Below are 141,643 nucleotides of genomic sequence, written 5' to 3' on the forward strand. Positions count from 1 at the left end.
TAATGAAATAAGATCACAACTCAGCATACGAATCACTAAGCAATTTAAAGTTCGAAACTCCTGTTTGAACAAAAACCCAAAAGTAATGCCAATAGAGGCGAAACCTTATCCGAGACCACCCAAAGTCTCTGGAACACTCCTACGATCAATATGACAAAACTAATAGTCAATCGAAAGGCCGGATCCTCACGGATCGATAACCTAGACAATCGAAAATGGTAAAAACCCTAACAAAATCATATTATCACCAAAAAATACGTATTATACATCAAAATGTTAGTATCGACGAGTAGATGGTATATAAAACCATCAACTGCCTCCTGACATGGCTCGTGGCACACCGCCGCCTGCCAAACTCAAGACCACAACAATCCAACCGTCCAAAATATCAAGAATACCAAGTAGAGCAACTTTAATACCTAGAGCTTGAACCAACTCAGCCTAGATCGCCGCCACAAGCCTAATACTACTATTCACCCTGAGTTGACTATGCTCTGGTGAAAATCGTCCAAAACCACCACCAAGAGTCGAAGGAGAAAGCTTCCATGAACCTAACAAAATCGGTTTCGTGCTCGGCCGTCACCGGAGGAGGAAAATCTTGTCAGGTCTGCCTTCACTGTCGCGATCCGCCGTGTACACTTCAAATCGCCACAAGCCACCACTGTAGGGAGAACCGCATGGAGGAGGCGAGCCTGTCTGTGCCGGTCTCGTGGCCTGGGGTCGCCGGAGCTCGCCAGAAAATCCGGGTCTTGGAAACAGGTTCAGGTCGGATTTACCGGAAAAGTGAGAGAGAAAAAAAGATCTGGAACTTTCTAGAATTTGCCCAAAAAGAAGGTTTTGGATTTTGTGAAGATATTTCCGGAAATTCCCTATTTATACTAAAATTTCCGAAAATGGAAAATCTTTCGCTGATCATAACTTCATCATACGATCTCCGATTTGTGCGTGCCGTATATCCACGAACTCGTATCGACGCGCTCTACGAATTTTGTGAAGGAAGTTTTAGGAGAAACCCAACAAATAAAAAGTCAACCTTTTGACCCCTCGAAATAAAACGTTTCGAGCATTTATTCGTCCGAAATACTTTCACTCCACCCCCGAACCACGTAAACGTACTAACAACCCACTTAATAGTTTCTGAAAAATCATCATAAACTAATAATGAATTTCCCGAGTATTACAGTGCCTCACCTCAGGAGTGAGGTGAACCACTATACTTCTTGTGTCACTATCTACTTTTATCGTACTTCTGCCTTAGCCTCCAGGTCATGACAAAAACATTTGGTGACATCTGTGGGAATTACGTATATGAAATCATGTTGCTTTCCAAGCTCTCTTGGTCACCTTGCCAGACACAATGGTACCTCGATATGATTCAAGGCCTTCTTTGTGAGATCTTAGTGCCATGGTGGGGGGGATTCAACGCCCCATTTTTCTGATTTCATGGCCTCCTGTTCAAGATCTCATGGCCTGCCGTACATGATTCAACGCCTCTTTTTCCTGATCTCAAGGCCTCCTTTCTGAGATCTCATGGCCTCCCATATGTGATCTATAGCCTCTTTTGTACGATCTCACGCCCTCCGGTTTGAGATCTCATGGTCTCCCTTACGTGATGTATGAGCTTTTTTGTATGATCTCTCGGCCTCTCGTACGTGATCCATGACCTACTTAGTATAATCTCTCGGCCTCCAGTTTAAGATCTCATGACCTTCTTTGCATGATCACTCAGTCTCCCGTACGTGATGCATGGCCTCCTTTGCATAATCTCTCGCCCTCCCGTACATGATGCATGGTCTACTTTGTATGATCTCTTGGTCTCTCGTACGTGATGCATGGCCTCTTATCTAGTTAATTAGGCATGATATTATCTCGCTCAACATGATCACCTCCGCATCTTATCTTGCTCGATATGATCACCTCGACATGCTTGCTGGGAATGATCTTATCATACTTGGCAATACCACCTCAATATTTTCTGGGTAGGCATCGGCTTGATTTTATCTTGCTCGACATGATTGATCATTTCAGCATCTTATGTCGCTAAGCATCAGCATGGTTTTATGATCTCACTTGGTATGATCACCTTGGCATCTTATTTCGCTGGGCATTGGCATGATCTTGTGGTCACCTCAGCTTGATCTCCTGATCACCTCGACATGGTCTCATGGTCACCTCCGCTTGATCTCCTGGTCACCTCGGCATGATCTCTCTCATTCACCTCGGCTTGATCTTCTGATCACATCGACATGATCTCATGGTCACCTCAGCATGATCTTCTCATGGTCACCTTGGTATGATCTTACGATATCCCACCCATAATCACCTCGACATGATCAACTCAAGCCCCCTTTTGATCAGCTCTATATAAGTTATCTTACGCTCTTTCAATTAAAACTAATGTCTTGCTTTATTTACATGCTTATATTATCACCATAATCTAAGCATATCATAATTTTAGTAGCATACCCGTTATATCCACATATGGCATTAGTGTTTTAGATATCTCCATGATTCTCAAGTATGTTTACATAATGAAAAATATTATTAGCATCTATACTATAATTACATACTATACACACATGCAATGCTTTTCATTTAAGAGTGTTGCTATTGAGACTTCCAAATCTGCTCACTTGACCTCACTCTATTATGAATTATTAAATGACATATATAACCTACTATAAAATGACTCTTAAGGACAATAATTATACCAAAAAAATATTACATTGATTTTCTATAGACTTTCCAATTCAATAATATTAGATTGCATTCTTTATTATTTTCTTTATCTATTTTAATTTTCCAATTTCACTACATACTCATTAAAGCATTCATATATATTTAATAAGAGTTAAAACTATGATTATGTGACATAAAAATATATGATATACATGTTGAACGCGTATTGGTGAGGGAAAACAAAACAAATCATATTATGACCAAAATCTAAGTCTATCGATTATATTTACAAAAAAAAACAAAAAATGAGCTAGCAATTTTTAAAACAAATATTTAAATAATTAATCATGAGGTACATAAAATAAGCATTAAGAAAAAATGATTAATCTTCATATTTTTTTGCAGAGCTAAAACAGAAAAAAAAAAAAAAAAAAAAACCACAAAACAGTTCATGTACGTTATTTTCTTGTTGATTGGAAATTAATTTTTAAATCTCAATACCTTGTGTTTAATTTTTTTTATTGAAAAAAGTTTTTATGTTGACTGATTAAGGAATGAATATGTAATTAAGATTTATAGAGTAATTAATTCATTGAATTAACTAAGTTTTTTATTTTAAAGATAATAGTTTGTTTGCAAATTATATGAGTGGGATCATTTGAGGAAATTCAGTGAGGTTTAGTGAGTAAATTTAATATTAGAAATTTTTTTTTTTTTTTGAAAGGAAGACGACAAACTATATTAAGTGAAAACTGAGGAGTACATGGAGCGATGCACAAAACATCGAAAGAACGCAATAAACATAACGAGATGCACAAACGCATCTGTAATGAAGAAAAAACAATAAAACATAATTAGATGCACAATCGCATCAAGAATAAAAGGTAACCAGGTAACCATGTGACTTAATGCCGTAAGGCATTGTTGCACTGCATATGTCACTGAAGCAGTGTAATTAGGAGAGTAACCGTAACTGTAACGGATGATAGGACCACCTAGGAGAGGCGATTCGCTCACCAAGCGATCGAAAGCGACCAAGGGTACCAATACCAGAACCTCGGATTTAGGCAGACGAACTCTTAAGAACCAGAACCAATACCAGAACAAAATGAGCAGCTGTTTCGGATCCAAAATCCGAATTAGGGAAACACCCGGGTCCCAAATGCGGATCCAAATCCGACCTGAAGTCTGCCAAAGCAAACATGACCAACATCCAGGCCCAATTGAAACAGCCACAAAACCAAGCCCATACGAAAACACTCTGGGCACCCGAGCGGCTGGGCACCCTTCCTGAGCCACTCCTCCACGCCGCCGAGCCGCACAGCCGGGCCGCCGAGACAGACCGCCGCGCCTTCAGGGTAGCATGGCAGCGACTAACCCGAGAACACTGCAACCAGATGGCCTGATCGAGATGCCTCTCGTCGAACGAACCTGAACTCAGTGCCTTTGTCCACCAGAGGTCAAATCGCCGCCGCCGGAGATGGTCTGATCGCCGTGACTCCAACCAATGTCGAAACCACACGGCATCAACCCTACTAGCCAGATAGCATACCGGAAAAAGAGAGCCTGGATCCCAAATGCGATTTGGATCCACAGATCCGCAAAGGATTCTCCTTCTCGAACCTGCCGGAGGACGAGCAATATCACGCCAACCAGAAGGCGACCACAAAGCCCAGATCGAATCAATCTGAGGAGGAGTGAACGACCTCGCTTCAACACGGGTCGAGGACCTCGACTTTTGGAGAAGAGCAGAGAAAAAGGGGGAGACGGCCTGGACCGTGCTCGATAGCTGCGACACCAGGGGAAGTGCCGGAATTTTGCTCCATCGGAGATGGAGGAAGTTGCAGAGACGCATACCCATGGCGGCGGTCTCTCTAGGGTTCAAACGTGAAAGGTAGAAGTTCTTGGTATTTCGTTAGTATTAGAAAATTTGATAGGAGGTGTAAAAAGCATAGGAGGTTAAATTTGGAGGTTCCAATAGAAAAACTCTTCATTTAATTGCAAACTAATTAAATTTTCTCACATGTACATGCGACACTCGCTAAGTAAATAGGAAACCGTAAAATCAGTAAAAAAATAGACTAAGAAGTTCAGAGAAATTAAGTAAAAGGACACCAAACCTCTCATATAAAATCATTATGGAATATCTTTTACATTAGTCTCGTACCATATAAAGTTGATTCCATTTATCTCGACCGCAACGGCCAACGAGTATGATGCTATGAAGCCGGCCAACGAGTAAAACCTAGACCAATCAAAGAGAAGCTACTCTGAACTTGGGCCTAGTGATGCAATGAGGCAAACACCTAGTTTACATGGGCCTAGTTTATTTGCTCCCGGGTGAGTTTGATCTTCTTTCCTTTTTATTTTTCTATGAATTTTTCAATTCCAAAATCTATGTTTAGATCTTCCATTTTTTTTTTCTATTTTCAGGGTTATTTTGATCGGGCTTTGGTGTAGGGGTCTCTTTATAAGATGCAATTTTGGAGTTCCATCACTACACCAATTTTGTTATCAGACAACGGCAGAAAACCGTTGTGGGATTTAGAGACCCACCGTTGTAGAGTGAGCCGTTGTCTGATGAAAAATCAGACAACGGTGGAACACAGTTGTGTGATAAACACACAGACAACAGGTATGTGTTATAACTGTTGTGTGATAGCTCGGCAGATGGCTCGGCAGATGCCAAGCGCGCAGCTGCGCAGCAGTTGAGGGGCGTCTTCAGACAACAGTGCCAGTTTGCAACTGTTGTATGTTAAGCATGTCAGACAACATTTTTTTATTTTGTCTGTTGTCTGATTGCTCTTCAAACTTCAGTTCTTAGACTATATCTGTTGTGTGATTAACTTTAGGACAACAGAGTTCAATTGCTTCCGTTGTGTGAGTATAAATTAGAAGACACTAATTTGTTAAAAACCGATGTGTGATATGAATGATTGCAGTATATTTGTCCCAATTTTGGCCATTCGTGCAGTCACCATTATATCTATTCTGTTGTCTGATCATTTGAACATCCCATTCTTGAATTAAATTGTGCATTCATTTGGTCCATTTACCAAATGAACAGTAGTTCATCAAATGTAAACATTGCAAACCATCAAATGAGTAATCTAACCAATGTTTTAAACTTCAAAAGCAAAAGAGGTGCATTTCCCAATCATTCAAGCCAACATTTAAACTATAAAAGCATTCTAGCACATGCCCATCTACTTGGGACATCAAAAGTGTGTATTTATATTGTTCCAAAACATGGCACATATATGATGCATGAAAATGTATCATCTACTTGGGTCTCTTTGGGTTTTGTGATTCTTCTTCACGATCTGCAACTGTTGCAGTAAAGAAGCTTGCTTTTTGAAAATGGAGTACATGGGTTGTTAAAGACTTGAGCTTTGAGGCGGTTTTGCTCATCTGGGGAAGTATTCCATACCTTGCCACCACATATGAAAAAAGAAGAACAAAAAAATTATGTAGATAGAAAAAAATACAAATTGTAAAGCACCATAGTCTCCGATGTAACAGAAATGTAAAAACAAAAATTGAAACAAAAAAAATATAGACATCTGCTGGAAAAATTGCATACCTTGCCACCATAGTTCCTATTCCGTGAATTATACATTCTTTCAAGTCCAGTAGAGCACCTGATATCAAAGACTTACAAAACTTTTCAATTGCTAGAACATTATATACCAGCAATATAACTAGAGGCGACAAAGACTATAAATATTATAGCAACATATTTAATCAAGTTTATACAGCATACTATGAATTGATGCCAGCTGAACTTCCAAATCACGAAATTTTATGGGTATGGAGACACATATACCATTTGTGAAAAATGAAATGAACAGAAAACCAATGAAAATCATGCTGCCAATCATAACTGAGGCACAAGATTGGGGGAAAATATATGTGAAAGCTATGTGTAGAAATACAACAGAAGAAAAGGATTAGAAAATTGTGCTTACCCCAAAAGTGACAAGACCAGGCCCTCTTGCATTTGGTTTCAGACCCTCTACACCATCTTTTCTGTAGGATCAGACCTGAATACATAGACCTACATGCACATAAGATAGTAGCACAAACAAGAAAAGATTTTAATAAAAGCCCAAATGAAAAGGTAGATGAATGCAGATGGCTGGAATATCATGTATGAATGTAAAAGAAATCAACAAATGTAAATCTCCAGGAAAGTTATGTTAAATTCAAAACCATATTAATATTTCTGGAACACATATTATAAATTAAATCCTGAAGTTAGAGGATGAACACACATGACGATGAAGTAGCCCTCTTGACAAGTAGCATGTTATACACTCTTTAACATTAATTTATTTGATTTCATTTTGCCCTTCTTTTGATTTTATTTTCTTTAGACTACAAACGCATGACAAATGTTATAGGCTTCCCAGCAAAGATGGTGAGTTTGTTCAACCAAACCTTAGGCATAAACATGAACACTTATTCTAGCAAGAGAGACCATTATTTATGTAAAAGCGCATTTAAAAATAGCAAAATTGTAAGAAACGTGAACAAGCCAACTTAGAACACAATCATAGGATTCTGGTTCACTTTATCTTGATGGTTGTAGCAAAATTAATCATGGAGGCTGACTCGGTGGTGACTGGGACACAGAGAAAGTCAAGCTTCAGAAAGTATAGGCTAAATAACCAATTTCTCCTAGGTTCCTAGCATTAAAACAAAGAGAAATGATTCTTAGATTAAATTACCTCACTTGTGCTTTCTTGCTCTCTTCTTTCATCCTATCCAGAGATTCAAAGGCTGCATTCCCAACTACCACTCTTAAAGTGGGATACTGCTTCAATATGGCATGAACCTGAAATCACGAGGAAAGAATATCAAGCAAAATGATTTGAAGCAGACACAGAGTGCATTTTATGACGTTATTCCAGCAGCAGCAGTAACACTGAGAGTCTGAGAGAATGATAAACATAAACATATGGTTCACAAAGGCTAAAGTCTAGCAGCTTCTCTGAGGCATTTTCACAAACACCTGGTGGGCAAAACAAAAATGAAGCTCTCCATTAAATCTGCCAGCTGTTTCAGACTCTTTTAGCTGCATCTCTCTAATTGACCAAAGCTCTTCTAGCTCCAACTCAAACTATTCTTTCTTCTTCAGTCCTAAACAACAAACAGTTAAACCACATCCAAAATAACCCGACAAAAACTCAAATGAAAATAAGGCAAAAAACAAAGTCAAAACCAACCTTCAACTTTTTTATTATCCCATTGTTTTGATCTAGCTTCCATTCCTCCACTGGTACCTCCAATCATTGTGCCAGATTTTCACAGCATAATTCCATCAATAGTTACAACTAATTTAAGAGGGATAGACAAAAAAAGTTAGATATCTAGCTAAATATAAACAAGTCCGACACAGAATACTTATCCATAACAAAGTAGAACTCATTACCTTTGAACCTCTCACCAATCCAGCTTAGGCGCTTAGCCTCATCAAGTTCGTCACAAACAAGAGTATTGCCAACCGCAAAAAGAATAGCCTTTTAGAGTTACTTCTTTTATACTATCAATTGCCATTCCAAGTTGAATATCAACACCCTACATTAGAAATTAGAAAGAGTACGTAAGTCTAAAAAAATCAAAGTAAACAAGAAAGAGAGTAACCATCATGAAATATCATAGATGAAAAAGTAGGGCCTGGAAAACAACAGCCTTGAGAGTCCCATAACTTGTAGAGCTAGAGTCAAGTACAAAACCAATTAAGCCACTGAAAAGTTGAGTACAAACTTTAATACTTCATTAATAAGAAATCTTACCTTGTATCAAGTTATTGACGAATCACAATATATCTTGTAACTAACATTTTATATCTACAATTCAATACAGATTTGAATACTAACCAAGCAATCACATACCAAACACCAAAACTTAATCAGACAAATTTCATAAACTAAAGCACAAAAAACTTACTAGGCTGCCAGTGGCTTAGTAAGAAGGAGAATAAAGAGGACCATGCCGATTCTAGATTTTATCACAGAACATTAAAATGAAAAACAGCACATTGAATCGATCTAGCCTAATTACACTACTACCACCACAATCAGGTCTCAATCACATAGTTAATGCTAAAAAAAAAAAGTAAACAGTAACCAAAACATCTTCATATTTTCAATTCCACAAAACCCAATTACAAATTCAATTCGAAAAGGAACTTCATTAACAAAAAGAACTCAATCAAAACAGTAACAGGTTTCCAATCCCACAAGCCCCATTTCACCTTCATCAACTGGAACCATAAAACTTATAGAATTGCCGTGCAACAAATCAAGGGCTCGTTCTTTTCCATAGAATTTACAAAATTTAAGCTAAAAGAGAATTAAAACCTGAATTCAATTAATACCATTGTTGACTTGGTCGCTGTCTCCGGGGTGAGCTTGTAGTGACAAAACCCAATCCGCAACTGCGTCCTTGTTAATATGAAAATCCAAACTTCTAATTAGTGAATGAAAAAACTGAACTCCTTAAACGGCAACGTATTGAGGAGGGATGACGTACGCGGTGGAGAGCATGGAGGAGGTCAAGGCCGGAGACGACGAAGTAGGCGAGAGTGAGGCGGTTGATCTCTTGCATCTGGTATTGGTGTGGGAGGAGCTGGTACATCATCCCCAGAAAAGTCACATTCTTTTCTCTCTCGAAAGGCTCGGAATCCATGGTCGGAGATGGAGATCCGAGTCTCTGTTAAACTCCGGTAGAGTGCACAATTTTAAGATCTGCTTATGAATATCAGAACCCTAAATTTTGCATCTCAGTGAATTGAAACAGTAACGAAGAGCGAAAGCTGACAAATCCAAATCAAAATTGAATCAAAACAGTAAAGGAGACGAAGAGAACTTACGAAGTTCGAGACAAATCGAATCAAAGGCGTGAATCGAAGTTCGAGATGACGAAATTGTTTAGGGCTCCGGTGTGAATCCAAGTCTAAGGCTACTCCGGTGTGAAATCAAAATGACGAGAGGACGAGAAACAAGAAACCCCAAATTTTAGGGCTTACCGGATTCTAAGAGAAATCTCCCATTTAGGGCTTCGAAGGCTTCGCTTCGGAGGCGGTGGATTTAGGGTTTAGGATTGTGGAGTGAGTCGGGGCAGCTGTGGAGTGAGTCGGAGTGAGAGTCGGACAGCGATGGAGTCAGAGAGAGAGTCGGTGTGAGTCGGGGTCAGCTGTAGGGGTTTTGTGGAGTGAATGTCATGTCGGGTTTAGCTGTGGGCATTAGTTTGGTCTGAATGGATTTTTTCTGAAGTGTTCTAATAGTTTGGTCTGAATAGATCGATGCTATTGTGTAGTTGTCTAGCGCTAGGACACATGGCCACATAAGCCATTAATTTCATCCTGCAGGCATCAGACCATGGTTTTCCACATATCTGTTGTCTGAATGCCACTTAAAAATTTTCAGTTTTGCCGCCTCTTGTTGCCTGTTGAGAGGGAATCGAATTTTGAGGGAGAGAATGCAGGGAAATGTGGGAGGGAATAAGTGCCATTTTTAGGCAAATCTACACACATCCAAACTTTCCCAATACATCTCCCTTTATCAGACAACAAAAAGTAAAAAAACAGTTGTATGATATTTTGCAAGCTACACTCATACAACAGATATAACTATTCTGTTGTACTTTAGAGTATCAATTTGGAGCCAAATTTGAGTCAGGCTAGGAGGGAAATCTGCCGCTATTTTTTGTTTCATTCAGACAACAGAATTTTCTTGTAACTGTTGTGCGATGACCTTCTACCTAAAAAGTTCAGAATTTTAACCGCCTTATACAACGCAAGTTTTGTAAACGCGTTGTGTGATTCACTTTCCTTCATCACACAACACTTTTTTTTTTTCATTGTGCAAAAAGTGTCGTCTGATAAGGTTTTTGGTGTAGTGCATGTACGAATTCAGCTACAATGGCCATGATGGACGTTGGTGGTGCTAGATTTGTGGCAGCTGAAGATGATGAGAAGTTTAGAATTAGAGTTTTCTTTTGTTTTTTTAATTTCAGTTGGGCCTCCTACTGTTGTTTGGGCTCTGAATTTTACTTTATTTTCTATTAGGCCTTTTTATTAGGTTTTGTATCATTTATTAGAATGCCTACTAAATCTAGATTGACTGAGATTAGATTATGTACTTCTTCAAGTCAATTTAATAAGTACATAAACCAATCTCTTTTTACAAAGCCTTTTACTGTAATTTTTCCTACTTAATGAAATCTCATCACCGACCAAAACAAAGAGTAATAGAAATCAGATTCCCCAATGTATCATGCTAAGAATAGCTAGGATTTTCAGAGAAAGACGTTTTGAAATAAAAATGAATATCAAAAATTCGAGTGGCTGAAGCACTAGAAGCTATACAAGATATAACTATTTGGATTAAATACTTGTTACTCCCTGTAATTTGCGGCTTAAAACAGTTCAGTCCCTCACCTTTTAAATTAAACAGGTTAGTCTTTATTCTCTCTAATTCTCACATTACATGTCCAAAATGACCATTATACCCCTCACTTCATTTTTTTTTCTTTTTTTTTTTCTCTTTTTTAGTGTTTTAATTTTTCTCTATTTTTTTTTCTGCTTCTCTCTCTCAACTCTCTCTCTTGGGATTGGGGATTTTCCGCCATGGCCTCCACGACAAGACCCACAAATGCTCCAGTGACTCTGCAGCTCCCCGCTCCAGTTCCCCGACCCTAATTCCAGCTCCGACCAGTCCAGCTTCGATCCCATTTCCAACCAGCCCGCCTCCACTGAGCTCCACTTCCAACCCACCACTCAAACCCCCGATCTCTCACCCTCCTCTGCCTCTTTTCACCGAATCCTAACCAGAAACCCCAACCCCTAAACCGGATCCGCTTCTAACGCCCTACTTGACTCACAAAATGGATCCGCCATCCCGACGGCACCACCACCCAAAACGCTAAGACCTAGGAAGCTACGTCGGCTTCGGAGCCCAGAAAAGCTCGAGGACATTATCAGTATACTAATCCGAGTCCAAATTCTAGTACTCTATTACCGACATCTTTCACCGTCTTACTTCGATACTATCGCTTCCGAGCACAATTGCACGCTAGGTTTCTCAGACGAGTAGAGAATTGGAGAGATCTGGTTTGCCTCCGGCGAGGTAGCTTCGACATGAGCTTCTTCGTCTTCGGGCGAGGCAACACCGTTTTGAGGCTTTGCATCGCTCGGATCGATCAGAATTTCATTTTGTAACGGAAATTCAATTTTTGAAGTTTTGAATTTTTTAGAGGAGAGTGTGAAAGGCTTTGAGGTTTTGTTCGAGAGAGAGAGAGAGAGAGACAAAAAAAAAAAAAACAGAGAAAAAAAAAGGAAAGGGATTAAAAAAAGAAAGAAAAATAATTTAAAAAAGGAAATAAGGGTATAATAGTCATTTTAGACCTGTTGTTTGAGAATTAGAGAGAATAAGGACTAACCTGTTTAATTTAAAAGGTAAGGGACTGAACTATTTTCGGCAGCAAAGTACAGGGAGTAACAACTATTTAATCCTTAATTATAATAAACTTACCAATTAAACTATAGATTCATTTATGATTGGGTTTTTGTCCATTTACCCCATTTTCTAGGGATTTTTTTCTCACTAACCCCATTAAATTTTTTTAATTCTCTCTTACCCAATACACTCTAAGGAAGTCTTCCCTAATACCCCATTAAGATTTTTTTTTCCCCAAGTACTGTTATTGACCATTCATCTTCAAATCAAACCCGTATGGAATATTTACCGAAAGTAAAGATGAGATATGAAAATGATGAACATCGATACTTGAGTATGAAATTAAAAACAACACTAAAGTTTGAGCAGACTATAACAATATTTGTCATAGAGAGAATATCAATTCTCACTAATTATATCCTAAATTCTATGCATTTTGTTTTCCAATGGCAAAAACACTTCGAGGCAGTAAGACCTGTTCGAAACTATTGCCAAGTAAAAATGTTTTTCACTTGTAGTATGTCATTCTTTATCTCATCTTTTTTTCTTAAGCTGATGTATCAAGTGCCTAAAAATGAGATAGGGTATTTTAAAATGCCTAGATGGCTTAACAATCGTTTCACTCGTGCGCTGGTTGGTTAGAGCAAGTCCACCCGTTGAGGTTGGCTGGTCAAGACTATTCACTGTTTTTTGCCTTTCATTTCCACTATTTTTCTTGACCAGCCAGATACTGTTCACAAAAAGTCACCAAATGTCAGTTGGCAGGTCAAGAAATTGACCCATAGTGACTTTTTGTGAACAGTATCTGACTGGTCAAGAAAAATGGTGGAAATGAAAGGCAAAAAGCAGTGAATAGTTTTGACCAGCCAACCTCAACGGGTGGACTTGCTCTTAGGGTTATTTTAACATGTTTGGTCTGCTCGTTTCAGACGTAGTTACTGTAAACACAACTCTGTTGGTAAATTTGCCATAATTCTTTCATTAATTGTTATACTCAATCTCTATAAAGAGAGAACCTCTCTATAGAAGAAGACAATATATATCATTGACGCATACCGGATCAAACAATAACTTGTGTGGCTGAAATGAAATGAAAATGGATTGGGAGATAAACACGTCCAGTACATTCACCAGCCAAGAAGTCTTGAGATAAATTATTGGTACTGTATATATAGAGCCTTAAATCTTATATCTTATCATCAAACTACAGTAAGAAAATAGAGAGAGAGAAAATGGAGAAGGAAGATAAAGCCTACGAAGCTCATTGTTTAGTCGTATCGTTTCCAACTCAAGGCCACATTAATCCCATGCTCCAATTCTCCAAGCGCTTAGAGCGAAAAGGCCTCAAAGTTACACTGGTCACAACCCAATCCTTTCACAAACGCTTGTCCTCGCCGTCCACATCCATCACATTAGAGACCATCTCCGATGGCCACGACGAAGGTGGGTCCGCAGAAGCGGAGAGCATGGAAGCCTATCTGGATAGATTTCGTGAAGTCGGATCAAGGACCCTGACTAAGCTCATCGAGAAGCTCTCAGACTCGGGGCATAAAGTTGATTGTATAGTTTATGATGCGTTTATTCCTTGGCCGCTGGAAGTGGCCAAAAGGTTTGGGATTGTTGGGGTAGCTTTCTTCACTCAGTCTTGTGCTGTTGACAACATATACTACAATGTCCAACAGGGTTTGCTCAAAGTTCCATGTACTAATGAGTCTGAGATTTTGCTTCCGGGAGTGCGAGTACCTCTTCGAGCTTCGGATATGCCTTCTTTTGTTTCCGTTCCCAGTCAGTACCCGGCTTTTCTTAGAATGGTTGTGGATCAGTTCTCCAATGTTGACAAAGCTGATTGGATCCTCTGCAACACATTTTATGAGCTGGAAGTAGAGGTACTAATCAATTCACTCTCCGGTTTGTTCTAGGTTATATACTAGTGATCACCATAATTTGAAGTCATTTCCATGGTTTTATATGCATACCCTTCATAATTCATTGCTTACAGTATCCTTAGGCTTGCTTTGGGGCAGCTTAATTGATCGCCATTTCTAAAAAATAAATAAAAAAATAAAAAAATTGTTCAATAGTAAATGTCTATTCCTCTCACATAGCTTTTGTGAAGGAATACCGTATTATGAGGATCGTATATGCTTGATCGGTCAAACTACTTACTATTTAGTATAGCAGATATACTCATATACCACATTGCTTGTCTAGTATGCGTAGTTACATACTAACATATTATATTATATCAAATGAATTGTTGCTTACATGTGACTGTGGTTAAAAAATAATATACGTGTATACAATTTTTTTTAAGACACTGTTCTAATACATTGTTGTGGCATAGGAGGCGGATTGGATGGCAAAGTTCTGGCCGTTGAGGACGATCGGTCCAACTATACCATCCATGTATTTGGATAAACGACATGAGGATGACAAAGAATATGGCTTCAGCCTCTTTAAGCCAAATAGTGATGCCTGCATGAAATGGCTAAAGGAACGACAAAAAGGATCAGTAGCTTATGTGTCATTTGGCAGCTTAGCAGAGCTTGGAGCCGAGCAAATGGAGGAACTGGGCTGGGGTTTAAAGAATAGCAACATCTACTTCTTGTGGGTGGTCAGAGAAAAAGAAGCAAACAAGCTTCCAAGAGGGTTTGCAGAGGCGATATCGGAGAAGGGTTTGGTGGTCTCATGGTGTCCCCAATTGGAGGTTTTGGCAACCGAAGCTGTTGGTTGTTTCGTTACGCATTGCGGTTGGAACTCGACTTTGGAGGCATTGAGCTTAGGGGTTCCAATGGTTGCAGTGCCACAATGGACTGATCAGAGCACTAATGCAAAGTATATTATGGATGTGTGGAAAATGGGGCTTAGAGCTCAAGCTGATGAGAAAGGGATAGTGAGACGGGAAGAAATAGAATATTGTGTGAGAGAGATATTGGAGAGAGAGAGAGGGAAAGAGATACAAAAGAATGCTTGGAAGTGGAAAGAATTGGCTAGAAAGGCTGTGGATAAAGGTGGAAGTTCTGATAGAAACATTGATGAGTTCATTGCAAAACTGGTTCAGCATGCACATGTAGCTTGCTAGCTAAGCTTTCAGCTACGGTGTTTCTGAAAATAGCCTAGCAATAATCGTTTAGTTCTGTACGAGTTGATGTATCTTCATTTTATGTGTGCCTTGTTTGTGCAAATCAATTAATAAAACGCAAACTATTTAGCTTTGAAGTCAACAAGAATTATACTAATGATCAGAGAGATATCCGTTTTTATGTACCTTTAAGATTTGAAGCTTAGCCAAATTAAATTTTTTTTTACTCGTTTGATTTTTATTATGATAGATCATTTCAGTTCTATCACACAAATTATATGTTTTGTGCACGAAATGACCAAACAAATTCGACTTGAATGATTTTTAATTTGGATGGATAATCCTTGACAAATGACACAATTAATGTATAGTTTCATGCACACATTGAATTACATTCAAAGAGTCAAGTTAAGACGTTCTCATATTATTTAAAATGATATTTGCATTTCTAGAACTCCCATGAAAATTATAATGGTAAAGTAGTGGTAAACTAAACAGGAAATGCTAGCTGAAAGCATGCATTACTTGTAATCTTACGTTATATTAGTAATTTAATCAGATTTTTGTGGCCTATAAGAACTTTTTCAAAGTATATATATGCTAAAACTTCATATTATAATAGCTCCTAGTAAAATTTTTGTAGAATAATTTAAAAGCACTATCGTTTTGTGTCTTGAAAGCAATTCCACATGTTGAGAATATATACATCCCACATGGAAAAAATGGGGCCTTGCCTATGAGTTTATAAGGATTTGGGTCACTTCATCCATTGCCAATTGGTTTTGGATGTGAACCCCAGATTACTTTACTAAGCTTTCGCTGTTAATTAATGGAAGGCCAATGGGTTTCTTTTCCTGTGGTAGAGGTGTGCGTCAGGATGACCCGTTGTCTCCATTGCTTTTTTGTTTGGCTGAGGAGGTATTAAGTCGTGGTCTCTCTGAGCTTGTATTAGCAGGTAGACTTCATCCTATTTCTTCTCCCCGTGGTACACAAGCTCCTTCCCATGTGTTATTTGCAGATGATGTTATTATTTTTTGTCGAGGGGATAAGCGCAATCTGCAGCGAGTGATGATTTTTATTGAGGAGTATGGTTCCGTCTCAGGGCAAATTATTAACAAGGCAAAGTCTCAGGTTTTTCTTAGCAAACATATGTATCGTCGACGCCACTCTATTGCTTCTTCTATGGGGATACCACTTGGTTCGATGCCTTTTACTTACCTTGGGGTGCCCATCTTCCGTGGCAAGCCAAGAGTTACTCATTTCCAAAAAATTGTTGATAAAATTAGATTGCGGTTCTCTAGTTGGATGGGTTCACTTTTATCCATGGCTGGGAGGCTTCAATTGATTAAATCAGTAATTTATAGTATGCTAGTAGCTTCCAAGTTTATGAATGGCCTGTGTCTTTGCTTCATCGACTTGAGGTATGGTGTAGAAACTTTCTTTGGTCTGGTTCAATTGATAAACGCGGGATTCCACTAGTGGCATGGAAGGTGTGCTGCTCTTCTTTTAATGAAGGGGGTTTGGGGCTTAAACAGTTGGTGCTTCTGAATAAATCTCTTCTTTTAAAACGGTGTTGGGAAATTTTTTCTTCTTCTTCTGAGGGCTGCGTTACACTTCGGGCTTGTTTTGTACGTGGCAGATTGTTAAGAAGCTCATATGCGGCTTCTTCCATATGGCCTGGGGTGCGTAAGTTTTGGCCTTTAGTTTTGGAGAATGCAAGATGGTTTATCGGTTCAGGTTCCCAAGTTTCTTTTTGGAGAGATAATTTCATTGGGAGGCCTATTATTGATCTATTTGGTTCTCGTGTGGCAATGAATGATCTTAATGGCTTGGTGTCTGATTTCATTGTTAATGGCTCATGGACTTTTCCTAATCTTCTTCAACTACACTTCCCAGATTTATGTGAGTTGATAAGTAAAATTCCTATTGCTATGGCTCTGTTGGCAGAGGATAAGGTTATGTGGTCTGCTTCTTCATCTGGGGAGCTCACTACCAAGCTTGCCTTTCTTTTTTTAAGACAGTCTTTGCCTTCTGTAGAATGGGGAAAGCATATATGGTCCAAGCATATTACACCAAGAATGTCTCTCTTATCTTGGAAGGTGTTACGTGGTCGTGTTTTAAGTGATGATTGTTTACAAAGGAGAGGAGTAGCTATGGCATCACGGTGTGGCCTTTGTTGTAATAATTCAGAATCTATTGACCATCTTTTTTTACATTGCTCCTTTGCCTCTTCTATCTGGAACTGCATGGTTTCAAGGTTTGAGTTGGGTATGGTTCCTAACTCCTTAATTGAGCTTTTTCATTTGGGACTTGGTAGTCGTAGCCCTCAATTGAAGGATTTATGGCTTGCTTGTTACACTTCAGTTCTATGGTTTATCTGGCAAGCTAGAAACAAGGCAAGATTTGATGGAGTAGTAGCACATGCTACGGTGATTTCTAGACTTATTTCAGGACATATACAAGCTTCTAGTCGTCTTGCTAAGGGATGTATGCATAATCTTGTGCAAGACCTTCGAGTTGTGAAAAGTTTTGGTGCTCAATGTAATCCACGGCGTGCCCCTACAATAATTGAGGTAAATTGGCATACTCTTCCTTTTGGTTGGGTTAAGATTAATTCAGATGGCGCTTGGAAAAGGTCCTCCAACCTGGGAGGTTATGGGGCTGTTTTTCGTGACTATAGGGGGAATTTTCTTGGTGCTTTTTCTTCAAATCTTGACATCCCTAGCTCGGTTGCAGCTGAGGTCATGGCAGTTATTAAGGCCATTGAGTTAGCATGGGTCCGTGATTGGAAGCATATATGGCTAGAAGTGGATTCTTCCATTATTCTTAATTTTCTTCGCTCTCCTCATTTGGGGCCATGGCAACTTAGAGTAGAGTGGATGAATTGCTTGCACCGCATTTCTCAGATGCATTTCCGGTCCTCACATATCTTTCGTGAAGGTAACAGAGTTGCTGACATCTTGGCAAATCATGGTACTACTTTAACAAGCTTAGTTTGGTGGGACGTGACTCCTCCATTCATTGTTTCGACTTGCAATAGTGACTGTTTAGGTCTTCCACAATTTCGTTTTCGTTAGCTAGTTGTTCTTTAATGAATTTGGTGTGTTCTACTATGGAGGTCTTGGCTTCGTCCCCCTCTTTTTGTATCTATTTTTTCGTTATTAACATAGGGTGGTAAGGAGATTTCTTTGCCTCTCTTATCCCTCTTTTTGGAAAAAAAAAAAAAAAAAAAAAAAAAAAAAAAAAAAAAAACTTTATCATGGTATCAGAGCGGGTTATCCCACATGTGCATGCCTCGCAGCCACATGGGCTAACACATCCCACATGGGAAAAATGGTGTAACACCCCAGAAGGAATACGTTACAGCGCCGCAAGCCCATGAACACGAGCCTGCAGCTTGTGCCACAAAAGCTTGGAAGGCCTTTTAGAATTGTGGTGAGTTAAACGTTCCCACAACAAAACAATGTCACATTCACAATTTCAAAAGGAGAACGAGCCTGCAGCTTGTGCCACAAAATCTTGCAAGGCCTTTTAGAATTGTGGTGAGTTAGACGTTCCCACAACAAAACAATGTCACATTCACAATTTCAAAAGGAGAGAGATTGATCAACACCTGCCAAACAAACAGTCAAGTCCAAAAGAAGCTATTCACAACTTGATGATGCCAACACCCAAGTGTCTAAGCCTGATCCTCATCTAGCTCCTGCTCAGTTCCTGAAAGGAAAGTAGGGGTGAGCATCACATACGTTCATCACCCAGTAGGGGAAATGCATATACCGTATAACGTATAAGTAAGGTACGTAAAATTGTAAAGTGTACGACTCTTAGACGGGATCTCAGTATCTCTATAACCATATGACCGATCCCACGGACCAACTACACGGCCTTACCTTATTTAGAGTGATTACCATGTAAGCGTAGCGAGAGCGTCCACTACCTAGCTACACACACGTACCAAGCCCGTCATTACGACCGGGATACCCGAACGACCGGCGTAACTAACCCTTCGGAGGTTAAGGGGATCGAACCCAAGGAAGTCAATGCCACCCTTCACTCTCAAATCATCTAACTTACTTAACGGCATGGCACAGCCTCGACACGTTATTAGTAATTTCCGTGTCGATAACATAAAATAGAAATAAAATAAACCGAAACCGTGCGTAAGTCATGCAATACTTAAAACGGAAATAAAATGGAAACTCTAGCGAGGCGTAGGTGAGTCCCCTCTCCTTGTCGACACCCATAAATAAACAAAGCATAAACCCAATTTAATTCAAGTATTGACAACAACATGGTTCAAAGACCTTTCCGTGTTTCTGCCAAAATCTATCATTAAACAACTACTCTAATTATGGCTCTAGTTTGGGTTATGTACTGCAGGTATACACAAGGTTCTAAATCTCTGCGATATTTCCGATATATCCCCCGATATCTCCTTTTTTCGACGGACCGATATATTTATGGGGGTAAATATCTTATCTGTCACCGTTTCTGCGAAATTTCTCCGACATTGTCAAATATCTCCGATATATTAGATATTTGTGATATATCCCGATAAAGTGAAGAAATATCTGTAAAATTTGAGGTAAAAATAAAAAAAAACTCAGTAATTCTCTACAGACGGTTAAATAGTTAAATGTAATTCATCTTTTTTATTGATTTTATTTTATTAAGTGCAATGTTTATAAAACTATACAAAGGGCCCCAAATTGATCTACTTCATGTTGCAAGCGAGCCGCTTCATAATGGCATTGATCCACTTCATGATTGGATTATGCCTGCACACCTCGATGATGAAGCTGGAAGACCTCTTCCACAAGTTGTAGAAACTTCAACTAATGCTGGAATCAATGTAGAGAGAGTCTTATATGAAGAAGTTGTTAAAAACCCAGAAGATAATTCAGATAGTGATGATGCGTGGGGTGGTACAGCAACTCCAGATAGTTCTGATGATGGTGGAGAGGGTGGAAGCGGAACAGGTGGTGGAGGTGAAAGATATGAATATGGACAATCTTCTGTGGATGGAGGATTCCAATTTACCTGTGAAGGTAATTTTGATCATGCCACCCAAGATGAAGACCACGGAGTGAGAACAGCTGGTCATGGTGCTCAAGAGAAGACCCGATATGGGAGGAGGACTAGAGGTGCAACTGATGATCAAAGTACCCCATCTGATGTTTCTTCAATTGCCTTAAGTTTTGACTCTATCAGTTTAGGCACAGAGCGCAGTGGGATCTCAAATGAATCTCATGAAGGCAACAATCAATTTGGTTATGATACTTATGGATATAATCAATATGGAGAAGTATATGATCAGTCATCTAGTTGGGTTCATCCTTATTATCCCCTTATAGGGGAAACAGTCGGCAGCTCTAAAGAGATGTATAACTATCATGTTCATCACTACAATTCGCACTATATGGGTCATATGTCTTGGTCTGATTATTGCATTTTCGTAGACCAGCGAGCTGCTTTTCAACCGCCTAGAGTCTCTTTTTGGATGTAGATGAAGTTGACATTCATATGTATTTATATGTAGTTCTAAATTTCTAATAAATTGACTTTTTTCAAAAACGATATTTTCGTACACTGTATCCCCGATATATCCGATATCTCCCTTTTTCAAAGTACCGATAGATATGAAAATACCGATATTTAAAACCTTGGGTATACATCACTATCACAATTGCAACTCAATCTCCAAAAAAACACAACCTTTAAACTCTTTCTTGATTTCCAGAATCACAAGACGACAAAACTATTAAACAATTGAGTGGCTATACTCCCAGACCATGTTTATATAAGCTAATAGTCTAATACCCATCCATAATTAAATCAAACCATTGCACTATAATTGTCAACAACCTACTCATCTTTCTTTAGTTTTTTTTTTTAATTTTTTTTTATAAAGAACTCATCTTTCTTTAGTTATTACTTATTAGAGAATCAAACCAACCAAACATGCTTCATGAATTTCATAAGGACGTCATCACCTCAACATGCATGAACCAAAAACCACAAATATGTTGTAGGAGAATGGAATTGTGTCTATTATTGATAATAGGAGCCCTTTAAATAGGAAGTTACAAGGTACCCAAAAAGGTAATAGAATCCGATTACAATTGAATACCTAGAACACATTCCTATTACAACTCTAAACCCTAGTTTGTAGAGACACACATTATGTCGACATCCTTCAACACTCCCCCTTGTGCCGCTCAAACTTGGCGATGACGCTTTGATTGTTGCCTCGTTAAAAACCTTGCCAGGTAACAAAAACCCAATGGGACAAAAATAACCCTGGTCGAAGGACAAAAAGAGCACAACACGTCATTCACTCTTCGAGATCGAACATGTAGACATCATGTCTCCCCCTGATGTCAATATCTCCCCCTGATTGCTACAAGCATGGGAGTTCGGATAACTTTCTTAATCCGATGCTTTTCACATGTTTCTCGAAGGTGGATTTTGGTAACGACTTAGTAAATAAGTCCGCTACATTATCCTCAGATCGGATTTGGTTCACTTCAATATTTAGAAGTGCCTGTTGTCATTTTGATGGAGGGGAGGAGGAGCACGGAAGGTGGCATTTTGCCTAGTGGGGTCCGATCCCACACTTCCGTTATCTCTTTTCTCTGTAGGGATGGAACAAGCCCATATCAGTCGTACCTCTCAAATATCGAAAGATTGTCTTTATACCAATCTAATGGCGTTGCGTTGGCGCGGGGCTATATCTAGCCAACAAGTTCATAACAATTGAGGTGTCCGGTCTTGTATTGTGCTAAGTACAATAATGCGACTATTGTACATAAGTAAGCACTTCTGTTATTAACACGTCTTCGTCATCATCCCTGGGACGAAACGGATCCCTTTTAGGGCCAAGACTACGGACGACCATGGGAGTGCATCTTTGACTTTATCAAAATGCCTAAGCATCTATTGACACGGTATACAAAACCGTGTTCTCCCAAGGTCCTTCCTCTCAAACTCGGATTTCAGGTGTTCAGCGGTTTTCCTTAACTCACAAGGGTTCCAATTATGTTTATCAACATAAACCGCGACAATTGCAATCCGGAACTTGTCATGGAAACGCGTGGGCATAGTTCATCATATCCCTTCCCAATCAAGTAGTCACTTTAGTGAGTGTTTCAACCTCGTTGCAAACGTGCTCCATGGTCTAGAGCCACTTGACTTGGGTAAATGAAGTTCACAAGAACCTTCATTATATTCCGTATCTAGATCCCCATAAAGATATGTAGTGACCACATTTGTAAGCTGCATGTTCAGTTATTTGGAAACTACCAAACTGACAAGGTAGTGGAGTGCAATGACATCCATTACGAGAGAATTATGTCTTCTCGTAGTCGATTCCAGGGCGTTGTGAGAAACCTTGCGCCATAAGGTGAGATTACCATCTCTTTTTCTCGTCACGCTATCTAACGAAGACCTATTAATGTCAACAGGTTTTATGTTAGGAGGTGTTGGCATCTCAGGCCCGAAATCCTTCCTCTTCGTTAGTGAATCCAATTCAACCTGGATCGCATCTTTCCATTCAGGCCAATTTTCTCTACGTTGGCATTCTTCAACGGAGTAAGGTTCGATGTCATTGGTCTCAATAATTCCACGTCCTCATGTACACTAGTGTAGTTTGTAGAGATCTCTATATTCTCAGGAATTGGTTCTAACATTGAGGCGTCCCCCAACGATGTCTCTTGGACAAAACCACAATCCAAAATATTCTCATGAGACGGATTTTGAGTATCCATGATCAATGGATCAAGTTGTGCCAAACTCGCTCTCTTTTTAGGGCGAGAATCCATCAAACCTATGGGTCTCCTACGCTCTCTAGCGGAACCCATGGCCTATGACGCCATTATGCCACCTTGTGGCGTCACCATACCACCATCCATGGTGGTGGTGCCGTACCCATCTTCTGGGTGGCACCATGTCTTCTTGTGAGGACATCAATCCTTGCAGGCATGTTTGCAGCAGGTATATGTGATCTCGTCACTTTTAGGGGATCAAGATGAGACATAGTGGGGACAGACCACGACAATTCCTGTCGTTCCTGTTGAACATTGACATTCTAATCTCCCCCTAACGACGGGAAGACTGTCTCATCAAAGTGACAATTCGCAAATCCAGCGAAATAGAGATCGCCTGTCAAGGGTTCTACATAGCGGACTTATAGTTGGAGACTCATGTCCAACAAATATATATATGCATTCGTTGCAATGACTCATGTTGATGCGCTGTGGCGGCGCAATTGGCACATGAACCGCACACTCAAATATGCATAAATACGAGATATTAGACTCGAACCCAGTCACTAGCTGTAATGCAAATAAAAGTTGAGTGGCTGCTATGAATCGTAGACGAATTAGCATAGCTGCATGCGATATTGCATAACCCAAGCGGAAATATTGGTGCGCATTACCAATGTCCGGGCTACCATCGTAGTCGTTTAATAGTGGCTTTTTCGCGAGACCAATTGGGTGTGTACATGGGAATACGATACTTGATATCAATACCCAATGATATGCAATAGTCATCGAAAATTGTCGATGTAAACTCTCTAGCATTATCAAGTCAAATTAACTGAATGGGATGATCTGGGTAGTGAGCCCGTAGCCATATGTTATGTGCTAGGAGTGTAGTATAAGCAGCATTACGAGTGGATAATGGCACAACGCGTGACCAGCGTGTTTGCGTATCAACCAACACCATAAAACATCTATACGGTCCGCAAGTTGGTTGATCAAATCCATAGAATTTCCTTAGATTCTTTGTAAGAATGGAATTATTTCCTCAATCTCCTTTGCATAGGATGGTCTCAATCCTAAATAACAGGCTTTACAGAACGAAACATGGGCTTTATAATCAACCAATGAAGGTTTTGGTTAAGCCATATGTCACAATAGACTTGAGAAGTAGAGAGAGGAGTTTATGGCGTCAATGCCATGTATTTGCCGCAGGGGGTAGGCGGCGCCGGCCATGTATGGCCGGTCTTTGCACAATCATGGCGCCATGAGGCGCATGTGCAGCTCCTCGAACCAATTCTTGGTTCTTACTTTTCTTCGTTCTGAAAATGGATGTCCGTGTAAAGTCTTTAATACACGGATCATCATGTCAAAGCCTATATGTGTCAAAATTTCATAAGTCGTCTCTCATGACATGGTTGGATTCAATAACTCAAATAGTGGTTGCATACAACCCACTAGAGCGACACATAAGTTTCTCTAATACTCGTTTATGTCCGTAGTCATTAGAGGTGATGCAAAGGAACTCTGTCCATTCTCATAATGTGTTTCCACATGAAAACCATTGGCTCTTATATAATAAAGTTCGAATTAAGGTATGTCCAAGACATTAAGTAAAAGAATTGACACTTTATTAATAGCCAATGATTACATCAAAGTTTCCAAAATCTAATCCAAAATAAAATCAAAGTAAGACACATTGTAGTCACTCTATCCGTTTGGTAACTCCAATCAAATATGACCAAGAAAGTAGAGAGAGATGTTGGTGGAGCGAGGCTCTCTTAAGTACCACTAATCTCAATGACTTTTCTAGACATCATATTTCATTGGGTGCGCCACATGAGAAAGAGTTAATACAATTGTCATTTATTGACTAAGGCATATTGCCACTACAAAATTCTTGGAAATAAAAGACTACTCTAAAAATCTGCGGCATTTTGTCTTCATCGCCAGATTTAAAGTCTTCTTGAACTCGATGTCTTGATCACTGTGAGGCAGCTACCTTCTTAGGTACATTGCAAACTCAGGCCCATTGATCAGACGTTCCATATCAGAAATAGATACCATGAAGAGGATTCTCCCTTGATTGAGGCGCATTGGCGCAATGTGCATGGTCCCTAGGACCTGAGGCGTTGGAAGGTTATGACCATGGCCAACGTTGGCTCTATGGTTTCCAACCCTTAGTCCCTCAAAATCACTGCTCCTACGGTGGTGTGATTGTCGCCTTTGGCGACTACCTTCATGAGCATTTCGATCATATGGATCATGACGTCTATGGCGACTTTCTCTAGCCATGGGACTATGCTCTGGATAGCTATCTCGAAGCCTATCAATTTCTCTTCTCACAAGCTCGTTGTCTTGCCTTTCAGCAATTTCCATAGCTTCAATAAGCCTTTGAAAGCTTGTGATCCGTCTTGCATTTATTTGAGTCCGAAATAAATCACAGGACCTCATGGCATAGACAGGGAAGGTATTGAGGGTTTTCTCAATCAATTGTTCTTCTGTGATCGTCTTGCCACAGAAGTGCATCATTGCTCTGATGCGGAGGGCTTCTGAATAAAATTGCATGACTGTGTCAAATTCAGAGAAGCGAAGATCTTTCCATTCTGCTTCTGTATTCGGAAGGATGGAGTCACGAACATTGCCATATCGTTTGCGAAGCGCTTGCCAAAGCTTTATAGCGCTATCCTCATTTATGAACTCAAACTGGAGGTCACTATCCATGTGACGTTTCATGAAGGCAAGTGCCCTGGAAATATCTTTCTAACTCAAACTGGAGGTCACTATCCATGTGACGTTTCATGAAGGCAAGTGCCCTGGAAATATCTTTCTCAGTTTGAGGGTCTGGAGCTGTTTCTATAGGACAAAGCTCTTGGATTGTATGCAATAAGTCACGGGCAATAAGGTGGAGCTCAACATCCTGAGCCCACGTTAGGTATCTTTTGCCTGCATAATCCAATGGAACAAAATCGAGTATGTTCGAGTTTGACATCCTGAAAAAGGGGTGAAACAAGAACTAATTAGTTTCGGAGCTAAACTTCCACGAAAACTAACAATAATAAGATTTCCGAGCTATGCTACCAAGAAATCGATTTCCAAGAATCTCTTTTGGATTAGACCAAACAATGATGTTTTTAATATGGTCGCAATTTGATGCTTTATGGACGCTCTTAGTCCAAGCATTATGAACACTCTTAGTTCATACGAATGCTATTAGTTTGTTTAATTATGAACACTCTTAGTTCATACGAACACTCTTAGTTCGTTAAGCGCGAATCCCCACAATTCCGCTTTGTTAAATACTCAAAATCATTTGGCGACATATATTCCAATATTCTGCATAAAATAAAAGAATTTAAAATACATGAAAGCAGCAACTTTAATTCACAAAGACTTACGTGATGGTTCTTAGCTTGAGGACACGCGCGTGTTGGAGCAGGCGTGTTTTTTTTTTCTTTCTGGGCCGTCTGTTCTTTGGGCTTTCCTATCTTTTTTTCTTCTTTCTTTCTCTTTTTTTTTTCTTCTTTCTTTCTCTTTTTTTTTTTTCTTTCTTTCTCTTTTTTTTCTGGGCCGACCGGGTCCCCTCTCCTTTTTTTTTCTTGGGCCGGGTCCCCTCTTTTTTTTTTTTTTTTTCTTTTTTTTTTTCCTTCGGTCTTCTTCTTCTTTCTTTCTTTCCTCTGTTCTTCTTCTTCTTCTTCTTCTTCTTTCTGCAGGTGGCGGGGCAGAAACTGCAAGGAAGTAGCTTCGGGGGCGCCGGTGCAGTGGCGCGGCAGGCAGGGACACTGGGCTGCTGGCTGGAGCGCAGGGCTGCAGGCGGTGTGCAGGAGGTGGCTGGAGCGGTGTGCAGCGCGGGCTGGAGGGAGGCGAGGCCGAGTGCGGCTGGGCAGCAGGGAGGCGAGCTGGACACGAGCTGGACAGGGCTGGAGCGGACTGGGCTATGGCTGTGTTGGACTGGGCTGTGGCAGGAGGCGTGGGCGGCAGAGGCTTCAGTAGGCTTGCAGAGGAGGCTGCAGGCTTTGCGGCAGTGAGGCTGCAGGCTTTGCGGCAGTGAGGCTGCTTGCTGCAGGGAGGCTGCTTGCGGCAGTTTTCTTGGTGAGGCTGCTTAGGGTTTTTTTTCTTTTTTTTTTCGGCTAGGGTTAGAACTCGTGCTGATAACGTGTTGTAGGAGAATGGAATTGTGTCTATTATTGATAATAGGAGCCCTTTAAATAGGGAGTTACAAGGTACCCAAAAAGGTAATAGAATCCGATTACAATTGAATACCTAGAACACATTCCTATTACAACTCTAAACCCTAGTTTGTAGAGGCACACATTATGTCGACATCCTTCAACAAAATAATTATACCATTCATTGCCAGCTTACCTTCCTTGACCAATTTAGTGAATGGGTTCACTGATGCCCAACACCCAAAGTCCTCTTAACTCCAATTTCGGCACTGAACCCACTTCTCTGATTCTTATCTCTTCCTCCACTCTACTTCAATTACAAACAAGACCAACATTATCAAAATTATACAACCTGATTTCAAATTCACCAAGAACATATCTGGGCTCAAGGAAGCTTACCTTAATCGACTCAAACTCCAAGCCTAAGACGGTCAATCTCAAATAATGGGTTAGACACTCATATTTTCCTTCAAATAGTAACCATCATAGCCACTGGCGGATCCACATAGTGCATGGGGAGGGCTCAAGCCCACCCGACAATTTTGAAGAATTTTTTTTTGTTCTATATATAGTATCATCAAAATGTTGTTGTCTTGATGTTGAAGCCACCCGAAAATAATTAGGGATCAGTTTTCAGTCTCCTCTTAGTCCATTCCATCACTCATCAACAATTGAGCCCTCATTTTCTTCTTCTCTCAGGTTTCTCACTCTCGTTTCTATAGCCTATCAGTCACCGCTTGTTCTCTTTCAAATACTCTCGCCTCCCGGCTTCCGTCGACGTCAATATAACACGATATATACTTCTTACATATGTACATAGTTGTACCCAAAAAAAAATTTGGGCTTCGCCAAAAAAAAAGGCACTTGAATATATAGCTCATCCCATTTTTGAATCCTAGATCTGCCACTGATCATAACTGGTATTACGGTGGGTGATGAGGATTACACAGAAAGAAGAGTGAGATTGGTGAAGCTTTTAATGGAACGCAAGGGAGAGTTAACCAATTCAGTGAAGGAAGCTTTGGGTCTGGAATTTAGATTTTGCTCTCAATGCATGGTTTTGGGGCAGACTAGAAGAGAGGAAGATGAAATAGGTGAGAGTGAGTCAGTGGTTACGTGGGTGATCAGAAGTTTGGACGCGTGTTTCAATCTCAAATATACACCTCAACTATCTCATGCACCCTAAGTACCTGATGCTCAATAAGCTTCCTCCATAAGTTTAACGAAGTGGGCTGACCTAACTCTTCTAAATATACCGAGCGAGTTGGGAAAGAAACATCACCACAATGAAATATCACTTTTGTTCGTCAGGTCATGTAAAAGTAACTTGAGAAAAGAAACATCACCACATGTTTCAATTCTTGTCTTATTCCATATTTTTCAATCATGTGCAAATACATAAATACGAGACGTACGGTGTAGCATAATCATCTTCGTCCCAAGATCTGTGTTTTTCATTTCACAAGCTTCTCTTCCTTTACTTGACCGTACTCAACATCAGTTTGATTAGTGCTGGTTGCATGAATGTTATATGTAAAGAAAAGGAGCGGTGATGCAGGGAGGACGGCTATGCAAATTAAGCAGGAGTCAATCTCGTTTGTGGTTGAAGCAGACAAGGTTAATTATAGTTGTACTTGATAAGAAGACCAGGCCGAGGTATTATATATGCTATATTGATTGGTTCTGCACTTCAGATATTTTTGTAAAAAGATTGCTGGCATGGGTACTCTTTTGGGAGCAAGTTCTTAATGTAATTAAGCAATTTACAAGAGAGTTTTTTTTTTTTTTTTTATGACAGGGAAAACATTACACAGAAAAGAAAAAAAACTCTAACAACACCCCCTCCCAGCTGATCCAACTAGAATACTAGGCACACAGAAAATTATTATATGCCTAAAATGTCTTTTATAATAGAAAAGAAAAAATTCATAATACAGTAATATAAAAATGTTATTATGATCAAGTAATAAAAAATTAAAAAAATAAATAAATATAAGGAAACTTTTATTTCTGCCCCCTTCACCAATTACGTGCATTGCGCGAATAAGAGGCTAAATTATTTATGCATGTGTCAACCGACCTTGATGCACTACTAATTAACACCATCGACATGCATTTGTTTGTGGAATTATCAACCACAACTTGGTGGATAATTCTAGACCACACTACACTCTGCTTGCTAACTCACATTTTTCACTACACTTGCATGAGCATTCTAGATCATGTTCTAGATTAAGATTACTCTAATAGCTACTCTTAATTATAAGTTAACTTAGATGTTTGAATGTGCATTAACTTTAAACACTCTTCATAAATGTACATTGATGATACTTTGAACAATTTCAAAATAATTTAAATATCGCTTTTGAAAGTGCCTTGGCGAAAGTTTTCTTGCTCTTGCTCTCTTTTTCCATAGCCTTGCTTTAGCTTTCTTCTTCATTCCAACTTCACAACTTTTAGATTTTGGAATATTTGAAATTACTTCTTCATCTGCTTGATGTGCTGGAGTCATCAGCTGCTTTTTACTATTTTTCTTCTTAACTTATGGTTTTGTGGCCATATATTGCAATTGAATTGAAAAGTTTCTGTCATCCTAATTTTGAAGATCAATCTTTTTTTTTTTTTTTTTGTCAAATATTTTGCAGTTGTCTCCATAAAATTAGAGCATATCTATTTTGCATCATTTCTCTGACTCTTAGTAAATTATGCTCCGAGCTAGGAACCAATAAAACATCATTAATATATTGAGTTCCTAAATTAATTAATCAGGATAAGATCATAATGTTTTCTTTTGTTTTCACCATTTCTCCATATACTAATTTTACTTAAGAATTTTTTGAAGTATCAAGATTAGAGAAAATTGACTTATCAGAAGACATGTGGTTGCTGCAGCCGTTGTCCATGTACCAATTCTAGTTTTTGTCTCTTCAATTGCAGAGTGATAGGTATAGAAGAGTTTCTCATCTAGCTCATTTTTTTCTGAAAAATCTGCTAGGTGACTTTCAGTGGCGGACCCATAAATTTACTTCTATGGGGGCGAACTTGAACTGTAATAGTTAAATGATAGGCGAAAATTGTAAAACTACAATCTAAAGATAAAATTTTACTATTAGATTTAATCTTCATGAGAAACTATAAGAAAGATTTATAATATTTATAAAAACATGTATAAGAATTTCAATTACTAGCTCCTAGTGGGGGCACAAACTTCTTACTTTCTTAGTATACCTTCAAATTCACATTAGCAACCAAAACTTCTATATAGAGAAGAGCATGTATATTTTTTGAGTGGGTACGGTGCATCAGCCCACACTTGGCCAATGCTGGGTCCGCCAGTGGTGATTTTCCTTGAAGAAATAGTTTTCCTCTATATAACCTTATAAGTTTCGGCATTTTGGTTTTGAGTTTTTCTATTGGAACCTCCAAATTTACTCACTTGACCTCTATGTTTTTTAACCCTCTTATCAAATTTTCAAATACTAAATTTACTCACTAAACCTCACTAAACTTCCTCAAATAACCTCACTCATATAATTTGCAAACAAATTATTATCTTTAAAATAAAAAATTTAGTCATTTCAATGATTTAATCACTCTATAAATCTTAACTAAATATACATTTCTTAATCAAACTTGAGTTTCAAAAATTAATGTCTAATCAATAAGAAAATGACATGAACTATTATTTTTTTAAAATTTTTTTTTCTATTTTAGCTGTGCAAAAAAAAAAAATCATTTGTTTTTATTCTAAAAAAAAAATCATTCGTTTTTTTAATGTTTATTTTTTTTTCTGTATTTTTTGTACCACATGATTAATTATTTAGATATTTTTTATATTTTTTATTTTTTACAAATATAATGGATTGACTTATATTTAGGTCATAAATCATAAGATGAATTATTTTGTTTTCCCTCACCAATATGCGTTCAACATATATATCATACATTTTTATGTCACATGATCTTAATACATTTTTATATATTTAATTCTTATTAAATATATATGAATGCTTTAATGAGTATGTAGTGAAATTGGAAAATGAAAATAGATAAGGAAAATAATAAGAAATTCAATCTAATATTATTGAATTGGGAAGTCTACATAAAATAAATGTAATATTTTTTTGGTATAATTATTGTCCTTAATAGTCATTTTATATTAGGTTATATATGTCATTTAATAATTCATAATAGAGTGAGGTCAAGTGAGCAGATTTGGAGGTCCCAATAGAAACTCTCTTTGGTTTTTCTCAAAACCAACGATCTTTTTTTTTTTTTTTGGCAAACACATGGAGAATAATTTATTGTCTCCTTGATTTTTTTATTTTCCCAATATTTAGATCTATCTCCTCTACAAAACTATCAAATTTTTTTATCTTTTTCATAATTCTGAGATTGAAAATTTGAGTTTAGATTGGAATGTTACAGGACTTTCATTCCAGCTACTCAATCATTTTTCATAAGCTTCTAGATAGCCTATTAATTTTGTCACCTAAAGAGTCAATATAGATTGAAATGTCATAGGACTTTCATTCCTGCTACTCAATCATTTTTCATAAGCTTCTAGATAGGCTATTGATTCTGTCACCGAAATAGTAGTTATTATTGGATCATATTTTCAAGAAACTAATGAGTATTTTTTCTACCACTCTAGTCTTACTGATGATTTCACCAAAGCTCTTAATTGATTCACTTTTTTTTTTTTAAATCTGTAATAGTAATTTTTTTTTTTTTTTAAATAGGGCCGTACTGGCTGCCTTCAAGCCTTGATTATTAATGAAACTGCAGAATACATGGGGGGGGGGGGGGGTGGGACATTTTGCCTAAACCCCAAAATACAATAAGCATAAAGAGAACAACTCGAGATAATAACAGGAGTCTCAACTAAACATATGTATTCTAACAAGCACCAATTAGCGAATAGTGTACAACTTGCTACTCTATTCGCTTTACAATTGCGGCGACACACCGGAAAGATATTGCTCACGTGGAGCCATAATTTACTAATATTATCAGCTTTCCCACTATGTTGCCACCGGACAAACAATCCGGTAGCACTTAGTTTCATCCTGCCACTGGGAGGTTGTGACCATTTGACGAAGCAAGGAACTCGCCGCCTAACCAGAGCAGACAAGGCACACAAGGTGTGCAGTCCGGGACAAAGCCCACGTCGCCCTACCACAATAGTGTAGGGACTTATTGCCGGCATAAAGCCACATTTAACTAAATATAAAAACCAACATAAATAAAAAACATAAAAAACCAAATCAACCCAATCTGGGCCCAATGTCATAGTCCAGGTCCACAATCTAACCAGAAGAGTAAAGAGGGACCAGCCCACTGGCCCAAACCAAATCGCCACCGTCGCCACCTTGAACCACCATTGTTGTTCGACCATCATCTCCAGCACCCCACCACCATGATCCACCCAACTAGATATGGAGCGTCCAAATCCCACCAGAGCCAAGAATAAGGCGGAAATCAGAACCATAGCGTCCCCAGACCAGGACGAACCGGAACTCCAATCCCATCTTCCATTGTATCCCAGACCCACCAAACCCATAGATCCAGACCTCCACCGCGTCCCCAGCCCCAGACCAGATCGAATTGGAAAACCGCTCCAAACGACCACTGCGCCCCCGATCTGACAACCGCCGCTGTGGCAAAGTAACGACGATCCATTCAGGCTAGCACCAGCCTCCACTGACCCCCAAAACACCATGTTTAGAACCCTGAACCTGTCAACCAGACCCCGAAAACCACACCAGGCCAAGCAGACAACGAATTGACAGCAGTCCGTCCGACGACAACATCCAAGGGATGCGCCGCCGGACGGAGGAAGAGAAACGATTGAGGTTTTCAGGAGCGTGTAGGCGCATTCTCTAGACTCAGAAAAGATCATATCTGTAATAGTAATCTTTAACGATTTCATAATATTTCATTTTCAAATTTTTTTCATCTCTTTTCATAGTTTGTAGTTTAACGAATTGCAGTTCCTCGAAACTCTTTCTTTATCAAATCACAAGCTTTCCTTTGATGTAGTCGCTCTTATGATTTTTGAACAGTTTACATCATCCATTGCTTGCTGAATAGCAAAAGAAACATTCTTATCTTGTTATTTATTTATTTATTATTATGTTGAAGGATGTCGACATAATGTGTGCCTCTACAAACTAGGGTTTAGAGTTGTAATAGGAATGTGTTCTAGGTATTCAATTGTAATCGGATTCTATTACCTTTTTGGTACCTTGTAACTCCCTATTTAAAGGGCTCCTATTATCAATAATAAACACAATTGCATTCTCCTACAACACGTTATCAGCACGAGCTTTAACCCTAGCCTAAGAAAAAAACAAAGAAAAAAAACCCTAAAACCAAAACTGCAGCCGCATGCCCTAACCTAAGAAAAAAAAACCCTACAGCATCCCAGCAGCCTCCAGCCTCCCTGCAGGCCTCCAGTCCACGCAGACCTGCACACCGCCTGCGCACCCGCAGCCCCTGCACACCTCCTGCGCACCTGCCAGCCCACCGCAGCCTCCCTGCCACAGCGCCACTGCTGCGCGCTACAACCTGCGCACCAGCCCGCGTTGCTCCTGCTGCAAGTCCCTGCCAGCCTACCACGACCCCGCACCAGCCCTGCAGCGCATCTGCCCCGCAGCCCGCGCAGCAGCCCTACAGCCCGCCACCGCAACCTGCGCGCTGCTACTTGCGTCCCAGCCTCCCTACCGCGCTGCTGCCTGCGTTCCAGCCTCCTGCCGAAAGCTCCCCTGCACCTTCCTGTTGCTGCCCCGTACGTCCCCTAGCAGCCCAAGCCGCGAACAGCCCAAGCACCTGCAACCCGCGAACAGCCCGCCTGCTTGCACCTGCAGCCGCGCACGTCCGATCTGCAGCACCTCCGATCGCTGCAGATTAGGAGGAGGAAGAACAGAGGAAAGAAAGAAGAAGACGCGAAGGAAAAGAAGAAAAGAAAGAAAAGAAGAAAAGAAGAAAGAAAAAAAAGGGCAGGCCTGGGCCGAGAAAAAAAAAAAAAAAAAAAAAGAAGGAAGGGGAAGCAGGCTTGGGCCCGGAAAGAAAAAAAAAAGGGAGAAGGGCAGCCTACCAACTGCTAATTTTCGATCAGATTCCGGCAACCCTAATTTAGCTACACGCCTGCATCAACACGCGCGTGTATAAAGAATCGTGAAACAAAGCTTCAAATTACCAAGTAAGTTTTTACCATTAAAGTTCCTGCTTTCTTGTATTTTAAATTCCTTTTATTTCCTACAGAATTTTGGAATATATGAATATATGAACATGTGTGGCTTTGAGTATTTAACAAAGCGGAATTGTGGGGATTCGCGCTTAACGAACAAAGAGTGTTCGTATGAACTAAGAGTGTTCATAATTAAACGAACTAAGAGCGTTCGTATGAACTAAGAGTGTTCATAATGCTTGGACCAAGAGCGTCCATAAAGCATCAAATTGTGACCATATTAAAAACATCATTATTTGGTCTAATCCAAAAGAGATTCTTGGAAATCGATTTCTTGGTAGCATAGCTCGGAAATCTTATTATTGTTAGTTTTCGTGGAAGTTTAGCTCCGAAACTAATTCGTTCTTGTTTCACCCCTTTTTCAGGATGTCAAACTCGAACATACTCGATTTTGTTCCATTGGATTATGCAGGCAAAAGATACCTATTGTGGGCTCGGGATGTTGAACTCCACCTTATTGCCCGTGACTTATTGCATACAATCCAAGAGCTTTGTCATATAGAAACAGCTCCAGATCCTCAAACTGAGAAAGATATTTCCAGGGCACTTGCCTTCATGAAACGTCACATGGATAGTGACTTCCAGTTTGAGTTCATGAATGAGGATAGCGTCATAAAGCTTTGGCAAGCGCTTCGTGAACGTTATGGCAATGTTCGTGACTCCATCCTTCCGAATTTAGAAGCAGAATGGAGTGATCTTCGCTTCTCTGACTTTGATACAGTCATACAATTTTATTCGGAAGTCCTCCGCATCAGAGCAATGATGCACTTCTGTGGCAAGACGATCACAGAAGAACAATTGATTGAGAAAACCCTCAATACCTTCCCTGTCTATGCTATGAGGTCCTGTGACTTATTTCGGACTCATATAAATGCAAGACGGATCACAAGCTTTCAAAAGCTTATTGAAGCTATGGAAATTGCTGAAAGGCAAGACAACGAGCTTGTGAGAAGAGAAATTGATAGGCTTCGAGATAGCTATCCAGAGCATCGTCCCATGGCTAGAGAAAGTCGCCATAGACGTCATGATCCATATGATCAAAATGCTCATGAAGGTAGTCGCCAAAGGCGACAATCACGCCACCGTAGGAGCAGTGATTTTGAGGGACTAAGGGTTGGAAACCATAGAGCCAACGTAGGCCATGGTCATAATCTTCCAACGCCTCAGGTCCTAGGGAACATGCACATTGCGCCAATGCGCCTCAATCAAGGGAGAATCCTCTTCATGGTATCTATTTCTGATATGGAACGTCTGATCAATGGGCCTGAGTTTGCAATGTACCTAAGAAGGTAGCTGCCTCACAGTGATCAAGACATCGAGTTCAAGAAGACTTTAAATCTGGCGATGAAGACAAAATGCCGCAGATTTTTAGAGTAGTCTTTTATTTCCAAGAATTTTGTAATGGCAATATGCCTTAGTCAATAAATGACAATTGTATTAACTCTTTCTCATGTGGCGCACCCAATGAAATATGATGTCTAGAAAAGTCATTGAGATTAATGGTACTTAAGAGAGCCTCGCTCCACCAACATCTCTCTACTTCCCGGGTCATATTTGATTGGAGTTACCAAACGGATAGAGTGACTACAATGTGTCTTAGTTTGATTTTATTTTGGATTAGATTTTGGAAACTTTGATGTAATCATTGGCTATTAATAAAGTGTCAATTCTTTTACTTAATGTCTTGGACATACCTTAATTCGAACTTTATTATATAAGAGCCAATGGTTTTCATGTGGAAACACATTATGAGAATGGACTGAGTTCCTTTGCATCACCTCTAATGACTACGGACATAAACGAGTCTTAGAGAAACTTATGTGTCGCTCTAGTGGGTTGTATGCAACCACTATTCGAGTTATTGAATCCAACCATGTCATGAGAGACGACTTATGGGATTCTGACACATATAGGCTTTGACATGATGATCCGTGTATTAAAGACTTTACACGGACATCCATTTTCAGAACGAAGAAAAGTAAGAACCAAGAATTGGTTCGAGGAGCTGCACATGCCCCTCATGGCGCCATGATTGTGCAAAGACCGGCCATACATGGCCGGCGCCGCCTACCCCCTGCAGCAAATACATGGCATTGAGGCCATAAACTCCTCTCTCTACTTCTCAAGTCTATTGTGACATTATGGCTTAACCAAAAGCCTCATTGGTTGATTATAAAGCCCATGTTTCGTTCTGTAAAGCCTGTTATTTAGGATTGAGACCATCCTATGCAAAGGAGATTGAGGAAATAATTCCATTCTTACAACGAATCTAAGGGAATTCTATGGATTTGATCAACCAACTTGCGGACCGTATAGATGTTTTATGGTGTTGGTTGATACGCAAACACGCTGGTCACGTGTTGTGCCATTATCCACTCGTAATGCTGCTTATACTACACTCCTAGCACATAACATATGGCTACGGGCTCACTACCCAGATCATCCGATTCAGTCAATTTGACTTGATAATGCTAGAGAGTTTACATCGACAATTTTCGATGACTATTGCATATCATTGGGTATTGATATCAAGTATCGTATTCCCATGTACACACCCAATTGGTCTAGCGGAAAAGCCACCATTAAACGACTACGATGGTAGCCCGGACATTGGTAATGCGCACCAATATTTCCGCTTGGGTTATGCAATATCGCATGCAGCTATGCTAATTCATCTACGACTCATAGCAGCCACTCAACTTTTATTTGTGTTACAGCTAGTGACTGGGTTCGAGTCTAATATCTCGTATTTATGCATATTTGAGTGTGCGGTTCATGTGCCAATTGCGCCGCCACAGCGCATCAACATGAGTCATTGCAACGAATGCATATATATATTTGTTGGACATGAGTCTCCAACTATAAGTCCGCTATGTAGAACCCTTGACATGCGATCTCTATTTCGCTGGATTTGCGAATTGTCACTTTGATGAGACAATCTTCCTGTCGTTAGGGGGAGATTAGAATGTCAATGTTCAACAGGAACGACAGGAATTGTCGTGGTCTGTCCCCACTATGTCTCATCTTGATCCCCTAAAAGTGACGAGATCACATATACCTGCTGCAAACATGCCTGCAAGGATTGATGTCCCCACAAGAGGACATGATGCCACCCAGAGAAGATGGGTACTGCACCACTACCATGGATGGTGGTATGGTGACGCCACAAAGGTGGCATAATGGCGTCATAGGCCATGGGTTCCGCTAGAGAGAGTAGGAGACCCATAGGTTCGATGGATTCTCGCCCTAAGAAGAGAGCGAGTTTGGCACAACTTGATCCATTGATCATTGATACTCAAAATCCGTCTCATGAGAATATTTTGGATTGTGGTTATGTCCAAGAGACATCGTTGGGGGACGCCTCAATGTTAGAACCAATTCCTGAGAATAGAGATCTCTACGAACTACACTAGTGTACATGAGGACGTGGAATTATTGAGACCAATGACATCGAACCTTACTCCGTTGAAGAATGCCAACGTAGAGAAAATTGGCCTAAATGGAAAGATGCGATCCAGGTTGAATTGGGTTCACTAACGAAGAGGAAGGATTTCGGGCCTGAGATGCCAACACCTCCTAACATAAAACCTGTTGACATTAATAGGTCTTCGTTAGATAGCGTGACGAGAAAAAGAGATGGTAATCTCACCTTATGGCGCAAGGTTTCTCACAACGCCCTGGAATCGACTACGAGAAGACATATTCTCTCATAATGGATGTCATTGCACTCCACTACCTTGTCAGTTTGGTAGTTTCCAAATAACTGACATGCAGCCTACAAATGTGGTCACTACATATCTTTATGGGGATCTAGATACGGAATATAATGAAGGTTCTTGTGAACTTCATTTACCCAAGTCAAGTGGCTCTAGACCACGGAGCACGTTTGCAACGAGGTTGAAACACTCACTAAAGTGACTACTTGATTAGGAAGGGATATGATGAGCTATGCCCATGCGTTTCCATGACAAGTTCCGGATTTGCAATTGTCGCGGTTTATGTTGATAAACATAATTGGAACACTTGTGAGTTAAGGAAAACCGCTGAACACCTGAAATCCGAGTTTGAGAGGAAGGACCTTGGGAGAACACGGTTTTGTATACCGTGTCAATAGATGCTTAGGCATTTTGATAAAGTCAAAGATGCACTTCCATGGTCGTCCGTAGTCTATGCCCTAAAAGGGATCCGTTTCGTCCCAGGGATGATGACGAAGATGTGTTAATAACAGAAGTGCTTACTTATGTACAATAGGCGCATTATTGTACTTAGCACAATACAAGACCGGACACCTCAATTGTTATGAACTTGTTGGCTAGATATAGCCCCGCGCCAACGCAACGCCATTAGATTGGTATAAAGACAATCTTTCGATATTTGAGAGGTACGATTGATATGGGCTTGTTCTATCCCTACAGAGAAAAGAGATAACGGAAGTGTGGGATCGGACCCCACAAGGCAAAATGCCACCTTCCGTGCTCCTCCTCCCCTCCATCAAAATGACAACAGGCACTTCTAAATATTGAAGTGAACCAAATCCGATCTGAGGATAATGTAGCGGACTTATTTACTAAGTAGTTACCAAAATCCACCTTCGAGAAACATGTGAAAAGCATCGGATTAAGAAAGTTATCCGAACTCCCATGATTGTAGCAATCAGGGGGAGATATTGACATCAGGGGGGAGGCATGATGTCTACATGTTCGATCTCGAAGAGTGAAGGACGTGTTGTGCTCTTTTTGTCCTTCGACCAAGGTTATTTTTGTCCCACTGGGTTTTTGTTACCTGGCAAGGTTTTTAACGAGGCAACAATCAAAGCGTCATCGCCAAGTTTGAGCGGCACAAGGGGGAGTGTTGAAGGATGTCGACATAATGTGTGCCTCTACAAACTAGGGTTTAGAGTTGTAATAGGAATGTGTTCTAGGTTCAATTGTAATCGGATTCTATTACCTTTTTGGTACCTTGTAACTCTCTATTTAAAGGGCTCCTATTATCAATAATAAACACAATTGCATTCTCCTACAACATATTATAATTTTTTTTTACCTTAGCTGTTTCACGGAATGAGTTTTTGACTATAAAAATTAAAAAGTAGTAAGAAACCATGTACAAAAACCCACTTAGTCAGTCTATTAGTGTGGTTAATTAAGCATATTATTCCAAGCTTTGCGCGCCTGCATGTAGCACGTGGTTTCCTCGATGGTTGAATTCACCACTTCACCTGGAAGGTGTGTGTGACTGGCATGGATGCAGTGGCGGACTTTGGATTATTTATACGGAGGCATATTGTTATATTCTCTTTATTTTAAGATGCTGGAGGGAGTATATGATATGTTAATATTTAAGATTTTATATATGGTAGGTCGGGCGCATGAGCCCTCACTTGCTTCCAGCTAGATCCGCCAGTGCATGGGTGCGATGAATGCGAGGAAACGTCATATTCCACTAAATGACATTATGTCACTACTAGAAAAAGTACCCATCACACACAGATCCGTGTGAAATCATAGTATTCCACACGGAAATCTTTGTGAAATCATAGTATTCCACACGGAAATCCTTGTGAATACGTCAATACATCCGATACAGCGACAGATTATATATCTGTATGTATTGCTGGCGTTGCTAAAGCTATTTACACACGGAATTGTTTGTCCGTATTTAGCGGGTCCCACTCTCTATCCCACCCATTAGTAATTTTCGGAATAAATGTAATTCATCATTTTATAATAATTCATATATTCAGATATTTATTTTTAGTTCTTCCATTAATTTTGAATTTATAATAATTCATTTATTTTTAGTAGTTATTAGTTAATCTCTTTGAATCAGAGACATCAAACACCCTGAGCGCCGGTCTGATCAAACACCTGATCCCGACCTGCTTCACCTCCATCTTCGAACTTGACCTCTCCTTTTTCTCGCCGTGGGGTCACGCGCTGCTCTCGCCCTCCGCCTCCTCCACTGACTTTGCCTTCATGGTGAATCAGCAGATCTGTGTATGAACAATTCAATGTCAAGATCCCCACTAGATCGAGTTATGAGTCTTGTTTGCACCTAATGAATTCCTACACGAACATCACAATAAGATTAGCAAATCAAGTGAAGAGGGATGCAAATTGCTGTGTTGAACAGGTTCATGCCTACACCTGCAGATCTACAATCGATGAAGAACAAACTGTGTTTGATTCAAAGTCATCTTCTTCATGTTTTTTCTTCTCTTAAACCTCGATCTCTCGTGTTTCTCAGTCATAGATCTCTCCTTCTTCAGATCAACCGATACTTGAAAGCTTCTGTAAAGCTGTGATTGAAGGATTAATATCGGTAAGTCAAAGAGATAGCAAGAAAATCACAAGAAATATCAAACTGACTAATTGAAAACCATGCCTCACCTGTAGAGGATTTAAGATTTTAGAGTAGGTTTGTTGGCGGCTGGACTTTGTGGTTATTAACTTAATAACCTATTTGCACCCCTTTGTGAGAGAGAGAAATCAGAAGAGGAGAGAGAGAAATTCAGAGTGAGATTTGAGAGAGAAAGAAAGAGAGAGAGACGTGTTTATGACTCTCTTTTTTTGTGAGAATAATAAGAGAAAAATTCAGCTACCCTTCCCAAACTATGTTGCCAAGGCCAATTTGATATCCGAACTCTCAAAAGTATCAATGTGATACCCAAAGACATATTTTAACATCAACGTGATACTTCCGTCAAAAATTCGTGATGGTTCTGTTAAAACAGTGACGTGGCAAGCACATGAAGACCAAAAACAAAGAAAAAGACCAATTTACCCTTTTCTTTTGTTAATTCATTTTCATTTTCTTTTTCCTTTTCCTTCTTCTTCATCTTCTCTGATGATCTGGGAACTTTCCCAGAAAACTTGACATCATCATCATCAGGAGGCCTACTTTACTACTACCCCAGCGCCTCTTATCCCCATGAAGAGGTGGTCTTGGGGAGCTAAAGGGGTTGCCTAGATTCAAAATTCCCACTGTCCTCAAACCCATTGGTCTCGTCGCTGGCGCTGTGGATAGTCACGACTCTCTCATCGGCACCCGGCACCGTTTCGTCGATTCGAATCTTGGACTTGGTGTCGACCCTAAGTTGCTTCACAATTTCTCCTCCTCTTCTGATTATGCTCCCGATTTTCTTCACCAGGCACAAGTACCGGTAAACTGTGTCCTCGGCGTCAATGATGAATTGCTATCTTTCCTCGCCGGGGTTTCTTCTCTTGTCGCCGCCGCCTCCTCCGCCGTTGTCAGAGTAATCGGACTAAGAATGGGAGCGATTTCCTTAACTATTCCTCTAACTTGCCATCGATTATCTGATTCCCCCCAATCAACGACGAAGTCAGTTCAAAAACCCTAAGTTTGGAAATGTGGGGAAATTTGAAATTAAAAATTGGGTTACATATCTGGAAGTAGAAGAAGATCTGGGTTGGATACCTTTTTGAATGGAGAGAGCTGCGACTGTACTTGGATTGGGAATTGGAGATTACGGTCTCTCTCTGCGATTTAGATTTATATTTGTAGGGTTTTGACCTCTTATGCCCATGGTTGATTTTGGTTTCCAATTTGAGAACGAAATTTTGGGGCTTATTCAGTTTAATTTTGAGAGAGAGAGAGAGTTGTAATTTTGGGGGTTCTTCGGTTTTTGTTGTCTGGTCTAAGTTGAAGATGAAAAGCATATCTTTTTTTTTTAATATATATATATATAACAAAATTGGTGTAAAAGTACGACTTTACCCTTAAAATCTAGTCACATGTACGACACGTGATCATTTTTAACGGAACCGTCACAAATTTTGGACGGAAGTATCACGTTGATGTCAAAATATGTCTTTGGGTATCACATTGATACTTTTGAGAGTTTGGATATCAAATTGGCCTTGGCAACATAGTTTGGGGAGGGTAGCTGAATTTTTCTCGAATAATAAATACCATTTATTGGATACAATCATAGTTAGCCACTACAATTTCAAAGTAATTGAAAATAATACTGAAATTTGCATAAAGCAATTGAAAAATAAATATTCACACAGAGGTATGTGTGAAGCTCACATTTTGCTGGAAATAATGTCCTAAACATAATAGTTAATTAGTTTTTGCTTTATTTTGAAGTAGTATTCAAACGGATTTTTATATGTAAATTCTAACTCAAGCGGATCTCTGTGTGAGTTTTTGACACATGTGCATAATTATTTGAAATATAAATAAATTTTTACACGGAAGTCTACGTATCACCATCATTCATACGGAAATCTGTGTGAATTTCATACCAAAATCTGTGTGAATTTTCCCGGCCTCACTTTAGGATATATTTCACACAAATATCTGTGTGAATATAATTTTCACACAAACATGTGTATGTATCGCAATATTTTTCACACAGAATCATATCTGTGTAAATATCCGTGTGAATGTCATCTGTGTACATGTACATTATATGAAAAAATAAGGGTTTTATGTACATTATATTTATAGTTCGCTTGGGTCACCAAAATCTGAGGGGTCACTCTTGGATGCGCTTCGCATTTTAGAGTGGTTAAGTGCTTGAGTCTATGTCTACACAATGCCATATCTCCTAAATACTTGCTTCATTTGGTTCATTCCGGCTGAACTTAGGTAGAAAATCTACACCCCACACGTCCATGCGTTTATTTTTATTTTTTTCTTTTTACTAAATTATTAAAAGTTAGAAAAAATTTATTCTCCAGCAAACCAACACGAAACAGAGGTCTCGCTACTCTGTTTTTGCCTTCGAATAAAGCTGTATAGTGTAAAAAACAAAAAATTGATAGCGTAACGGAAGTATTTCATTCTCGAGAAAGAAAGAAAAAAATATGTACACACATTTTGCGAGGGGAATACTTTCTGTAGAAGAAGAGACAGTGGCTGCATGATTGATAAAGTCATAATATTTGTGGCTGTAAAAAGTGACAGTAGCTAGTGAGAGAAAACACGTCCATTCCTGTTCAAAAGTTTATTGCTTGAAACATCTAATTAATGGACGCCATGTGCATTTCGGTGGCTGCAGTTTTTGGTTTCAGAAATAATTGATACACATGCATGATTGCCTTTTTTTTCTCTTTACGTTTTTACTTAAATTTTCCACCATAAAATTCTTTGCTACCTCTATTTTCAATTTAAAGCTCAAACTACCCCTTGTAGAAAGAAGCACAAACGAAAAGAATGGAGAAGGAACAGAAAGCCTATTACGAAGCTCATTGTTTGGTCCTACCCTTTCCAACCCAAGGCCACGTTAATCCCATGCTCCAATTCTCCAAGCGCTTAGAGCGCAAAGGCCTCAAAGTCACACTCGTCACAACCCAGTCATTTCACAAGCTCTCATCATCGCCGTCCACGTCCATTACATTAGAGAGCATATCCGATGGCTATGACGAAGGCGGGCTGGCGGCAGCGGAGAGCATTGATGCCTATCTAGACAGCTTCCGCGAAGTCGGGTCAAAGACCTTGACGGGGCTCATCGAGAAGCTATCGGACTTGGGGCACAAAGTTGATTGTATTGTTTATGATGCGTTTATGCCTTGGCCGCTGGAAGTGGCCAAAAGGTTTGGGATTGTTGGGGTAACTTTCTTCACTCAGTCTTGTGCTGTTGACAACATATACTACAATGTCCAACAGGGTTTGCTCAAAGTTCCATGTACTAATGAGTCTGAGATCGTGCTTCCGGGATTGTCAGTACCGCTACAAGCTTCGGATATGCCTTCTTTCGTTTCTGTACCTGAACAGTACCCGGCTTTCTTTAGAATGGTTGTGGATCAGTTCTCCAATGTTGGCAAAGCTGATTTGATCCTCTGCAACACATTTTATGAGCTGGAAGTAGAGGTAGTAACCAATCAACCTACGCTAGAATTGTACTAGCTTATATAATAGCAACCAACCATATAATTTGAAGACATTTTTATGGATTTTTACGCATACCCTTTGTAATTCATTGCTCTGTAATAGTGGTACTACATATTCCTGTCGCATAGCTTTTGTGAAGGGAGTCCGTTTTGTGTAATAGTGGTACAATATATATCCACCGTTTTGTATAGGTATGCTTAATTGGTCAGACTATTCAATTGTTGCTTAATATGTGAATGTTGCTAAAAGTTTTGGGTAGGTGGATTATTTCAGGGTGTTAAGTTGTTGTTAGGTGATCCAATTTAGTCTGATCGTCGGTGTCGGCTTTGGCAACGGAATGTTGAAAATAAATTAGAGCGTAGGTTTATCTCAGATTATGAACTAAACCCTACCTCACAGAGAGAGAGAGAGAGAGAGAGAGATTTATATCAAGCAATAAAAATGAAGTTTAACTTTTATGTATTGTACTTCGTCGAAAAAACTTTTATGTACTGTACATGTGTGTGATTCTTTAAGATATATATGCGTACATTCTGTTCTAATAAATTGTAAATTGTGGCACAGGAGGTGGATTGGATGGCAAAGCTCTGGCCATTGAGGACGATTGGTCCAACCATACCATCCATGTACTTGGATAAACGACATGAGGATGACAAAGAATATGGCTTCAGCCTCTTTAAGCCAAATAGTGATGCCTGCATGAATTGGCTAAACGAACGACCGAAATGGTCAGTAGCTTATGTGTCATTTGGCAGCTTAGCAGAGCTAGGAGCCGAGCAAATGGAGGAATTGGCTCGCGGTTTGAAGAAGAGCAACATCTATTTCTTGTGGGTGGTGAGAGAAAAAGAAGCAACCAAGCTCCCAAAAGGGTTTGTGGAGGAGATATCAGAGAGAGGTATGGTGGTTTCATGGTGTCACCAATTGGAGGTTTTGCAACATGAAGCAGTTGGTTGCTTCGTGACGCATTGCGGTTGGAACTCGACCTTGGAGGCTTTTAGTTTAGGGGTTCCAATGGTTGCAGTGCCACAGTGGACTGACCAAAGCACTAATGCAAAGTATATTATGGATGTGTGGAAAATGGGGCTTAAAGCTCGGGCTGATGAGAAAGGGATAGTGAGACAAGAAGAAATATCAAATTGTGTGAGAGAAATATTGGAAGGAGAGACAGGGAAAGAAATTCAGAAGAATGCTTTGAAGTGGAAAGAATTGGCTAGAAAGGCTGTGGATGAAGGTGGAAGTTCTGATAGAAACATTGATGAGTTTATTGCAAAGCTGGTTCAACACTAGCTAGCTAAGCTTTAGGCTATGCTCTATAATGTCCTCGAAAATATAAGTAAGGCTATATAATAAACTTCTAAGGTGAAATTTAATGTAACTTGATCTAAGATTTGTGCTTCGTTTTTGCAAACTTGATTAAAGGGCATAGCTGCATGTGTAGCTTATAGCACTTGGAATTGTAATAAGATACTATGCGATCGAATCTCCTCTTTAAAGAGGATGTTTTCATCCTGGCTTTTAATCAAATGATTGATGATCTGCTTCATTTTTAGCACACGTTCATGGATTGGAGATGAGTCAAACTCGACTAATTTTATCACACTGTGCATGTATGTGTATGTATGCTAAATTAATTAAATGACCAGAATGAGTGAATTTCAATCTGGTTGAGGTTTTGGAGGGATGATATCCCCAAAAGTAACTGGGTAAACATATATATCATTTCAATTATTAAAATGCATTCAAATTGATCGGGTGACGTCCTCGTTTTACTTATGATTCCTCATTACGAATAGTTCATATTGGAATGGTACAAAACAGGCTAGGGAGTGCTATGTAATTGAGAAGGAGTTTTCTCCTAATTAATAAAGAGTTGTCAGTTGATTTAAAAAAAAAAATTAAAAATTAAAAAAAAAAAAGTGTGCTATGTATTTAGTATATATCCTCCTTGACCTGTAGGACCCTGTCCCAAAGTGTATACATCTGCAGAAAGTTCATATTAAAAACCTCCAAAAGTTAACTTGGATTTTTGGTCAGTTGAAGATGATCTGTAGGGTACAATGACAAGCAAAGCATATCTATATTTGATCTCGATCTAGAAACACCCTTTAATCAACCGCACTATTTGTGATTGCAATTCCATTGTACGTGCATAGAGAAGAAATTGAAAAGGATATCAAATTTCATTCCACTCAATATCAGCCTGGGGATCATGATCTGTTTTATGTGGGGAACTGGGGACAATAACCTAATGTAATCATGCTTCTTCTTTCCAACATTTCCGGCTACATGAATGCATGCTTGTTTCTCGATCAGCTGAATGGACCAAAACCAATCAGTCAACTGCTTATAGTTATTGTAAAACTGGTAGACATGATTATAAATCAAGTTGGCTGAGTTCGTAACTCTAGCTAATACGTATACGTAACCTAGCTCACATCGATCAAGTGACAGATATATCCGAAATGGAAATTATTCTATACACTGAAGGTGTAAATGACTCAACACTTATAAAATGATCTCAACCCTTCATATTTATAATTAATATTTGTTTGGCTCCAATTTTGCTGCAGCTGGTCAACAGTCTCTTTTCTTGCGCGGGCGTGCCAGCACCGTTCGGGTGCGGTCGTCGGGGATGTCCCTTGACCTGACTTCTTTTCAAGCGATTGTAGACGAGGAGAGCACCAACCTCGTCTGGGGATTCTTTGTGCCTCGTGGCGAGGACTTTTGCTGAGCTTCTTGAAAATCACAATCGATACTCGATGTTGTAGATCGAGCAGAGCGAGAACCACCGGGAAGTGAGGAGAACTTGCTAAAGCGTGACTTTAGCTTGGCTGGGTTGCTAGGGCGTTACCCTTGCTTGGCTGGTTCTGTAACCGTTGTGGTCGCGGCACTACCGTCGGCTCCCGAGGAGACTAGGACCGAAGTACGTTGACAGAGGGTTTGGTGGCACTGAAAGTCGGCTTCTGAGAAGACTAGGACTAGGAGTGTGATCACCGCTAAGAGAAAGAGAAGGAGAGGAGTTGCTCTTAGAGAGGTTTGCTCTAGAGAGAACTTAGATCATCTTAGAGATGTTGTTGTTGTATGTGAATGGGTGTCTTAGAATGAGAGGAGAAGGTGTTTATATAGGGAAGAAAAAAAAGAGTGAAATGATGAGTGGAAGAAAAATAATGAAAGTAGATCTAAGTTCACTTGTAAAATATGGAAAAGATAGAGAAAAGATGAAATGAAAGCAAAGCATGAAGGTGCAGCAACATGGAAGTGGTGATGATCTATTAAAGAGATTGTAGAAGAAAAATATATCCAAGGAAAAAGAGAAAAGCATCTAGCTTTCTTCATGTGGGTAGGAAACATGAACATGTGAATATTGAGTTGGTTTTAGGTCAGTTTCTGCCCCTTTATTCCTTCAATTATTTCTCCAACAAGCCTTCAGAATTAGCCTTCGACTTCTTCATAAAAAATGTTCCACTATGAGTGTAGATCATCCTGAAAAATTTTCAGATTTTTATTCCATGTGGTTGGGCCGAAAATGCTGCTGGAACTCTTACAGGTCCAGTTTTCCAGTTTTGCTTCTGTAGAAAATTGGGCTGATTGTTTGAAGGCCTTCCACTCAAAAAAAGCTCTGGCACTCTTCATAAGAAATGATCCTTGGGCTGTCTAGAATGGATCTGCAGAGTTTCAGCTCATTTCAAGTTCATTTGGTCAGTCTGCCGCCCCTCCTTCCTTGTTTAGCTCGGTTTCTCCTAGCCGAAGTAGGAAAATGTGCTAAAGTTGACTTTTCATGTTTCCATGCTTCCATGCTTTCATAGTAGGCTTTATTTAGCCTCTAAATATATATTTCGAGCTTGTCGACAATATATAGCTTGAGCCACTGACATTGGCTCAATTTCTCCAAGACGTGCCTTGTCAGGCCAAAATGTTCATTTTAGGTCCAAACATTGCCCCCCAGACCTCGAAGTCAAAGGTCTTCGTCTTGACTGAAGAGGTCTTGAATCAGCACTCCTCTTATAATGTCGTTGCTCCAAAGCCACTTGTATTGGCTTGACTAAAATTACTTGAACAGTAGCCTCTCTCCCTCTTAATTATACATAGTGAGCATACATATATTAATCGCCAGTCTTCCTTCGCGAACCATCCTTTGCGAGGCCATGTAATTAAAACCACTTCGCTGCCAACAATTCGCAACCCAGCTTTCGCCACAATTATTGGCAAAAATATTGATTTGACCTCCTCCACTGCTAATACCATACTAGGTATATTAAATGCCTCTTGTATATGTGCCCAGACCAATACCAATGGCCTCTTAAGTATATTAGCAAGTTCCAGCCATTATTAGGCAAGAACACAATTTTTTGCATCCTCCGCGACGCACAAATTTGAAACTCTTTTTGTATTTTTGTATTTTTGTATTTTTTTTTTTTTAATTTTAATAAGACATTGTGAATCAAGGTTTAGACATGCGGCCCAAGTATAGTTGTCTAGACACAAATTTTCTTTCAAATCCTTTGGGCAACCTTACTGAAATGGCCAGGTGGGGGAGGGCGAACAAGAGAGGCAGAATCCATTTTGGCATGAGCTACTCCCACATAGTGGTTTAGGCCCATTTGCACGCACTTCTGGATTCAAGAACCTGTCATGAACGTTGTCCCCTTTCTAGACACCATTTCACATAGGCTATACTTACTAAGATGAGAAAGGTCATAAGTGTGAAGACAGTTCAACAAGTGTTAATAAAATCCGCCCTTAACCTTAAGGGACCTGAACTAGGCACCAATAAGGAGTTTAGGCCAATATTAACAAAAGAGACTTCACCTATTCCGTTATGATTCACAAATGACGAAAATAAAAATGAAAACTGAAAATTGACAGGAAATTTAAAAACAAAGAAAGAAGTTAGCAGCACTATATTTGGCTAACCTCCAGAAGGCCACGGGGGAGGCCATCTATGCTTCACTCCAAGCTCCGATGTATCAAAATTTGTAGGGTAAAAATCCCTCCTATGAGAGCTTGTAGAAAAAGAACAAAGATACTTCTCGTTGAAGAATTTGGAGGAATTTGGCTCGTGAGAGGGGTATTCTTGCCCCCCAAGTATCTTTGTTGGTTGACGAGACATGATCTCCAATTGTAATTTGGAAGATGACGGTGTCCCAAGATCGGCTTTGTCGCCAACTGTCGCCAACTTCTCTTGATCAAAGGGATGATCATGGGTCATATCTTGCCCCCCATGCATCTGATCAGTAGCGACATATTTGGCTTGATCAGTGGAGACATCAGATATTTGTTCAGAGACAATTTTCTTGTCTGAAGAACAATCTTGTTGATGACGTTCTCCATAAATAGCCTCTATGTAAGGCTGTGATTCACCAGTGAGGCCATTAGGTTGATTGCCACCTATAGGCAAATCAGCCTCATAAATGACCTCTTCTCGAGCGTTCTGCTCAATTTCTAGGTCCCAATCGCGAAACCTCTGCTTTGTTTTTGCGATCAAAATGGCCATGTCCCTGGCTTGCTTTTCTTTATTCCTCTCGATGTTGGCCATGACGATGGCGAGCTGTTCATCAATGCTTGCCCCCTCTCCACGGCCTCAACATGGAATTCTTACCACTAAACTACAGCCACAACGTTGTATGTTAAATTCAACATAATCAATTGTGTATTCCTTTAAAGTCCACGTAGCTGGGTTGCTAGGGCGTTACCCTTGCTTGGCTGGTTCTGTAACCGTTGTGGTCGCGGCACTACCGTCGGCTCCCGAGGAGACTAGGACCGAAGCACGTTGACAGAGGGTTTGGTGGCACTGAAAGTCGGCTTCTGAGAAGACTAGGACTAGGAGTGTGATCACCGGTAAGAGAAAGAGAAGGAGAGGAGTTGCTCTTAGAGAGGTTTGCTCTAGAGAGAACTTAGATCATCTTAGAGATGTTGGTGTTGAATGTGAATGTGTGAATTGTGTTTCAATGTAACCTCTATTTATAGGCTACCATGCCAACTACTTTGGCATTAAACAAATGAAAGTGGAGCACTAATTGGAGATAAGGGAGGTGGAGGTGTAGGTGGAGCACTAATAGGAATGATGAATTTGGGAGATAAGGGAGGTGGAGATGGAGGTGGAGCACTAATAGGAATGATGAATTTGGGAGATAAGGAAGCACTTTCGGCTCCTTTATTCCTTCATGTATATCTCCATCAGAAATTCAGATTCTGGCCATGATGTCTTCATAAAAAATGTTCCACTATGAATCTAGATCATGCTGACCAAATTTCAGAGCTTTCTTCCATGTGGTTGGGCCGCAAATGCTGCTGGACCTCTTACAGGTCCAGTTTTCCAGTTTTGCTTCTGTAGAAAATTGGGCTGATTGTTTGAAGGCCTTCCACTCAAAAAAAGCTCTTGCACTCTTCATAAGAAATGATCCTTGGGCTGTCTTGAATGGATCTGGAAAGTTTCAGCACATTTCGATTTCATTTGGTTAGTCTGCCACCCCTCCTTCCTTGTCTAGCTCGGTTTTTCCTAGCCGAAGTAGGAAAATATGCTAAAGTTGACTTGTCATACTTCCATAGTAGGCTTTATTTAGCCTCTAAATATATATTTCGAGCTTGTCGACAATATATAGCTTGAGCCACTGACATTGGCTCAATTTCTCCAAGACACGCCTTGTCAGGCCAAAATGTTCATTTTGGGTCCAAACATTGCCCCCCAGACCTCAAAGTCAAAGGTCCTCGTCTTGACTAAAGAGGTCTTGAATCAGCACTCCTCTTATAATGTTGTTGCTCCAAAGTCACTTGTATTGGCTTGACTGTTTCCATATAGGCCTCTAAATAGGCCATAAAGCTTGAATGCCACTATTGAATTGCCTTTGTCATGAACTGACGCTTCCTTTGCCAACTTTATTGCCCCCCATGGATCTGGCAAAACTTGGGCAGGTTGTAGGCAATCAAAACTTTAGCGTGCCCCCCATGTGAAGGAGACTGCTTTTGATTGCGAATGAGGATCCTTCTCTTCCTTGGTGGTAGCTTCGCCATGTGTATAGCAACAAGTATCTGCCTTGTTTGCTGGCTCTCTGTTGATTTTTTCAAATGTAGGTGTTGGAGCCGCTTTCCTGGCTAGATCAAGGCCTATAGTACTTGGCGAAATAAGATGCAAAATAGCAAACTGTTTGCTTTCATTTAATCCTTCGCGAGTCTTATGCCAAAGAGGATGATTGGATCATGGCTATCGTCATCATGACGTGTGACCAATTGAAACCACCATATTTTGCTGCAACTTTAGCATCTAAAACCGCATCGGTTTTAATCATGTTTTAAAAAACATCAGGCCACTATGCTGGCCCTGCGGTGATAGGAAAAGGTGGAATATCTTCACTGCCGCCTTAGATGCGATTCTCAAGATTGAATAATGACTCATTAATTATCAACTAGGGTCACTCACTGGCCCAGCTAATAAATTAATCTCCAAACATATTTGAGCTATAAATCAAAGCGTATTGGAGAAGTATTCCTTGCGACCTAGAAATGGCATCCAAGAAACCATTCGTTATCGATCAGGCAGATGAAATCACTGAGAAAGCCGCATTCGTCTGGCGAACTAACATGAGTGTTCGATGTAGAAGTCAGAACGGAGAGGAGAGAAGTCGACTGATGGGCTTTGGTGGCGGTGATAGTCAAGCGAGTCTGGGTCCCACACCTCGCGATCGTTTGCCAGATGATGCTATGGCCTATTATGGGCTTCCCATCCGCCGTCCCATAGCGGCTCTTCGGCAGGTGCCTGGTGATTTTAGTAGTTGGGGACCAAAGAGGAAAGTGGGCTACTGGCCTACCGTCGCTCCCGAGGAAAATATTTGGTATCAGGAGAACCGAGCGAGAGATTTGGCCTGATGGGATGCGGTGGGTATCACCCAAACCATCGATCTATGCTTCTGTCTTCCCAATAATACTAGCCCTGCACCGCTAGCTGCCGCTCTTTGCTTCTGGAACACCTCCAGCAATACATTCGATTTCCGGTTTGGGCAGATGAGCATAACTCTGCTGGATGTTCTTACCATCACGGGGTTGCCCATTGACTTTGACCCCTATGTGCATGGTCAGTTTGATGGCACTCAATTTTCTTTGAGAATGGATATGGCTGGTCGAGGGCATCACAACAGATCCTACCCATCCTGGCGCGAATATTACTGCACCTGGCGTGACCATACAGGAGGTATCGCATTCCTGGAATTCTGGCTTTGCAAATTTATCTTTTGCACTTCTTCCAACAAACCTACTGGACCTTGGAATTCTCTGGCCACTGCTCTCTACAATGGTATTTGCGTTGGCCTTGCGCAACCTGTATTGGGTGCGTTATATCGCTCCCTTTATAGAGCCGTAATGCGCCCATTTGATACCGAAATTAGTGGCCCCTTCTGGATCCTTGCCTTTTGGCTGCAGATTTATTTCCCTCTCTTCCGTCGCGGTGATGTTCCAAAGGAACCTCCAGTTGATTCCCTTTTGGGGAACTGGCTTTGCCGCAACGTAAGGTATCGAGCTCCACCCTACTCCGAGTGTTTTATTTACTTGTACTTGCTGGGAGAGATGCCGGACCCAAAAATAGTCCTTTCTAGGCGATTCCCTCCTCCCCTTGATGATGGCTTTCTGCCCAGTGGACGGGATCATAGCGAAAGAGCCTTCCTGGCCTTTCATCGCGCCATCTCCTGCTTGGATATTCGTCTTGCCACTGAACGCGTAAGTTACAAAAATCCCTAGCCAAACCCCTTCTTTTCAAACCTCAACCCAGGGCAATGAAGTACTCGTCCAGCAGCCAGCACAGGGACAACGCGGCAATGCCGGCTCTACCCATGGCCACCGCCGGACGGGAAATATTTGGAGGTGTTGGTGCTCTCCCGCAACGCTAGGGCTAAGAGAGAGAGAATATGATATCTTAAATATATTGAATAAATTAAAGGTTGCTTTACTTCCAAGATTTATTCAAAAAAGAAAAAATCTATTCCCAAGTGTAAGACCTAATTTAGACTGACATATGGAATTTCATTAGTCACAAGTGTGGATTACTTAAGTAACAAATATAAAAGATTACATAATATATTTGCTACTTGCAAATAAAAAAAAATAAAAAAAAATAAAAAAAAATTCTAACCTTGTCCCACTGGGCGTGCCAAAATGTTTATTTTGAAGGCCGGTGGTTGAATGTGCTTCAAGAGAAGAAAAAATTCTAACCTTGTCCCACTGGGCGTGCCAAAATGTTTGGCTCCAATTTTGCTACAGCTGGTCAACAGTCTCTTTTCTTGCGCGGGCGTGCCAGCACCGTTCGGGTGCGGTCGTCGGGGATGTCCCTTGACCTGACTTCTTTTCAAGCGATTGTAGACGAGGAGAGCACCAACCTCGTCTGGGGATTCTTTGTGCCTCGTGGCGAGGATTTTTGCTGAGCTTCTTGAAAATCACAATCGATACTCGATGTTGTAGATCGAGCAGAGCGAGAACCACCGGGAAGTGAGGAGAACTTGCTAAAGCGTGACTTTAGCTTGGCTGGGTTGCTAGGGCGTTACCCTTGCTTGGCTGGTTCTGTAACCGTTGTGGTCGCGGCACTACCGTCGGCTCCCGAGGAGACTAGGACCGAAGTACGTTGACAGAGGGTTTGGTGGCACTGAAAGTCGGCTTCTGAGAAGACTAGGACTAGGAGTGTGATCACCGCTAAGAGAAAGAGAAGGAGAGGAGTTGCTCTTAGAGAGGTTTGCTCTAGAGAGAACTTAGATCATCTTAGAGATGTTGTTGTTGTATGTGAATGGGTGTCTTAGAATGAGAGGAGAAGGTGTTTATATAGGGAAGAAAAAAAAGAGTGAAATGATGAGTGGAAGAAAAATAATGAAAGTAGATCTAAGTTCACTTGTAAAATATGGAAAAGATAGAGAAAAGATGAAATGAAAGCAAAGCATGAAGGTGCAGCAACATGGAAGTGGTGATGATCTATTAAAGAGATTGTAGAAGAAAAATATATCCAAGGAAAAAGAGAAAAGCATCTAGCTTTCTTCATGTGGGTAGGAAACATGAACATGTGAATATTGAGTTGGTTTTAGGTCAGTTTCTGCCCCTTTATTCCTTCAATTATTTCTCCAACAAGCCTTCAGAATTAGCCTTCGACTTCTTCATAAAAAATGTTCCACTATGAGTGTAGATCATCCTGAAAAATTTTCAGATTTTTATTCCATGTGGTTGGGCCGAAAATGCTGCTGGAACTCTTACAGGTCCAGTTTTCCAGTTTTGCTTCTGTAGAAAATTGGGCTGATTGTTTGAAGGCCTTCCACTCAAAAAAAGCTCTGGCACTCTTCATAAGAAATGATCCTTGGGCTGTCTAGAATGGATCTGCAGAGTTTCAGCTCATTTCAAGTTCATTTGGTCAGTCTGCCGCCCCTCCTTCCTTGTTTAGCTCGGTTTCTCCTAGCCGAAGTAGGAAAATGTGCTAAAGTTGACTTTTCATGTTTCCATGCTTCCATGCTTTCATAGTAGGCTTTATTTAGCCTCTAAATATATATTTCGAGCTTGTCGACAATATATAGCTTGAGCCACTGACATTGGCTCAATTTCTCCAAGACGTGCCTTGTCAGGCCAAAATGTTCATTTTAGGTCCAAACAATATTTTTATTAATAACCTAAGAGTGTATTTAATATAATCTAACCATCCATTTATGTCGGTGCAAGTGCACGTCGGTGCACTGAATCCTCCCCCGTTTATTGTAAAACTGGTAGACATGATTGATTTATATTGCTGAGTTCGTAACTCTAGCTAATACGTATACGTAACCTAGCTCCCATCAATCAAGTGACAGATATATTTATTGTAAAACTGGTAGACATGATTATAAATCAAGTTGGCTGAGTTCGTAACTCTAGCTAATACGTATACGTAACCTAGCTCCTATCGATCAAGTGACAGATAGATCAATTTTTTTTATTTTTTTTTGACAACGACAGATAGATCAAGTTCGAGTCCCCCTTTTCTATTGACTTGTATATATACTGTAAATACAAATAAAATAGAACTCTAAAGTCTAAAGGACTAGCTCCGAAGCTTTCGATAGAAAGACGAAGAAAGAAAAAGAGAAAACAAAACCAATACCAAAACCGAGTGCTCCCAACATGACTACAGTGTTAGACTTTAAAACCCTCACTAAATCATTTGACGACTTGTTCTGAGATGATGACGGCAATTCTTCAAAGGACCACCGCAGAGTCTCCTATTGTTTGAATAGCTGTCCGCTCCGATTGCATCATTAATAATGTTGAAGGTGGTGACTGGCCCAGACAGTTGATTGTTGGCCACGCTAAATGTTTTAATCCTACTGTACTGACCAAGTTCTGCAGGAATCTGACCAGAGAACTGATTGTTGTCAAGCTTAAGGACATTCAGGAAAGTACAATTGGAGATGGTATTCGGAATTTCCCTGAGAAGCTGTTGGATGAGAGATCAAGCGGGACGTAACGTAAGGGATCAATTTATGAATATCATTGGGAATTGATCCACTGAGGCTGTTGCTCGAAAGATCTAAGCCTGTTAAGCTTGTACAATTCACTACGCCGCGAGGAAACTGGCCTTTGAGTCCCAAATCCGCAAGCTTACTTTGTTCTCATGAGGGTGCCAACGCTCGATTCCCAGAGAGTTTGTAATAACCGACCTATACTTTTAATAAAAGAAAAATGGTGGCAGACAACTTTCTGGTTTTAGGCAGTAAAGATCGGAGCCTTGTCTCTTTCATGATTATGCATGATTGACGAGAGCTAGCAAACAGACTATCATCTCTCTCTCACTCACTCTGTTTCACTCCGAAAAACAGAACAATAGTTCTCCAGCCTTGTTCTTCCTCCATCAACCACCTCCAGACGTCGGACCACTCCCTTTGGCTTCTCCTGAGGCTGCTCTACCTACTGGACGTCGTCTTTTCCTCCGGCACGACCTCAAGGTCCGGCAAACCAGCTCGAACCCGGTTGCACCCGAAACCGAACTAACTCATCCTCCTCGTGTTTCCGGCCACCAATCCTCACCAAACTTCATCCTTGAGCTCACCTCAACCTCCAGAAGCTCTCAAAAGTGTCCCTTCACGGTGGCGCTGTGCGTGGTGGCGGTTGGAAGCCAAACCCGATCAAAAAAAATCGAAACCGAGCTATCAACCCGGATATCTCGAGTTACAGACCACCTTTTCCTGTGACTCTTGGCCTGGTGAGTTCGCCTTGAGATTGTTAACAACTCTCTAGAAGGGATCGAGGCCTGAAGTTGAAGTTTTTACGTCGAAATTCAAGCTCGCCGGATTCTGGAAATTTTCCGGCCACCGAGACTTTTGATCGAGTTATCTCGAGCTATAGAGCTTTGTTTTGAGTAATTCTTGAACCAGTGAGTTCTTCTTTAAGTTATGAACAAGTCTCCTGAAGGAATCGAAGCCAAAGGAGGACATTTTTACGATGATCGGAGCTTCGCCGGTTTCTGCAAATTATCGCCGGATTCTGGAAATTTTCCGGCCACCGTGACTATTTTGGTACTTTTCGACCCCTTCCTGTTATTTTCTGATCTTGAGATAGTTATGAAAAATGATCAGCATGTTAAAATGAAGAAGTTTGTAGTTGACAACTTTTGCATCAGAGGTGGTTGACCTTCGTTGACCGCCGCGTTGACCACCGTCTGACCTCCGCTTGTGGCGGCGGGTCGGACCTTATTTTGAGTTTATATTATCTGGACGATGATCTACGCATCGATACGAGCGTTTTGATATATTACAAGGTTATTTTAGAAAATGTGGATAAATAATGGATTTACGTTTTAACGTTACTATTTAACGTTTTTACGTTTTATCTTCGGTTTACGATCTGCGAAGATCTGACCATCGGTTTTACTTCAAATTATAATATGTTGATCTTATGACTGTCCCAGTGGCTTTGTGTGGTCATGGGCGAAGATCCGACCGTTGGATCTTCGTATAATTGCTAAATAGTGATTAGGGAGGCGATTCGTGAGAATCCGTCCGTCGGATTTTCGTATAAATTTGTGAAGATGTTAGTAAGGATGATTCAGGAAGATCCGACCGTTGGATCTTCGTGATGATTTTTGGAGGATGATCCTAAGGCGATCTGTGAGGATCCGACCGTTGGATCATCATTTAATTTCGATCCGACCGTTGGATTGTCGTTTGAGTATGTTTTTGAGTTGTTGGCTAAGTTAAGGTCATGTTTGATTAGGTGATTGACGGTCTTCCTTGGGTGAGCGGTTTCGGTGTGTATTGTGTTGAATTGAAGACGCAGCGGGAATATCGAGGTGAGTAAATCGCACATGGTTCATTCACGAACCGAAATTCGGTGATTTTATTTAATTGGGAAATTGTGGAAATTGTTTTATGAAAATAAATATTTGTTTTAAATTATATGGACTTGATCGACTACGGTCCATAGGTAAGTAAAATGTATTTAAACTATAAAAATGAATTTCTAGATTTTATTGCATGTGAACTATAGTTGGTATTAGTGGTCACTCTTGTATGGGTGACTACGTATATATATATTTACGTGGAATATATATTGGATGGTGTGACATCGGGTGAAGTATTGATGTGATTTACTGAGTTATATTTTGAGCATTACCCTTTGGAATATGTGATTTATCTTAGATGTTGTGTTGTCTATGATAATGGGTAATGGAGTAAAGTGCGATAGTTGAGTCGTTGAGATGAATTAAATGAGGAGTCGAGTGAATTGAGGAAAGCAGTCATTCGTAAGGTGAACCTTGGCCCAGGTGACACTTTACGATACAGTTAGAGCTCTAGTCTGTCTGCTGTCATACTGCTTGGGGGATAAACGAGTTATCATATGCCCTTGGGTATGACATGACATACTGAATGGGGTGATTAATATAATTAATCATAAGCCTGTAAGTATGATATACTGAATGGGGTGATTAATCTAATTAATCATAAGCCTGTAAGTATAATATACTGCATGGGATGATTTATATAAATAAATCATAAGCCTGTGAGTATATATTGAGTAAACAGTTGTTTGTTTTTGAGTAGTTATGTTGAGATGTGAGTTGATTGATGCTTGAAGTGACGTTGTACACTTCAATTATTATGCAAAGAAAATACTTGAGTTGAATTTATGCTTGAGTTGATTTGGTTACTTTAAATCGTGCAATCCTTTCATTTACTCATACGAGCTTTGCAAAAAGCTTACCGGGTTTGTATTGTTGCAATCCCGGTACACTATTCAAACGGTGTAGCGGGTAATCCTGCAGGTCAGGAGAATCAGGACGGTGATCGTGCGGGTTAGAGAATTTGTTTTAGTTTTACAGCAATTGTAATTGTGAGGTGAGTTATGCTCATTTGAGCCTTACAATATAATTTGGTGAGAGTGTGCTGTAATAAACAAATTTGAGATTTGGTTTATGTAATATCGAGCGATGTGAGGTGTGGTTGTTTTGAGAAAAAAATTCAGGTTGTATTTATGTGAGTTGTATTAATTCATGTTTCGGACTTGGATTTGTTATTCAAAATCCGGGGCGTGACAGTTTGGTATCAGAGCGTAAGGTACATATTTGGTGATAATCAGTACTCCCCGAGTGATGGCCCGTCTGCAGCGGATCCCCATCATATACTCTTCGGTACTGGTATAATCATTGGGTATGTCTTAGTATGGGGTCTAGACAGTGTGTAAGTCCGTAGGACGGTAGAATTGTCTTGTAGGTTCGTTTTAGAATAAGTTTTGCTTCCGTGAGTTGCAATCTTCGAGGAATGGAAACCTCCGGATTTAACTCTGATGAGTCGGTGAGGATTGTTTATGGAAATGAGTTTCTTTTGTACGTAGAAGTGTTTGGTTGAAGGCATGGTGTTGACCTATACACATATCAATTGTGGATACAAGTATTAATTGATAGAAATCTTGCCTTTTAAGTTAGAATTGCAGATGTTTTTTGGATGGAATATACGTACAGAGGGGTAGATATCTTGTTTTGTAACTAGATATCTTAGTGGAGTTTTGGTAATTGGCATGTGTTGCGTGTTTAAAGTGACTCTGAGGCAACTATGCTGACTTTGTGTGAGATTGAATTCTTAGTGTAGACTAAGAAGGTTGTGTGGTGATTCTATATACACTACGTGATGAACTTTTAGAAGGAAACGTTATGAGTAAAAGCATGGGTTTTTCCCTGATGTCTATAGTAGACTTGTACATATGGCAGCCTTTGTGGCAGTGCCAGTAATGATTTTGTAGCAGCTTCGTAGCAGTGCTCGTGTGGCAGCCTTGTGGTGGTGCCAGTAGTGATTTTGTAACAGTTTTTATGGCAGTGCTTGTAGTACTTTAGTGGTAGTTTGTGTGACAAGGAATTTTATGGGGGCTAGATAAAGCTAGACTTTATCTTGATTGTATTCTAAAGTGGTAGGACACCTGTAAGTAGGGATTGGACCATCCGTTGATATCGTGATAGAGTTTTGTGTAGGGACAGGATCCTTATATGTAGACAGTTGAGGATGAGGTGGAGGCTTCAGAGGTTGAGTTGCCTGTTCCACCTGTAGTTGATGTGATGGATGTTATTCTCGGTTTGAAGTCGTGAAAGAGATTGAGAATCTAGGAGTAGTTGGAAAGAGAATTGATTTCACGAACTCAAGATGATAGGAGTGTGAGAGATTATGAGACAAAATTCTCAAGGCTATATTGTTTAGGAGACAAATGGATGCAAAGAGTTGGCCATAAAGTCTCAGCTGGGGCTGAATACTTCCCTTTAGCATGACGTAACCATTTAATAGAACTTGTTTTGGTTAGGGTGTTAGCCATTGAATAGGATTCTTGACTTATGTGGAGCTTGTGAGTAGTGTTGCGGTTAGGGGAGAGATTGTTGTGGATTTCGAGCTTAGTGATGTAAATTTGGAAATACTTATGTTACCTCTAAGGAGGGTAGTGGAGTTTGTTATTGAGGTGATACTAGGTTTAATACCTATATTAATGGCGCCTTATTGGATGACACCAACTAAACTTAAGGAGTTGAAGTTCAAGGTGAGAGTTTACTTGAGTAGAGATTCATTAGAGCTAGTACTTCTCCATGGATCGAGATTAGGGATACCTACTAAGACATGACGTACGAACGCGGAGAAGAAGAAGAATATAGTTATATCTCTTCCTTAAGGTGAAGCATGACCATGATGAGATTTGGTACTAAGGATATGTTAGTGTTCTAGTTCTAAAGATCACGAGTGTAAGAGGTGTTAAGTTTGGCGCTCTATAGATGTTTTTGAATGGGAAGTGTTTAGCTTTATTAATCCCTGACTCTAGCGACGAAATTGTTTTGTGTTTGGTTTGACTCAGATGGTGCTAGCTAGACTTCTGTGTGACTTAATTGATTGGTAGGTTTTGAATGATTGTTTGTGATACATCATTATGAAAGAGGCACGCAGCAGAGTTGGCGAAGGTTTTGAAAGAGCAAGGAGGGACCAAGGTTCGACCCATGGTGTCGTTGTTGGTTTGTTTTAAAGAAAAGACTACCACATTCATTCAGTCTTATTACAAGTCAAAAGCAAAATAAAGTTATTGTCCAACGAAAGTTAAAATGCAGAAAAAGAGATACAATAACTAAAAGATGAATTGTTTTTACTTCTTCCCCTTTGATTGGGAAAGCTTAGCAATCTCCTCCCTGAGTTTGGTGACTTGATCATCGACCTCTTCACTGTCCTGCGAGTCACTACTGGTTGAGTCAAGATCTTCCCAAGGAACATGAGGAGCGGTGCACGGACGAGTGGCAGCCCTTTTGCTGGTTTCAGCCTCAGGAGGAGGGTCCTTGTGGAGTGACGCAGCAACTTCCTTGCAAGGAAACCCAGGAGGATGACACTGCATGTTATTGACCTCCTGAGCAAGCTTGTTCATTGCGGTGTGGCAACGGATCAAAGAGAGGTTCATGTCAGAGATGTAATCGATCATACATGTGACTCGCCAATCCGTCACCATAATACCATCACGGAGGGAGGAACGCAGTGCATCAATTGAGTCTGACAAGCTTTCCAGGGTGGCCACAGGCCGAGGAGCACGAGCAGCTAGGGAGGAAGAGGACTCGCTGGGATGCAGTCTGGGAGAACGACGAGGCAGAGGAGGGGGACTGCGGCTACGCTCACGTATAGGACGATGGTCTCCAGGACGAGTGAGGCCAGCGCAAGCGGCCGCTTGACGACCCTCTTCTTCTAAAGAGAGAACACAGCGTTGATTGACGCTCATGCGAGCGGTAATCTTGGTTCGAACCATGATGAAGGAGAAGGAATTTGAAACTGCACGCTTAGACAAAACCGAGTAAAATCTGGAGGAGATAAAAGGAGGTTTATATAGAGCACAAGATAGGGTTGAGAAAATGTGAGAATTGAAGAAGATGATGTTGAGTGTTGAGAGAGATTGTTGTTAAAAGGATTGAAGTTGATGAAATAGGTGGTGGAGATTTGAGTTTATCTAATGGAAGAAGAGATTTGAGTTATCGGATGGAAGAAGAGAATTGAGAGAGGATGGCTAAAACTCTGGGGAAATTTTCTTTTCTTTGGTGTGAATAGTCTCATCCCCCGAATGCACTTATTTATAGAACAAGGTGAGCAGATCTCCACCGTTGGATGAACGATCTCAGAATTTGAATCCACGCGTTGGATTAACGTCGCCCCGAAACCCGGAAAAGTTGTTGGCGCGTGTTGAGCGCGTAAGGGGACAGGCCGAATCTCGAGGGGCTGTGGCAGACAGCTTTAGCCGAAAGTGATTCTGATTTCCGTAAATCACGGAAAGGATAAGCCGTGGCAGGTGGGCCGTACTTGGGCTTGTCTCGGATCAAGGCCCTCACTGTAGCTGTGGGTGGAGGCCCGATGAAATAGTTTTGGTGTAATTCATGGGCCGGATTCTGCAACAGTTTTGGGTGTTTTGGGCTGGATTGCTGAAACAGCTTTGTTTAAAAGGAATGGATGGATAACAACAAGAGCAGTTTGCGCTCGAGTGGTTGAGGGCTGAATCCTTGTACTAGAGGTCCGAGGTTCGAACCTTGCCTTCCCTTTTATTTTATTTATGTCGCTTATGACATAATAAATATAACACGTGAGCATGTATTAATGAAAGCAGCTCTGGCTTCAGTGGTTGGGAGCAAAACCCTCGTGTTCGGGGTCAGGAGTTCGAACCTTATCTCTTACAATTATTTTTGGATCTTGTATATGCTCAGTATACGGACGTATTTTTATACGTAGAGCCGTAGCTTAGTAGATTTCTACAGTTTTGGAAAGGATGGAGATAGTATAGTCAAGCGGGGTAGTTGAAGTAGAAAGTATGGTGATCAATTTGGTGCTTGATGAGTATTCTGTATAAATTACAGAAAATCTTAATCGGGAGAAATAGACTTGCGATTGAATTTCGGGACGAAATTCTTTTTAGGGGGGTAGATTGTAATAACCGACCTATACTTTTAATAAAAGAAAAATGGTGGCAGACAACTTTCTGGTTTTAGGCAGTAAAGATCGGAGCCTTGTCTCTTTCATGATTATGCATGATTGACGAGAGCTAGCAAACAGACTATCATCTCTCTCTCACTCACTCTGTTTCACTCCGAAAAACAGAACAATAGTTCTCCAGCCTTGTTCTTCCTCCATCAACCACCTCCAGACGTCGGACCACTCCCTTTGGCTTCTCCTGAGGCTGCTCTACCTACTGGACGTCGTCTTTTCCTCCGGCACGACCTCAAGGTCCGGCAAACCAGCTCGAACCCGGTTGCACCCGAAACCGAACTAACTCATCCTCCTCGTGTTTCCGGCCACCAATCCTCACCAAACTTCATCCTTGAGCTCACCTCAACCTCCAGAAGCTCTCAAAAGTGTCCCTTCACGGTGGCGCTGTGCGTGGTGGCGGTTGGAAGCCAAACCCGATCAAAAAAAATCGAAACCGAGCTATCAACCCGGATATCTCGAGTTACAGACCACCTTTTCCTGTGACTCTTGGCCTGGTGAGTTCGCCTTGAGATTGTTAACAACTCTCTAGAAGGGATCGAGGCCTGAAGTTGAAGTTTTTACGTCGAAATTCAAGCTCGCCGGATTCTGGAAATTTTCCGGCCACCGAGACTTTTGATCGAGTTATCTCGAGCTATAGAGCTTTGTTTTGAGTAATTCTTGAACCAGTGAGTTCTTCTTTAAGTTATGAACAAGTCTCCTGAAGGAATCGAAGCCAAAGGAGGACATTTTTACGATGATCGGAGCTTCGCCGGTTTCTGCAAATTATCGCCGGATTCTGGAAATTTTCCGGCCACCGTGACTATTTTGGTACTTTTCGACCCCTTCCTGTTATTTTCTGATCTTGAGATAGTTATGAAAAATGATCAGCATGTTAAAATGAAGAAGTTTGTAGTTGACAACTTTTGCATCAGAGGTGGTTGACCTTCGTTGACCGCCGCGTTGACCACCGTCTGACCTCCGCTTGTGGCGGCGGGTCGGACCTTATTTTGAGTTTATATTATCTGGACGATGATCTACGCATCCATACGAGCGTTTTGATATATTACAAGGTTATTTTAGAAAATGTGGATAAATAATGGATTTACGTTTTAACGTTACTATTTAACGTTTTTACGTTTTATCTTCGGTTTACGATCTGCGAAGATCTGACCATCGGTTTTACTTCAAATTATAATATGTTGATCTTATGACTGTCCCAGTGGCTTTGTGTGGTCATGGGCGAAGATCCGACCGTTGGATCTTCGTATAATTGCTAAATAGTGATTAGGGAGGCGATTCGTGAGAATCCGTCCGTCGGATTTTCGTATAAATTTGTGAAGATGTTAGTAAGGATGATTCAGGAAGATCCGACCGTTGGATCTTCGTGATGATTTTTGGAGGATGATCCTAAGGCGATCTGTGAGGATCCGACCGTTGGATCATCATTTAATTTCGATCCGACCGTTGGATTGTCGTTTGAGTATGTTTTTGAGTTGTTGGCTAAGTTAAGGTCATGTTTGATTAGGTGATTGACGGTCTTCCTTGGGTGAGCGGTTTCGGTGTGTATTGTGTTGAATTGAAGACGCAGCGGGAATATCGAGGTGAGTAAATCGCACATGGTTCATTCACGAACCGAAATTCGGTGATTTTATTTAATTGGGAAATTGTGGAAATTGTTTTATGAAAATAAATATTTGTTTTAAATTATATGGACTTGATCGACTACGGTCCATAGGTAAGTAAAATGTATTTAAACTATAAAAATGAATTTCTAGATTTTATTGCATGTGAACTATAGTTGGTATTAGTGGTCACTCTTGTATGGGTGACTACGTATATATATATTTACGTGGAATATATATTGGATGGTGTGACATCGGGTGAAGTATTGATGTGATTTACTGAGTTATATTTTGAGCATTACCCTTTGGAATATGTGATTTATCTTAGATGTTGTGTTGTCTATGATAATGGGTAATGGAGTAAAGTGCGATAGTTGAGTCGTTGAGATGAATTAAATGAGGAGTCGAGTGAATTGAGGAAAGCAGTCATTCGTAAGGTGAACCTTGGCCCAGGTGACACTTTACGATACAGTTAGAGCTCTAGTCTGTCTGCTGTCATACTGCTTGGGGGATAAACGAGTTATCATATGCCCTTGGGTATGACATGACATACTGAATGGGGTGATTAATATAATTAATCATAAGCCTGTAAGTATGATATACTGAATGGGGTGATTAATCTAATTAATCATAAGCCTGTAAGTATAATATACTGCATGGGATGATTTATATAAATAAATCATAAGCCTGTGAGTATATATTGAGTAAACAGTTGTTTGTTTTTGAGTAGTTATGTTGAGATGTGAGTTGATTGATGCTTGAAGTGACGTTGTACACTTCAATTATTATGCAAAGAAAATACTTGAGTTGAATTTATGCTTGAGTTGATTTGGTTACTTTAAATCGTGCAATCCTTTCATTTACTCATACGAGCTTTGCAAAAAGCTTACCGGGTTTGTATTGTTGCAATCCCGGTACACTATTCAAACGGTGTAGCGGGTAATCCTGCAGGTCAGGAGAATCAGGACGGTGATCGTGCGGGTTAGAGAATTTGTTTTAGTTTTACAGCAATTGTAATTGTGAGGTGAGTTATGCTCATTTGAGCCTTACAATATAATTTGGTGAGAGTGTGCTGTAATAAACAAATTTGAGATTTGGTTTATGTAATATCGAGCGATGTGAGGTGTGGTTGTTTTGAGAAAAAAATTCAGGTTGTATTTATGTGAGTTGTATTAATTCATGTTTCGGACTTGGATTTGTTATTCAAAATCCGGGGCGTGACAGAGTTACATATGAAACCTTCCGTATCATTGCTAAAATCCCATGAAGAGGTTAACATGTCTAAAGGGTCCTCCACTGATGCTTTTATACTTCTCAAGCAGTTCTAAGCAATAACAATAAAACACCTGCAAGAAAAACATTGCAAAGATCTCGTCCAGTCAACAACATTGCTATTCAGCGAACACTAAGCTAGCAACAGAGAAAATTGCAATCAATATATCTGTATGAGCCCAAAAGTATTTTTGGCAATATCCTTTAGAGGATTGAGCGTAGCGGGCCGATACCTGCGGCCCAAAAATAAGTATACTAGGTTTTGGGTTACAGCTTTGCCCATTCCAGAGTCCATGAGGAAAACGAACCTTTGATTCAAGTAGCAGAGACCGATTAAGAATCTTCAATCAATAATCCTTCTGTGGCAAGAAACTGCCAAACCTTAGGTATAAATACCAGGTTTCAAGGGTAAACAAGACGCAACTCTTCAATCAACTAATTGCACAGATTATCCAAAGTCTCTCCGAAGCAACCTACCCTCAACGTCAGTTGAACCAGTGAAGCCAGGGTCACATCCTAGCAACCTAGCGAAGCTAAAGTCACACTTTAGCAAACTGGTGCTTTCTCCTACTTCCCGGTGATTGCTCTGCTCAACCTACAACGTTGAGTATCGACTCGATGACGCAAGAGATCACATCAAAAGTCCTTATCCGTAATGCATAGAAAATAACCTTGTGACGAGGTTGGTGCTCTCCTCGTCCACAGCGTTTGAGAAGAAGTCAGGTCAAGGGATGTCCCGACGACTACACCCTCGGTGTTGGCAAGCTCGCGCATCAAAAGAGACTGTTTGCTAGCCCAAATTAAGCCGGAGCCAAACATTTTGGCACGCCTAGTGGGACTTGCTCTAGAGTCTTTTCGCGTTTGCCATCATTGGGAAGTCTGGGAGTAATCCTTACCGAAACGTTTAAAGCACATTTACAACCTTTAAAGAATCATAGTAATGAGGTCGCAAAGTGGCATATGCTCCAGATAACCAAATTTTTTTTTTTTTTTGGCAAAACAACAAATTTTAAGCAGCAATCCCATCAATTTGAGAGAGAAAGAGTCCAATTTTTTATTTTATTGTAACTAATACCCAATTGGTATAAACGGTGCGAGGGGAAGCTATGGGTTTTTTCTTTTCTGAAATGAAATTAAGTTTGGGATTCATAACTCAAAATGTCAAAAACTCATTATCCAATTTCCATAACACTACACGAACCGATCTCACTAATCAACGCCACAAAACATAAACCCAGTAAAAAGCAAAGAACATGGCTTTTCCATCGTTGAAGACGAAGGAAGACCCATCAACGCAACCTTCTTGCCGTCTCTCTGGGACTCGAGAGTGCTTCACCATCGATTCCATGCTGAGATTCGAGAGCTCAAGACGAGGGTCTGGAGAAGGAGGCGGCTGGCATGGAGCTTGAACAAGAGAAGAGGCCTATGGAAGCGATTTGGTCGGGAGTGGGCATCGATGAACAATCAAGTATAAGTCGTATAACCAAATAAGAGGGGAGAGAGAGCCTGTGCAAGCATTGGAAAACAGATTTTTTTTTTTTAAAGAAAATTGGAAAAGAATGAAAATAGAGGGGAAAAGCAATATCAACTGTTGGATGTGACTTTCTACACTTGGCAAGTCATGATTCAAAGCTTAGGAAGCTTAGGTCAAAAAATTGCTTAGGAGAGGATCTTCTCCCGTAAGTTATACCTCGATGAATGGAACGATATTTGGATTCATGGTGCCGTATGATGTATAAGAGATATTTCTCAGCTACCTTGTAAAGAATGTTTTCGCGTAGCAATGACGAACTTCCAGATAATGGAAACAGCGGTGGACGTGCTTATTATGGAAATTGTTATATTAGATTTCAATTTTATGACGTCCTATATGTAAAATGTTTAGAGCTAAAGAGGACTCCGTCAGTTGCATCCATTTAGGAAAGTGTAGGAGCGTCGGCTGTGACATCTCAAAGCTCATCTTTTCTAATAATTGACAGGTATCTGCTTAGAAGAAATCTAGATGCAGACGCTCAATTTTAGAATGTTTGCTATCGCTCAGTTTAATTACTACACTACATTAATTATTTGCTGAGCACATAATTTGTTAAAGCTCACATGAAATTAACCCTCGGATATCAAGGAGCAGATCAGCTGTCCTTTTTTTGTATTTCCCAAGTTTGTCCTCCACTCCTATCAACTAAACTATGTAAACTTCTATTATTTTTCATTTCAACCGTCCCCTTGAGGTACAATACAATAGAATCACCCAAATTAAAAACAGAACCACAACGATGTCTTAGCAACAAAGAGTTTATTGAAAAGTGAAACAACAAAAAGAGAAAACAAAACCAATACCAAAACCAGCTGCTACCATCATGACTAGAGTGGTGGACTTGAACAATTCAACGACTTCTCCACGGATGACCTGCAACTCTTCAGAGGACCGCCGCACAGTCCGGGATTGTTTGCGTAACTGTCCGCTGTAACCGAAGCCACAACGAAGTCTGGGACTGGCCCATGCAGAAGATTGTTGGCCACACTGAATGTTTTAAGCCTGGAAAGTTGGCCAATTTCTCCGGGAATCTGACCCGATAGCTGGTTGTGATCAAGCTTGAGGACATTCAGATAAGTGCAGTTGGAAATACTGGCTGGGATTGTCCCGGAGAAGTTGTTATACGAGAGGGCAAGCAACGTACTGAATGGAATGATTCTACTGATATCAGCAGGAAGGGATCCGCTCAACTTGTTGCTCGAAAGATCTAAGCCTGTCAAGCTTGTACAATTGGCTATGCCGCGAGGAAATTGGCCCTTGAGTCCCAAATTCGAAAGGTTGATATTCAGCACTTTGCTCTCATTAGGATGCCAACACCCCACTCCCAGAAAGCTACAGATGGAACCTTCGGTGATGTTGCTGAAATCCCATGAAGAGGTTAACATATCCAAAGGGTCCTCAAGTGATGCTTTTATACTTTTCAAGCAGTTGATATCACTCTCACCGCCAGAACTGAATCCACAACTAAGCAATAACAAGAAAACAACCCCAAGGCAGAGATCTCGTCCACTCAACAACATTGCTGTATGTTTAATAAGCTGAATAGCCATATATAGCAACACAGAAAATGAACGCAAATAAATACCCTAATTTTTAGATTATAACGATCAGAGCTGAAGATACAAAGAACACTACAAAACTATCCCAGGCTAGGACTATTAAAAGCTAGTAGCATCGATCAAAGATTTGAGCTAGAACCCAAAGAAAGGGCTACGTACTAAATCATGCAACGACAAAACATTATTCAAGTTTCTCCTTTTTTTCCACACAGAGATTAGTCAAGTCACATTCTCGATCAAAAAAAAAAAGATTAGTCAAGTCAAAAGTTCTCAAGAGTGACCCTGATTTATTTGACTCATTCTTTGCATCAGATGATCGTTGAGTTCAATAATTAATTAACACACAATAGTAACCAGGAGAAAGTAAAGTAAATTAAATATAATAATTGAATAAATTGGAGAGAGATTCCTACTTAGGGCAAACGTACCACATGCCTAGTAGAGCAGATCAATAAGTGCACATGCAGATTAGTGTTTTGAGTATTCATTTTAATAAAGTAAGAATAATTTTGGAACATACTTAAAAATTTATGAGTTTTGATTGGGTAGACCCACGTGGTACGTTTACCCTATGTAAAAATTTCTCTTATTTTTATTATCATTTAATCTAATATTATTGAATTATTATTATGTCCTCACATATAAATAATTTACATAATTGATTTTTTATCAAGAACTCAAGAAGGAGTATTTTAGATAATTTTAAAATTTAACCATTCCTCTATAGAATTGGTCTAATTAATATATATTTATATAAAATAGACGACCTTCATTCAAATGGAAGAAAGGATACGAACATGACACCCTAAGGGCAACTCCAACCATAGGCACCATTTGGGGGTGCTATTCTCATTTTAGCACCCCCTTGTTACACTATTCATATAGGACTCAATTCTCATCTCCAACCATTAGACCTATATGGGGTGTTATTTTCACTATTATTGATTAAAATATAATATAAGTATAATATAAAACGTTCAGAAAAAAAAAAAAAAAAAAAAAGCCAAAATCGGACCGTCCATATTCAAACTGGAGCGATCTCAGCCGTCCATTTAGTGACCGTTGGGTGTGCCAACGGTCGGCAGCAGACAGCGCTGGCATCGCGGGGCCCACTGCAGCAGACGAAAGCAGGTGCATTTTCTCTCTCCAGCGCAGGTTGGCGCGTCTTCCTCCTCCCCTGTTCTCCCTTCTGCGCGTGCTGCACACCCAAGGCTTCCAGCGCGTCAAGCCGCATATTGGGCTGGGTCATCAGAAGCTGTGGTCCCGGGCAACAGTGATCAGTCTTGGTCTTGGATTTGTCTCAAATATGAGACTACAAATGAGACCAAGTGCCATAATTATAGAACCAGATCCACCAAAAACACAAGGTTGGAGAAGAAAAGTCTTATAATTGGCAAAATATAGGTTTGGCACCACAAGGTTGGAGTTGCCCTAACTGAGGTAGGCTAAAAGCCTAAACTATTAGGTGCTTGAATGATGAGGTAGGTTTGACCGTTTGATGAAAGTGAGCAGAGGACGACTTATCGACTGTATGGCCTAGTGGAAATTGAAACTTTGGGTTTGTTTACAATATTAATTATGGACATAATGGAAGGACGACTTATCGGCTGCCGGCTTGAAACTTGGGGTTTGTTTACAATATTACGTAAGTTGGATAATTCTTCGAAGTTGTGTGACTAGTATGCAGCTACATTAATATGGAAACTTCTCAAAAGCTTACTAATATATTTCCTCACACTTTTTGTTCTTTTCATTCATTTTACTGTATTTATTTTTTTTCTGTAATGATCAAGTCAGGTTAGTTTGTTTGTTTTGTCTGTCCAAAGGAGCAACAATAGTAGACATAGGATAAAAAAACAGAGCCGCCTCCTCTCTAGGGTTAGGGTTTTCTGCGGTGCTTCTGTGCAAACATCAACAATGTCTTCTGTTGATGCCATGGCTGCTCGACTGGCTTCATCTCTTGCGATTGCTGAGGGAAGGAAGCAGGTTGATCTGCGACCAAAACAAGGAAAGGGTCTGCGGCAGGCAGACGTGTTTATGGTGGGCAAGCTGCTCACTGCTCGAGAGTACAATAATCGATCTTTTCTGGGGATGTTCCGGAATGCCTGGCGGGTGCATGGATCACTCCGTGTAGAGGAGGCGGAGGGACTGAGGGTTCTGTTCACCCTCTCTGACGCTACCGATCGGGATCGGATATGGAAGGGAGCGCCGTGGGGGTACAATCATGCTCCGGTTGCCCTAGCCTACTATGATGGGGTGGCTGCCATTGATTCGGTCCCTTTCACCACAGCCTCGTACTGGATCACTTTGCAAGGCATCCCGCCTGCGTTCCGTTCTGAGAGGGTGATGTCCTTGATCGGATTTACTCTTGGAGATTTCAAGGAGATCGACAAACAGGCCAAGAAAGTTGGAAAATATCGCATCAGGGTGGAGATCCCTCTCAACAGGCCGCTGCCATTCCAACGCTGGTACTGGGTGGAGGATGAGGTCGAGTTCTTATGCAAATTTAGGTTTGACAAACTGTTTGGGCGTTGCTCGACTTGCGGCCTGGTTACTCATGTCGGCCTTCCCTGCTCTGGCCCTCCGTTGGAGGAGACCGACGGTGCAGCACGCACGGTCTTAGGTGCCCCACAGGAGGTTGCTGTTCCTGTGCCGGAGATGCAGCTTGTTGGGAGCAATGTTCCGACCTCGAGTTCGACGTCGGTTAGCACAGTGAATGCAGGAATCCGGTCTAGGGTTTCCATGGGAGGACAGGAGGTGGTATTCCGAACTATGCTTCCCAACCAACTGCCGGAGCGGCTGCTCCACAATCCGGCCATCCTGATGACTCGACCTCGACGTCAAGCTCACATTCGTGAATTGTCTGAGATGTTGACTGTACCTGACAGCATCATGGGGAAGAGACGACAAAGGGAGGATGATAACATCACCATTTCTCCAAAAAAGCTCAAGTTGAGTTTAGCTGTTGGCAAAAGGAACCTGAACTTGGAACCGGAACAGCTCGGTTTGGTACCAGTGCAGCAAACTGATGAGCAACCTCTCCAGGTAAAGAAAAAAAGAGGGAGACCTGCAGGTAGTAGAAACAAACTACCCTATGGGGAAAAGAAGAAAGCAAAGCAGGGAGAAGAGAGTAGGGCAACAAAGAAAAGGCTCTTCCCCAAACTTGACAAGGCAGGTGCTGGAGCAGGCTCCAACCCGAAAGGGAAGGAGATAGCTATTTACTAATTGCATTTTATTTCCTTCAAGTCTATTGCAAGGTGATGAGGCTTCTATATGTCTGCTATGACGTTTCTAATCAGTGTTTGTACCACAATTGCGTGCCTGGCAAGCAAGGGTTAGTTGAATATTTCTTCCGTAGGAGGCGAGGCTTGATTATTTTGTATAGGCTTGCATATTTGCGAGCGCATCAGAGACTCTAGTAGTTTGCTTTAGCTTAGATAGGGTAGTCGTTTTGACTTTGGCTTTCTTATGTAAGCTTTGTAGACTATAGCCATTTGGCTGTTTGATCTATTGATATTAAACTTCTATTCAAAAAAAAAAAAAAAAAAAAAGGAGCAACAATAGTCAATAGCGCTCATCAATAAAAAAATTTGGGTAGGTAATATTCATATCAAAAACAAAATTATATTGCTTCGTAACCATGTTGTAAACATTTTTTTATCTTAATAATATTTTATTCTTCTAAAAGAAATTATAACGGGAAATTACTTGATTTTGAAAAGATTTCAAGTTAAACATATTTATCACGTGACGTACTTTTCGAATCGATAATTAATTGGAAATGATAACTGACTAGAAATTAATTGATTTAAAAAAAAAAAATTTCATGTGAAGCATATTTATCACGTTACTTACCTTTTGAATCTCATCCGGACATAATTTCGAATTTGATTCAATTATTAGCTTCACTTCTCTTTTCTGGTCATAACTTATGCGGTTTGTGTGTGTTGAAAATTTTTGAACTGAATTAGTCAAATAAATTAAACTTGATGTATAAATCACAATTGCAAACAGTAATTTGACTAGTCGACTTACCTCTTTCTGGAGACAAAAAAAAAAGGAAAAAGAAAAAAGGAAACTCTTTGATTTCTTTGATCTCTGATGCTATATATTTTAAGGTAGTTCTGGGATAGTTTTATGGTGTTCTATGTATTACATTACATCGCTTGATCTCAGGGCCAATTCCCAGGAATATCATTTATTGTACTTTTTTTTTAATGTCCTTAAACTTGACAACAACAAGCTAGTTCACGGGTCAGATTCCTCCAGAACTTGGTTAGTACAGGATTAAAGCATTTAGCGTGGCCAACAATCAACCTCTTCATCAGTAACAACAATATCGGAGTTGACAGCTACGAAAACAATCCTGGACTCTGCTGTGGTCCTATGAAGAGCTGCGCGTCATCATCTCAGAATAAGTGGTGAAATGATATAGTGACTGTTTTCAAGTCCGACACTGTAGTCATGTTGGGAGAAGCTGATTTTGGTATTGGTTTTGTTCTCTCTTTTTCTTTTTTCCATCTTTCAATAAACTCGTTGGAGCTACTCCTTCGAATTCTATTCTTCATTATGGTTGCAATATATATAGGTCAAGAGAAGAGGGGAGGGAAGTCGAAACTGATCTGTCACGATATGGGAGGCTAAGTATAACGTACTAGAGTTACGAACTCGATCCCTAGGTCCCTTAATGATTTTAGTGTTGGTTTTACTAAATGATCTACAATCTCAGGCAACTTAATTTAAAATCAAAGCTACCAGTTTCATTCCAATTTTAATAGCCGTGTTGTCATGATGAACCTTGATACAAATTGACCCAAGCAATAAAGCAATTCTTTCCAATATACATTACTGTAGTATAACGTTCTCTCTGTTCTATTCAGTACATTATAGTTAAGTTAATTTACTCTTATGTTGGCCATACCAGTGACCCTAGGCGCAACATAACCAAGGAATTTGGAGAAGGCTGATGAAGGGAATGACAAAATGCACTTGGAAGTTAGAAACAAAAATAACAGGAAAATGTCCATGATCTTTACTTCTTTAGTCTTGTTTTTCAAGGGATATAAGTCGAGAAATCAAAATTTACGTCCAATAGTTATAAAGGCCATGAGAAAGGTCATTAGGCCAGTCATTTCTACAAGCTAACTAGGATTTAGCTAGAGATGATTTTCACTGCTAGCGCGGGCATAGAAAGAGTCTTCAGGGACTCAGGGTGCTTGACTGTCCCTTATTGGTCAACTTGAACGAGAAAGTAACTTGTTTGCTGTCAAAGGATGGCAACTGGATTTTGTTAACAAGATAGTGCACGCCGACCATTTTGGCAATGCAGTCTCCTCTCTTTCTTTCATCTTCTTCACTTTCTTTGTGATCAGATAAAATTTGTGTCAAAAACAGCTAAAAGAAAACGGAGGTCCCTCTGAAAAATGGCGGTGAGAGTACCTCGCAGAATAAGACCATGGACAAAAACAGAAGGTACGAACTGGGTTCATTTCACCACAATATGGATTACATATCTGATAAATCCATAATTCTATCTCAGCTAAGCACAAGCTTTGCTCACACGATACCACTTACCACCAAAATCTTTTATTTGATAACAATTCAAGCTGTAACTATGAGATGTGCATGCACGGGTATCCATTTCCATAGCAATTGCTGGCTAAAGGTTTTATGCATGTTACAACCATCTCAACACAACTTCTTCGAGTCTAGTTACAAGATGTCAAGTTACTCAACATCGACAGTTTGGACTTTCATGGCTATGTGGTGAAGTCAGGGATTAAATTAACACAATTTTTAACACGGCTCGCTTAATCTATTGATGAGCAGGAATTGCTGGATGGATGTTCTAGAGTTCGTCAAAAAAAAAAAAAAAAAAATGTGTGCAATAGCACAGAAGAAATGAGATCTTCGTTTCTTTTCCTATATTTTGTATCTGCTATGAATCAGAATAGTTCTCATCATCTCTTGTCAATATTTCTATAATGTAGCTAGAAAAAGAATGTATGACATACACTGATACACATACCTGAATACGAGCCAGGAAAAAAAATCACTGGATAGGCACAAGAATTTCGAAATTTTGAAGTTGAGAAAACAATAAATAAATAAGGGAAAAAGATACAAACAGTACCTAACCTATGGCCCACTAGTAACTTCAGTACCCAAGTTTTCAAAACTATCACAATGGTACCCCAAATATCCTGCCCGACCCAACTTTCATACCCGCCGTCCATGACGGCGTTAACTATCATGCCACGTGGCGTTTTCTTAGGGGTAAAACCGACCCTCTATCTTTACCTCCACCATTCCCAGTTCCCACATGGTTGCCATCTGCAGACCATCCCATCTTTTCTTTCTTTCTTTCTTTTTCTTTTCTTTCTTTCTTTCAATTTTTTTTATTAAAGATTGTGTTTGCTCAAAATCCTGAATTGGAAACAGGTTCTTATCCCAACTCCGGGAAATGGGTTCTTCCCAGAAAAGCTCCCAATGGAGGAGCGTCTTCGACGGCGTGAAACTCAAGACCATCCCATCAATGCCAGAAGCTCTAATGGCCGAGATCAACACTGCAATTTACAATCTTGAATACGCACGGGCCTCTGTTCTTCTCGAATCGACGTCCCCTTCTTCTTCCTCTTCTTCAATCTCGAAGAATGAGAGCTCTGCTCAACCTCAGTTTGATGCCCGGAAAGCGGATCAGGCTTACAAGGCAGGCTGTGCTGCCTTGGCTGCTGGGAAGCTCGATGAGGCTCTTCTGTCATTGAATGTTTCGCTTTCGAAATGCCCACCTGATCAGACCTCTGCCGTTGCGAAGCTTCATTCGCTTATCTCTCTCACATCTCAGCAGCTGCACAAACCCACCAACTGAATTTATTGATGCAGCTTTTTCAGGTGTTGTATCAGATCGAAACAGTAGCCCCACAGCCGGTCAGACGAGCGCTGCCCAGCCTCGCCTAGCCCCCCCCCCCCCCTCTGCGCGTACATCTCCCTCCGCGCTACTGCCCCAGCATCAGCAGCCCTGCGGCCCGCGTCCCGCGCCTGCGCTTGCGCAGCCCACCCAGCGCAGCAAGCCTACAGCCTGCCACCCTCGATCTACCAACAGGGGAAGGAAGAAGAAGAGAGAAAAGAAAAAAGGAAGAAGAGAGAAAGAGTGGAAAAAAAAAAATTGTGACCCAGCCCAGTGTTTTCTGGGAAGAAGATGAAGAGAGCTTGAGGAAGAAGAAGAAATTTAGTGAAATGACGAAAATACCCTTCAAAGTTTGACAGTTGACTAACTCCGTAACGGCCAACAGTGTTTTAGGTACTAAAGTTGGGTCGGGCAGGATATTTGGGGTACCATTGTGATAGTTTTGAAAACTTAGGTACTGAAGTTACTAGTGGGCCATAGGTTGGGTACTGTTTGCATCTTTTTCCCAATAAATAAATAAAAAGCATAAGGTTCTGGAATCAATGAAGAAAAAATAGAAAAGTCAAGCTGGAAGCTTTATAAAGTTTATATCATATTACCATTCCCTTGACTGGGATTAAATTTAAAAAAAACAATGCAGCAAAGGAATATATAGACATAAGCACACATCCTAGCATGAGCATAAATGCTATATCGAGTTTAACTGCACACATCATAAATCTTCATCTTCACTATGCTACCAATCACTTCCATCTTATTGTGTAGTACAAAAACAACTAGTAAAGCAAAAGAATCTAGAATAAATAAGTTGAGTATTAGGCAAAACCATAAGTTTGCGGCCTTTATGTACCAACTCATTGATTTAATGGAGCCTTGGGAAAAGAACCAATGCATAGACCAACACAAGTAGCAACAGTTTCTTGTATAGGAAGTAATGCATCAACTATACAATATCAAAAACCTACCAAGTAATCAGGGGCATATGTGAAGACAAAAATGCCTTGAAAATTTAAAGTGCAAACAAAGAATATTAAACAAGCTGATGTAACCGACTTAAAATACACATCCAATGGTTATAATATAATGATTTTACAGTTATATGTCTACGAAAAGCAGGTTGAAACACTACCTAAAGCATAGAGGATTAGAGGGTGCTTGCAGCTCTAGTGGTTAAAGAAAAATTCCCATCTATAAATTACCCAAGCATAAATAATATACGTAATGACATGTTTATTTTTAATACTACACAAAAAACAGATAATTACAGAAGGGTAATGCCCACATACTACTATACTCTTCCATACCTTTTTCAATTAATCTCCATCATCTCTCGAGCAACAATGAGTTCTCCTGCACAATCAGCAGTGTTTGAAGGCGTCGACATCTCCTCTTCAATTGTGAAGTTATATTTCTGTCCGATGGCTCGTAGAAGCTGGAATACTTCAAACATAGTAGGCCTCTCCTTGGAAGTAGGCACCACACAGTTGCAAGCAACTTTAAGGAACTGGAAAACCTCCTCATCCACACCCTTTCCAATCAAGGATTTGTCAATCGCATCTGTGAGTTGAGATTTACTTGACAGCTGCAAGATCCATTCCACCAAGTTTCCTTTGAAATCTTCTGGAGCTTTAGAAATATGGGTAGCTCTTTCACCAGTAACCAACTCAAGAAGAACAGTTCCAAAGCTGTAAACATCCCCCTTTGGAGTTGCCACTAAAGTTCTTGTATACTCAGGAGCCACATAACCCAGATCTCCGAACTCCCCATTCACAAAAGTACTCAAATGTGTATCAATTGGATTCATGAGCCTAGCTAGGCCAAAATCAGAAATCTTCGGCTCAAAATCCGCATCCAGTAAGATGCATTTGGAGCTTATGTTTCGGTGGATAATTCGAGGATTACAGTTATGATGGAGCCACGCTAATCCTCTGGCTGCTCCTATCCCAATTTTTAGCCTTGTAGGCCAGTCCATAATCTTGGCACCATCAGCTTCCACAGGATGTAGCTGGTCATGGAGGGTACCATGAGGCATGTGCTTGTACACCAAAAGCCTTTCCTTCTTTGCCACACAAAAACCCAAAAGGGGAACCAAGTTACGGTGTTCTACACCACCCAGAGTAGACATCTCAGACAGAAACTCTTTCTCAGAGTGTTGAGATTCCTGCAGCCTCTTGACCATAAGTGAGGTGCCATCATCAAGCACTGCCTTGTAAACAGTTCCGGTTCTTCCTGAGCCAATGATATTGTCTTTGCTGAAATTGTTCGTAGCCTTCATGAGATCACTCAGTCTCATTTTAGAAACCGACTTCTTGAACATGGAAACCTGAAGTAATTTAGCTTGTTACAATGCGATACAGCTCAAAAGACTAATAACAAAACTTCGTTTTCTTAATTAAGCAATTAACAAAACCGTAGAACTTTCCTAAAATGTTCAACATGATATACACGAGAGAGAGAGAGAGAGAGAGAGAGACAGAGAGAACAAAAAAACAAAAAATATAACAGAATCAACCAGATTATCATTATATAAAAATTATGAATTGTATTAGCTTGCCTTGATTCCTTTAGTTCCCTTCAAACTCCTTGCCCATTTGTTGCCTTCAGGGTCCTCTTCCTTCTTCCTTGCAGACACTCTACGCATGAAGAAGAACAAACCAATAATCACAACTAATGCTGCAAAAGTTGCACCCCCGACACCTGCTGCCACTATAACTACACTGTTAGACTTCTTTGCAGCTGCCTGGCAACCTCCCAAAGGACCGCCACAAAGTCCAGGATTGTTGGCATAGCTGTCCGCTCCGATTGTACTAGCGTTGAAGGTGGGGACTTGCCCAGACAGTTGATTGTTAGCCACGCTAAATGTTTTAAGCCTACTGAGCTGAACAAGTTCTGCAGGAATCTGACCCGTCAACTTGTTGTTGTCGAGCTTAAGGATATTCAGAAAAGTACAATTGGAGATATCCTTGGGAATTGACCCTGAGAAACTGTTGGACGAGAGATCAAGCGACGTAACGTAAGGGATCAATTTTTGGATATCACTGGGAATAGCTCCACTGAGGCCGTTACTTGAAAGATCTAAGCCTGTTAAGCTTGTACAATTCTTTACTCCGCGAGGAAACTGGCCTTTGAGTCCCAAATCCCCAAGCTTGATGTTTATAACTTTGCTTTCATGAGGGTGCCAACACTCGATTCCCAGAAAGTTACAGATGAAACCTTCGGTCTTATTGTTAAAATCCCATGAAGAGGTTAGCATGCCTAAAGGGTCCTCCAATGCTGCTTTTATACTTCTCAAGCAGTTTATATCACTCTCAACACCATGGCTCAACCTACAACTAAGCAATAACAAGAGCACAAAAATTCCAAGATCTCGCCCATTCAACATACACATTAAGAAAGCCATCCCAATCACCCAAGTTGCTACTTAGTGATAACAGAGCTCAAGATACTGAACCTAGCAACTCCAGCATCAGTTAACACTGACACCTGAAACAAATTCAAAGGCAGCACAAAATGAACCCAATCACAATTAAAACAGAAAAACTCTAGCTTTTAGTAAAACCAAGTTAGGTAATAAATTCAAAAGCAACACAGTCAACAAAACCCAATTCATCACTCTACGAAAACATTCAAAAACAGAAAGTAACAAGCAACAATTTAATTGATCAACCTACAAATTCCCAAACTAAACAGTAAAACAAACAGATAGCAAGTTCAAGAAACCATACTTTGATCCAACCAAGTTGACCCAGGTATCAAAAAAAATCCTTGCTTGATCCACTTGAATTGACCCAAGTTAGAACCTCAATAGAATCCAGCTAAAGTTCAAAACTTTGGGAAAAATATAAAGAACCCACCTGAGATAGTTCACTAGCACCAACACAGGAGAATCAAAGAGCCCAAAGAAGGGTTCTTGAATCAACAGCAAAGCTTCCCTCTTTCCACAAAGACGAAGACTTCAAGGGTCAACAACCAAGCTAGTCCCCATACAATTCTTATAGCATCCGCAAATCAACCCGCGAATTCAATTAGAAAATTGGGAAATGGGTGTGAATGGGGGGTCTTTCCATCAGAAAAAGCTTGGTGGGTTTAATATGAAAGAGAAGAAAGTAGAGGCATGACGGGTCAAAGAAGGCCGGCCATGTTTTCTCAAGCTTAGCGACGACTTGGGGGACTCATCGCTATTAGCTCTTTAGAGTGCTTGACTCGCTTTTTTTTCTAAAAGAAATTCATTTATTAACTGTAAAAAGGGATGATGTTATTGGTGACTGATTCACAAAACTGTTAAAATATGAAATGTGCGTTTGTGTTCAACCACTGGTTTCTTTTTTTCTTCCGTTGCCGGTTGGAAAGGCTTTTGTATGAATTTGCACTAGGATTCACCATCATGGTGAGGTAGTTTACATGTCTTATTCCCACGTAGAATTCTAACAGTGGAGCTAGACATTTTTGTTCTATTCAGACCATGGCAAAAGGGAAAGATACGTGTTTCCTTCTGTGTTATACACTTATACATTGACTAAGAATGGACGTCAGAGTTGGTCTATACTATTTATATGGCAATAATTCTAGTTAAGACATTCCAAAATTTCCAATAGCTAAACAACAAATTTCGAGGACGAGTTCCTATAGCTAAATGTAATGCCCAATACAATTTTCACTCCACTCGACCCCTCCGTCACAAATCTAGACTGAATCAACATGGCATTCATAATGCTAATTGATTTTGAGAACTGATGCTAATTGAGGCGAAGAGGCTAGGCCTACATGCAGCCATCCAAAGACAATAATTGGGTTTTGGAGGAAAGCATGTAGGAAGGGCAAAACGGAAAAGGGCAGGAAGGAGAAGAGAGAAGAAAATGGAGGATTAAGATCGAGAGGGGCTGACAGAGGAGTTTAGACAAAAGCCAATTATCTATAATACCAAAATGAATATTATTATCCTTAATAAGGCCACTTAAACATTAGGGCATTTGGTTTAGTAGTATTATTCTCGTGCGAGAGGTCCCAAGTTCAATATTCGAAATGCCCCTTTTGTTACTGTTTAGAAATTCTAGGTCTATCAGAGCTCTGTATTGTGGGTAGTGCCCCTAGGGTTTCATTTCTCCAAACTCTCTTCCTTGGAAGATCTTCGATGGAAGATCTTTACGACACCAGTAGTGGTGTTGTCACCTTCATCTCTCCTAAACACCTTAAGCGATTAGGTGTTTCCTTTCCTTAGCTACGAGACTGCATGGTGTGGTCTGGTAGTTTTTTGGCTTGCTGGTTAGATCCAGGGCCGGTCTTGGGATCCAGGGCCGGTCTTGAGATTTTAACGGCCTGAGATAAAAAATTAAAATGTGGCCTCTACACAGACACTCATGTACATACACATATTTACACCAAATAATAGTACAAAATAATCTGTTTTGAATAAAAATAGATATAGAATTCATAAGTGATTGCCAAAAAATAAAAAGTGAAAGAGGAAGCAAGGTTCGAACTTGCACCAAATAATAGTACAGAATAATCTGTTTTGAATCAAAATACATATCTGTGCCAAAAAAAAAAAAGTGAAAGATGAAGCAAGGTTCGAAGTTCGAACTGGGCCCAACAAAAATTGAATTAACTAACTGAAAAAGCGAAAAAAGGTATAAGGAAAGAAGCAGAGTTCGAACTTTGGTTAGGGGGGCAGTGGATTAACAGTGCTTCCACTGAAGCAACACGCTTGTGCATGCAAATAGAAACAAAAAATATATATATATACCTATATAACATATATATAGAACTAAATTTTCTGAGGGCCCCGGGAACTGGTGGCCTGAGACAGCCGCCTCAGGTGGTAGCCCTTAGGGTCGGCCTTGGTTAGATCGTTCCCTGATCCACTTCCTCTTTTGAGTACTCTTTTCCTATATATGGGTGAGCGGCAACCTAGGCGGGGTCTTCTCAAGGTTCTCCTAGATTGTAGATCCTTGATGGTGTGCGTTTGGGGGATAGCTATGTTTGTGTTTTTAGTGGTGCAACAATTGATGGTTTAGTCCAACACAAGGTCTGGCCACGGTAGTTGACGCCAGCGTTGGGGTTATTGGAAGACTCTATGGCAGTTGGACTGGATGTTTCAGACCATTTGGGTTTGGACTAATGATAGCAAAACATGTGGCGATTACTTTGGTTTTCTCAGCCTGAAGGTCACGATGTTCGGTGCTGATGCTTGGTCAGTGAACACTGACAGGACCAGCCTGAAATCCGAAGTAGTCCTGTAGGGCCCACTTTAGGAGAAATTCTACCGAAAATTTTGGCAAAATTACCCCTTAAATGAACTACTCAAACCTGTAAACATATTTTTAACCCAAAGATCACAAAAACCAAATTCAAATTCCAAATGCTTAACTTTACAACACAATTCAATAGTCTGGTGATCAGAGCAATCTAAATATTAAACTAATATATTACATAAGTAGGTTAAACAATAACCTACAACAAAGATGGAAGTGTTGGACACTATGCTTCGACTCCTATGCACGCCCGACTTCAACTAATCTACAGACTGAGCCCGAAAAACCAAAAAGCTCATGGAAAAGCATTTAAGAAAACTGTTAAGAGGGAATGGACGAAAATTTAATAATTTCAAGTAAAGGTAAAATAAGAAATTTAATGCTTTCCTAATTTTACTCTCAAATAAAAACCAAAGCAAGCAGTAAGGTCTCGTGAAAATACTTTTAATCATTCTCTGGTACTGAGATCTAAAAATATATTGTATTAACTCGTTTAATACAAGCATCTCAGAATTATTTCAAAAATCTCAACATCTCATTTAAAATACTCACATGATAAAATAAGCGATGACTAGAGGATAATGCCGACTAGCAATCACATGACACCTAAGGGTACTTCCTACCAGATGACACATTGGGGTGGGTCGGGGTACTGCCGACCGAAACACTAAGAGAGGAGGCGATGGCTAGAGGGTATTGCCAACTAACCATCTCATGTCATCTAGAGGTACTGCCGACCGGAATACTCAAAGGCGATGGCTAGAGGGCACTGCCGACCAACCATATCATGTAATATGAAGGGTACTGACGACCAGATGATGCATTGGTGGGTACTACAGACCGGAATATATATTCTGGAGGGTACTGCCGACAAGAATTTTGTCTGGAGGGTACTGCCAACCAAACGACTACCTGAAGGATATCGCCAATCAGGTAATACATGCATGTGCTAACATCATCATCTTTCATAATTTACCTCCTAAAATACATAATCTGAACTCATCAATTCTCATATAATTTTCTTATCTTATCCACTTTCCAAAAGCAATTTTGCAATAACTCAATACTCAAATTACTCGATAAAAATCATCATAAAAATCTCAATAAGTCATCAACTCTCCGAAAGAAAATCTGAATAGCTGGGAAATTTAACTAACTTGATAATTAACAAAAGCTTTTGGAAAGCAAAACTCAATCTCAGCTTAACCACCATCGTAAATCGTCAATAAATCATTAAAAGCATAAATTATGAAATCTTGATAATTCAACTAAAAATAAAATACTCGAATATCATACTCATAAGATGCAATTCATCACCATTTTCGAAAGAAAATCTCAATAACTCAATATTTGAATAACTGGATAAATAAATAAAAACTTTCGGAAAGGAAATCAATATCATACTTCACAAAACTCGAAAATAATCACAATGTTATTGAAAGCATTATGAAATCTTGATTAATTACTCATACTCAATTATCATCATAAAAATCAATAAGATAATTTAATACTTGAAAAATAATACTGCATGCCATTTAATTTAAAATCAAATGTCCATTCACTGAACTATGGCTATGAAGGCTATCCGATGAATTTTCCTCGAGCTCGATCTACATGTCATCTTGAACAAATTGATATTATGAATAACTGATTTTGAGAATGAAAAATAAATTGAGGATAACAAGATTGAAACCTTAAAACGATAATTCGTCGAAGCTTGAATTTACATCGGAACGAATTCAAACTATCACCCCCCAATTTTAAAACATAATTAAAATCAATATATAATCCCATAATTATACATGCGTGATGGTTCAGCCATCAATACAAAATACCTAAAAAACTTTTTCCTTTTAAACCAAGTACATACTGATGCCCTGAACCCACTATGTCAATACAGACTCGCTCCACAGAGTCAAATATTACATAAGTTACGAATTAAATTGTCACAACAAAATAAAACGTAAATGGTCCTCAGAGCTTACTACAAAGCGGAAGTCTTAATAACGGTAAAGTCACAAAATTGGCTTTCTACGGTAAAGCTGCAACTATCGGAACTCAACTTCAACCGAGATTACCTTGACCTACAGGATTAACCCCTACACCATCGAATAGTGCACCGGATTGCCACACAATAAACCTGGTAAGCTTATGAAAGCTCGTATGAGTAACTCAAAAAACAAAACCACCCAACTCACACCAAACGAGGAAAACCTTTCAACTCGAGAAAAAGGAACCCATACCATGCTTCCCAAAACAATATTCTTTTCCCAAAAGAAAACAACAAAAGTCACCCCGTGACAAAATCATAATAATTGAAACTCTGACAATTAAATATGATACACAAGTCCACCCTGGACGTTTAAAAGAAAGAATCCCCGAAACTCCCTTTTAAAATATGTTCTCAAATCAACAAAAGTCACCCCGTGACAAATCATATTAATTGAAACTCTGACAATTAAATATGTTTTTCCCCAAAGAACACCACAAAAGTCACCCCGTGACAAAATTATATTAATTGAAACTCTAACAATTCAATATGACCACAAGTCCCACCTGGACATTTAAAAGAAAGAATCCCTGAAACTCCCTTTTAAAAACGTACTCATGAGCATCAAGTTGCTCTCTACTACTCCCCATGATGTACAATGGCAACTGACTAGAGCTCTAACTGATCGTATCCACTCACCCGGCCAAATGCGTGAAGTCCCGATATATATGCCTGAGGTCACTCCCAGCGACCCCGAATCCTCAGGTCCCCGACCTTCAGATCAAAACATTTAAAAGCGATCACTCAGGACCAAATGTTACTCAACTCTCAAAAGGAGATGTCACCTCGTGACCTCCGATCATCAAACCTCCCCGGTCGCCAGATCAAAACATTAAATAAGTCGCTCTGGACCCAAAATGTTAAACCAAATCAAAAGGAGATGTCACCCCGTGACCTCCGAATCCTCAGACCTCTGGTCATTAGTGTAATACCCCGGAAATTCGTTATTAATTCCTAAATGCTTCAGGAATTATTAAAGTGTTTCATTGATACGATTTCGTGGTTCGAGGGTTGAGCGGAAATTAGTTCGATCAATTATTCGCTCGGAAAGCTTCGATTCAAGGGTTGACTTTTTATATGTTTAGATTTTATGAAAACTTCCTTCACAAAAGTCGTAGAGCGCGTCGATACGAGTTCGTGCATATGTGGAACGCGAAAATCGGAGTTCATATGAAGAAGTTATGGCCATCGGAAAAAGTTTCTATTTTGGGATATATAGGAAAAATACGGAAAAAAATATCAGAAAAATCAGAAGTTTCCAAATCGGGAAACTTTTTGTCTCTCTTCAGCTCGACCCCGTTTTCGCCCAGCCGACTTCGCCGGCTTCGTTCTCCGCCGTCCAACCATTGTTGGCCGCACCACAAGTTCCATTCGCTTCACCTCGTTCCCCTCTTTAGGTCTGTGGCAGATTGCAGCCTGGGTCGAGCTGTAGATGGCGCTACAAGGCCGAAAATATAGGCGACAGCGCTGCAAATCTCCCAGATCGGAGCTCATGATTCCGGCCACCTCAGGTGGTGATTCTTGGGGGCTTTTGAATCCCAGAGGACATAGAAGCTTTCTCCCAAGGTGGCTTGCAAAGATTCAACCTGTGAAGCTCGAATTTGGAAGATTGGGAAACTAGGGTTCTTCGGGTTTCAAACCTTGCGAGGTGATTGACAGAACGTATTCGATACATTATCTTGGCTGTAAGAGAAGACACAGCGGGATTTAGAGGTGAGTAAATCTCACGTGGTTCATTTACGAACCAAGTTATTTAATTGTCAGAATTGATTGATAATTGTAAATCGTTTTCAAAAATAAAGATTTGTTTGAAATAATATGAACTCGATCGACTACGATTCATAGGGCTACGGCTCACAGGTAAAAAAATGAATTCAAGTATAAAATGAAGGACTAAATACTGTTTAGTCATTGAGTTTTTGACCATAAAACACTTCAGTCCCTAACCTTCTAATAGACATTTCGCCGCGACTTTTAGACAGTAAGGACCTATTGGTCTGAAATTTTGAAGTACAAGGACTAAACTTGTGAAATTAGAAGGTCAGGGACTGAAGTGTTTTATGGTCAAAAGTTCAAGGACTAAACAGTATTTAGTCCTAAAATGAATTTCTTGGTTTTAATACGTATGAACTATATATAGTTGGTATTAGTGGTCATTCCAGCGTGAATGACTACGTGTGTGTGTGTATATATATATATATATTGGATGGTGTGACATTGGTGAAGTAATGATTGAGAGTTGATTGAATTGTTATTTCGAGCATTTCTCTTACGAGCATACAATTATCATGATGTGTTGATTATTGTGTAAAAGTGTGTTTTTCTTGAGAAAAGTATTTGAGTCAAGTGGACTTTCAAATGTTCGGTTGAGTATCGTTTATCACATTGGTGATCGAGGGAAGTATTATCGTAGGTTTGAATCTCGGCTGAGGTGACAGGCTACGATTCAATTAGAGCTCTAGTCTGTCTGCCAAGGTACTTCTTGGGGAATAACTTGAGTTATTGTGTGCCTTTGAGTACAATGTACTTCTTGGAGAATAACTTTGGGTTATTGTGTGTCCTTGAGTACAATATACTTCTTGGGGAATAACTTTGGGTTATTGTGTGAGCTTGAGTACAATATACTTCTTGGGGGATAACTGTGAGTTATCGTGTGCCCATGGGTATATTTTGTTTTAAAAGAGTGTCGGCGCCCTTTCTTTTGTCGTCCATGTGGGACTTGTTTTCGAATGAATTGTGGATGTGACGTTTGTTGCTTTAATTTGATTTTGGGTTGAAAAGAATGATTAAACTGAGATTGTTGATTTAATTGTAATCTCCTGAACTAAAATACACGCAGGGATTACCATGATTTTGGGTGATCTCCTGAACTAATTTTCTATACAGGGATTACTGTTTTTATTTAGTTTATTTGCGAGTACAATTGTGGTTATTTAGGTTTACTCATACGAGCTGCACAAGCTTACCAGGTTGTTGTTTCAACCCGGTACACTATTCCATGGTGTATGGTTTATTGTGCAGGTAAGAGTAACAGTCGTCGAAGTTGAGGTGTTGTTGGTGTCGTAGCTTGGACATAGTAGCGTGCTTTGATTTTAGTCTTCCGCTGTGTAGTGAGTGTGGTGGGTGCGTTTACTTATTGAATTGTTATTCAGTTTAATTTGTAAACTCTTTGTAATGCAATATGTGACTCTAAAGAACGAGTCGGTATTAACATTGGTGAGCTTAGTTTGTTTAGTTGCTTAATTTAAATGAAAATTTTTCTGAGTGTTTTCTTGTATTTGTTAAGTTATCGTGTTTCGGATTCGAATTTCTTTATTCGAAATTCGGGGCGTGACAATTAGATTCAAAACATTAAGCAAATCACTATGGACCCAAAAATGTTAAACCAAAACAAAAGGAGATATCACCCCGTGACCTCTGAATCCTCAGACCCTCGGTCGTCAGATTCAAAACATTAAGCAAGTCACTCTAGATCCAAAATGTTAAACCAAAACAAAAAGAGATGTCACCCCCGTGACCTTGAATCCTCAGACCCCCGGTCATCAGATTCAAATCTCATTAAGCAACTCACACAAAATCTTGACACTTTTCAAACAATAGAAATTCTCAATTCCTAACACATTGTCTCCCGAAAAGTCAAGCCTCAAAATAATAGAATGAAACCCATCAATCCCTATTGTTTAAATCACCCATCAACCCATAAGAATATACATATTTCACGTATATATATATATATATATATATATATATATATATATATATATATATATATATATATATATATACACACACACATAATCATTCACTCAGGAATGCCACTAATACCAACTCTAGTTCGCAGTTAAATAAATAACTTTCAAAACAATAAGGTAACTTCGTTCGTAAATGAACATTGTGAGATTACTCACCTCTGAATCCTGCTGCGTTTTCTATACAGAACAGAGTAGCACAACCACAAAATATCCATCCAAGAATACTTCGTCAAGTACCTAGTAACATACGGTCTCAACTTAGTACACAAATAACAAGCGACTAAAGTCCGAAACCCCTGTTTTGAACTAAAATCCCCAAAAGTGACGCCAATCGAGGCGAAACCACATCCGAGACCACACTACAAAAAAGAATTGCAATGGCTACACATGGCTAGCGTCGTCATTGAATTGCCGTAGCCTTTGCTCCGATATTTACTTCGGCAAATGATGCCGTCGCGAAATTAGTTTGTGCTTGCTTCGGCAACACCAATGCCGTCGGAAAAGTAGATTATGTTTGCGACTATGCGTAATTTCCGTCGCTGCATTTCTTTTCCTTTACTGCCAAACGACGTCGTCTTATTTCCTTAAGAAGAAAAGCCATCGACTTTGCCTATTTGCATCACTTTTGGTTTTTGCATCAACCTCTCTCTCTCTCTCTCTCTCTCTCTCTCTCTCTCTCTCCCCGCCATCGTCTCCAGTTTCTCGAGAAGCCTCCGATCGCTGACAGTCTCGATATCGTCTAACCCTTGCCGCCAATCTCCATTATAGTTGATTTGTGATCTCCCATCTTTTGAATCTGTGGTAAGCAAGTCTCCTGTGAGATTTGATTCGAAACCCTAATCAAGGACTAAAAAATCAAAAAAATCGCCGAAATTTCGGCGAAAATTTCGTTTTTTTTCAAGTCCCTATATATCTTTCAATTACAAATTACTTTCGCGCGAAATTGTCGATATTTCCCGAAATTGCTCGATATGTTCGAGATTTTAGAGAATATTCCTTCCCGCAGTCCACATACCTGCCACGTGTCCTTTATTTCTCTCCCACTTGAGTGCCACGTGCTCCTTCCTTGTCTCTCTCCCACTTAAACTTCAATCAAAAAGTCAATTACCCAGCCAACAAGACTAGGATTCGAACCCTGCTTAACTAAGAAACAAATGCATGACTTAACCATCCTTATTACTCCTCCATTTGATTAATACTTTGCGACTTATTTATATATGGATTAAATACTTGTTACTCCTCAAACTTTTGCCTGAAAAACAGTTTAGTCCCTCGCCTTTCAAATTAAACTGGATAGTCCTTATTCTCTCTAATTCTCACACAACAAGTCCAAAACAGGTCTAAAATGACTATTCTACCCCCAAGATCATTTTTTTATTTTTTTTAATTTCTCTCTGTTTTTTTTTTCTCTTTTTTTTTTCTGCTTTTTTCTGGCTGGTTCTCTCTCTCTCTCTCTCTCTCTTTCTCTCTCTCTCTCCAAGTTCACCTCCCGACCTCGAGTTTATCCATATCGACGACGACCCATTTTCTGGTCAGGCTAGATCGTTGATAGGATGCCCCACCTCCCTAACCCGAAAATCATGGCTGCCATGACCGGATTCCGATCAACATCAACAACCACCTAAACCTCCCACAACTCCCTGCTCCAGTTCCCCAACCCCAATTCTAGCTCTGACCAACCCAACTCCGATCCAATTTCCGACCAACCCAACTCTGATCCAATTTCCAACCAACCCAACTCCGATCCAATTTCCAACCAACCTGCCTCCACTGAGCTCCACTCCCAACCCGCCTACCCCAAATTCTCAGGCTCTTTGCCTTTCCCAACCCACCCTCCCAACCAGGACCCACCGGAGGAGCTTTCTTCAGACCCAACAGCGCCGGGAGGCCCACCCATATCATCCACTCTGAACATCATCCCATTTCCGGTGAAAGCCCCAAATTCATCAGTAGAATTCGATTCAGTGGTTTCACTCTCGCAATCGGACTCCGAATCTCTATCGTTCTATGCACTGGAGTTGGAATAGGATTCGATATCAGAGGGATTCGATTTGGGGCGACCTGACCCGGAATCTTGATCCTCAATGATCACAGGATCCTCCTCCTATTTCTCAATTCAAATCACATAAAGATGAAGCAAGCTCAATAACACCAACACCTATGAGAATCTGCTAAGACCTTTGTGGCTATGAGTGTTCTATGCACAGCGCAAAGCTCGTTGATGGTAAGCAGTTTGCCCAAAATGGCAGCATTTACGATCTCCGATACGTCCTCGATGGAGTGGAGATCGGACAACGGAGACCCGATAGGTGCGATGGCAGAGACTACAACGGTGGTTTGATGTAGAAGCTTCTGGCTCTCGGATTTAGACTTTATGAATGGAATTTGGGCCTTTTGCGCGGTGGAGAATCCCATGGAGGTGGAGGCGAGAGTGGAGATGTGGTTGCAGATGGAGGCCCATTCGAGCCATTCAAGGATTTTGAGGGTTTCAAATTGGAGGGAATGGGCGAGGAAGAGTTAGTGACGGCGGCGGTGGCGGTGGCAGTGGGTTTGGGGAAGAGAGGGTTGCAGAGCTATACTGTTGGACAAGGATAGGAACCCAAAGGGGGAGGAATCGGAAGAAGAAGAAAAAAATAGAGAGAAATGGATGATATGAAGGTCTGGAGAGAGAGAGAGAACCAGCCAGAAAAAAGCAGAAAAAATAAAAAGAGAAAAAAAATAGAGAGAAAAAAATAAAAAAAGGATCTTGGGGGTAGAATAGTCATTTTAGACCTGTTTTGGACCTGTTGTGTGAGAATTAGAGAGAATAAGGACTATCCAGTTTAATTTGAAAGGCGAGGGACTAAACTGTTTTTCAGGCAAAAGTTTGAGGAGTAACAAGTATTTAATCCTTTATATATTATATAAACTATCAACTCTGTTTTTTACAAATCTGTAAACTATAGAAATATTTAATCAATAACTAATTTTCAAAATTTATGACTATTTCAGATTTATCAGCCGTTCAAAAATTTACAACGACTTTTTAAAATTTTACTCTATATTTGAATATGCATTGTATTATGTACAAAAAAATGTATATAAAGCGTGATTGAGTTTTTCAGCTATAAAAAAAAATGGAGATGTTTAAAGTAAATCTTTACCTGTCAGTAATCCTACATATAATATTTCACTATATTATTGTAGCTCATTATATAATAGCACTTATTCAAGATTTTTTTTTTTTTGAAATATAGTAGATAATTGATTAAAAAAACATATCTAAAAGTTTCATTTAAAATTTCCATCATTTTTCTTGATTATTTACCGAAATCGATATATCCTCGATATTTCCGTCGAAATTTCCGTTTCCGGGACCATCGATATTTCCTCGAAACTCGATATTTAAGTCCTTGACCCTAATAGAGTAATACTTGGTTTAAATTTTCAATTGTGATGATTTATTGGTTATAACTTATGGGCTTTATGTGATGAGAGGATTCCTCCATTGCTATTGCCAGTTTCTCCCTCGCAATCTCACAGTCAGCCGGCATCCTTGCTTTGTGGTAAGTCTCTGGTACTTTGAATGAGAAAGGGAGAGCCAATCTGTGGTTTTGATGTGCTTTCAATTGTCTGATTTGGGTTTCAATTTCTCTCTAGGGCGAGTATTACACCCGGGAAAGTGTTGATTGTATTGGCCGGAAGGTTTAAGGGAAAGAGAGTTGTTTTTCTTAAGCAACTTTTATCTGGCTTGCTTATTGTTACTGGTCAGCTTCACTTCCATTTTCTCTTACAAAAATATTGAGTTTTGTTCTTCTTTTTCTGTATGTTATGTGAAACTTATTACCTCTTATCCTTTTCTGCTCTGTTCATGGTATGAATTGTTCGATTACGATCATTTGGATATGAAATTGTTATTGTTTTTGAAGAGTTTTGTTTATGTATTTGGTTTTGGTGTAAATTGTAGACGTGGATTCCGTACAAAGGGCAAAACTCGAAAGCTAGGGTTTTTGAGAAAGGTTCTGGAGCTTTGGACTTGGTTAATTGTTTAGTTTGAGTTTTTTGTTTGTTTGTTAGTGTATTAATTTTGTTGAATTTGGTTTTTCGTTGTGGTGGTGTAGATAGAATTTTTTATACTATAAGGGGTTCTCAGACCATATTACCAAGTTGGGTGTAGGTCTGCTAAGTAGAAGAAACGAACTCATACTCTAGGCCAAGATTCCATAGCCTTATTAAGTCTGTTATTAGTGATTCATTTCAGATACAATGAACACTGTAAAAACAGTACCTTGGGCATACCCTATAAGAAAGTGGCTAGCTGTGCTAAGAATGAAATAAAGAGAGATATTAAGTGTATAGGAACCATTGGTTGTTTCTTATTCCACTTAGTTTTAGCTTCACTTTCACTAAACATACTCTATTAAGTTCATCATCAATTTTGTATTTCTTCTGCTAGGTACCTATGTTCTGCTAATTGATCTATTTAGGCTTCTATCTGAACCTATGTACTCTTCTATGTTTGTTTCTATTTCTATTTATGGTCTGAAATGAAGTCTTACAGGACTTCCGATTTCCCCTTTGTACTTCTACAATGGAGGAGTCAAGGAGTTCCTTGCTACAATAAAGCAGTATGTGTTTATAGTGAGGTTTGTTACTTTTACCAATAATTGCTATATTTATCTTTTCTTTCCTTTTTTTGGTTTCTCTGTTGTAAGTGTGTTTTTGTGCTATACATGTTGTAGATCCATTTGTATAGAACTACAAATTGAAGTAATTTATACCAATGTGACAGTGTGTGTGTGTGTGTGAGAGAGAGAGAGAGAGAGGGTTATTTTAATTTTATTATTATTATTATTATTATTATTATTATTATTATTATTATTATTATTATTGTTTTAGTTGCTGGCATGTTCTGCCTTGTTGGACTTGCGTAGTTTTCCAAATTGACCAAATTTGGATGCATCTTGCAGATGAGTGTCTATCTAGAGGAACCAAACGAAAGCTAACCCAACGCACTCTTCTAGAGTTGAACTTCTGCTCAATTTCAAAACTTCAAACTTGTTCCTATGACTCTAAAGAGTTTGAAACTGATTTACTTCGTGCAGCTCATGATGAGAGTCATGCACAAGATGCGTCGTGGGGGTTGTCTAACATAAGGGCTGTTGACGAAACTTAAAATCAGGTTGACAGTCCATCCGAAAACCCAATCAATAAGGACGAGATCAGTGAGGTGCCAGATTTATATCTTGGTGCAAGCATTCATCTCTCAAGAGATCCTAATAATGTTAAGGATCCCAATGCCATCCAGGTTTATTCCCTTTCATATGCTTTTTTTTACTTTCGATTTGATATCAACTTTTACTTTAAATTTGAAGGCATACATGTTTCTTCGGTTAGGTTGTTTATTCAGATTCAGGTGCCTTAAAATGCTTGGTTTCTGTTTGTTCGCATCCAAAATTCCACATTGTGTCAAAATTTGTAAAATAGTTACCCATTACCTGCTCTGGATAATAGTTTACATTGTCATTTCCTGCTTTGGATAATATGAAATTGTGTGGGAATTGAAATTGTATCTGATATACAATTGTGGACAATAGCATACTGGAAACTAATTGTATCTGATATGGACATATGGTATGTAAATGCATACTAATTGGTTACTGAATACTAACTGCCTTGGTTACTGAATACAAATTGTCTTGGCAACCAATACACGAGTATGAAATTGCATCTGTTTTGGTATGCCCTGTTATGAGTTAATGACTTATCCTCAGCTTTGGTTACTGGTTAGTCAAGGATATTGCTCATTTATGCTCAGTTTTGTACCCTGAAAAGTCTAAGTGATAATGCTACTTCAATTTCTCTCATGATATGAATTTAGGAGTTCAAATTATAGCTTAAACTTTAGTGCTATTTCATTTTGGTTAATTTTATATGCCTTTTGTCTTAGTATGACACTTCTGCCTAAGATGAAGCAGTTTTATATGTTTTTTATCTGCAATATTGTCAATGTGTTCAAGTCTCTCCTTATATGTGGTGGCATCAAATCTGGTTCAAGTCTCTCTATGCAGATTTTGTTGAATCACAAGTTTCACATTTTCAAATACTTGTCTTAAATCTACTGATTTTGTTTACAAGAACTGAATTTTTACAGTGTAGGACCTATTGCTATAGAGAGAAGAAGAGTGGTGGAGAAGGAGATAGACACAAAGAAGAACATAGCTATCAATGAATGAATGAAGCAAAGAAGAATACCGATGCGGTTGAACTTATGCGCTTGAATTCTGATTATGTAGGTCATGATACTTAGCCTACTGAGCGTCAGCATTATGTATTTTAATTTTGGATTAAATACTTGTTACTCCTCAAACTTTTCCCTGAAAAACAGTTTAGTCCCTCGCCTTTCAAATTAAACTGGATAGTCCTTATTCTTTCTAATTCTCACACAACAGGTCCAAAACAGGTATAAAATGACTATTCTACCCCCAATATCCTTTTTTTATTTTTTTTATTATTATTTTTTTTCTGGTTCTCTCTCTCCCTCTCCAAGACTATTCTACCACCAAACCAAGCGCCTCTTTTCTCCTTCTTTCTTCGTTCTTCTCTGCTCTTTCTTTTTCCCCCCTTCTTACTCTACTCCATATTCCAATTTAATTTATGGCACGTTTACTTACTTGGAATGGAAAATAATCATGAATCGGAGACAAGTGGAATGGGAGAAGAAAGGAATCGGTATTGATTCCGGAGGAATGATTCCTAAACCCATCTCCCCCCTTAGTAATCGAATTCCTGAGTATTCAGGAATCGATTCCTGATAAATAGGTGGGACCTACACCAATTCTGATTCCTTCATGTGTTAGTAAACACATGAATTCTTTTACCTGGAATCATTCCGATTCCTTTATGTGTTAGTAAACACAGGGGTGTTTTTACTCCGTAATCATTCCATTCCATTCCAAGTAAGTAAACATGCCCTTAATCTGGAGCCAATCCTCCCCACAAAATTCCTCCACCTCTCCAAATTCACACTCCCAAATCCAAGAGTAACCCCATACCAAAACACAGTAACACACATTGGCCACCTCTTCTCCGCCAAGGCCTTCTCTGCATGCTTGAGATCGTCAAAATGGACGGTCACGATCCCGTCGCAGGACCTCTCCGTCTGAACCCACCTCACCTGGCCGAACGCCTCCTCAGACAGATCCGAGAACTCTTTGAAGCCGTGGACTGCCGTCGGATCCAGAGCTTGGTGCTCGGCGGCTCTGCATGTACTCCTTTCGCACCGGAGAAGATGAAGGGTGAGGAGCAGTGGCGCTGGAGCTTGCGGTGTGCGTGTGGGGATCGGGATCGACGTATGGTCGTGATTGGCTCGGGTTTCGGTCTGGATTCGACTGGTGATGATGGTGCTGTGAGATGGTGGCCGGAAGTGGTTGTCTTCGATGATGGCAGAGGAAGAGAAGAAGAAGAGAGGTTGAGGGAGAGAGAGAGAGACCGTGGTCTGGTCCTCTGCTGTGCTCGAAGACTTGAACTTGCGGCGGCTATCTTACTCAGAGATTTGGATTGCTTGGAAGAGTCTTGCAGCGGCGGCGGAGGAGGACGAAGAGACTTGAAGGCTGGGTTCGAATGTTCGACTAAGGGATTGAATTTGAAATCTGGAAGGGGATTGAATCATTTGTATGGGATTGAAGGCTGGGTATGAGTGTTCGACTAAGGGATTGATTCGATTGAATTTGAAATCTGGAAATCTAGGGTTCTATTATTCGAAGCTAGAGTATAGAGGATCGGGGACAATTGAGAAAATTAGCAAAAGTGAAAAACGATACCGTATATGAGGATTTTTCGATCTTGAATCCTGGAGTGGAGCTCGGTCCTGGTTGGAAATGGGATCGGAGCTGGAATTGGGGAGAGAGAGAGAGAGAAGCAAAAAAAAAAATTAAATTAAAAAATGATTAAAAATAAAAAGATAAAAAAGAGAAAAAGAAAAGAGAGAAATAATAAAAAAGAGGAAGTGAGGGGTATTATAGTCATTTTATACCTGTTTTGGACTTGTTGTGTGAGAATTAGAGAGAATAAGGACTATCCAGTTTAATTTGAAAGGCGAGGGACTAAATTGTTTTTCAGGGAAAAGTTTGAGGAGTAACAAGTATTTAATCCTTTAATTTTTGAATGTTTTTGTATCTTCAAGATTGGTGAAGTTGTATGAAATGTATAGAAATAATGTGAAAAAAACATATGAAATTATGATTTATATGGCTTCTTTTGCTCAAAATAGAAAACCTGGTATGCAAATTTGCATGCCAGGATTTTTTTTAATCAATAATATGCATTTTTGCGACGGCAATGTTGCTGTCGCCAATGACCTTTGGCGACGGCAAAATTGTTGATGGCGTCGCCATTATGCCATCGCCAAAAATCATGCGACGGCTTAATTGCCGTCGCAAATAGCAATGGCGACCCCACCAACGACAACGGCAATTTTGCCGTCGCCGTTGGTCTTTTGCGACGGCAATTTGGCTTTTGGCGACGGCCTTGCGCTGTGGCAAATTGAATTCTTTTTTGTAGTGCCACCCAAAGTCTCCGGAATACTTCTACGATCGATATGTCAAAACCACAAGTCGATCGAAAGCTCGAATCCTCACAGATCGAATAATCGAATGGTTCGAAATCGTAAAAATCATAACATATTCATACGATCGCCAAAAATTACGTATTATAATCAAAACGCTCGTATCGATGAGTAGATGATATATAAAACCAAAAACTGTCCCTTACATGGCCAGAACGCTGCCAAAGTGCCGCCACAGGCGATTGCACAACCACCACCTGCCAAAACTTAAAACCACATTAATCCAACCATCCAAAATGTCAAGAATACCAATTCAAACAACTTTAATACCTGGGGTTCAAGCCAAATCGTCGCCTATCGCCGTCCAAAGTCCAAATTACTGTTCACATTGAGTTGCAACTCCACATTGAGAATCGTTCGACACCACCACCAAGGATCGACAGGGGAGGCTACTACAAACTCAAACAGCTAAGTTTGAAGCCATGGCGTTGCCGGAGCTGAGATTTCCGACCGGGTCCAATTGCATTCAAAGTCGTTGTCTTGCAGCGTTGCCATGGGTGGAAATCGTCACTAGAAGTTGCCACAGGGAGGAGCGGAACAAGGAGGCGAGCCGAAGGTCGCCAGAGATCGAAGAAAAAGTCGGGTCGGGTCAAGCAATATCCGCCGGATCCTAGGGCTCGAAGAGAGAGAAGAGAGCATTTTCAAATTTTCTTATTTCGGCAACTTTCCGAAAATGCAAATAATGAAATCCCAAAATAGAAAAATTCTATTTATAATAATTTCCAAAAATATCTGAAACTTCCGCAGACCATAACTTTCTCATACGAACTCCGATTTACGTGTGCTACAAGTCCATGAATTCGTATTGACGCGCTCTACAACTTTTGTGAAGGAAGTTTGTGGAGAAACTCAACGAATAAAAAGTCAACCTTCGCGCCCCCTAAAATGACGCTTCCTGAATAAATATTCGCCCGAAAATAATTCCACTCCATTCCCGAACCACATACTCGTACCAATAACCACTGAATTAATTCTGGAAAATCCTCTGAAAATAATAACGAATTTTCGGGGTACTACACAAACTTTATAGATTATGTTTACTTGATAACTCTAATAACCTTAATGAAAATTGGTGTTGATCCAACGGTTGGATAGACGAATAATACCTCGAAGATTCAAAGCTTTGGAAATTCTGATCATTTTCAAAATGTACATTAATCGTAACAAATTTTATACCCACAAGTTCGTAACGCTACACTCTACCCAACTCACCAAAGTAGGAGACCAGAAACAGCCAAACACACCTCCAAGCAGCTACTTGTGGCCCGACGCGCCGCCATACCAAATTTCGATTTGGACCATAACATTTATAACTATATATTCATCATCAAATGGGGATCAAGTTCTATACCTGTAGTTAAGGCCAATTCGACCTATATTGGCTGCAATTCGCTTAAAAAATTTCGACACCGAAAAACTTCAACTCTGCGATTCCTCCTTCTCTGTACAATTTGAGCTCAGTGGTGTGTATACAGATGATCAACAAGTTGAGGGCTTCAAAATTCAGGTGGTGGCGTCGCAAGAGGTGGTCAGAATACGAAGATCGAATCGGGTCAACAATTTGGGCGTACAGCAACCATTTCTACTTCGAACTACTTCCGTTGACGGTGATTGGTGGAAATCAAAGCTGGAAGGATGACCAACGTGAGAAGGCGCTCCAGATGGGACTGGTCTGGCGGTCTAGGGTGGCCGGATAGCGGTGAAACACGTCGGGTTTTTGTTTCGAGTCGGGTCGGTAACCGAGTCAGTCCCAAGAGAATTTGGAAATTTAGGGTTTGAATGAAATAAAAAGTTACCAAAGTGGAAAGGTGGAAGATGCTATTTATAGTAGGTTTTTCAAAATAGTAACTTCTGCTTTTGAGATTGTAACTTCTTCATACAAAGTCCGATTTCTCCATGCTACATGTCCACGAACTCGTTCTAATGTCCTTTACAATTTTTTAGAATGAAGTTTCTTCAAAAAGTAAATCATAGAAAATGTCAAACTTGGAGCCCCGAAAAGTTTGAAACGAAGATAAAAAGTAGAAGTTACTATTTTTTTTTTTTTTTTGAAGTGGTAGAAGTTACTATTTTTGGGTATTAAAATCTTTACTTTTTACCTTCGTTTCATTTTTAAGGGCTCCAAGTTTGACTTTTTCTATGATTCAAAAGCTATTTCAGATTAATTTTTGTTTGGGGGGGGGAGGCTATGAAAAGATACTTTTTTTTATAGCAAAGTTAGAGCATATTTCTCTGTTTGGAGTAAATACACTTTATTTTTTTTTGTTTAAGATCTCCTTCCATTTGTTTATATATCTTGCAAATTGCTAGGTAGTCATTTCTAAAATAAGTAATAAATTCATCTAAGAATCAAGAATGCATTCAGTTCCATCTTTCTTTTCTTTTAAAAATTTTTCTATGCACTGACTGTGCAAATGAACCAGTCGATCTCAATTTTTGATATTTATAGACTTTTTTTTTTTTTAAATATACTTGATATCCATCCGTCCATTCATTTGGTACAAGTGCACACCGGTACATTGAATACTCACTCCTTTCTTTTTCGTACAAATTTTTTTCTAAAATAATTGTTGTTAGGTAGAAACTCTTAGTATTCTCTTAATTATTACATGTGTCTACTCTTTAAAAGTGGAGTACAAATAGTAAAATGGTATATCCCTTCACATGCATCTTGATTTTTTTTCTTCACCTATTAATAGATGAATAGTCAATTACATAAAAAATACAATAAATGAATAGTGATGTTTTAAGCTTCCTTCATTTGCTTCATTTGTCTTCATCCTTTGTTTTTCTTCGGGTAAAGCCGTAAAGGTAACCTCTCATAGTCTCATTGCTATACATCCGATAGTATATATGCAACCAATAATTGAGACATATATAGAAAGTGTCGAACTTAATTATCCCTAAGCCAAATGTGAGTTCTTTTCATTTTATTTGCTTCCTCGCCGTGACATAGGTTTTTAAGAAGAGAGAATCATTGGTTTCTTATAGTCATTTATTGACAAAGTGGTATAGAAATAGATTCATCATTCCATTACAATCGACTCAACAATGATATTTTAGTAATTTTTTTACTACAAGGTTCTATCTCAATAAAAAACCTTTAAGTAAAAAAAGGTTCTCAAGAAAAAGGTTCAATCTCAACTCAGATTAGGAAGTGCCGAAAAAAAAAATCTCTCTAATACTTTGAGAAGCGAATCATTGGTTTAAGTGAAATTGATCTTGCCAAAGCTTTTGTTAAGAAATTACAGTGGAAATTAAAACAAGGATGCAAGCGTACCTCTTTTTTTAGCAGGTGATTAGTTGGGAGAAATTTTGAGTAGGGGGTAAGGAGGGTGGGATCTGGATCCTCTCTTTGGCCAAGTTCTCTCCTTGGCTTCCTTGACTTTTAACCTCAGCCGTTCATTGAATATCACAAGGTCAAGACTTCACCACCTCATCATTTAGCTATTAAATTCTCAAACTATGCATTTTTTTTAACACAAACACTGTCTTCCTTTTGACATTCCGAAAAAAGAAAAAAAAATTTGCATTCTTATATTTCCAAAACCCATCGTTTCATCTATTTTCCCTTGTCCCTTTCAATCATCAATCGCCATCAACAACTATAGTAGTCATGGAACCACAAGAAAAAGGAGGATCTTTTCATCAATAACATATGAGAAGAAGCTTGAGCCCACTCACTTCACATCGACTCTCCCTTCCTCCTTCAACGGTAGCAATTAAGACAACACCACCAAGCCGCTTCTATAGGAGACTTCACTAGTGGAACACAAACGTTTTCTGCCACAACCCGAAGCATCAACAATAACAAGGATGAATAGGCTCGATGAGCTTTAGTTGATTCCCAGCGGCGGTTTGAAGGCCTTGACCGAATCAGGTACCGAAAGATGCTGTGGGCAGTGTCTCTGGGATGAATGACTGGGAGCTTTCTGTCATCAATTTGCCATCAAGAACCATAGTAGTCATGGAACCTCATAATTATATATATAAAAAAGGAGCCTAGAGGGCTGAAATTTTTTCAAAACTTGATTAAGATAGTAGAAACAAAGGATTCCCCAAAAGAAGGGTGAAGGAAGAAGAAAAGAGAAGAGATGAAAAGCATCAAGGTAGAAGGGAGAATAATAAGGCAAGCCATCTCAACAAAATATATAAAGGGAGAATTCCACAAATGGTCACTCAACTATGACTCATTCGACACTTTGGTCACTCAAGTTTCAAATATATCACTTTGGTCACTCAACTATTACACTGTCAATCACTTTAGTCACTTTGTTAATTTTTTTCATTAAAAAAAATACTCCTTAGGTGACTAAAGTGATTGACAGTGTAATAGTTGAGTGACCAAAGTGATATATTTGAAACTTGAGTGACTAAAGTGTCCAATGAGCCATAGTTGAGTGACCATTTGTGAAATTTTCCCATATATAAAAGCGGAGACAAGCTATGGTACATACCAGTATCTCATACACTCATTTTACATCTATTTGAACAAAAAATTACAATTATTTGAATCAAAATTACAACATTGAGAACAAAAGTTACCATATTCATTTACACTATTTACATATAGTTAAACAAAAATTATAACATTGACAACGAATTTGTTCAAAAGCTTGTAACAATGTCGTATGAGGTGTAATTACCATTATTAGAACTAAGATTACACAAAATAGGACTCAACATTACCACTCTGACAACAAATTTGTTGTCACATTTGTAAATGTGTGTATGAGATACTGGTATGTACTATAGAATTTTCCATAAAAGCGATCAAATTTTCTCTTAAATCCATAGCTTTCGTCGTCTTGTTAGGGAGATTGAGATTTTTGGATGAAGAAAGTAAATAGAGATTGAGAAGGGAGAAGTGGAAAAGAGAGAGGAAGAGAGTAAAGGAGAAGGAAGATGAGTATATGATGGAAAAGAATACAAAATAAATGGTGTTAGCATTGATCAGATAAAATTAGGTTATTTAAATTAACCATCGGATGTGGAATCTACAGATGATATTAAAAGTCAAGGACAAACAAGGACCAAAGGGAGCCAGAGAGAGGATCCGGATCCATGGAGGGTGTCGGGGTCTCAACTTACTTGTTTCACCGAGAGGGAATCCTTCTTCTTCTTCTTTTTTAACATATATTTTAGAAAAAGGAAGGGAAGAGATTGGTTACTGATAACACCAAGTTTTGATTACTACAGTTTTTTTTGGATTGGTTAGAAAAACCTACGGCAATCAAAACAATTTCAACCCAAAAGAAATTGGGGGCAAAAGTTGGATTTTTTACTTATGTATTTACTATCTTGACTTGTTTTTAGTCAAGAAGGTCAACATGCATTTCATTGAAATTTAGCAAGCAGTACTAAAAGGACACACCCCTAGGGGTCGTTAGATAGAGTGAGAATACCCCAAAACAACCTATTCTAAAACAGAATAAGCTACCCAGAACACCCCTAGTATACACACTTATTAGGATTAGGCCCAAAACATAGAAAACTAGAGTCCCGAAGAGTTATAAAATGTCATCAAGACTTTGGTTTTCTTTGCAATCTCTCCACTCAAAAAAGAAAAAAAAATTCATAATTTCGTTTAATAAAAAGGAATAATGAAAGTTACAATAAAACAATAAAGCCCTCACAGCCTTATAGGTCCAAGCCCACATTAGAAGGGCCAAATACAAGCCTAAACCAATAAGCCCAGTGCATACATGGAAACCCAAGCACGGAACCAAATCTTCCAGTAGCCCACCGCACCACCACTGTAGGATAACGAATAAGGGCCCACAAATCCGGCCTCCCATCATGGTGGTCTTCACCAGCCAGGCTACCACTGTGCAAGAACTTCCAAGAACACCACAATAGGGTTCGAGTTGAATCCCTCCATGGCCGCTGTAACCAAGCTCAGCCCTAGCACCTTATTCCCAAGCCTTCACGACCTGCAATGAGTCACCCAAGACGACTCCATCTTAGACAACCTTCTACCCAAGACACCCACTACAGCAGGCTTCGAGTCGAATCCCCAGCCACCAATGTTCACCATCTGGATACTGCTAGCCACCCAAACATCTACGCCCCCACCAACATGGAGCCTGGCAAGGGGAAAAGGTAGGCAAGAACCTACACACAAGGAGTGTCGCCGAAAAAGTCCACCGTCACCATCAAGACTTGGACCACTAAGGAGGGCAAGCCTCGCTTGCTAATCAGAGATATAATGCCGCCACTAGCCGAAGGAGGATGAAGACAAAAAGACTCTCTCGCGAGAGGCAGATGATTAATCATGTTTTAGACGTCTTTGTCTTCAAATTTGAAAATGAAAAAGTTAGTCAATATTTACTATCTTGACTTAAGTAGACTAACTCATAATATTTATAAAGTTGTAGTTAACAAAGTTTATGCATTGAAGGTTTGCTTATTAAGTTAGATTAACTAAACACAGGTGTTAGAGTTCGAGTTTCAAAATGAGTGGACAAGCTGATAAGATAGGAAATTAAACGTAGCACCATCAAACTCATACCACCACAACCACCTTTACACCATATTTCTCATTAGGTTGACACCATTTCTAACCCGTTGCAACACAACAAGATCAACTATTGAGACCTAATTGACTACTAGATTCGAAATCATAACCGTTAGGCCCATTCAGCCATCTATGTCACTAATAGTAAGTTAGTAACTGACCCTTAATTATAAAATCATTGTTTGAATATATCTCGTACTGTTGATATCACAATCGGTCATTCTAATAAATTGTAATTATTTATTTATTAATTAATTGTTTAAGGAAAACTGAATTGGGAGAGAATTGAATCTTACTTTCATTGATAATAGGGGCCTATTTATATAGAGGATTACAAGCATAGAGATAGAGTTGTACATGGAAACATAATAGTACATTGATTGCATATCTCCTAAGATTCTCCGAGAATATCTCTAATATAAACCCTATTTCAACTAGAGCAAGTAACCTCGAGTTTGGGCCAGACACATATTCTGGATTTAATTGAACACTCCCCCTTGTGTCGCCCAAACGTGGTGCTCCTCTCATTGCCTCATTAAAAATCTTGCCGAGTAACAAAAACCCAATGGGACAAAAACAACCTCGGTCGAAAGGGAAAAAGAGCACAACCCACCCTTCACGTTTCGAGACCATTCATGTAGACATCTCCCCTGATGTCTGCATCTCCCCCTGATGACAATGGTTATGGGAGTTCGGATAACTTCCGCAAACGATGCTATCAACATGTTTCTCGAAAGTGGAATTTAGGCAATGACTTAGAGAGCAAGTCTGCCACACTGTCCTCAGATTGAACCTAGTTCACTTTGATCTTGAGGAGAGTCTGTTGTTGCTTATTATGCTTGGCGTTGTCGCTTTTGATGTAGCCTTGCTTCATTTGTTCAAAACAAGCAGCAATATCTTAAATGCTCGTAGGCTCATCTGTGGTAGACTTCAAACCACAATTGTTCGAACATGCGTAATTATGGATCCAATCCATATACATTCACGAATCACTTCGTGAATAGCAATAATCTCTGCATTGTTCGAAGATATAGCGACTAGGGTCTGTTCTGTAGACCTCCAAGATATCATGGTCTTTACCCATGGTGAACACTTAACCAGTTTGGGAACGACCTTTGTGTGGGTCAGAGAGATACCTAATATCAGCAAAACCTTCCAAAACACATGTCATTTTGGGATGGGGATAATGGACGCAGACCAGTGTTGGCGGCGTTTCTGGTGTGTGATGGGTCCGAATCCATCATCTCTCTATAGGGATAAAACATGCCCATATCAATCGTACATCTCAAGTACCGAAATATATCTTTTACACCAATCCAATGGCGTCGCGTTGGTGCAAAGCTATACCTTAGCTAACAAGTTCACTTCAAATGAGATGTCCGGTCTTGTGCATTTAGCTAAGTACAATAATGTGCCTATTGTACTAAGTAAGGCACTTCTGCCTCTAGCACATCTTCGTCATCATCCTTTGGACGAAGAGGATCCTTTTCAGGATCAAGACTACGCATGATCATGGGGGTGCTTGAAGGTTTGACCTTGTCAAAATGCCTAAGCATCTATCGACACGATGCTCAAGTTCCAAACCGAGACATAATCGTGTTCTCCCAAAATCATTCATCTCAAACTCGGATTTCAAGTGTTCAGTGGTTTCCCTTAACTCTTTAAGGGCTTCCAATAAAGATCATGTCCAACATGAACCGCGATAGAATCCGAAACTTGTTATGGAAACGCGTGGGTATATCCCTTCCCAATCAAGTAGTCACTTTAGTGAGCGTTTCAATCTTATTGTAAACGCGCTCCGTGGTCTAGAGCCACTTGACTTAGGTAAATGAAGTTCACCATGAACCTTCATGTATTTCGTATCTAGATCCCCATAGAGATACGTAGTGACCACATTTGTAAGCTGCATGTTCAGTTATTTGGAAACTACCAAACTGACAAGGTAGTGGAGTGCAATGACATCCATTACGAGAGAATATGTCTTATCGTAGTCGATTCCAGGGCGTTTTGTGAGAACCCTTCCGCCATAAAGCGAGATTGCTATCTCTTTTTCTCATCACTCTTTCTAACGAAGACCCATTAGTCAATAGGTTTTATGTTAGGAGGTGTTTGCATTTCTGGCTCGAAAACCTTTCTCTTCGTTAGAGAATCCAACTTAACCTGGATCGCGTCTTTCCATTTAGGCCAAATCTCTCTACGTTGGCATTCATTCATCAACGGAGCGTGGTTCGATATCATCTCACTCAACAAACTCATGCGCAACGAAATGCGCAACTACATCATCAATTATGATGAAGTTTCTATCCCACGTCTCATGTACACTAGTGTAATTTTCATAGAGCTCTATATTCTTAAGAATAGGTTCTGACGTTGAGGCATCCCCCAACAATAACCATAACCCGGAAGATTCTCATGAGACGGATTTTGAGTGTCAATGATCCAAGGATTAGGTTGTGCCAAAACATCTTTTGAACCCACGGGCCTCCCAAGCATCCTAGCTGGGACCATGGCCTATAACGCCAGAGTGCCGCTCTCTTTGGCATTGGCACCATGCCTACCTCCGTGTAGGGTGGCGCTAAGTCCTCTCGTAGGGACGTCCTTCCTTGCAGGCATGTTTGTAGCATATTTGTGTGATCTCGTCACTTTAGTAGGGATCGAGATGAGACATAGTGGGGACAGATAACGACAATTCATGTCGTTCCTGCTGAACATCTATGTTCTTATCTCCCCCTAACGATGGGAAGATTGTCTCATCAAAGTGACATCCGCAAATCTAGCGGTAAGGAGATCGCCTAGCAAGGGCATGAAGTGGCGGACGATTGTTGGAGTCTCAAATCCAACGTAGTTGTCCATTCGTCTGTGAGGACCCATCATAGAGCGCTGTGGCGGCGTAATTGGCACATAAATAGCACACTCAAATATGCGTAAGTACGATACTTGTACCCAGTCACTAGTTGTAACGCAGAGGTAGGTTGAGTGGCGGTGGGTCGTAGACAAATTAGCATAGCATAGCTGCATGCAATATTGCATCACCCCAAGCAGATATAAGGAGATTGGTGCGCATTACCAATGTCCTGACTACCATCGTAGTCGTTTATGCGAGACAATTTGGGTGTGTACATGGGAATATGATGTCCAACATCAGTCCCAATGCAATAACCATCGAAAGTCTTCGATGTAAACTCTCTAGCATCGTCAAGTCCAATTGACGGAATAGGATGATCCGGGGAGTGAGCCCGTTGTCATATGATATTTGCTAGGAGTGTAGCATAAGCAGCATTTACAAGTGGACAATGGCACAACACGTGATCAGCGTGTTTGCGTGTCAACCAACATCATGAGATATTTAAACGTCCGTAAGTTGGTTGAATCAGTCCATAGAATCCCCATGGGTTCTATGTAAGAATAAAATGAGTATTTTCATATCCTTTGCATAGGACGGTCTCAGTCCTAATTTCCCTAAGGAACGGGCTTTGTAAAACGAGCGAGAGGCTTTAGAAGCAACCAATGAGAATTTTGGTTGGGCCTGAGCGTTTGAAACGCTATTTGAAGCAAGTTGGTGATTGCAGCATCACCATGGCGACATGGATAGGGACTGCGCCAGCCCTAGGCTGGTGGTGGACGTATGAGGTGCCTTAGGCAGCTCGTCGGTCACACTTAGTCCAGAAATCAACTTTTGATTCACGCTTCGTTTCGCTCGAAAGAAATGATGTCCATGTGAAGTCTTTAGTAGATGGATCATCATATCATGACTAGGATGATCTATCCTGTCGTGACAAAGCCAATATGTGTCTAAATCCAAGAGATATTCTCTCATAACTTTATTGGATTAATAGCTCGAATAGTGACATAGAGTCCACTAGAGAGACACATAAACTTCTCTAAGATGCGTGTTTGTTCGCAATCATTAGAGGTATTGCAAAGGAACTCATTTCCGTTCTCTACATGCGTTCTCGCATGGAATCCGTTGGCTATTCATAGGTGCGATTGGCCCTAGGAGCGTAGAGAGTTTCTGTGACAGTAATTAAGGTGCCATTTGGCAAGCGGAACTTGGGCTATTCCATGTCCTTGAATTAATACTGATGGCCCAACCATCGTAGTCACAAAAGTCATATGCTCAGAATCAAAATGGAGTCATAATGAAAAGAACTCGAAATTTGATTCATAAGCCAATGGAGTACATCATTGTCTCTTAACCATTAGGAGAATCTAATCCAAATGCTAGCGAATGCAAAACAAAGGTAGTCGTTTGACTTCTTTCAGTAACTCCAAAATAAATATGACCAGGTGAGTAGAGAGATGTCGGTGGAGCAAAGCTCGCTTAAGTACCACTTATCTCAAAACCTTCCTAGACATCACACTCATTTTGGATGAGCCTATGTGAAGACAAACTAAAACAATGGCATTTACTACATAGTATGGTAATTGCCTATTACATCTCTTGGAAAAATGAAGACTTAAACAGAATTGGCGATCTATTGATCCCAACCAAATTTGTAGTCTTCAACCCTTCACACTAGATCATCTTCTTGATCTTCTTGTTCCATATAGTGAGTTTCTCTTGCTTCACAATATGCTTTGTAGGCGGTGACAATTTCTTCACGAGCTCTACAAATGTGTGCCCAATGATCAGACACTCCACATCGAGAACATACATCTCTTTGCTCGAACTCCATTGATTGAGGCGCTTTGAAAGCGTCATTTAGATGGCTCTTAGTGTTGGTGGCGCCACCAACATGGCCAGAGGCGTTGCCTCCCTCTCTCTTTCCACGTTGACCTCTTCGGTTCCGTGTTTGCCTATATTGGCGGTTACCTTCCCAAGTAGAGCGATTATATGGACCAGAACGTCCAGAAGTATCCCTAAGATTAGGGTTTCGCTCTTGGCGCCCTCTATTTGGGGCGCGACTATAATTGGATTCCGGAATATGCTCTGTTCCCACGGATCTTGAATTATAGTTCTTCACAAGGATGTTGTCATGCTTTCCAGCGACATTCATAGCTCCAATAAGCTCATGAAACCTTGTGATCCGTCCTGCAGTAACATCGATTCGATAGTTCTTAGCAATCATCAATGCAGAGACGGGGAAGGTAGAGAGAGTCTTCTCAATCAACATCGCTTCTGTGATCTCTTTACCACAGAATTCCATTAAGGATTTAATGCGAAGTACTTCCGAGTCATAGTCAAGAACTGACTTGAAATCACAAAAGCGGAGGCTATGCCATCTCACTTCTAGATCAGGAAGCAGGGAGTCACGGACGTTGCCAAATCTTTCTTCGAGTGAGACCCACAGCCTTCTGGAGTCTTCTTCATTCATACACTCGTACTGGAGCGAATCATCCATATGAGGAGTCATTAGGATGATGGCTTTCGCCTTATTTGCCTCTAAGGCTGCTCTATTTGCTTCCAAAGCTTGAGCTTGCTCAATAGTTAGCACGTCCTGGCTAGGCTTGAGAATCGTATCCAGGATTCCATCGGCCTTGAGATGCTGGCGGACATCACGAACCCACCTGTGATATTCAAAGCCAGTTGTTCCCAATGGAGCAGAGTCCAATTTGTTCAGGTTACTCATCCTAAAAGAGAACAAGAAAAAGGGTTAGTTTCGGAGCGGAAAAAGCTACCACGAAAACATATAAAATTTCTGAGCGTAGTCGCTTCCAAGAAATTCGATTCCAAGAGGGGTTGGATTAGATCGAAACAATGATGTTTGCAGTTGATCGTTTTATCTCAACAAACTCTAAGTTTGGAGGACTTTACAATCTCCAAGCTTGGAGTGAGCACGAACCCCCACAGTTCGGCTTAATTTGGTCTCCCCTATGATGAAAAAATGGGGGTAGAAGAAGGGAGGTTGCAAGTCCCCGAAAAAGAAGAGAAATTGAATTAAAACTCTAAAAAAAACGGGAACGTTTAGTAAAAAAATACCTTGAAATAGGTCGCCGGAAATTGACCGGAAAAGTCGTCGGAAACTGGCCGGAAAAGTTGCCGGAAAACTGGCCGAAAAAGTTGCTGGCGATCGTTGACCGGATGTTGACCGTTGACCAAACTGATAGTTGACTGCTAACGTGGCAATGGGGTCCAGTGATGACGTGGTTGCTGACATAGTTGCTGACTGTGCTGCTGACGTGGCTTGTCTGTGGGCTCGGCTTGATCTCGGCTTGGGCTCGGCTTGGGCCTCTGGGCTGCAGCTTCTCCTTCCTCTTTTTTTTTTTTCTTCTTTTCCTTCTACCGGTTTTTCTGTCGGACTTTCAGTCGGCCGGTTCAGCAATGTTTTGGCCGGTTTTTGCTGTAATTCTTCCGGTTCTGAAATCGTCAGGTGGAGGAGCTTCTTTGGACAAAATTTGGTGGAAATTTGAGGTCCGGAAGATGGTGAACCGGTGGAATATTTGCTGCGAGTTGTATGGAGCTTCCAGTGGCCGGTTCGTTGGGTTTCCGGCCGGTTCTTGGGGTGGGGCCGCCGGTTCTGGACTCCTGGGATTGAGTTCTTCAATGTGTGAGGTGGAGGCAGAAAAGGCTTCAAGTTTTTGTATTCGGATTCAAGGTTTTTAGCTTCTTGAATCAGGGTTTGACTATTTGTTTCAGGGTTAGGGCATCGTGCTGATAACATGTTTAAGGAAAACTGAATTGGGAGAGAATTGAATCTTACTTTAATTGATAATAAGGGCCTCTTTATATAGAGGATTACAAGCATAGAGATAGAGTTGTACATGGAAACATAATCGTACATTGATTGGATATCTCCTAAGATTCTCCGAGAATATCTCTAATATAAACCCTATTTCAACAAGAGCAAGTAACCTCGAGTTTGGGCCAGACACATATTCTGGATTTACTTGAACATTAATAAAGTTTCATTTTTCTAAAAGAAATAATTCACATACCAAACCAACCTAATGTTCACATGATCACATAATTGACAAAAAAATTAATGATCACTTACCATTGGATTGAAAATCAATAACCAAGATTAAAACACTTAAAATAATAAATCCATAACTATTTGTTTACATTGAATCCAACAATTCTCCCCATGTCGGACAGTATTCTTAAGAATCACAACAAATTCAGATTATTTTTTTAATATTTTCTTACAGCAAAAAACACAAAAATTCCTCCACGATTACTTTTTTTCTGAACAGAATTCGGATAAAGATTTCCCCCATAGTCTTGTCCAGCGCATCGAGGCAGCCCGGCAGGTGGAATATCCTCCACAGCCACTCCTCTTTTCACCACAAACCCTCCCGCGGCCCAAGCCCACTTCATTTCTCTTCCCCGTCAAGTGACTCAAGTCCCCTTTGAAGGGCAAATAGCCAAAACGAGAGTGCCCCGTAAAAAGCAAAAGAAAGAAGGGCTGCGACATAAAACACTCTCGCTTCCTTGTCTGAACTTTCCTCTTTCCTCTCTCCTCTCTCTCTCACTCTCTCTGTATGTAGGGATTGCTGAGCAGCAGCCACACATCCACCACCACCACCACTCGTAAAGCCATGGATTGATCGGGCTCTCGCTGGAGTTTCCACACAATTCCATCGGAGCTTTTCGGTAATTTCACTTCTCTTGCTTCCAATTCACTCCTTTAACTCAGCTTTATTGCGATTATCTCCAGATCGGCGCCGTTTCGCTCCGCGGCTTCTTCCCGCGAAATTTGTTCGTTTTCCGGGGAAGGAAGAAATGTTTTCGCGGGAAGTAAGTGGTGGTGTGTTATTGTGCTTCAATTTGTGAATTTAATTTGTTTGTTTTTGAATTTGTCAGGTTAGGGTTTTTGACTATCGCTGAATCTGACATTTTGGGGATCTATTACTTGGAGAATTGGGTTTTCTTCATTGCGTTAATTGAAGCTTGCTGCAACTACCGGTGAGCTATATTTGTATTTGTTTTATGCAAATTCCTGTTTTTTGTCGTTTATATTTCCGGTTTTGGCTGCAGTTTCTTTGGAAATCAGTTGTCTTTTACTGTCAATTTGATGTATTGGGGGTTACGGCTCCTCGAGATTGCCATTTTTGCTTTCAATTGATGTTTTTTTTTTTAAATCGATGATAATATACAAAATAGAATAATTATGGAGGTAAAGATAGTAATGTTATCCATGTTAGCTTCCAGTGTGGCTCATTTACTTGATTTACATATCAAACTGTTTGTTTTCGCAAGTCCGAGTCTTCACAGTTGTGGTAATTTAATGCTGTAAGTAGAGACAATTTTTTTCAAATTTGAAAAGTTTCTATATCTTACAAGACTATAAAATGACCATTCGCCGTTCCACTTCCCATTTTATTAAAATAGCTATACTTTTCCTTGTATTAAGGGTTATGTTATCTCAGATCTGGTCCAACTATATCCTCAAACCTCCACAGTTAAATATTTCTGTTAAGGCCTGAAAGGACTTCTTATTTTTATAAAATGCTTAACCTTGGGTATTAAAATGTTGGCATCAACACATATCATAGATTTTATTATCTTTTGTAAATCCAATTATGTGTACTCAGATTATGTTTGGGAGTAAAGTTTAGCATGTTGCTGCTTCCTTGGCTGTCCAAAGTAGTTTATATATGTGCCTGACACTCCTTGTTTTTGTTATCAGATCCTTTGACCATGGAAGATACACACTCAGTTTCTACGCTCATAGATTCTACAACCTCCAAGATACACCAGCTTCAGAAGGCATTTGCTGAACTTGAGGGTCACCGAGCGGTAACCCTGAACTTGAAGTGGAAAGAACTCGAAGAGCACTTCCATGGGCTTGAGAAGTCCTTAAAGAGGCGTTTTCATGAGCTGGAAGGACAAGAAAAGGAGTTTGAAACTAGGACAGTGGAAGCGCAAAGAATGCTAGAAAAGCGGCAAGCAGCTGTTGTCGCCAAGGAAGAAGCTCAACTGGAAACTCTTCAAGAGAAGAGAGATGCTGCCATATATGCCATCACTAATGCTCGAGAGAAGCAAAGGAAGGTATCGACTGAGGAGTCTTCTGTTGTCACTGATGACGGCCGAGGTGGGTCACCTACTGTTGAAGAGAAACCACCAGATGTGATGGTTTCTGATAGTAACTTGGAAGAAGTGACAAGTCCTGAAAATGGGAGCATAGAGGGGATGTCCTATCCCCAGTTAGTGAACTTTTGTGAACAGATGGACTCAGAAGGCCTCCACAAATTTATATCAGATAACCGAAAGAACCTTGCTGCAATAAGGGAGGAGATTCCACTTGCATTTAGAGCTGCGGCCAACCCTGCCCTCTTTGTTTTGGAATCTCTGGAAGACTTTTACCGCCTGGAAGGACCCACTATGGATGTGAAGAAGGATTCCAACCTGTTGGGTATCCGTCGAACCTGCATAATGTTGATGGAGTGTCTGAGCATATTGTTAACAAACCCAGAGTTAGCCTCTGCTTCTGATATTATTACAGAGGAGGTTAAGGATATGGCAGAGACGATTGCTGAAGAATGGAAGCCAAAGTTGGATGCTCTTGACATGGATGCTAGCAATGGGAACTCACTGGAGGCTCATGCCTTTTTGCAGCTTCTAGCTACTTTTGATATTGCTTCCGGTTTTGATGAAGAAGAATTGTTCAGGCTAATTCCAATGGTTTCACGTCGTCGCCAAACAGCTGACCTTTGCCGTTCACTTGGATTGACCGAGAGAATGCCAGGTTTGTTTTTTATTTTCTGAAGAATGAAGACATCCATTTTACATGACAATTGTCAATCTATTTAGTGTTTTTATTAACTATACCAACCTTAATCTAACCATGCTGTTTGTTTTAAACTAAAACGCTAAAGTGCTTTTACAAATTTGGATTTTCTATATTAATCATGTGCTTTTTATCACACGTGCTTTATTTACAAATTTGAATTTACTTATTTATTGCTCCTTGTCTGTTTAGACCTATCATAAGCATTGACATAAGCGTAGGATTGAAAATATAGAGTATGCATTGACCATTCTGATAAAGCACCCGACTTGGAAGATCTTGTTAGAGGAGGAAGACATTGAGACTTTCCTTTACTTTCATTCTAGATGAGTTACTAAGCAATTCTTTTATATTACGGGGCCCTGCATTTCAGTCAATTTATTGCATACAAGTTTAGCAACATCAAACACTAGTCTCGTGGCATTGACTGGGTTGGTCATGTGATATGCATATGACTTAAATGAATCCAGGCATACATGGAAAAATAAAAGTTGGAAAACTTTTTTTCTTCCCATTTCTCTTCTTGCATGATTATATTTCCTCTAGTTGCTTGTGTTTATATATTTTTTTATTGGTACATTACAGGTGTTATTGAAGTATTAGTGAACAGTGGAAGACAAATTGATGCAGTTAACCTGGCTTTTGCATTCGAACTGACAGAGCAGTTCTCTCCTGTGCCTTTGCTAAAGTCCTACTTGAAGGAGGCAAGAAAAGCTTCTTCACCAGTCAAACCTGGGAATGCATCTCCTACTGCACAGGTGTGTTTCTAACTTTCATATACTCTAAGTAGTAATTTCTATTTAGCATGTAGTAGTTGTGATCAGGAGGAAAGGTGTGGAAACAAAACCCCATAAGGATGTCCAAGAATAATAACGTAATTTGTTTCCTCTCCCAATTCATCTATATTTTGTTTGTCTTGTTTCATCAATGTCATATGAAGTTGAACTTATCTTCCACTATCTAATTATAACCTGGTATAGCACTGATGCCTGATGGCTTCGCTAGATAAGTATCGTGTTTGTCAATGCAAATGTATACATAATGATACATCACTGTTTCAGAATGAGGTGAGCGAGAGAGAGCTGACTGCTCTCAAGGCGGTGATCAAGTCCATTGAGGAGCATAAGCTTGAGGAGCAGTATCCAGTGGATCCACTCCAAAGACGGGTTGTTCAGCTGGAAAAGGCCAAGGCAGACAAGAAGAGGGTGACTGAAGCTGCAAAGCCTCAACCCAAGAGACCTCGTGCTAATGGTGTCGGATATGGCCCCCGGGTCACTAATGTTGTTGCAGAGAAGACTTTCTATCCTAGAGTCGCTGATAATAGGTACCCACAGTACGTTTATGACAGACAGTTTGTTTACCCCGGACCTGCTGACAACCACTGCCCATCTGTTCTGGGTTCTGCTACGTACAACATGCCCCCTGCTCATGGCAACTACTTTGCAACTGGCTACCAGTATCAGCCTGCGTATCTTCACTAATTTGATGGCCAAAAAAGTGACTATGATCCTCTCAGGTTTAACGGTTAGTCATTAACCCTTTGAGTTCCAATCATGTATGAATGATATTAGTATCTAAAAAGACCAAAAAAAAGAAAAAAAAAGTCTGTTAATTTGTTAGTTGGATGTTTAAGAAGATACTTTGATCCGCTAATATATGTACTTTGTTTTCCTTTTGTATATGTTTTTGCTTGATCTCCATTGTATTTGAGTTTGACTGCAACGCACGGGAATAGCAAATTTTTCAGCTTCACAAACTTTGAAAACCTCCCTCGAGGATAAAACTTTCTTATGAACTATGAAGCCATGAGACTGATAATTTTAAACAGGCCGCAGCTCTTGGTGATCCGGGGTTAATGACTAGTGCTAATCTCAGGAAGACCTCCCAAAGGTTCATACGAAAAAGGCGCATTTGAAATGATTTTTGGCCTCCAAATCAGTCTGAATATGAACCCTTAGCGATGCTCTAAAATATTGAAACTTCGCTGGGAATTGTTAGATCGAACAATCCGATTGATTTCTGTTTGAATGGAGAAATTGGCTTAACGAAGACGAAACGACGACGTTCCTGGTAATACTAATACTGACAGGCCACGTGTCGTCATGCAGAAGGCAAATTATGTATCTCGTACGACCCTTTTCTTAGAGTCGTAAACGAACATCCCAACTACCCAATCACTCTCAAAAACAAAAAGGTTCTCTATTTCCCTCCCTCATTTACCCCAAACTCATTCAAATTCCCGCGAAAGACAGATGAGGATTGCCGAGATATCAACGCCGGAGCTCCGGCAAAGCCACAACGACTCCCCCTCCCAATCGCAACCACATCAGCACCTGATCTCCCAGATCGAATCCTCAATCAAGCAAACCGAGAACCTCTCTCCTGAAAAACTCATACCGGACACAATTTCAGGCGATCTCCGGCGAGCCTTGACTCAATTGAGCCACCACGCTCCCTTCCCCAACTCTCTCAAGCTCGTTATCTGGAAACTCAGTTATCGCCTCTGGAACGCCTGCGTCGATCTCTCCAACACCACCTCCCTCCGCTCCCTCCCTTCCTCCAAAGCCGAAGAGCACGCCAAGCTCCGCCACATCGCCGCCGACCTACTCTGCGTCGCCGGTGAAGTGTCCGGCGTTCCTTCCCCGGCAATCAAGTCCGCCTCCTTCTACCACAAGACCGGAGTCAAATGGCACGAGCTCCGGAAATTCGACCTCGCTTCGTCGTGCTTCGAGAAAGCGACCGATCTCCTCTCGAAGATCGAAATCAGCACGGTCTCCGACTCCGGAGAGAAGAAGCTATTTCTGGATTTGAGGATCGCCAGGTCAAGAACTGCCTGGGAAGTATCGGACCGGAATCTCGCGGTGGCGCTGCTGAACCGGGCCAAGAGCTTGCTATTCGGGTCGCCGGATCACTACAAAACCCTAGCCAATCAGTACTCGATGTTCGGAAAGAGCGCGCTGTCCAATAGCGAGAGTAGTTCTCTGAACGAAGCGTTGAAGCTCATGAACGAGGCTCTGGAGCTATACGAGAACGGATTGCGTGCGGCGAGAACACGCGACGAGACGGTGGATCTCAAGGCGTTAAGGTCGAAGACGCTCCGGTTCATCTCGGCCGTTCATTTGCAGATGAACGAGTTCGAGAGCGTGATCAAATGCGTGAGGGTGTTGAGAGAAGGCGACGCAGGTGATCAGCACCCTAGCCTTCCGGTGATGGCAATGAAGGCGTGGTTGGGGCTGGGGAAGTACGGCGAGGCGGAGAAGGAGCTCAGGGGCATGGTGGTAAATGAAGGTATTCCTGAGGGCGCTTGGGTGTCGGCGGTGGAGGCCTACTTTGAGTCAGCCGGAACGGCTGGAGCAGAGACGGCGAAGGGAGTGTTTTTGGGGCTGCTTGGGAGGTGCCACGTCAGCGCCAGCGCGGCGGTTAGGGTTTCTCACAGGGTTCTTGGGGAGAGTTGCAGCGAGGGATCAAAAGTGAGGGCTAAAGTGGTGTCTGAGCTTGTATCTGATGACAGAGTGGTGGCTCTCTTCTCCGGTGAGGCAGCTGCGAAGCAGAGGACTGCAATGCATTCTGTGCTTTGGAATTGGTAAGGTTCTGTGTTCTATTGCTTATGAAACTTTGGGGCTTTTAGTCTTTGGATTGCTTCTGGTTGTGTTAGGCATTCTATTCAATGGTTTTGTTATCTGAATTTTACAGTGCTGCTGATCATTTCCGGCTAAAAGATTATGTAACAAGTGCAGACCTGTTTGAGAAAGCAATGCTTTATATTCCATTCGACATAGAGAATCGAATTCTCCGAGCCAAGGGCTTCAGAGTTTTGTGTCTCTGCCACCTAGGTCTTTCCCACCTTGATCAAGCTCAAGAATACATTAACGAGGCTGAAAAGGTTTGCCTTATATAGCTGCAGGTTGAAGTTTTTGTTCAAATGAAGATTTAGTTTTTCTACTTATTAATAGCACCTTTGTTTCTGCAGCTTGAACCTAACATAGCTTCCGCTTTCCTGAAGGTACCCCCCATAGCTTCCTCTGTTTATTATTGCTGTGGCATCTGATTATTAGTACTTTGCAGCTTGACTCATCCTCTGTGTTTTTATGCAGTACAAGATTTATCTTCAGAAGAAAGACCAGGATGGGGCTACAACTCAGATTCAGGCAATGACAACCTGCCTTGATTTTATGCCAGACTTTCTCTCCCTTGCAGCCCATGAAGCTGTTGCCTGCCGTGCTCTATCTATTGCTGTTGCTGCTCTATCAAGTCTGCTGAACTTTTATGCCACAGGAAAATCCATGCCAACAAGTGAAGTCGTAGTTCTGCGCACCTTGGTCACAATCCTTACTCAAGAACCTGGGAATGAGCTTGAAGCCCTCAAGTTTGTTAAGCGTGTACATAACCGGGCATCTGAGCTTGGGCCTAATTGCTTTTTTGGGACAGGGGAGGTTGGAAGACGGGAAAGGAATTGGTTTGCTGTGACTTCATGGAACCTTGGGACGAAAACTGGCACTGAGAAAAATTATGAATTATGTGCCGAATTCTATAGACTGGCATCAGAATTTTATTGTCTTCTGGTTGATGGGCAGGTAGGAGAAAACATGGTCTGCAAAGCACTGATACTGACTATATCTGCAATTATAGCTTCAGAAAATCAGAAGAAGACTACATTGCCTGAAAGTGAAGTGAAACAAGCTGTACAGCTTCTAGATAGAGCAGGGAAGGTAAGAATTCTCTATTTATATTCCTTTTTCATCATTTTGCACCTGTAACTTGATTTTTTCCAATTCATGTTTATATAATTTCTATGATTTTCATTACCTTTACTATGGATAGCTTGAATTAGATATCGATATATGCTTCATATTAGTCCATGTCAAGGATCTGCTTCCTCCCTTTAATGGCATAGTTGTACTGAATGTACTGATGCAGATACTGAAGTCAACCTTACCAGGGAATCAACTTAGCGGTGATCCAGTTACCACCATTGAACCTGACCTATACTTCATCTACACCTTTTGTGCCTATGACATATATGGAAGGCTCAATGATTCAGGATTACAGCTACAACTTGTGAAGACTTTTGCTAGTTCAAAGGCCTGCAATCCCAAGTTCCTCCTTCAGATTGGCCTCACTGCTTCACAAGGTCCACAGTCCAATCATGAAGTAGCGACCTTTGCTCTAAATGAATGCCTCTCAGTTTTCCTCTCTTCCTCCTCTCTGGACTACCAAAATGTGGCTCTGATTGTCCGGAAGCTCATTGCTGTGACCAGCATTCACAAAGGTGATACAGATGATGATGCTGTGTATAACATGTACAAGCAAGCTTACAGAATTATGGTAGGACTGAAGGACAGTGAGTATCCGACTGAAGAAGGAAAATGGCTAGCGATGACTGCATGGAATAGGGCATCAGTGCCTGTGAGGCTTGGCCAGATTGATACGGCAAGGAAATGGATGGATGTCGGTATGCAGCTAGCTAAGCATGTTAATGGAATGGAGACTTATAGGGCATGCATGGAGGATTTCATTACCAGCTTTGAGAAGAAATTTGGTGTCCCAAATGATGGCGTAAACGGACCTCAGCTAGTAGTCTAGTACTATAATTCGTGTTTATATAGTTAGGAAGATGGTGGATTTCTCGTATAGAAAACTATGGTTGCATTACAACAGAAGATGCTCATGGTTTGGAAACTCATGTCAAGTACTAGTGAACTCTAATGGTAGATATGTATCGTAACCAAACATTGTGCTTTAATTGCTAATTTTTGTGTAAAAAAAAAAAATGGTTCATACTTTTTTTTGGAAAAGAGGTTAAACGAAAATATTAAAACTGTGAGAATGACAACGTAAAATCCTAACTACCTTAATTAGAGAATATGACCTACTCATAATCCTAGTGCATAACCACTGATTATAGAACCGTGAGCTGATAGGTTCCTATATAGAATCCAACCTCAGATCATCTCCATTTATATAGAATCCAATCTCAGATCATCTCCATTTATATAGAATCCAACCTCAGATCATCTCCAATGGAGATGTCTTTTGTCACATGGCAAGTCAAACAACTATTTTTGACATATTAAGATTTCTCTAACAAAAGACATCTCTTTTCATATGTCAAATTTGATCCCTCTATTTCTTAATGTCAATTCACTGTTCACCAAGAAAAAAGAAAAATTTCTGAACAAAATTTTTGACATATTGGTTAGAGCTAAGATTAGCCAATGTCAAATTTAAATCAAAAGTCAAATTTGCCATGTCATATGTCAAATTTAAATTTGACACAAGCCAAAAGACATCTCTATTTTTTTTTTTTTTTTGAGAAAAGGATAACTTCATTACTTAAGGCCAGAAGACACGTACATCAGATGCTGTCTCATACCTAAAATCTAGATGGCACAAGCCGCCAAGTGAAAGACAAGTACCTTCACTGTTAACACATATGCTCACTTATTGAGCCTAAACAACAATAAATCAAGTCCTCACTACTAACCCCTCTTTGAAAAGTAAACCTAGTCGCGTAGAGACCTCAATTGATGTACAACTAGAGTAAACTAAGAAGAAAGTAATAGAAGACCCAATTTCAAGTGGTAGGCAAGAGACCAGGAAAGCCTAAGGTTACTCGGACGTTGGCTCTTGTTCTTACTTCTGGTGGTCTACCCGTCTTCTTCTTCAGAGTGACAAGAGGCACATCATTGTCATCCTCGATCAAAGGTTTGCCAAGTAGAAAAGATTGGGAGGACCTGCACATAGGACCACCGCCAATCTTTCCTAGATCTGGGGCACTACCACCCGCTGCGAGAGCAAGAGGAGCAGCAAAGTTTGCTGTGGGGGCATCTATGGAGGCCATGGAGAGGAGGAAGCGATAGCAAGAGGCTAGAGGCTAGGGAAGGAGGCTTGGGTGCTGTAGAAGACTAGGTTGAGAGAAATACTCTCCTAGCCAAAAGACATCTCCATTAAAGATGCTCTAACATCAATAAATGTCTTAGAAATCTCGATACATCCTTACGACCAATCTCAAAAAGAAACTTATCCCATTTTGCACCGTCAAAACTGACAATGATCTTACAACAAAATTGTAAGAATTTCTTTTACCTCATCCCCTGAAAATATATAAACGGGTTGGACCATTGCGGTGATGGGTAGTAAAACAGTACTATCCATACCCGACCATTCAATGACCATCGTTCGCCTTCTTGGCCTTATCCTCTCTCCCTCTCTCACTTTCCTGTACTCTCTCCCATGGAGTCTCTTTCCATGGTCCTCTCCTGTTCTTCTCCACCACTCCAAACCCACCTCAAAACCCAGAAACCACTCACTTCACTACCAATCTCTCTTCCCAAAACCTCCATTCTTACCTCCCAATCATTCAACTCCCACCACCCTCATTTTCCCTCCATTAAAAACCTCTTTCACAACAAACCCAAAACCCATCTCTCCTTTCTCCTCACTGAGCTCATCGCAACCACCGCCATTACTCTCCCTTCTTTTGCTTCTGAAGCCGCAGTTTCCGATCAAGTTTCAGACAAAATCAACTTGGAGTCGATCCTGGTCTCAATTGATGATTTTTTCAACAAGTACCCATATTTCGTTGCCGGTTGTACGTTCATTTGGTTGGTTGGTGTACCTGTAGTTCAAGAGTACTTGAGAAAATATAAGTTCATCTCTGTTCTTAATGCATTCCGGAAACTCAAAGAGGACCCCACTGTTCAGCTATTGGATATTAGGGACGACAAGAGTTTGAAGTATTTGAAGTCTCCCAACTTGAAGATTGTGAATAAGGATACTGTGCAGGTTCAGTTTTCCGACGATGATGGAGATGGGTTTGTAAAGAAGGTTTTGGAGAAGTTCGGAGACCCAGCAAACACTGTCGTCTGTGTTTTGGGAAAGTAAGTGTAAAACTTTTGCTCTAGCTTCGTTTTTTACATGGAGATGTGATTACTTGGTACTAAGTAGAGTTCATCTTGGTCAAAAAAGAAACAATTGATTAAGATATGTCTATGATGAATGTCTAAGAGTATCAAGAATTGATTTGCTTTGTTTCATTTAAATGTATTTGTAATCTCAGTATCAATTTCTCTTGTTGTAAGGTAGTTTTGATGATATTTCCATCAAAGTGGCCGAGTTACTAGTGAAGAATGGTTTCAAAGAGACTTATGCAATCAAGGGAGGGGTTGGAGGCACGAAAGGGTGGTTGGTAAGTTATTTTCGAAATCTTACCCTTGCTACATTTTCAGTGTTGTCTGCGATTACATAACTAAGGCTTTTGTCCTGGGAGAAACACTGGGTTCTACATCTCTTCTAATGCTTTTGCAAATCGAGAAGTATATGATTCCATTATTTGCTGGTTTATCAAAGCCTTAGTACATATATTGGTTGGATGTGTATCATTAGGATTGAGCCTTTTTGTGTAGAGAACTCTATACTTCTATACTGAGGCACATTTTCCCCTTTCCTTAGTGGACCAGCAGCATACAAGTGCAAGCATTATACATATAGGCAGAATTTGAATGGTGTGACTTAATTCTTGTTGAACTTTGAGCTCTGCTAATCCCTATTTTCACTTCTAACTACCCAACTAAAGTAAGACTGAAATGATATTTTTGAGGTTTGTTAGGCTGTTTCAAGGAATATTCAGTTAGTGCATAGAAGATATCAGTGGCTGAAGGAGTTCAACCATTGGAACTTCTTTGCTTAAGAGTGAACTTAGGATTCTCTGTTTATTCTATCTTTTTTTCTTTCTCAGGAATCACAGGAAACTCTTTTGCCACCTTCTATGCATATGTACCCCAAGAAGAAGGTTAAAACTGCAAAAGAAACTGGGATGAATGGTGGAGTTGTTCAGCGAAATGAAGATGGCAATAATGCTGCATCTTCTTCCGGAAATGTTCCCGTAGCAGAAAAGCAAAGGATCGACAACGGACACATAAGCAAGTCCACGAAGGCTGTGTCACCAGTGAAAGATGGCTCGAGATCCTCTTCTCCCTACCCAAGTGTATGATTGCTTCTCTCTCAGAATTCATTACAGCAAATTCTTTGATCTGTGAATGGCATATGATCACTGTTAATAATGATATCATCTCAAATTACTTGCATAGGCTAATTGCAACTTGCAAGCTTGCAATACTTTTAGGTTATATGTGTCAACAGACTTGAGAGAAATTATTTTATGCATGTTAAAGACAAGTAACTGCAAACCGTGTCTACCTTTCTGAAGCAAGAGTATCTCATGCTTTTCTGAGACAATATACATTGCAGATGTCTTTGTTTGTTTGTTTAATTGTTCTACTATTTTCTTTTGGATGCAGTACCCAGATTTGAAACCACCATCTTCCCCAACTCCATCGAAGCCCCGAAGTTGATGCTGTGAGTGGAATTGCTGAGAAGTGGGTGAAGTACATTCTTTACAATTTTGTACAATAACCAGCTCTATGTGTATTAGATTAAGCAGAGGGTATTGAGAAATGAGTGCTCTTGTATCTCTTTAGTGACAGCAAAGTGTTCATCTGTTGTACAATTCTCGTGACTAATGTAACCTGGTTGTTCAAGCCAACACTTTTCCGGAGTACTAAACGAGGATCGTTGCAGTGAATTTCGTCGCAAAACCATTCCAAGTTCCTTACCCTGCCTGTAATCAGGGACACCAGTTCGTTATTCTGAAGCAGCCTTATACAGTTTTACAATCCATATATACTGTAATAAACTTAAAGGTTTGAACTTTGAAATTTGAATAGGCGTCTCAGAACTCGTCACATGGGCAAAGCAAAAGAGGCAAGGATGACAATAAAAGCGACATGTCGTTCTTGGCACTCCATGTAGTATTTCAATTTCAATTCCAGACCCGACCGAATTGTAAAATAAACCCTAAAAACCTCGACCCTCTACAATACCCACATCCAACCCAAAAACCCACTTTGCTCGAATTCAACAATGGAAGTTTTGTCATGGGATGGAACCCTCTCGTCACGTGACTTCCAGGTTGCAGCACGTGCTTTTGCAGAGAACTGGAAGCAATTCAACCCTGCCTTGCCTCCATGGACGTGGGTTCCTTGTCTTAAACAACCTTCTCGTCTCTCTCAAGAGCAGGGCTACTTGTCATTGGAGAAGATATGCCTTCTTGGATCAAACAAGGAACATGAGCAGGAAGATGTAGATGAAGAAGAGCCTGAGCCAGTTGATAATGCCACGCTTGTGAGTTGTTTAACTGGTTTTTGCTCAATGTAGATTTTATCAATCACTCTGTATTTATCATTTTGCTCTTTTCTATCTGCAAGGTTGAGAGCGCTGGTCCTCAGGTGTGTTACTATGATTTCCATATAGCATACAGTGATTCGTATCGGGTTCCTGTGCTGTATTTTCGTGGGTACTACATTGGTATGTTGATCTTTTTCTGGCAAATGTCACTATTTTGTTTTGTAAATTTTGTACTACAAATCATGTAATATGTTGAACTTTGCAACTGGTGTATAGATGGACAACCTATGGCTTGGGATGAGATTGAAAAAGACTTGCCTGCATGCTCATCAAAGGTGTTGCTGGAATCGAAATGGACATTCATTACTCAGGAGGTACATTTTTATCTCTGTTCTTGCTCAACTTGTTTGTGCAGTCAAATTTACGTGTTCAAGATTCATAATTGACTAAAGATCTTGATTTGGAGGTTCGAATGTTTAATCGAATATCTGGATATGGTAACTGCAGGAGCATCCGCACTTGAATAGGCCATGGTACAAGCTGCATCCATGTGGGACTAGTGAGTGGATGAAGCTGCTTTTTCTTGGTGATGAATCCCTGGCTAAGAATGGAGTAGCGGTTGAGCAATATTTGGTGTCATGGCTCTCAGTTGTTGGTCAAGTAGTTGGTCTTAGAATCCCTTTTGACATGTTGAATCACCATAAAAGTTGTAATTGATATATTCTATGAATAAGAGTAGATGGTTAAAGACCATCTCCTCAAATCACAACCTTTAGAGGAAAGCATATATTTTACTACCAAAAATGAGAACTCTTTGATGCACTCAGCCATACAGTTTTACATAAGGCTTTTAAAATAAACCAATTCATGAATTACAAGTAACATCTGGAGCCGGGATATGAGTGACGATATTGTTCCTGCATCCTCAGTTTCATGGCACTCTTTAGTTGCAGGATCATAATCAGGGCCAATTAACAGATTGTGTTATGCAGAAGTACATACTAAGTTCTCTGCACTTTTCTCAGCTGTTCGAGTAAAGTGAACTAGAAATTCTATATTGCCCTCAGCACCCTTGAGAGGAGACTTTATCCATCCTTTGCTGTTAAATCCAAAATTCTCCACACCTTTGATGATCCTCTCAAGAACCTAAACAAAGTTAATCAGTATCAGGCCATATTTCATAATTTCATTACAAGTGCCCAGCAAATAATTAAAAAAAGAAAGAAGAAGAGTTATTCACTTAATCACTATCATGCAGTATTCCATTCATGTGTTTTCAACTAATAATTTTGTAGCATTATCATGAAGCTGTTAAACTTGCAATTAGTGAAGCAGCCAGACACCAGGAGGCATGTATTAGGTATAAATAATAAATTAGGGCTAAATAACAGTTGATGGAAAATCTTAACAAAAGGATCGTTCTCTTTTACATATTAGGCTGAGGCGGAAAGAAATCGATAACGAGAAAAAATGCTTACTTCTTGATGAACTAATGGATCTCTTACAATGCCACCACTCCCTACCTGCAAAGAAAATAAACTTCCTGAGTATACAATGAGTGAACTTTTTTAGCCAATATTTTCCTTTTTTTATGACCATGAGGTTGAACTTGAAACTTTTTAGAGCATTCTGAGTTCTCCCTCAAAAATAGTGAAAGCCAAATTGAATCTTGGACAGAAAAACGAATTCACCAAATATCTGCAAATTATATAGAATTTGGTCCATGACTTGGCAGAATAAGGATCAGGGAAACTGATAGATGTAGACCTACTCCTAAGCTCTACGCCTATACACAGGACTTTGCATAAAGAGCAGAAAGTGCTTGATCGAAGCTAGCATCTTATACAGAATGGTCACATGCAAAGGAATTAATCATTATCTGGAGCCATCCAGAAGTAATGGTAAATACTTGCATAATTCTTGGTAAATAAGGGATCCTCAACAACAAAAAAAGCAGTTAAACCATTGACGTTGTAGGTTTCTAGCCCTGAGAACTAAGGTAAATTTTTTCCTATATTGATATCTCCTCTATACATCCTATGTTTCTAGTCAACAATGTACTGGGCAAAAACTAACCTGAAGCTACAAAAGGTAACTAGAAGTTGATATAAGAAGATTCTCTTACTTGTGATCTGCGAGCTTCAAACTGAGGTTTAACCAGGGTGACTAATGTTGCCTCTTCTTTCATCACATTGACTACAGCGGGCATGACCTGCTTGCAAATGAAAGGAATCCAGAACCCAAGTAAGACTCATATGCATATTAAAGATAAAGGATAACTATCATTCACAGATAAGATAGCTTTTCTTTGGATTTAGGAAAGCATAAAATCCTTGAAATCACACTTCAAAGAAAATAAAAAGGGATTAAAAGCAACCACATATTTACTAGCACTTAACAGCTTACCAATAGAATAGAGATGAATGACAGATCCAAAGTCACCAAATCTACTTTTTGCGGGAGTCCAGGAAGGTGTCTTAAATTTGTCCGTTCTATCACACTCACACGTTCATCAGTTCGAATTTTTTCCGCTACCTAATGAAGCCAGCAACCATAAGCAATAGAGAAATAACAATGACAAAGATGAGAATAGAAAGCTAATGGGGGAATGCCATGTTAACTGTATGTTATGTACTTATGAAACTGAAAAGTAAAGAATAAATCCTCTGCTGATAGACGTACTCCCCTATAGGAAACACTTCATTTACTACCAAATAGGGGTGTTACCTGTCCATATCCTACATCGACTCCATAAACAAATGATGCACCATACTGAAGTAAACAGTCGGTAAATCCACCGGTTGACAACCCTGAATCAAGAGCTACTTTGCCAGAAACATCAATACCTAGCTGTTCAATCGCAGCTTCTAACTTGTGTCCTGCTCTGGACATACAAAACAGAAGAACAAATTAGCATTACAGGTCTCACCAAAGTTTGAGCATAAAATGATTCTCGTATATTGAATTATAGATTGGTTTGTTAAAGTGAAGTAATCACCTACATACATATTTGGGGACTTCAGCCATAATCTTTACAACAGATTTATCAGAGACTGGAGTACCGGCTTTGTTGACCACCTTCCCATCCACCAATACTTTCCCTACACCACCAAACATGAACAACTAAGTTAACTCGTATCACTGGTCTACATTATATAATAGCTTTTGTGCAAGATAATGTATTGAAGTATCACATTTGATGTAAGGTTTTGTAATTCAATTGTAAAGCTCACCTTGTAAGATCCATGACTGTACGTAGGTTCGGCTATATTGTTCATACCTTTCAAGGCACACTTCATCCAGTCTCTTCTTCCTAAAAATGTCATTAGCCAAATACAATAGTGAATATGTATAAATGGGCTTCTAGGACAAACAGTCAAACACTAAACACATTAAGAGGGACATAAAAGCTTACTTCTTTGGTGTTTGATCCTTTGATAACTTCACAGCAGCAAAGCTTCTACAGTGACCATGCATTGGCACTCCAACCCATCTTGCTGAAACAATTTAAAGAATATAGCTTTAAACTGTTGGAACCAAAACAAAGGTCTGCCCAGAATTTTTTTTTTAATTTAAATAATAGGTTGGAGAAAGAGGGAAGTACCAGGGAGCTTATGTGAGTTGAATTCGGATAGGAAATAGAAGCCTGAAGTTCTGCTAAAACGGCGCGAGATGATGTGACTTGGAAATTTCAGAACCTGAAATGCCATCTCCGGTTATCTGCTCTGCCTCCCCAGTATCGACTTGTGCCTCTTTCAGAACTTAAACTTTGCGGTTTGGTTTGGGTTGAGTCGATCGGGCTTGGGCATTTATGGCCCAAATCACAACGCTTTAATAAAAAAAAAAAAAAGGAAAGGTGATTTTCGGATTTGATCTCATCCAACATAATGGAGAGAGGCCAAGATTTTCGAGTAGCTGATCTTGTTAAACGGTTCGACTATGGTACATCAATATACCAATCTATTAAGGAAACTAGTTCGATCATAAGTAGAGTGCCTGCATGCATTAGTTTGAGACTACTATCTATATTTGTATTGCACTAGATCTAGGGATGGCAAAAATCTCCATCGGGTAGGGTACCCATAGGGTATTCGACCCTAACGGGGAGAAATTCGGGGGAAATCGGGTAACGGGGATGGGGATCCCCAGTATTCGAATTCTGAAATCGGGTACTGGGCGGGGATGGTATTTTTATCTCCATCCTCATACCCACCCAATAAGAATTATCTGAAATACATATATATATATATATACAGATCCTATCCAGAGCGGAGCTCCGCTTTGAAAATTAACGTGTGAAGTTCGAGTTTTGGGTCACTTTTCGGTCGCACATCCACATCTCGACCGTTCAGTTTTTAGGTACTAGTGTATAGATCGTCTCTGCAAATTTTCAGCAAAAATGATGATCGTTAAGGCATTGATAACTGCCTTAAAGCTAGTACGGTTCAGGTTGACAGATTCAATCCGTCCATTGGTTTAAGCGAGTTAGATACCTTAACGATCATCAATTTGGCTGAAAATTTGCAGAGATGATCTATACACTAGTACCTAAAAACGGAACGGTTGAGATGTGGATATGCGACCGAAAAGTGACCCAAAACTCGAACTTCACACGTTAATTTCAAAGCGGAGCTCCGCTCTGGATAGGATCTGTATATATATATAGATTTTATTTATTATATATATTTTTGATATTATTTATAAATAAATATTTATATAAACTTCATCTTTTTGTCAATATTTAAATTCTATTAATAAATATGTTCAAAAAAAGGAAGATTCTTTTAATAAAAGATCTTTATCAACATGTTAATTTTCCTTGATTGAAATAAGAAATTTATTTTATTTTGATGTTTGATTTTAACTTCATATTTTACAATCCATAATTATTTGTATAAATTTTTATATAATAAATTAGTAATATTGTTAACGGGGATTTGGGCGGGTACGGGGACCTAATCCCCAATGGGGACGGGGACGGGGAATCCCCAGTATCTTATTACGGGGATTGGGGAGGGTACGGGGATGGAGAATGAAGTCGGGTATGGGGATGGTAATTTAATCCCCTTACCCTACCCTCCCCATTGCCATCCCTAAGTCTAGATCTACTTAATGTATCGGTACATTGATGTATTGTAGAACTTCTATTAGTTAAAATAGTTTGCATTTAACGATTTTAGTGTTTATGTTTTGGCAAAATTTGAGATTAGTGATCGATATTGTGTTAAAAAGCCAAATTAATAATAGTACGATGATCAAAAGGAAAACATAATAATGTAGATCGACAAATTAAAAAGAATGAAAAATGCAATTGTGTTAAACAGCGACAAGCGTGGCCCGTGACCCACCATTGTACCGATACTGTCCCAACTTAACCACCTGTTAGGTGTTGGGTTTTAATCACAAAAGGCCTCGGTACAATTGGGTGAAATTAATTAATCCAATTTCCACATTGGAAATTGGGACACAAGTCTCATATCGGAGACTTGGTTGATACAATCCAAGGCCCACATTGGACACTTGGTAATTTCGATGGCAATACAGGGAACCCCAATTTGGGCTCATGATACGTGCCTACGTGGAGACGCAATTGGAGAATGACCCGTTCTGATACCATGTTAAACAGCGACAAGCGTGGCCCGTGGCCCACCATTGTACCGATACTGTCCCAACTTAACCACCTGTTAGGTGTTGGGTTTTAATCATAAAAGGCCTCGGTACAATTGGGTGAGATCCACCCACTTATAAGTTATATTTTATTTGTCACTTTTCCAATGTGGGATCTTTCCTCTCCAACAAATTGTGATTACCCTAAGTTAAAAAATCATAACTTTCATTATGTAAATCTAATTTTTTACAATTGCAATTGTTAAAATAATAAAAACTATCGTAAAAGTTGTCAACGTACATAACACTGTGCCTTAGAAGTAGACAAACCCCTATACGAAAGGAGAAGCTGTAACAGTAATCCCTTCATACTTATTAAAGAGAAAGAGTGATCGAAGAAATGGAAGCGCAAAGAGCTTCACCACATTTGAGAAAAAGCTTGGACTTGGTAGCCAATATTTTTGATCAATACCTTAATCTTGGTGGGAATAGCATATACTGGTCGTTTACATTTATTCCATAAAGCATACTAAAAGATGTGTGTATGGTGTTAGGCAGAGGCTGAGGACCAGAAAATCTCTATCCCCAAAAGCTGACCCACCATTCGTACTTCATGTTGCAACCAATTGTTAATACAACAGCCACTCTCTCCCGCCTTGCCACCGTTATTACAGTTTACAAAACACTAACAACCATGGCTACCCAAGCCAAAACCCCTTCTCTGTGTTACACTCACAAACTGCAATTCTTTCTCCATAATCCTATTCCTGCATCCATTTCACTTTTTGGTAATGGCAAGGGCCAAAAGAAGCCTCTCAATCTCAGTTGCAGCTCCAACGGCGATGATGTATGCTTCTTTTATTTGATTAAGTTACTCAAATATTGACCATTTCCATGTTGATGGTATTAATTGATATGTTACCATATTTTTGTGGCAGGATTATTACATAGATGCTGATTATCAAGTGGGTGACGGCTTCTCTTTCAGTGGAGGTGCCTATTCTCTTCTCCAATACCTCTTTTATTTCCTAAGTGGCCTTTCTAAGTTTTTCAGTATTAGTAACTGAGGAAGTGGGTGTGTTTTTGACAGGAAAGTATTCAGATGGACCTAGCCCTTCTGATGAATGGTTCAAGCAAGGGAAGATAGTGAGTCCTATAAATTACCAATCTTTCTTTTTTTGTTTTTGTTTTTATAATCACCCATTTGAAAGAAATTTAGACCCAATGTAATTTGTATGGATGATATCCTATGGATCATATGGCTGTTGTTTTTGTGTGATCATATTCTAGGTGAAAGCTTATACTTCTCTTGGTTCCGGTGAGAAGGCAAAAGATCCTATTTTTGGACTTGAAATGGGTGCTGATTCTCAGGCAGCTGCTGATGTTTTCAGGTAAATTTGTACATTTAGCTTTAGAGGACTAGTGGTTGACATGTTTGAAACATAGTGTGGGGTTATAACTTTATAGTATATAAGTCATGCAGACAATGAGTTTGGATTATTTGCAGGGTTTACCAATTGAAACATGCTCTATATATATGATTTTGTGCAATAGATGGTTTTGCGTTGAATCCGGAAGTGCTGATAATCCTTCAGTTATACTGATTCATGGCTTACCTTCTCAGGTGAGTGAGTCCTCTTAGTTTGTGTCAAGTCTAGTACTATTCTTCTACCATGTGATCTTTTTGATGTATCTGAATGATCCACTTCAATTTAACTCAACACACATCATCTACACCGTCTTTTATGCTGCTTGAAACATCCACTTGAATATTACTTGATTAAAACGTGAGGAGACTTGTTTATTCATGAGTTTGCTCAAATTGATAATGTCATCAGGCGTACTCTTACCGCAAGGTTCTTCCGATACTTTCTAAAGCCTATCATGCCATTGCTTTTGATTGGTTAGGTAAGATCATAGCTTTCGCTTTGTCCTCAATTGTAGTTGACATTGTTAATTTTAGCATTTGTTTTTCATTTCACGTCACATTGAATCTCTTATTCAACTGAGTACAGCATGCTAAGCTCGAAATGTTCCTGCCTGTTTCCCTTTCAATTCCAGGCTTTGGATTTTCAGATAAACCACAACCCAAGTATGGCTTTGACTATACTCTCAACGGTAATTTCTTTTGGTCTTGGATTCGTAAAGAGGGCACATAAAAGCTAATTGTTAGTATCTGCTACTACAAGTATTTTGAGAACTAATTCGATGTCCAAGAAAACAAAACTCTTGTTTATGTCAAGTTCTGCCGTGGCTTGCAGAGTATGTGACATCCTTGGAGTCCTTTATCAATGAAGTTGCTGTTGGAAAGGTCTCACTCGTTGTCCAGGTATTTTATTTTCTGCAGTATAAGCAAGAATATACGAGTCAAATTTATCATTGCATGATATGAAAATAAAAAGAACTTTTGATTTTTCATGTGCTTCTCAGGGATACTTTGCACCGGCAGCTGTTAAATATGCCAGCACTCATCAGGAAAAGATTGACAACATAATACTCTTAAATCCCCCTGTATGTACTCTCCAGAATTTTTCCATTCATTTTCTATGTTTTCTTTTCAAAACTCTTGTTCCATTGTTTTGAGTAATCTATAAGATCCTTATTATCCTCATCTTTATTATAGCTAACAGCAAAGCATGCAAACCTTCCCTCAACCTTGTCCATATTCAGCAACTTTTTGTTAGGTGAAATCTTCTCTCAGGTATGAAGGTTGTTGTATAACTCCTTACCTGATCTGACATGTTTGTTGGCTTAAAATTTGTGTGCATGCATATTTGTGCTTGCATAACGTGATCGTGCTTCTTTCTGTGCTCAACAAGGATCCTCTAAGGGCAAGTGATAAAACCTTGACAAGTTGCGGACCTTATCAAATGAAAGAGGATGATGCCATGGTTTATAGAAATCCTTACCTCACATCTGGAGCTTCTGGTTTTGCATTAAATGCAATCAGTAGGGACATGAAGAAAGAGTTGAAGGTGAACCCTTCTTCTACTTGCATGTTACTTTTACAGCCTATCAGAGTATACTTTTCTTCTGTTAGAGTGACTGAGCTGCTGCTCATGATGTTTCTTGTGCTGTTTTACATGGCAGAAATATGTGGAAGAAATGAGGACAATGCTAACAGATGAAAATTGGAAAGTTCCAACTACAATATGTTGGGGCAAAAGAGACCGCTGGTTGACTTATGATGGAGTGGAAGATTTCTGCAAGGATTCAAAGCATAAGCTTATAGAAATTCCAATGGTACTGTCTTCTTTTATATATGACACATCCAGGAGAACTGTTCGCGTTACATACACATAGTGCTCAATACATACTGATAAAATTCCTAATGTTTCTATATTAGCCTAGTTCGATTGTTTGAGGAAGGTCAGTTTTGAGAACTCACACAATTAGTTTGCTGGGATTTGCAGGCAGGCCATCACGTCCAGGAGGATCGTGGTGAAGAACTTGGACAAATCATTTACGAAATTATCAGAAAAAGGAGATTCGGTTTATGATACTCTGTCATTTCTTATTTTTAATTTTTCTTAATTGAAAGAACATCATATCATTTTCTTTGATTCAGATCGAATAGAGAGTTGAGAATTTGAGAGAATAAAGTTTCAAGAAGCTTGTGTTTCCCAGAATATGGGAATGCCCCTCATGGAACAATATTAATGTAAATTTGTCTCCTCCTCAGAAATAACCAAGACTACAATGATTGGATGATTTAATACAGAACTGAAATGTGTATTGAATAAATTGTAAAAATAAATGGATAATCCAATTACAAGCTTATGTGACTGCAGCACTGTATACATTGATTAATGTTAGGAGAGAAACAAAAGGTATTCAAACGTTGTGTTAGTAATGAATAATCTAGAATGTTAAAGGTCGTATATATATATTTCGGAAGCTGCTTTATTGTCTTATTTTGACCATATTCTGTATGCTGTGAAAGGTCGTAAAATCAATCTCTTTGTGATAAAAATGGTCGAGTTCGGCTGATAAGCACTATTATTTACTCTGCTGTGGTGGCTTCTGGTATGGATCAACCCAGCAATTATCTTCTCTAATTGCCTTTTTCCATCTGTTTTTGAAAATTTCGAGTTCAACAAATGATAGCTTCCTCACCTGCACGAATCAGATATGCAAGACCAATGAAGTAAAGAGTGATTAACCAAAGAACTATTTTTGCAGAAAAAAAATGTAATGATTCTTACCTCAGTTCTAGGGTCAGATGGAGATGACTGCGATGGTGCCTGCAAATTCAGAATTATCAAACAGAACTGAGAATAGTGTAAATAATATGCAACACATTAGTTTTGATTATATACCAGTTGTTTTGAAGTAGACATATTTTTAGCAGCTTGATCTTGTTCTTCAGCATTTGTCTGCATTGTTGATGATTCGTTAGTGAAGAGTAAATGATATTAATTACATAAGGGTTTCCAACATATAATTAAAGGTTTAGGCTTCTAACTTTGTTTGCTGCAGAACCCCCTAGTGTAGGAAGACCGTAATGAACAATGTACTCAGAATCAACAATTCCGATATTTTGGGTTCGATCACCCTGTCAAGCATTTCTTCAAACATAAGAAATATGTGGAAGAGGAAAATGAAGAGAAAAATGCAGTTGAGACAGGAAGGAGGAAACTACCTGTGCACAATAACCAAGCTGAAAATCCAAGCCCCATGCATGAACCAAGTCATTCTGTTACAATATCGGGACAGAAACATTAAGAAATCAGATCTTCAGTATAATTTTTTTTTAAGTAATTAATAATCTAATATCCCGTTTATTAAGTTATTAACCAACATTATATTAGTGAGCTCAGAAAGTACATCTAGCTTCACAAACGTATGCTCAACCCATATCTACTTGTATCGCTAACCAATATGAAAAGTAAAACATTGCTATGAAGTGAGATAAATTAGTGAAGAAGCTACTCCCTGATCTTGTAAATCAGCAATCTGAAATTCTGAATGTTTTAGAAATTTAGTAAAGAAGCTGTACCTGAATCATATGCCACACGCAGTGCCAGGATGCTCTTGAAAAAACAGGAGCCATCATTTCAACAAACCTGCCATATCATATATGCCAGTATATATTGTCAATTCTAACTTCAAATGCATATGTACGTTACTACTTACTAAATATGTATTATTTTCATGATATCATGAGAACTTCAGCTTCCTACCCTGTGCATGGAGGATCTGTGCTATTTTCATTGCAACGCCTTCCACCACCAATTTGATAACATGATCGCCATAGATGGAAAGCTTGAAGAAGAAGATGAACTTACAGAGAAAAGAGAGAGAGCTTCAGACAAAAATATCTGAGAGATTTTCTAATTAATGAAGTCGTAGTGCCAATTATTACAACACACTAGTATTTATAGCAGCTGAAAATAGATGGAAGAGACCCTAGCTATTACAGTGAATAACAGCCTGTAAATACACGTAAGCAACACATCACTGAGCTACCACTACATGCATTACAGCTGGACACCATCTTATTCGTGGACAGCAGACTGAGACATGCATAGTCACCATGTTGACGTTCTCATTGACCTGCTAACACCTCCCCTCAATCTCAGTAGGGGTTAGCACACTGAGATTGACACAATGTGTACTGACAAGTGACAACTGAGCTAGTGTAACCCCTTCGTAAGACCATCTGCAGTATACTCAAAAGCTGGAGTATGCTCAGAAGAAGGAACATCATGAAGTAACAGATCATACCATTACACTCACTCTCTAACAACATGAAAAAGCTTTGCGTACCAGTTCTTGATGTATCCACACTAGTTCTATGAATTAAGGCACAAAAATCTTGAAATGTCTTCTTCTTGATACTCAAACATTTGGCTTTGGTAAGCATGGAATTCTCATAAATCGGACTTCTTCTTGGATCAAATTGTTCACAAGGTAAGTCAAAAAGCTGTAGAGACTGACTTGTGAGTTTCTTTTTCCACAGCCCATCTCCATCTATACATTTCAAATCACCATCAATAGTTTTTGGGCAACCTATCACCCGAGTTTTCAAGTTCAGTCCCTTAAAGTTTTCAGCAAGGAGGCACGCATTTGTGTTTGAGTCATCTCCTCCAATCACAACAAGACCATCCAAATCAAGCTTCACAGCTGTCTCATGTGCTTGCTTAAACTGCTCTGGAGTTTCAATCTTGTCTCTTCCACTACAAATCATATCAAAACCACCCTGATTTCTGTATGGATAAACATACTCCGGTGTAAGCTCAACATATTTGCATTTCATGATACTAGCAGGTCCACCTCTGAAACCATACATTGTGCTCCCTTTGGCGCGAACTTGCAAGTAATCGAAAATTCCAGAAATCACATTGTGACCTCCAGGTGCATGGCCTCCAGATAACACGACACCAATCTTCAACTTCTGGTTCGGCAGCTCTGCACTGGAATCACACTCCACCAACTGTGCATCAGCTTGATCATTATTAATCACATTCTGATCTCCCCCATCAACCACAGCAGGAGAGACACCAATGTGGGTGTCAAGAGAGTTATCCAGAGCAGAACAGATAGAAAGAATAACTTGTGACTGATCCGGACTAAAAGAAGGACGAGGAGAACTAGTACCTGCATATGGAAAACCCTGTGCAGTAATAGAAACACTAGAAGAACTAGCTCCATTGATATTATGCACAGTCATTGCAGCAAGAGTAGAAGGAGGTTCAGCTCCTTGAAATGCATAGTTTGACCTGTGATGGCAGTCCAAGGTTGCATGTCCCTTCAGGCCACAGATTTGACAAATGATCACAGAGTTAGAGATATGATTAGGAGGGATGTCAACCCTGTAGAAGCAATTTGCAGCAGTGTGGCCTTTCTTCCTACAGATTTGACACTCTGGAGACAACCCAAAATTATTCCTGTAGCCTCCACCATTTTCAGACATGTTGCCAATGTTATTCCTATTGCCATTTAAACACCTCTGAGACACATTCTTCTTCTTAATTCTCATAGCAGACATCTCATGATTTTGACTAGCAGACATCTTATGATTTTGACTAGGACTTGAAGACAAACTTGTTGCAGAAGATTCATAAGCCTCATGACCAATACTAGGAACAGCATTAGAGCAAGCGTTGTTGTTGTTGATGTTTTCAACACCTCCAATCTCATTAACAGCAATATTATCAGTAACAGTAACATCATTACCTATCCCTCCTTCAGCCCAAACTGAGGTATCAGGAGGAGGCTGAGAGTCAACATCAAACGGTAGTAACACATGCAATTGAACAGAATATGACCCTTCTTGTGACAAATTTGACATTCTGTGTTTTGATAGCAATTCCTGGTAGTATGACCTTTCTTGTTGCAGATTTGGCACTCAACACCAGCATGACTCCTGAAGGTACTACCTCCTTGGCTGTCAGTTTGATTGAATTTCCCATTATTATTCCAGGAAGTCAGTTTATTACCTGTCCAGAGACCTTTGCCCTTGTCAGTTCCATATGTGCTTGAGTAAGACTTATTCTCACTGCCAGAGTAGTGAGGAATATTGTTAGGCCTGTATGTATTACTTCTAGTTGCCATAGCAGTCATAGAGTTCTGTGGCAGGAGTTGTCCCTCAATGTCCCTTTCTGCGGCAAGAAGCTGAACCCTAGGATCTTTCAAAGAAATAGGTGTATCTCTTGCACGAATTACTGTCTTGATCATAGAGTATTCATCAGGCAGACCATTCAGTGTGACAACAACAATATCTTCATCAATGAGAGTAACTCCAACTGAGCTTAATTGATCTCTTGCATGTTTGATTCGCAGCAGATACTCATCCACAGAATCAGCACCTTTCTTGATAGTCTGTAAATCAGTCTTCAACTGCATAATATTGGCTCTTGAGCAGGAAGAGAACCTCTCAAGCAAAGCAAGCCAGGCATCATGAGAGGATTTGCTGCCAACAATAACCTCCATAGTGTCATCATCCAGAGTAGCCATTAGAAGGCCAAGCAGGGCTTTATCAGTCTTCTTCCAAATCTTGTAAGCACTAGTGATTTCCCTTGTAACTTCACCTTGTTCAGTAAGAACAAAGCAAGGTGGACAGAGAAATGTGCCATCAAAGTAGCCAAACAAGTCAATTCCCTCTAGGACAGACTGAAACTGAAAACTCCATTTCACAAAGTTGTTCTCTCCAAGTCGAACAGTGATCATGCTCAGCAGTGAGCGAATCTCAGATTGTGACACAACAATGATATTCATTTTATCACAAATCAACAAGTTATAGCAATTATCAGAATTTTTTTTTTTTTTTTTTTTTTCCCTCAACACACAAGTTTTGTTATCAACTGTTATATTATCACAAAGTTCACAAAGGACTATGAACAGCTTTATCATCAACTTATAGATCTCCTCATATGAAGGTTGTAAGAGTCAGATGCATCACAATGAACATATGAGCACAGCTACAGTGAAATTGAGAGAACACAGAGTGAATAAAGCTCACCAGATGAAGCCATTGCTTGGAGTAAGCTTGAGACGAAGAGTAAGCATGATTTGTAGAGTAGAATCTAGAATCACACCTTGATTTTCCAGAATTCAAATTAGAGTAGCCAAAACAAGAATCACAGCTAGAGTTCAGAAGAAACGAGCTCAGATGCACACAAATTCACAGATCTAGAGCACCACTACAAGCACAGTCGAGATCTAAGCTACAAAAGTAAATCTAGGACTTCAGCTCATATGAATCACAGAGACTTTGATTGCGGAAGCAGGAAGTGGATGAATTACAACTACAACATGATGATAGGCCGCAGGATCATGAGCCGTAGCTCTGATACCATGATAAAGTAATCTGGGGTTCACATCCAAAACCAATTGGCAATGGATGGAGTGACCCAAACCCTTATAAACCCATAGGCAAGGTCCCATTTTTCCCATGTGGGATGTATATATTCTCAACACGCCCCCGCACGTGTGGCGAATTTTCAAGCCATACACGTGGACAACTTTGGGTGACGTGGAGCCCGTGTGGCCGTTAGGCATGCACACGTGGGTAACCCGCTCTGATACCATGATAACATGATCGCCATAGATGGAAAGCTTGAAGAAGAAGATGAACTTACAGAGAAAAGAGAGAGAGCTTCAGACAAAAATATCTGAGAGATTTTCTAATTAATGAAGTCGTAGTGCCAATTATTACAACACACTAGTATTTATAGCAGCTGAAAATAGATGGAAGAGACCCTAGCTATTACAGTGAATAACAGCCTGTAAATACACGTAAGCAACACATCACTGAGCTACCACTACATGCATTACAGCTGGACACCATCTTATTCGTGGACAGCAGACTGAGACATGCATAGTCACCATGTTGACGTTCTCATTGACCTGCTAACACAATTGTCTTGTTTATCTTCCTGTTAATTCAACACCAAGACACGATGTAGATAGAAATTCAACAAATATTAAAGAGAAAAATCTGATGAGTAGAATAAGACGATAACACTTGGATCATAAGTATCATTAGGAGTTTAGGACTGCGGATTAATCAGATCCCTAGCTGATACTGTGTGATAAAAATCTCCATAGTATATTACTATATTTAAAAAAGATAGAATACCTATGTACTTCTGATCTCTTGTCTCTTGCTGTAAAATCATGATGCACCTCCGAGTTGTCAGGATCAAGTCCTGGCTGTGAAATTTCAAGCCCCTCTTTTCTAATAATTGATAGATATCTGCATAGAAGAAATCAAGATGCAGAATGTAAGTCTTCCTCTTTCTAGAGCATAACTGCATATACAATACATAAATAAGCAGATGCATGCATATGTACCTTCCAACATTAAAGTTTTCGATTCCAAGGTCTTCATCCCAAAGGAAGATGAATGCATACTCAGAAACAATATCTGGGTGTAAGAATCGCTTTGCATACCACCTAAGTGAAAGAAAGATACCTAACCATGTTATTTGAACTGGCAATGCACATCCAAGGACCAATATCAAATTACAATTGTGGATAGGGAAGCATTACCACTTGGTTTGATTCATGGCAGATACATGTACGGCCCGACCACTCCATTCCAAATCCCTCCAGTCATTTACATTACCATCATAATGAAATAGCATCACGACGAAATCGCTTGATAGAAACTGTACAATCAAAAGTACAAGTAGAAATCCAATGAACTCAAAGATACAAAAACTGAAAATAGTGCATGACAAACAGGTTGGTTACTGCACCTTCTTTACAATTTTGTTTACACTTTCTTTTTGCTTGATTCCAACTGCAATGGCCAATAAGTTTGTTGATGACTTTGGTTTCTAAACAAAAGGAATAAGGATCATATATTATCATTGCATTCAAATATCACCAGAAAGCAACGTAATTTGTAGTAATCACAAACCTATTTAGATCTAAGTAGCAAACTGTTCAGGACTATAAATATTGGCACACCTTTTGAGTTCGGGGTCCCCATAATGGTTGCATTACAAAGTCAGAGGTCTTGGAAACAATTCCTTTAGGTAATGCCTCAATTCCCTCAGGTCTGCATTGAGCCTATATATGAACATATTACAACAGCAATCAAGTAATTTAGAACAACAGCCATTTATATAAAATTGAATGCCATAGAAACAAACCTCGCAGTTTTTAGATATTGCATTGTGCATAGCATCAACCAATCCCCATGATAAAAACTTCTGTGAATAATGAAATCCCTCATTAAGCCAGAAATAGGAAAGAACATTCATAATCACTCATTATATGTGCAATATTCAAAGTGGAGCGTACCTCTTTGTAATCTGTGACAACAAAATGGCTCCCACAGAAGAAAACTGCAGAAAGCATAAGCAGAGTAGAAAGGAGACATGAACGAAAGAATAACCTCCTTCTTTTATGGTCCTTCTGAGAAATCTGAACCCAAGGGCAAAGAAGAACCCAATAGCTAATGAGAAAACATATGAAGGAGAAAATGAAAGCCTTAAATCATTCTTTGTTACAGAAAGGACTTACAGAAATGGTGGTCTTCTTCATCTTCAATAAGACTAACTAGCTCGTTGGTATTAACAAAGAATAAATCTCTATGAATTAAAGAGAACGGTGCGGATTAGAGTAGAAACTAATCATATGTTTGTGAATTGTGAATTGTGAATTGAGAATTGAGAATTGAGTAATGAGGTTTGTCAACGAATGATCTTAAAAGCAGTGCAGAAAGTGGAGTGGTCTACGTTACTTGGGTACTACCAAAAGAGTTTGGTTATAAACAACTAAGAAATTCCTTAGCGGGCGGCCACAGGCAAAACTGTTGCCACGTGCCGCTAATGAATGCCCGTAATTTTACGCGCCAAGAAGCGGGAAGAGTGTGGACCATTAAGCAGTTTAAGAAGGCCAGGACCAAAATTTATTTTACGGTTTATAATTGAAAAAAAAAAAAAAAAAAAAAAAAAAGGAAAATGATCATTTATCCACTATTCCACTTTATACCAAAATACTTTCTATACACCCAACTAACTTTATTTTATCCCCTTTCACACAAAACTTTTTTTTTTTCCTCCCAACTACCCATTTCACTTAAAAATATACCATCAGTACCCTTTTACGTTTCTCTTTCCTTTCCTATTACCGTTTCACTATTACTGTAAACAATATTTTTAATTTTAGTTTTTCTAACGGAGAGAGGTGGGCCCATATCTTGAAGTTATTTGTTTAAAGGGTTCTTGACCAAAACCACCAAAATGAGGCAAAGTTATCTCATTTACCCCAACAACAAATTTTTATTCTCTGTTACCCAATTTAACGTAGAAAGACAATTTTGCCCTCAGTTAAATTAATAAACTGCAAATATGCCTACGATCTCTCTCTCCTCTGATCTGAAACTCTCTCTCTCTCTCTCTCTCTCTCTCTCTCTCTCTCTCTCTCTCTCTCTCTCTCTCTCTCTCTCTCTCTCTCCACCTCCGGCAGGCGTCGATCCATTCTCCACCTCCAGCCGGCGTCGATCCTCTCTCTCTCTCTCTCTAGCCACCTCCGGCAGGCGTCGATTCGCTCCTCGATCTCCAACTCCGGTGCGGTTCGACCTCTCGCCCAGATTCCGCTACAACTCACTGGTAAGCTCGACCGCGTCTAACTGCTGTCGCTCTGACAACGACGATCAGACGACGTCGTCGATGGCCTCCTAAACGCCTCGCCGGCGCGGGTCGACTTTGGCCAGATTCTGCTGCAGCTCGCCCAAGCTCGGCCGGCGTTGACAACGACGGCCACACGACGTCTTCGATAGCCTCCTGGACGCCTCGCCGTCTCCCTGGTGTCGCCGATGGCCTCCTGGACACCGCAGGTGCTTGACCCAGGCTGTGGCAGAGGAGATTTGTGATTGGGTGCCTAGAGCTTTTCTCTGGGTGCCCAAATCAATTTCTAGCTTCTTAATGAAGTTTTGAATGTCTATTGCCCCTTAATAGACGTCTATTACCCCTCTATTGGAGGGCAATAGACGGCTATTGGGGGGCAATAGACGTTTTGAATTGATGTAATCTCCTTTTTTTTTTTTTTTTTTTTTTTCTGTAATCAAAGTTTTATTTGTCTAAATTTAAGGAGATTAGTTCTCATTCTGGCAACTGAAAGTCCTATTAGGGGGCAATAGACTTCTATTGGGGGGCAATACATGGCTGATAGTCATCTATTGGGGGGCAATAGAAGTCTATTGGGAGCAAAAAAACTTTCTGGTGAGATTTTCAGCAAATTCCGGTGGGCGGCAGCCGGTGACCGGATTCCGGCGGCCGGTGACCGGACTCCGGCGGAGTCTCCCATGGTTTCTCTCTCTTCCATTTTCTCTCTCTCTCTCTCTCTCTCTCTCTAAGTAACAAATGGGTGAGGGTAAAATGGTATTAAAAAAATTAAAAAACAAAAAAAAATCTAATAGGGTATTAGGGAAGATCTCCTTAGAGTGTTTTGGGTAAAAGGGAATTAAAAAAACTTCATGGGGTAAGTGGGAAAAAAATTTCTAAAAATGGGGTAAATGGACAAAAACCCTTGTTTAAATGTCAATTGCAGTTAGAACTCATCCTCTATATTCAAAGGTAAACAGTTAATTTTTACCGTTCATAATTTCAATCCTTTCCATACTAGATTTACTTGCTATCTGCAGCAGAACTAGTAAATAATTAGCAGAAGAAAGAGAAAAGTTGAGAATGTTAAAAGATTTTAGATCAAGGCTCAGAAGAGAAATCCCAGGTTATTGGAATATTATCTTCATAGTTCAGAAAAAAAATTTATAAGGTAGAGAAAAATATTAAAGAGATTAGAGAAACTCTTGAAGAGGAACAAAAACCTCTTGATTATTTGAGCATCGGTTAGATCCGCCTAAACTGGTATCATAGCTTGCTTTAAAAACTCAAAAAGAATCCCCAATGGGGACAATGTCTGAAATAATAATAGAGAAGTTGG

At 40.0% G+C, this 141,643-nt stretch overlaps 11 protein-coding genes and 5 long non-coding RNA genes across 18 annotated transcripts; 9 read left to right on the forward strand and 7 right to left on the reverse strand.

Annotated features, from left to right (window-relative positions):
- Positions 1–5,783: 5,783 nt before the first annotated feature.
- Positions 5,784–6,444, reverse strand: LOC133735419 (uncharacterized). The gene is made up of 2 exons (XR_009858993.1): positions 6,263–6,444; positions 5,784–6,109 (listed from the first exon to the last, which is right to left on the reverse strand). It is a non-coding gene; the product is annotated as an uncharacterized LOC133735419 (long non-coding RNA).
- Positions 6,445–7,880: 1,436 nt separating this feature from the next.
- Positions 7,881–9,465, reverse strand: LOC133735453 (uncharacterized). Of its 2 annotated transcripts, none has more exons than XR_009859036.1 (3): positions 9,045–9,465; positions 8,114–8,259; positions 7,881–8,015 (listed from the first exon to the last, which is right to left on the reverse strand). It is a non-coding gene; the product is annotated as an uncharacterized LOC133735453 (long non-coding RNA). The 2 variants fall into 2 exon arrangements; XR_009859037.1 differs by having other exon boundaries at positions 9,062–9,464.
- Positions 9,466–13,326: 3,861 nt separating this feature from the next.
- Positions 13,327–15,419, forward strand: LOC133740965 (mogroside IE synthase-like). The gene is made up of 2 exons (XM_062168902.1): positions 13,327–14,029; positions 14,488–15,419. Exons 1-2 carry the CDS (start codon positions 13,376–13,378, stop codon positions 15,223–15,225), a joined length of 1,392 nt encoding a protein of 463 aa, XP_062024886.1. The 5' UTR covers positions 13,327–13,375; the 3' UTR covers positions 15,226–15,419.
- A 24,692-nt stretch (positions 15,420–40,111) lies between these two features.
- Positions 40,112–40,975, reverse strand: LOC133741046 (uncharacterized). The gene is made up of 3 exons (XR_009861578.1): positions 40,796–40,975; positions 40,553–40,704; positions 40,112–40,471 (listed from the first exon to the last, which is right to left on the reverse strand). It is a non-coding gene; the product is annotated as an uncharacterized LOC133741046 (long non-coding RNA).
- Positions 40,976–43,532: 2,557 nt separating this feature from the next.
- LOC133741496 (mogroside IE synthase-like) lies at positions 43,533–45,816 on the forward strand. The gene is made up of 2 exons (XM_062169391.1): positions 43,533–44,246; positions 44,832–45,816. The coding sequence occupies exons 1-2, from the start codon at positions 43,590–43,592 to the stop codon at positions 45,552–45,554; spliced, it is 1,380 nt and encodes a 459-aa protein (XP_062025375.1). The 5' UTR covers positions 43,533–43,589; the 3' UTR covers positions 45,555–45,816.
- A 10,554-nt stretch (positions 45,817–56,370) lies between these two features.
- Positions 56,371–58,705, forward strand: LOC133736103 (uncharacterized). Its single transcript, XR_009859420.1, has 3 exons — positions 56,371–56,773; positions 57,471–57,546; positions 58,504–58,705. It is a non-coding gene; the product is annotated as an uncharacterized LOC133736103 (long non-coding RNA).
- A 4,430-nt stretch (positions 58,706–63,135) lies between these two features.
- On the forward strand, positions 63,136–65,464 carry LOC133736104 (uncharacterized). The gene is made up of 3 exons (XR_009859421.1): positions 63,136–63,538; positions 64,236–64,311; positions 65,269–65,464. It is a non-coding gene; the product is annotated as an uncharacterized LOC133736104 (long non-coding RNA).
- A 2,416-nt stretch (positions 65,465–67,880) lies between these two features.
- On the reverse strand, positions 67,881–69,022 carry LOC133739686 (probably inactive leucine-rich repeat receptor-like protein kinase At5g48380). Its single transcript, XM_062167464.1, has one exon. The coding sequence runs from the start codon at positions 68,686–68,688 to the stop codon at positions 67,966–67,968; it is 723 nt and encodes a 240-aa protein (XP_062023448.1). The 5' UTR covers positions 68,689–69,022; the 3' UTR covers positions 67,881–67,965.
- A 7,610-nt stretch (positions 69,023–76,632) lies between these two features.
- Positions 76,633–79,800, reverse strand: LOC133736178 (probably inactive leucine-rich repeat receptor-like protein kinase At5g48380). Of its 2 annotated transcripts, none has more exons than XM_062163620.1 (3): positions 79,459–79,800; positions 78,159–79,087; positions 76,633–77,927 (listed from the first exon to the last, which is right to left on the reverse strand). In XM_062163620.1, exons 2-3 carry the CDS (start codon positions 79,002–79,004, stop codon positions 76,914–76,916), a joined length of 1,860 nt encoding a protein of 619 aa, XP_062019604.1. In that variant the 5' UTR covers positions 79,005–79,087; positions 79,459–79,800; the 3' UTR covers positions 76,633–76,913. The 2 variants fall into 2 exon arrangements, with proteins under 2 accessions (XP_062019604.1, XP_062019605.1); XM_062163621.1 differs by having other exon boundaries at positions 79,330–79,469.
- Positions 79,801–110,139: 30,339 nt separating this feature from the next.
- Positions 110,140–114,129, forward strand: LOC133736737 (FRIGIDA-like protein 3). The gene is made up of 5 exons (XM_062164330.1): positions 110,140–110,313; positions 110,524–110,625; positions 111,350–112,408; positions 113,036–113,208; positions 113,512–114,129. Exons 3-5 carry the CDS (start codon positions 111,361–111,363, stop codon positions 113,929–113,931), a joined length of 1,641 nt encoding a protein of 546 aa, XP_062020314.1. The 5' UTR covers positions 110,140–110,313; positions 110,524–110,625; positions 111,350–111,360; the 3' UTR covers positions 113,932–114,129.
- Positions 114,130–114,474: 345 nt separating this feature from the next.
- Positions 114,475–118,181, forward strand: LOC133738845 (TPR repeat-containing protein ZIP4). Its single transcript, XM_062166517.1, has 5 exons — positions 114,475–116,033; positions 116,144–116,333; positions 116,421–116,453; positions 116,545–117,159; positions 117,368–118,181. Exons 1-5 carry the CDS (start codon positions 114,703–114,705, stop codon positions 118,031–118,033), a joined length of 2,835 nt encoding a protein of 944 aa, XP_062022501.1. The 5' UTR covers positions 114,475–114,702; the 3' UTR covers positions 118,034–118,181.
- Positions 118,182–119,604: 1,423 nt separating this feature from the next.
- On the forward strand, positions 119,605–121,989 carry LOC133739346 (rhodanese-like domain-containing protein 4A, chloroplastic). The gene is made up of 4 exons (XM_062167097.1): positions 119,605–120,330; positions 120,536–120,638; positions 121,188–121,436; positions 121,750–121,989. Exons 1-4 carry the CDS (start codon positions 119,684–119,686, stop codon positions 121,801–121,803), a joined length of 1,053 nt encoding a protein of 350 aa, XP_062023081.1. The 5' UTR covers positions 119,605–119,683; the 3' UTR covers positions 121,804–121,989.
- A 169-nt stretch (positions 121,990–122,158) lies between these two features.
- Positions 122,159–123,453, forward strand: LOC133739348 (ubiquitin-like-conjugating enzyme ATG10). The gene is made up of 4 exons (XM_062167099.1): positions 122,159–122,632; positions 122,716–122,815; positions 122,912–123,009; positions 123,143–123,453. Exons 1-4 carry the CDS (start codon positions 122,372–122,374, stop codon positions 123,350–123,352), a joined length of 669 nt encoding a protein of 222 aa, XP_062023083.1. The 5' UTR covers positions 122,159–122,371; the 3' UTR covers positions 123,353–123,453.
- A 19-nt stretch (positions 123,454–123,472) lies between these two features.
- LOC133739347 (uncharacterized) lies at positions 123,473–126,401 on the reverse strand. Its single transcript, XM_062167098.1, has 9 exons — positions 126,240–126,401; positions 126,051–126,132; positions 125,869–125,948; positions 125,634–125,736; positions 125,363–125,519; positions 125,042–125,170; positions 124,761–124,847; positions 124,114–124,158; positions 123,473–123,781 (listed from the first exon to the last, which is right to left on the reverse strand). The coding sequence occupies exons 1-9, from the start codon at positions 126,343–126,345 to the stop codon at positions 123,620–123,622; spliced, it is 951 nt and encodes a 316-aa protein (XP_062023082.1). The 5' UTR covers positions 126,346–126,401; the 3' UTR covers positions 123,473–123,619.
- Positions 126,402–128,803: 2,402 nt separating this feature from the next.
- LOC133741198 (uncharacterized) lies at positions 128,804–132,022 on the forward strand. The gene is made up of 13 exons (XM_062169135.1): positions 128,804–129,089; positions 129,181–129,235; positions 129,333–129,388; positions 129,533–129,633; positions 129,797–129,866; positions 130,081–130,150; positions 130,304–130,360; positions 130,504–130,571; positions 130,673–130,753; positions 130,866–130,943; positions 131,062–131,217; positions 131,333–131,485; positions 131,656–132,022. Exons 1-13 carry the CDS (start codon positions 128,856–128,858, stop codon positions 131,740–131,742), a joined length of 1,266 nt encoding a protein of 421 aa, XP_062025119.1. The 5' UTR covers positions 128,804–128,855; the 3' UTR covers positions 131,743–132,022.
- A 129-nt stretch (positions 132,023–132,151) lies between these two features.
- Positions 132,152–139,414, reverse strand: LOC133741199 (uncharacterized). The gene is made up of 16 exons (XM_062169136.1): positions 139,220–139,414; positions 138,998–139,120; positions 138,847–138,906; positions 138,662–138,763; positions 138,448–138,528; positions 138,239–138,357; positions 138,041–138,142; positions 137,826–137,942; positions 137,603–137,622; positions 133,426–133,474; positions 133,242–133,308; positions 132,885–132,938; positions 132,708–132,797; positions 132,562–132,618; positions 132,448–132,486; positions 132,152–132,358 (listed from the first exon to the last, which is right to left on the reverse strand). Exons 1-16 carry the CDS (start codon positions 139,238–139,240, stop codon positions 132,242–132,244), a joined length of 1,218 nt encoding a protein of 405 aa, XP_062025120.1. The 5' UTR covers positions 139,241–139,414; the 3' UTR covers positions 132,152–132,241.
- Between the last annotated feature and the right edge of the window lie 2,229 nt (positions 139,415–141,643).

Source organism: Rosa rugosa, chromosome 3, assembly GCF_958449725.1.
Source record: "Rosa rugosa chromosome 3, drRosRugo1.1, whole genome shotgun sequence".
Classification (NCBI taxonomy): domain Eukaryota; kingdom Viridiplantae; phylum Streptophyta; class Magnoliopsida; order Rosales; family Rosaceae; genus Rosa; species Rosa rugosa.

Excerpts from the sequence above, each read along its gene's own strand:
- LOC133736737 (XM_062164330.1), top strand. The coding sequence starts at position 111,361 with ATGGAAGATACACACTCAGTTTCTACGCTCATAGATTCTACAACCTCC. Across the intron at positions 112,409-113,035 it reads ATTGACCGAGAGAATGCCAG|GTGTTATTGAAGTATTAGTG; the intron begins GTTTGTTTTTTA and ends GGTACATTACAG. Across the intron at positions 113,209-113,511 it reads ATGCATCTCCTACTGCACAG|AATGAGGTGAGCGAGAGAGA; the intron begins GTGTGTTTCTAA and ends TCACTGTTTCAG.
- LOC133738845 (XM_062166517.1), top strand. The coding sequence starts at position 114,703 with ATGAGGATTGCCGAGATATCAACGCCGGAGCTCCGGCAAAGCCACAAC. Across the intron at positions 116,034-116,143 it reads CATTCTGTGCTTTGGAATTG|TGCTGCTGATCATTTCCGGC; the intron begins GTAAGGTTCTGT and ends TGAATTTTACAG. Across the intron at positions 116,454-116,544 it reads TAGCTTCCGCTTTCCTGAAG|TACAAGATTTATCTTCAGAA; the intron begins GTACCCCCCATA and ends GTTTTTATGCAG.
- LOC133740965 (XM_062168902.1), top strand. The coding sequence starts at position 13,376 with ATGGAGAAGGAAGATAAAGCCTACGAAGCTCATTGTTTAGTCGTATCG. Across the intron at positions 14,030-14,487 it reads TTTATGAGCTGGAAGTAGAG|GAGGCGGATTGGATGGCAAA; the intron begins GTACTAATCAAT and ends GTTGTGGCATAG.
- LOC133741496 (XM_062169391.1), top strand. The coding sequence starts at position 43,590 with ATGGAGAAGGAACAGAAAGCCTATTACGAAGCTCATTGTTTGGTCCTA. Across the intron at positions 44,247-44,831 it reads TTTATGAGCTGGAAGTAGAG|GAGGTGGATTGGATGGCAAA; the intron begins GTAGTAACCAAT and ends ATTGTGGCACAG.
- LOC133736178 (XM_062163620.1), bottom strand. The coding sequence starts at position 79,004 with ATGGCTTTCTTAATGTGTATGTTGAATGGGCGAGATCTTGGAATTTTT. Across the intron at positions 77,928-78,158 it reads AGGGAACTAAAGGAATCAAG|GTTTCCATGTTCAAGAAGTC; the intron begins GCAAGCTAATAC and ends AAATTACTTCAG.
- LOC133739686 (XM_062167464.1), bottom strand. The coding sequence starts at position 68,688 with ATGGCTATTCAGCTTATTAAACATACAGCAATGTTGTTGAGTGGACGA.
- LOC133741199 (XM_062169136.1), bottom strand. The coding sequence starts at position 139,240 with ATGAAGAAGACCACCATTTCT. Across the intron at positions 133,475-137,602 it reads GAAGATAAACAAGACAATTG|GTGGTGGAAGGCGTTGCAAT; the intron begins TGTTAGCAGGTC and ends GTTATCAAATTG. Across the intron at positions 132,619-132,707 it reads GGGGTTCTGCAGCAAACAAA|ACAAATGCTGAAGAACAAGA; the intron begins GTTAGAAGCCTA and ends TCAACAATGCAG.
- LOC133739346 (XM_062167097.1), top strand. The coding sequence starts at position 119,684 with ATGGAGTCTCTTTCCATGGTCCTCTCCTGTTCTTCTCCACCACTCCAA. Across the intron at positions 120,331-120,535 it reads GTCGTCTGTGTTTTGGGAAA|TTTTGATGATATTTCCATCA; the intron begins GTAAGTGTAAAA and ends GTTGTAAGGTAG. Across the intron at positions 121,437-121,749 it reads CCTCTTCTCCCTACCCAAGT|TACCCAGATTTGAAACCACC; the intron begins GTATGATTGCTT and ends TTTTGGATGCAG.
- LOC133739347 (XM_062167098.1), bottom strand. The coding sequence starts at position 126,345 with ATGGCATTTCAGGTTCTGAAATTTCCAAGTCACATCATCTCGCGCCGT. Across the intron at positions 125,520-125,633 it reads GTCCCCAAATATGTATGTAG|AGCAGGACACAAGTTAGAAG; the intron begins GTGATTACTTCA and ends TTGTATGTCCAG. Across the intron at positions 124,159-124,760 it reads TTGAAGCTCGCAGATCACAA|GTAGGGAGTGGTGGCATTGT; the intron begins GTAAGAGAATCT and ends TTTTCTTTGCAG.
- LOC133741198 (XM_062169135.1), top strand. The coding sequence starts at position 128,856 with ATGTTGCAACCAATTGTTAATACAACAGCCACTCTCTCCCGCCTTGCC. Across the intron at positions 129,389-129,532 it reads GGTTCAAGCAAGGGAAGATA|GTGAAAGCTTATACTTCTCT; the intron begins GTGAGTCCTATA and ends ATCATATTCTAG. Across the intron at positions 130,361-130,503 it reads CTTTGACTATACTCTCAACG|AGTATGTGACATCCTTGGAG; the intron begins GTAATTTCTTTT and ends CGTGGCTTGCAG.
- LOC133739348 (XM_062167099.1), top strand. The coding sequence starts at position 122,372 with ATGGAAGTTTTGTCATGGGATGGAACCCTCTCGTCACGTGACTTCCAG. Across the intron at positions 122,633-122,715 it reads CAGTTGATAATGCCACGCTT|GTTGAGAGCGCTGGTCCTCA; the intron begins GTGAGTTGTTTA and ends TCTATCTGCAAG. Across the intron at positions 122,816-122,911 it reads TTTTCGTGGGTACTACATTG|ATGGACAACCTATGGCTTGG; the intron begins GTATGTTGATCT and ends ACTGGTGTATAG.